The 134733-nt window shown below is 46.2% G+C and overlaps 1 protein-coding gene across 4 annotated transcripts; it reads left to right on the plus strand.

Annotated features, from left to right (window-relative positions):
* Window positions 1-2306: 2306 nt before the first annotated feature.
* Window positions 2307-115454, plus strand: lrrc31 (leucine rich repeat containing 31). Of its 4 annotated transcripts, none has more exons than XM_080186153.1 (11): window positions 2307-2353; window positions 33540-33601; window positions 38154-38378; window positions 40800-40946; window positions 49246-49413; window positions 50830-50997; window positions 76149-76316; window positions 82317-82481; window positions 84160-84327; window positions 98287-98454; window positions 114772-115454. In XM_080186153.1, exons 2-11 carry the CDS (start codon window positions 33589-33591, stop codon window positions 115089-115091), a joined length of 1710 nt encoding a protein of 569 aa, XP_080042279.1. In that variant the 5' UTR covers window positions 2307-2353; window positions 33540-33588; the 3' UTR covers window positions 115092-115454. The 4 variants fall into 4 exon arrangements, with proteins under 4 accessions (XP_080042279.1, XP_080042278.1, XP_080042281.1 ...); XM_080186152.1 differs by lacking the exon at window positions 2307-2353 and adding an exon at window positions 26880-27128; XM_080186155.1 differs by lacking the exons at window positions 2307-2353; window positions 98287-98454 and adding an exon at window positions 26880-27128.
* Window positions 115455-134733: the final 19279 nt, after the last annotated feature.

The raw sequence follows: 134733 nt of genomic DNA on the forward strand, positions 1-134733 counted from the left end.
GTGTCTGGGCTGTCAGACTGGGACAGAGCTGGGGGTGTCTGGGCTGTCAGACTGGGACAGAGCTGGGAGTGTCTGGACTGTCAGACTGGGACAGAGCTGGGAGTGTCTGGACTGTCAGACTGGGACAGAGCTGGGAGTGTCTGGACTGTCAGACTGGGACAGAGCTGGGAGTGTCTGGGCTGTCAGACTGGGACAGAGCTGGGGGTGTCTGGGCTGTCAGACTGGGACAGAGCTGGGGGTGTCTGGGCTGTCAGACTGGGACAGAGCTGGGAGTGTCTGGACTGTCAGACTGGGACAGAGCTGGGGGTGTCTGGGCTGTCAGACTGGGACAGAGCTGGGAGTGTCTCGACTGTCAGACTGGGACAGAGCTGGGAGTGTCTCGACTGTCAGACTGGGACAGAGCTGGGAGTGTCTGGACTGTCAGACTGGGACAGAGCTGGGGGTGTCTGGACTGTCAGACTGGGACAGAGCTGGGAGTGTCTGGACTGTCAGACTGGGACAGAGCTGGGGGTGTCTGGGCTGTCAGACTGGGACAGAGCTGGGAGTGTCTGGGCTGTCAGACTGGGACAGAGCTGGGAGTGTCTGGGCTGTCAGACTGGGACAGAGCTGGGAGTGTCTGGGCTGTCAGACTGGGACAGAGCTGGGAGTGTCTGGGCTGTCAGACTGGGACAGAGCTGGGGGTGTCTGGGCTGTCAGACTGGGACAGAGCTGGGAGTGTCTGAACTGTCAGACTGGGACAGAGCTGGGGGTGTCTGGGCTGTCAGACTGGGACAGAGCTGGGAGTGTCTGGGCTGTCAGACTGGGACAGAGCTGGGAGTGTCTGAACTGTCAGACTGGGACAGAGCTGGGGGTGTCTGGGCTGTCAGACTGGGACAGAGCTGGGAGTGTCTGGGCTGTCAGACTGGGACAGAGCTGGGAGTGTCTGAGCTGTCAGACTGGGCCAGAGCTGGGGGTGTCTGGGCTGTCAGACTGGGACAGAGCTGGGGGTGTCTGGACTGTCAGACTGGGACAGAGCTGGGGGTGTCTGGACTGTCAGACTGGGACAGAGCTGGGAGTGTCTGAGCTGTCAGACTGGGACAGAGCTGGGGGTGTCTGGGCTGTCAGACTGGGACAGAGCTGGGGGTGTCTGGACTGTCAGACTGGGTAAAAAGTCTGTCAACACCAGGTTTTAGTCCAACCGAATTATTTGATCAAATAAATCGGTTGGACTCTAACCTGGTGTCAGACTTTTTACTGTGTTTACCCCAGTCCAACACCGGCATCTCCACATCCTGTCAGACTGGGACAGAGACAGGGGGTGTCTGGGCCGTCAGTCTGGGACAGAGACAGGGGGTGTCTGGGCCGTCAGTCTGGGACAGAGACAGGGGGTGTCTGGGCCGTCAGTCTGGGACAGAGACAGGGGGTGTCTGGGCCGTCAGTCTGGGACAGAGACAGGGGGTGTCTGGGCCGTCAGTCTGGGACAGAGCTGGGAGTGTCTGGACTGTCAGACTGGGACAGAGACAGGGGGTGTCTGGGCCGTCAGACTGGGACAGAGAGTGTCTGGGCCGTCAGACTGGGACAGAGACAGGGGGTGTCTGGGCCGTCAGTCTGGGACAGAGACAGGGGGTGTCTGGGTTGTTGGGTGGGGTTTTATTGATTGTTCCGGGGGGGGAGGCGGGATTTTCCTCTCTCTCCGGAGCGGGATTTCCGCTGCTCACTCATTCCGGAAACTTCCAGCAGCGAGTCCGAGAATCCGGCCCCGGAACCCGGAACCCAGTCTCCCCGTCCCGGGACTCCGGCCCCTCTCCCCGGGACTCCGGCCCCTCTCCCTGTCCCGGGACTCCGGCCCCTCTCCCTGTCCCGGGACTCCGGCCTCTCCCCCCGGGACTCCGGCCCCTCTCCCCGTCCCGGGACTCCGGCCCCTCTCCCCGTCCCCCCGGGACTCCGGCCCCTCTCCCCGTCCCCCCGGAACTCCGGCCCCTCTCCCCGTCCCGGGACTCCGGCCCCTCTCCCCGTCCCCCCGGGACTCCGGCCCCTCTCCCCGTCCCCCCGGGACTCCGGCCCCTCTCCCCGTCCCGGGACTCCGGCCCCTCTCCCCGTCCCCCCGGGACTCCGGCCCCTCTCCCTGTCCCGGGACTCCGGCCCCTCCCCCTCTCCCTGTCCCGGGACTCCGGCCCCTCTCCCTGTCCCGGGACTCCGGCCCCTCTCCCTGTCCCGGGACTCCGGCCCCTCTCCCTGTCCCGGGACTCCGGCCCCTCTCCCTCTCCCCCCGGGACTCCGGCCCCTCTCCCCGGGACTCCGGCCCCTCTCCCTCTCCCTGTCCCGGGACTCCGGCCTCTCCGCCCGGCTCCGGTTCCGGCTCCTCTCCGGGAAGGTCAGTAACTCCGAGTTTTTCTCTAAATTCTCTGCTTTTCTCCTGAAGTTTTCTCCAATCCCGGGAAACCACAGCAAAGTTTTAGTGAGAAATTTAAACCGGAATTTTTGGGATTTGTTCATTTTTAAAATGATTAATTTTTATTAAAGTTACAAAAGGAAAATCTTTATCCAGTTCCTTGCTTCAAAACCCAAATTCCATTGAATCCAATTCTCCAGTCCCATAAGAACATAAGAAATAGGAGCAGGAGTAGGCCATCTGGCCCTTCGAGCCTGCCCCGCCATTCAATAAGATCATGGCTGATCTGAAGTGGATCAGTTCCACTTTCCCGCTTTCTCCCCATAACCCTTAATTCCCCTGTCTATCAGAAACCTATCTACCCGTGACTTAAAAATATTTAGCGAGGCAGCCTCCACCACTTCAACGGGCAGAGAATTCCAGAGATTCACCACCCTTTGAGTGAAGAAGTTCCTCCTCAACTCTGTTCTAAACTGCCCCCCCCCCCCCTTTGAGGCTGTGCCCTCTAGTCCTGCTATCCTTTCTGAGCGGGAAGAATATCTCTACCTCTACCCTATCCATCTCTTTCATTATCTTACACGTCTCTATAAGATCCCCCCTCATCCTTCTAAACTCCAACGAGTACAAACCCAGTCTATTTAGTCTCTCTTCATAGTCCAACCCCCTCATCTCCAGTAGCAGCCTAGTGAACCTCCTCTGCACTCCCTCCAAGGCCAAAATATCCTTCCGCAAGTGCGGCGACCAAAACTGCACACAGTACTCCAGCTGTGGCCTCACCAGTGCCCTGTACAGTTGCAGCAAGACCTCCCTGCTTTTATATTCTATCCCCCTCGCTATAAAGGCCAGCATCCCATTCACCTTCTTGATCACCTGCTGCACCTGCAGACTGGGTTTTTGCGATTCGTGCACAAGGACCCCCAGATCCCTCTGCACCGTAGCATGCTGCAGCTTTTTGCCTTTTAAATAATAATCCCTCCTACTATTATTTCTGCCAAAGTGGATAACCAAGCTGCTGGGTTTGCTATTTCCAGTCCCTCCACATCCTCAGCTCCTTCTAGACCTGCTGGGATTTTCCAGTCTTTCCTCTTTGGGTTTCAGGTTTCAGCATTCCAGAAATTTGCTTTCCCCTCACCACTCTGACTGGAAAATATATCCCATTGGATGGGACAATGATTAGCGCTGCTGTCTCACAGGGACCTGTGTTCGATTCCCGGCTCGAGTCACTGTCTGTGCGGAGTCTGCACGTTCTCCCCGTGTCTGCATGGGTTTCCTCCCACAATCCAAAGATGTGCTGGTTACTAAATTTTCCCTTAGTGTCAGAGGAATTAGTAGGGTAAATATGTGCGGTTAAGGGAACAGTACCTGGGTGGGATTGTTGTCAATGTACATTTGATGGGCTGAATGGCCTCCATGATTCCTGCACTGTGGCTGAGTCAAAATCTGAATAAGTGAATAACAGTTTGATTTTTGGTGAAATGCCGCCATTTACCTTGTTACTGAGGATGAAATTAAATTGAGACAATTCTGTGCCTGTTTCGAGGAACTGGAAGATTCCACTTTTGATTTGCTGACAATGTTGGACCTTGAGTATCATCTGAATAATTTGGGCCAGAATTTACATTTACACCTGCCCTGGGGTAAATTAAATTAAATTTCTGTATTTTTATACTGGGAGAAGGAATGTAGGAGAAGGGATAACCAGCCGTGGTTAACAAAGGGAATAAAGGAGAGTATTAAATTGAAAGCTGATGCGTTCAGAGTGGCTAAAAATAGTGGGCGATTAGAAGATTGGGGAAGATTTAAAAATCAATAAAGAATGACTAAGAAGGTGATAAAGAAAGGAAAGATAGACTATGAAGCTAAACTAGCACTAAATATAAAAAATGACAGTAAAAGTTTTTATAAATATATAAAGAAGAGGAGACTGGCTAGAGTAAATGTTGGACCCTTGGAGGATGTGGTGGGAGATGAAGAAATGGCTGAGGCTTTAAATAAGTTTTTTGCCTCGGTCTTCATGGAGGAGGACACAAATAGTTTGTTGGGTATTAAAGATAGAAGGATGGTAGGAGTTAAGGGCCTGAATGCGATTACTGTCATGAGCGAGGTAGTGCTTGATAGACTAATGGGACTGAAGGTGGACAAGTCCCCGGGACCGGATGGAATGCATCCCAGGGTTCTGAAGGAAATGGCAGAGGTGATAGTGGATGCCTCAGTAATTATTTGTCAAAATTCGCTGGACTCCGGGAAAGTGCCGGAAGATTGGAAAACGGCTAATGTTACGCTGCTGTTTAAAAAAGGTAGCAGACAAAAGGCAGGGAATTATAGGCCGGTTAGTTTAACATCTGCATTTGGAAAAATGCTAGAATCCGTCATCAAAGAAGAAATAGCAAGACACCTAGAAAAGAATGGTTTGATCGAGCAGACGCAGCACGGATTCGTTAAGGGGAAGTCGTGTTTAACAAATTTGTTGGATTTCTATGAGGATGTGACTAGTGCGGTAGACAGAGGGGAACCGGTGGATGTGGTGTTTTTAGATTTCCAAAAGGCGTTTGATAAGGTGCCTCATAAAAGGTTGCTACAGAAGGTTAGGGGGCATGGAGTTGGGGGTAAGGTGTTAGCGTGGACAGAGGATTGGCTGTCTAATAGGAAGCAGAGAGTTGGTATCAATGGGTACTATTCTGGTTGGCAGTTGGTGACGAGTGGAGTGCCGCAGGGATCGGTGCTGGGGCCTCAGCTATTTACCATTTATATAGACGATCTGGAGGAGGGGGCTGAGTGTAAAGTAACAAAATTTGCTGATGACACAAAGATGAGTGGAAAAGCAAATTGTGCGGAGGGTGTGGAAAGTCTGCAGAGGGATCTGGATAGGCAAAGCAAGTGGGTGAGGACCTGGCAGATGGCATATAATGTTAACAAGTGTGAGGTTATCCACTTTGGCAGAAATAATAGTAGGAGGGATTATTATTTAAAAGGCAAAAAGCTGCAGCATGCTACGGTGCAGAGGGACCTGGGGGTCCTTCTGCATGAATCACAAAAACCCAGTCTGCAGGTGCAGCAGGTGATCAGGAAGGCGAATGGAATGTTGGCCTTTATAGCGAGGGGGATAGAATATAAAAGTGGGGAGGTCTTGCTGCAACTGTACAGGGCACTGGTGAGGCTGCAGCTGGAGTACTGTGTGCAGTTTTGGTCGCCGCACTTGCGGAAGGATATATTGGCCTTGGAGGGAGTGCAGAGGAGGTTCACTCGGCTGATACCGGAGATGAGGGGGTTGGACTATGAAGGGAGACTAAATAGACTGGGTCTGTACTCGTTGGAGTTTAGAAGGATAAGGCGGGATCTTATAGAAACGTATAAGATAATGAAGGGGATGGATAGGGTAGAGGTAGAGAGATTCTTTCCACTTAGAAAGGATAGCAGAACTAGAGGGCACAGCCTCAAGATAAGGCGGGGGACAGTTTAGATCGGAGTTGAGGAGGAACTTCTTCACTCAAAGGGTGGTGAATCTCTGGAATTCTCTGCCCGTTGAAGTGGTGGAGGCTGCCTCGCTAAATATATTTAAGTCACGGGTAGTTAGGTTTCTGATAGACAGGAGAATTAAGGGTTATGGGGAGAAAGCGGGAAAGTGGAACTGATCCACTTCAGATCAGCCATGATCTCATTGAATGGCGGGGCAGGCTCGAAGGGCTGGATGGCCTACTCCTGCTCCTATTTCTTATGTTCTTATGAGTTGCTGTGAATGTGTGTCAGTGTGTCCTCGACAAAAAATCTGTGACTATTTAAATGTTGCATTCTGAACTGGAAGAGTCTCAAATAGTGAATTTAATATAAACCAGCTGCAGAAAATGAAATACTGGGGCAAAGAAAGATTGGATTGTGAGAGGGGAAAACGGAGAGCAAGAAAAAAATAAAACAAGCTAGTAATCTTGTGTTTGCTCCCAGTGCCACGTGCCAGCGAAATCAGAATAGTAAAACAGATCAGATGAATGAAAATGCAGCAAGTTTTAATAAATTTAAATTGAAATTGATGGGATTTGGTCGTAAAGAGGAAGTATTTGTCTTAATGATTTCAGATTGATTAATAATTAATCCCATATTTAAAGTAATACATCCAAGTCTGCAGAGATGGTGTAGATGGGAGGGTTTGGATTCCTGAGACACTGGGTCTGATTCTGGGGCAAATGGGACCTGTACAAACTGGATAGGTTACACCCCAGCAGGACTGGAACTAGTATTCACACAGATGTATGCTACTGGGGAGGGTTTAAACTAGAGCGACAGGGAGATGAGAACCTGAACAGGCCCAATCTCTCTCCATATATCAGTGCTGCCATTCCAGAATCAGTCTGATGAACCTTCGCTGGAATCCCTTAATAGCAAGAATGTGCTTTCTCAGACAAGGAGAACAAAACTGCACACTGTACTCAAAGTGTGGCCTCACCAAGGCCCTGTGTAACTGCAGCAAGATATCCTTACTACTATTCTCAAATCCTTTTGCTGTGAAGGCCAGCATGCCATTAGCTTTCCTCACTGCCTGCAGTACCTGCATATCAACCTTCAGCAAATGTTCCACCATGACACCTGGATCACATTGCACTTCCCCTTTTCCTAAACAGCCACCATTCCGATAATCTTTCTTCCTGTTTTTGCCACCAAAGTGGGTAAACTCACTTTTATCCATATTATTTTGCATTTGCCAAGTATTTGCCCACTCTGCCAGCCTGTCCAAGTCACCCTGCAGCCTCCCCACAGCACACGTTGCCACCCAGCTTAGTGTCATCTGCAAACTTGGGGATATTGGATTCAATTCCTTCATCCAAATCATTAATGTATATTGTGAACAGCTGGGGTCCCAGCACTGAACCCTGTGGTAGCCCATTAGTCACTGTCTGCCATTCTGAAAAGGACCTGTTTATTCCCACTCTCTGCTTCCTATCTGCCAACCAGTTCTTTATCCACATCAATACATTACCCCCAATACCATGAGCTTTTATTTTGCTCACTAATTTTTTGTCTGAGGCCTTGTCAAAAGCCTTTTGAAAATCCAGATATACAACATCCACTGGTTCACCCTTGTCCACTCTAGTGGTCACAGAAATTCCATAACGTTTGTCAAGCGCAATTTCCCAAATGCGACAGTGCTTTAACGAGACGAATTGAAAGGCGCTGCCTAAATAAACAGAGAAGGTTAATGAATTAATGGGACAAATTGCTGTAAATGGGTACAGTGTGATTGTGATTTAAAGGAGAGAAGTGTTGTTGCAATTGTATAGAGTGTTGGTGAGATCACATCTGAAGTATTGTATCCAGTTTTGTCTCCTTATTTGAGGAAAGATGTGGTGGGATTGGAGGCAGTTCAGAGGAGGTTCACCAGATTGATTCTGGGGATGAAAGGGTTGATGTATGAGGAGCAATTAAACAGTCTGGACTTGTCCTCGCTGAAGGAAGGATGAGAGGGAATCTGATCGAGGGACATAAAATGATAAAAACTTTCCTCTTATGGGGCAATCTAGAATAAGAGGTCACAGGGTTAGGTTGAGAGGTGGAGGGTGGTGAATTTGTGGAGCTCGCTGCCCCATAGATTTGAGACAATGGAGAGATTTGCCACGATCTGATTGAAAAGTGGAACAGGCTCGTATATATGCCTCACCACCCTCTTCCATCTGGTCGTACCCCCTTGATGGTGCCAGAGTGCCCAGTGGGCACTAAAAGTGCCAAGTACCCCCCCCACCCCTACTTTGTCCCTGTTCTCCCCAGGGGACTTTGATGCCTTCTGGTTCTGCTGGTGAGGCCATCACGTCCCATTGCCAGGGACCCACTGTGATTCTCACTGAGTGAACCTTCCCAGATGATTCCGTCTCAGGGTCACTAATGACAAAATTGGTGATGGAATGTATTCCAGGGGACTAAAAGAGATGGCGGGGGAAATAGCAATTTACCAAAATTCGCTGGACTCTGGGGTGGTTCCCACAGATTGGAAAACAGCAAATGTGACGCCACTGTTTAAAAAAGGAGGTAGACAAAAGTCAGGTAACTACAGGCCGATTAGCTTAACTTCTGTAGTAGGGAAAATGTTTGAATCTATCATCAAGGAAGAAATAGCGAGACATCTGGATGTAAATTGTCCCATTGGTAAGATGCAGCATGGGTTCATGAAGGGCAGGTCATGTTTGAGTAATTTGGTGGAATTCTTTGAGAATGTTACATGTGCAGTGGACAAAGAACAACCCAGCACGGGAAACAGGCCCTTCGGCCCAACGAGCCCGCCCCGCCCCTTCGCCAAAGCATCTTCCTCCACCTACCCTGCCCTGTGTGTATGTGAATGGAACCCCTAATGTAGCCAGATTCAGGGGAGAATAGTGTCAATTTGTTACACCAATCAGCCTGAGAGCACATCTTTGGGGTGTGGGAGGAAACCGGAGCGCCCGGAGGAAACCCACGCAACCACAGGGAGAATGCACAAACTCCCACAGACACAGGCCCAAATCCATGTATCAGCACAGCTGGCAGTGCTAGTCACTGAGCTGTTGCGGCGCCCGTCTACCGGTCCAGGATTAAGCACACACACCGACACGAAGTACTAGGCCACTCCCGGAACCTCCAAGAGCAGCCCATGCACGACCCACCGTGTGCATGCCCCTCGTTTGACAACAAGGTGGACCAACACCTGTGGATTAAAAGAGACAAAACATTAACGTGTAAAACTACATTTCCGGTGTCGTCCCGAGGCTCTGACCCTTTTTAATACCGTCTACTATAACCCTCCATCCCTGTTTCGCTCATGTGTCTATCTAAGTAAACCTTAAACAAGTCCAGCGTGCCTGCCTCCACCACCTTACTTGGTAGCGCATTCCATACCCCCACGACCCTCTGTGTGAAAAACCTTCCTCTAGTATCCAAATTATACTTAGATCGTGACCCCTTGTAATTGTCCCCAATCTAGGGAAAAGCCTACCACTGTTGACTCTATCTATTTCCTTCATTATTTTATACACCTCTATCAGATCCTCCCTTAATCTCTGTCTTTCTACATAAGAACATAAGAAATAGGAGCAGGAGTAGGCCATCTAGCCCCTCGAGCCTGCCCCGCCATTCAATAAGATCATGGCTGATCTGTCGTGGCTCAGATCCACATTCCCGCTTTCTCCCCATAACCCTTAATCCCCTTGTCTATCAAAAACCTATCAACCCACGTCTTAAAAATATTAAGCGAGGCAGCCTCCACCACTTCAACGGGCAGAGAATTCCAGAGATTCGCCATGCTTTGAGTGAAGAAGTTCCTCCTCAACTCCGTTCTAAACCGCCCCCCCCCCCTTTATCCTGAGACTGTGCCCTCTAGTCCTACTGTCCTTTCTGAGCGGGAAGAGCCTCTCCACCTCTATCCTATCCATTGCATTCAACATCTTATATGTGTCAATGAGATCTCCCCTCATTCTTCTAAACTCTAACGAGTACAAGCCTTGTAATTGGCTTCTAAGAAGAAGAGCCCCAGTTTCTCCAACCTGTGGATGTGGGGTATCTGGATTTCCAGAAGGCATTTGATAAGGTGCCGCTCCAAAGACTGTTACATAAGAAAAATGTGCACAGTGTTATGGGTAATGTATTAGCATGGATTGAGGATTGGTTAACAGAAAGAACATAAGAACATAAGAAATAGGAGCAGGAGTAGGCCATCTAGCCCTTTGAGCCTGCCCCGCCATTCAACAAGATCATGGCTGATCTGTTGTGGCTCAGTTCCACTTTCCCGCCCTCTCCCCATAACCCTTAATCCCCTCTCTTATCAAAAACCCATCAACCCGCTTCTTAAAAATATTTAGCGAGGCAGCCTCCACCACTTCAACGGGCAGAGAATTCCAGAGATTCACCACCCTTTGAGTGAAGAAGTTCCTCCTCAACTCCGTTCTAAACCGCCTCCCCTTTATCTTGAGGCTGTGCCCCCTAGTCCTACTGTCTTTTTTGAGCGGGAAGAGTCTCTCCACCTCTATCCTATCCATCCCATTCATCATCTTATACGTCTCAATGAGATCTCCCCTCATTCTTCTAAACTCTAGCGAGTACAAGCCTAGTTTATTCAGCCTCTCCTCATAGCTCAACCCCCTCAACTCCGGTATCAGCCTAGTAAACCTCCTCTGCACTCCCTCCAGGGCCAAAATATCCTTGCGCAGGTGCGGCGCCCAAAACTGCACACAGTACTCCAGCTGCGGCCTCACCAATGCCCTATACAGCTGCAGCAAGACCTCCCTACTTTTATATTCAATCCCCCTCGCTATGAAGGCCAGCATCCCATTCGCCTTCCTGACCACCTGCTGCACCTGCAGGCTGGGTTTTTGCGACTCATGCACAAGGACCCCGAGGTCCCTCTGCACCGTCGCCTGCTGCAGTTTTTCGCCACGTAAGTAATAGTCCTTCCTACCATTCTTCCTACCAAAGTGGACCACCTCACACTTGCCAACATTAAATTCCATTTGCCATTTCCTGGCCCATTCGCCCAGCCTATCTAGATCCTTCTGCAGACTCTCCACACCCTCCGCACAATTTGCCTTTCCCCCAATTTTGGTGTCATCAGCAAATTTCGACACCCTACACTCGGTTCCCTCCTCCAGATCATCTATATAAATGGTAAATAGCTGAGGCCCCAGCACCGACCCCTGGGGCACCCCACTAGTCACCAACCGCCAATCCGAATAGCACCCATTGACCCCCACTCTCTGCCTCCTATTTGACAACCAATCCTCTATCCACGCTCACACCCTACCCCCAACTCCATGTCCCCTGACCTTCTGCAATAACCTCTTGTGAGGTACCTTGTCAAACGCCTTCTGAAAATCAAGAAAGACCACATCCACCGGCTCTCCTCTATCCACTGCCCTAGACACATCCTCATAGAACTCCAGTAAATTTGTCAGACACGACTTAATGGGTATTTTTCTGGTTGGCGATCAGTGACTAGTGGCGTGCCTCAGGGATCAGTGTTGGGACTGCAATTGTTTACGATTTACATAGATGATTTGGAGTTGGGGACCAAGTGTAATGTGTCAAAATTCACAGATGACACTAAGATGGGTGGCAGAGGCTGCTGAAAGTCTGCAGAGGGATATAGATAGTCTAAGTGAGTGGGCGAGGATCTGGCAGATGGAGTACAATGTTGGTAAATGTGAGGTCATCCATTTTGGTAGGAATAACAGCAAAATGGATCATTTTTTAAATGGTAAAAAATTGCAGCATGCTGCTGTGCAGAGGGACCTGGGTGTCCTTGTGCAGGAATCTCAAGGAGTTGGTTTGCAGTTGCAGCAGGTAATTAAGAAAGCAAATGGAATTTTGTCCTTCATTGTCAGAGGGATGGAGTTTAAAAACAGTGAGGTTATGTTACAGCTGTATAAGGTGCTGGTGAGGCCACACCTGGAGTACTGTGTACAGTTTTGGTCTCCTTACTTGAGAAAGGATATACTGGCACTGGAGGGGGTGCAGAGGAGATTCACTAGGTTGATTCCGGAGTTGAGAGGGTTGGATTATGAGGAGAGACTGAGTAGACTGGGGCTATACTCATTGGAATTCAGAAGAATGAGGGGAGATCTTATAGAAACATATAAGATTATGAAGGGAATAGATAAGATAGAAGCAGGGAAGTTGTTTCCACTGGTGGGTGAAACTAGAACTAGGGGGCATGGCCTCAAAATAAGGGGAAGCAGATTTAGGACTGAGTTGAGGAGGAACTTCTTCACACAAAGGGTTGGGAATCTGTGGAATTCCCTGCCCAGTTGAGGCTCCCTCACTGAATGTTTTTAAGGCAAGGATAGATAAATTTTTGAACAGTAAAGGAATTCAGGGTTCTGGTGAGCGGGTGGGTAAGTGGAGCTGAGTCCATGATAAGATCAGCCATGATCTTATTGAATGGTGGAGCAGGCTCGAGGGGACAGATGGTCGACTCCTACTCCCGGTTCTTATGTTCTTATAAAATTAGAATTTAAATGGATTTAAATAACTCCTTTAGCCTTGCATCAGAAATGGGTTGAATATTCTCGAGATCCAAAGATGTGCGAGTTAGGCTGATTGGCCATGCTAAATTGACCCCAGTGTCAAGGGTTTTAGCAGGGTAGATGAGGGTTGTGGGAGTAGGGCCTGGTTGGAATTGCAGTCGGTGCAGACTCGATGGGCCTAATGGCCGCCTCCTGTACTGTGGTGATTCTATGATTATATAATTTAGTGCCGGTAAAATTGCTGAGGTGAGAAATCGGGTGCGAGCCAGATTTCTCGGCTCTCTCGCGATCGTAACAGCTTACCTCGTCTATCAGCGTTTGAGGCGCGATGGTAAAATTGCCCCTGATGTTCCGAAAGGTGTTCAGGGATAGGCAGAGAATGCAGGTATGGAGACAGCCAATCAGCCATGAGCATATTGAATGGTATAGCAGGCTCAAAGGGCAGAGTGGTCTCCTGGCACTGCCAGCTGCTTTTATTTCCAAATAGTAATTAAGAGGTGCCAGAAGAGAATTCCAGAGTTGTAATAGTTAATGGTATCTGAGGGGAATTGGTCATAATTAAGATCCGACATGCTATTGAGAGGAATTGAAATGGGAAATCTCTCAAGAGTTTAGTACATAAGACATAGAAGCAGAATTAGGCCATTCGGCCCATCGAGCCTGCTCTGCCATTCAATCATGGCTGATATAATAGCCACGGTTCAGTGCAGGAATTTGATTGGAAGGAAGGCAGGAAAATGTTGTCACGCCATTCAGAGGAATAACAAATCTGGGACAATGAATTCCAGATTTCTGTATTTACCTGTGCTTTTCAGCGATGCAGTGGAAATCCAAGGTTCCTTGTCAGAAAGGATCATCTCTGTCTCCTGTTACTCGGCCAATTTCTTATCCAAAGAACAAAGAAAATTACAGCACAGGAACAGGCCCTTCGGCCCTCCATACTGCCCGACTGAACTAAAACCCCCTACCCTTCCAGGAACAATATCCCTCCATTCCCATCCTAAAAAAAAGTGCTGACTTTCCCATTATTCCATCACTGGAATTTTGTTCACCAGTCTGTTGTGTGGAATGTATCAAACTCCTTTTGAAAATCCATATAAACCACATCAACAGCATTGTCCTTATCAACCTTCTCTATTCCCTCCTCACAAACCTACAATTAAACATGATTTTTCCTTCATGAATCCATGCTGACTTTCCTTAATTATCTTGAACTTGTGTAATTGCTATTGATTCTGTCCCAAACTCTAGTTTCCAGAAGTTTCCGTACCATTTACTATGTAAATTTAAAGCATATGGCATTGCAGGTAATGTCTTGAGATGGATAGAAATTTCTGGAGTGTCTACGGGATGGTTTTCTAGAGCAATAAATGGAGGAACCAACAAGGAAGCTACCATCTTGGACTGGGTGTTCTATAATGAGAAACGGTTCGTTGGCAGTCTAGAGAAAAGTATGATAGAATTCTTTATCAGTTTGCATTGTGATGTAGTTGATTCTGAGACCATGAACCTGAATCTCAAATTATTTATTTATTTGATTTATTATTGTCACATGTATTGGTACACAATGAAAAATGTTTTTTGCATGCTATACAGACATGTCATACCGTTCATAGAGAAGGAGAGGAGAGTGTGCAGAATGTAGTGTTACAGTCGTAACTAGGGTGTAGACAAAGATCAACTTAATGCAAGATAAGTCCATTCAAAAGTCTGATGGCAGCAGGGAAGAAGCTGTTCTTGAGTCGGTTGGTACGTGACCTGAGACTTTTATATCCTTTCCTGACGGAAGGTGGTGGAAGAGAGAATGTTCGGGGTGCGTGGAGTCCTTAATTATGCTGGCTGCTTTGCCAGGGTAGCAGGAAGTGTAGACAGAGTCAGTGGATGGGAGGCTGGTTTGCGTGATGGACTGGGCGACATTCACAACCTCTTGGACTGTGGGAGGAAACCGGAGCACCTGAAGGAAACCCACGCAGATAGAAGGAGAATGTGCAAACTCCACACAGACAGTGACCCAGGCTGGGAATCGAACCCAGGACCCTGGAGCTGTGAAGTAGCAATGCTAATCACTGTGCTACCGTGCCGCCCGTGATTTATTATTGTCACATATTAACATAGTGAAAATATTCTTTCTTGCGTGCTATATAGACAAAACATACCATTCATAGAGAAGGAAATGAGAGAGTGCAGAATGTAGTGTTACAGTCAAAGCGAGGGTGTAGAGAAAGGTCCATTCAAAAGTCTGACAGCAGCAGGGAAGAAGCAGTTCTTGAGTCGGTCAGTACGTGACCTCAGACTTTTGTATCTTTTTCCTGATGGAAGAAGGTGGAAGAGAGAATGTCCGGGGTGCGTGGGGTCCTTAATTATGCCGGCTGCTTTTCCCCGAGGCAGTGGGAAGTGTAGACAGAGTCAATGGATGGGAGGTTGGTTTGTGTGATGGATTGGGTTACACTCAAAACCTTTTGCAGTTTCTTGCGGTCTTGGGCAGAGCAGGAGCCCAGACCAAGCTGTGATACAACCAGAAAGAATGCTTTCTATGGGGCATCTGTAAAAGTTGGTGAGTGTCGTAGCGGACATGTCAAATTTCCTTAGTTTTCTGAGAAAGTAGAGGCTTTGATGGGTTTTCCTAATGATAGTGTTGGTATGTGGTACTGAAGGTAACTATAATGGTGTGAGACATGAATTGGCCATGATGGACTGGGAAACATTACTGAAAGGAAAGACAATTGGAGGCATAGTTGTTAAATTCATAAATAGATAGGAAAGTAAATTGTGAAGAGGACCTAAAGAAGCTACGAAAGGATAATGGATCAGTCAAGTAAGTGGGAATCTGGCAAATAGAATAGAATATGTGAAATTGTTCATGTTGTAGGGAGAATAAAAAAAAAAGTGCAGAGGGATCTGGGTGTCATTGTGCATGAATTACAAAAGATTAGTGTACAGGTGCAGCAAGTAATTAGGACAGCAGATAGAATTATATTGTTTATTGTGAGGTGAAATGGTTACAAAGGTACAGAGGTTAAGCTTCAGTTGTACAGGCCATTGGTAAGATCACATCTGGAGCATTGTACAGTATTGTTCTCCTTATTTAAAGAAAGATGTAAAACCTGTTTGTCATTTTTATAAATGACCTGGATGGGGGTGTAGAAGGATGGATTAGTAAATTTGCTGACAACACCAAAGTCAGAGGAGTTGTAGACAGTGAGGATGGATGTTACAGTTTGCAGAGGGACATAGATAAACTGCAGAGCTGGGCCGAGAGGTGACAGATGGAGTTTAATACGGAAAAGTGTGAGGTGATTCACTTTGGTAAGAATAACAGGAGTACAGAATATAGGGCTAATGGAAGGACTCTTGGTAGTGTTGACGAGCAGAGAGATCTCGGGGTACGTGTGCATAGCTCCCTGAAAGTTGGCACCCAGGTTGATAAGGTTGTTAAGAAGGCGTACGGTGTGTTAGCTTTTATTGGTAGAGGGATTGAATTTCGGAGCTGTGAGGTCGTGTTACAACTGTACAAAACTCTGGTGTGGCCACACTTGGAGTATTGCGTACAGTTCTGGTCACCGCATTATAAGAAAGATGTGGAGGCATTGGAAAGGGTGTAGAGGAGGTTTACCAGGATGTTGCCTGGTATGGTGGGAAGGTCTTATGAGGAAAGGCTGAGGGACTTGAGGTTATTTTCATTGGAGAGAAGAAGGTTACGAGGTGACCTAATTGAGACATACAAGATGATCAAAGGATTGGATAGGATAGAACATAGAACATTACAGCGCAGAACAGGCCCTTCGGCCCACGATGTTGCGCCGACCAGTTAAAAAACAATGACTCTCTAACCTAAACCAATCCCTTTTCATCCATAAACCTATCCACAGATCTCTTAAACGCCCCCAAACTAGGCACATTTACAACTGCAGCAGGCAGGGCATTCCAATCCCTCACCACCCTCTGGGTAAAGAACCTACCCCTGACATCCGTCCTATAACTACCCCCCCTTAATTTAAAGCCATGCCCCCTCGTGCTAGCTTTCTCCATCCGAGGAAAAAGGCTATCACTGTCCACCCTATCTAAACCTCTAATCATCTTATATGTTTCAATAAGATCCCCTCTTAGCCGCCTTCTTTCTAGCGAAAACAACCCCAAATCCCTCAGTCTCTCCTCATTGGACCTCCCCTCCATACCAGGCAACATCCTGGTAAACCTCCTCTGCACCCTCTCCAAAGCCTCCACATCCTTCCTGTAATGCGGGGACCAGAACTGCACACAATACTCCAAGTGCGGCCACACCAGAGTTGTGTACCGTTGCAACATGACGCTGCGACTCCTAAATTCAGTCCCCCTACCAATAAACGCCAAGACACCGTATGCCTTCTTAACAACCTTATCTACTTGATTCCCAACTTTCAGGGATCTATGTACACATACACCTAGATCCTTCTGTTCATCCACACTATTCAGAGTCCTCCCGTTAGCCCTATACTCTACACATCTGTTATTCCTGCCAAAGTGAATTACCTCACACTTCTCCGCATTAAACTCCATCCACCACCTCTCGGCCCAGCTCTGCAACTTGTCCAAGTCTCCCTGAAAACTATGACACCCTTCCTCACTATCTACCGCACCTCCGACTTTGGTGTCATCAGCAAATTTACTAATCCACCCAACTATACCCTCATCCAGATCATTAATAAAAATTACAAACAGCAGTGGCCCCAAAACAGATTCCTGAGGCACACCACTCGTAACTGAACTCCATGACGAATACTTACCATCAACCACCACCCTCTGTCTCCTATCTGCTAGCCAATTCCTGACCCAATTTCCTAGATTACCCTCAATCCCATACATCTGCATTTTCTGCAGAAGCCGACCATGGTGAACCTTATCAAACGCCTTACTAAAATCCATATATACCACGTCAACTGCCTTTCCCCCATCCACGTCTTTGGTCGCTTTCTCAAAAAACTCAATAAGGTTAGTAAGGCACGACCTACCCGCTACAAAACCATGCTGACTATCTCCAATCAATTCATTACTCTCCAAATAACTATAAATCCTATCCCTAATATTTTTTTCTAAAACCTTGCCCACAACATAAGTAAGACTCACCGGTCTATAATTCCTGGCAAAGTCTCTGTTCCCCTTCTTAAACAATGGGACAACATTCGCCATCCTCCAATCTTCCGGTACTATACCAGAGACCAACGACGACCTGAAGATCAGAGCCAGAGGCTCTGCAATCACCTCTCTTGCCTCCCAGAGAATCCTAGGGTAAATCCCATCTGGACCAGGGGACTTATCTATTTTCAAACCCTCAAGAATATCCAGCACATCCCCCTTATCAACTGCAATACTGTCTAGTTTACACCCCTGCAACCCAGTGTTCTCCTCAGCTACATTCATGTCCGCCTGCGTGAACACCAAAGAGAAATATTGGTTCAATGCCTCTCCAATCTCTTCCGGTTCCACACACAACTTCCCTTTGCTGTCTGTAACTGGCCCTAATCAACCTTCTGTTCTTGACATACCTATAGAACGCCTTAGGATTCTCCTTAATCCTATCAGCCAAAGTCTTCTCATGTCCTCTTTTAGCCCTTCTTAACTCACTCTTCAACTCCCTCCTAGCCAATCTAAAGCTTTCTAGTGCACTACCTGAGCCCTCAAGTCTCATCCGAACGTAAGCCTCCTTTTTCTTTTTAACCAACGAATCAACTTTTTTAGTGCACCACGGTTCCCTAGCTCTACCAATTCCTCCTTGCCTGACAGGGACATACCTATCAAGGACTCGCAGTAGCTGCTCCTTGAAAAAACTCCACATCTCGGACGTTCCCAGTCCCTGTAGTCTCCTAGTCCAACCTATGCTTCCTAATTCTCTCCTAATAGCCTCATAATTACCCTTCCCCCAGCTAAAACTACTGACCTGAGGTTCAAGCCTATCCCTTTCCATCACTAAGGTGAACGTAACCGAATTGAACAAAGAACAAAGAACAAAGAACAACCCAGCACGGGAAACAGGCCCTTCGGCCCAACGAGCCCGCGCCGCCGCATCGCCCCACACCTATCCTACCCTGCATGTCTACGAATGGGACCCTACTCAGTCAGATTCAGGGAAGAAATAGTGTCAATTTGGTGGAAACCAATTAGCCTAAGAGCACATCTTTGGGGTGTGGGAGGAAACCGGAGCGCCCGGAGGAAACCCACGCAACCACAGGGAGAATGCGCAAACTCCCACAGACACAGGCCCAAATCCATGTATCTGCACAGCTAGCAGTGCTAGTCACTGAGCTGTTGTGGAGCCCGTCTATCGGTCCAGGATCAAGCACACACACCGACATGAAGTACTAGGCCACTCCTGGACTTCCAAGAGCAGCCCACGCACAACCCGCCGTGTGCATGCCCCTTGCTTGACACGAGGTGGACCTCCACCTGTGGAATAAAGACAAAACATATTAGTTATACAGCCTGCCCTTCCGGTGTCTCCCAAGGTTTACCCTATTTAATAGCCCCTACCATATCCCTCCATTCCCGTTTCACTCATATGCCTATCTAACTGCATCTTAAACGAGTCCAACGTGCCTGCCTCCACCACCCTACTCGGTAGCGCATTCCAGACCCCCACAACTCTCTGTGTAAAGAACCTTCCTCTTACCTCCAAATTATACCTCCCCCCCCTCACCCTTAATTGATGACCTCTTGTGTTCGTACCCAGTCTAGGGAGCAGTCTCTCACTATTAACTCTATCTATTCCCTTCAGTATCTTATATACCTAATTGTGGTCACTATCACCAAAATGCACACCAACTTCCAAGTCTAGCACCTGGTCTGGCTCATTTCCCAGCACCAAATCCAATATAGCCTCACCTCTAGTTGGCCTATCTACATACTGAGTCAAAAAACCTTCCTGCACGCTTTGCACAAAAACTGACCCCTCTAATGAGCTAGAGCTATAGCAATTCCAATCAATATTAGTAAAGTTAAAGTCTCCCATGACAATTACCCTATTACTTTCACTCCTATCCAGGATCGTCTCCGCAATCCTTTCCTCAACCTCTCTAGAACTTTTAGGAGGTCTATAAAAGACTCCCAACAGGGTGACCTCTCCTCTCCTATTTCTAATCTCCGCCCATACTACCTCAACAGACAAGTCCTCATCAAACTTCCTCTCTGACACTGTGATACAGTCCTTGACCAATAATGCTACCCCTCCCCCCCTTCTACCTCCTTCTCTACTCCGACTAAAACATTTCAACCCCGGAACCTGCAACAACCATTCCTGCCCCTGCTCTATCCATGTCTCTGAAATGGCCACAACATCAAAGTCCCAGGTACTGATCCACGCTGCAAGTTCACCCACTTTATTGCGAATACTGCTCGCATTAAAGTATACGCATTTCAAACCCTGCTCCGCCCCACCCCCATGATGCCGTGCATTGCAGTCCCCATCTATGCCCCCCTCACTTTCACCCCCTCTACTCAGGATCCCACCACCCCTTCTGAACCAGTTTAAACCTCCCTGCATAGCCTTTGCAAATTTACCCCCCAGGATATTGGTTCCCCTCTGATTCAGGTGTAGCCCATCCCTCTTATAGAGGTCCCACCTTCCCCAGAATGAGCCCCAATTGCTCAAGAACCTGAACCCCTCCCTGCACCATCCCCTCAGCCACGAGTTCAAACTTTCCCTCTCTCTGTTCTTCTCTAAACTATCCCGTGGCACAGGCAAGAGTCTGGAGATAACCACTCTTTCTGACTTGGCCTTTAGTTTCCACCCCAACTCCATAAACCTCTGCTTAATATCCCCTTCCCTTAACCTCCCTATGTCATGCGTCCCCACATGAACTATAACTTGGGGTTGATCTCCCTCTCCCCTAAGAGTCCTGAATACCCTCTCCGATACATCCCGGACCCCAGACCCTGGTAGGCAACACACCAGCCCTGAGTCCCTACCATTACCTCCGACTCTCCTATCCGTCCCCTTAACTGTGGAGTCCCCAATCACAAGTCCCAATCTTTTGCAACCCCTAACCACCTGAGCTTTCACACTAGGCTCACCCCCAGAGACCTGCTCCCTTTGGCTATCCCCAGTTGATTCCTCCTCAACTGTAGCCTCCAGGACCGAAAACCTATTTTGGAGGGGAACAGCCCCATGGGATTGTCCCCCCAATTGTCTCTTACCCCTCTTCCTGGCAGTGACCCAAGACTCATTTCTAGGAGTGACTATCTCCCTATAACTCCTCTCGATCTCCGCCTCCCGAATTATGCGGAGTTCCTCTAATTCCACCTCCAGCTCCTTTACACGCTCCTCCAGAAGCTGCAATCGAACACACTTCCTACAAGTAAAATCACCTGAAACACTACTAGAGTCCCTCACCACATACATCCCACATGAGATGCAGCTTACTGCCTGAACTGCCATCCCTGAAACAATTACCAGCAGAAAAATAAAAATATTAAAAAAAAACTTCCCCCACACTTATAATTAGGTTAGAGGAGGTGGGAGGGTGGGATTCTCTACCAGTGTAGAGGATTGGGTATCCTCTCTGCGCTAATTTATAGGGAAAAGTCTGACAACACCAGGTTTTAGTCCAACCGATTTATTTGATAATAGACTCACAAGCTTTCGGGGTTAGCCCCTTCATCACCTGACGAAGGGGCTAACCCCGAAAGCTTGTGAGTATATTATCAAATAAATCGGTTGGACTAAAACCTGGTGTTGTCAGACTTTTCACTGTGTTTACGCCAGTCCAACGCCGGCATACCCACATCATGACTAATTTATAGGGTCAGGGACCTGAGGAAAAAAAAACTACAACTACCGGTAAGCGTCCTAGTGACGACTTCCGGTTTCTAACTAATTTTAAAAAAAACCACCGAAGCTCGCGACTTAAAAACTAGAAATAAAAAGTTAAAAGATATAAACAGAAAATGTACCTTTCTTGCGGCCTCCTCACACGCCCAAAAATCACTGCCTCTCGATGCTGCTCCTCAGGAACAATGAGCAGTGAGAACCTTTTATCTCGGATGGTGATGGCTAACACGAGGGGACATAGCTTTAAATTGAGGGATGATAATTATAGGATGGATGTCAGAGGTAGGTTCTTTACTCAGAGGGTAGTAAGGGTGTGGAATGCCCTGCCTGCAGCAGTTGTGGACTCGCCAACTTTAAGGGTGTTCAAGTGGTCAGTGGATAGGCATATGGATAACATTGGAATAGTTTAGGTTAGAGGGTCATTAGATTGGTTCCACTGGTCAGTGCAACTTTGAGGGTCGAAGGGCCTGTACTGCGCTGTAATGTTCTATGTTCTAAACGCGTTAGAAGCAGTTCAGTAAATGTTTCCTCGGGACGGGTTGTCTGAGGAAGGGTTGGACAGGCTGGGCTTGTATCCGCTGGAGTTTAGAAGAGTAAAAGATGACTCGATCAAAACCTTTAAAATCCTGAGGGGTATTGACAGGGTGTCTGCGGAAAGGATGTTTCCTCTTGTGTGTTTGGGAGGAGGAGGGGTGAGGGGGAGCGGGTGTCGCTGTTTGAAAATGAAGAGTCACTCACCTTATCTGTTTCTGAAATGAATTTGTTTCTCAGAGGCTGGTGAGTCTCTGGAACTCTTTGCCTTGTGAAGAAGTGGAAGCAAAGTCTGAATGTTTTTAAGGCAGTGATAGATTCTTGATTAACAAAGGGGTGAAAGGTTCTCAGGGTCAGCAGGAACGTGGGGTTGAAGTTACAAGCAGATGATCCATGATCTTACTGAATGGTGATGCAGGGGGCCGAGGGGCCTTATTCCTGCTTCTAATCCCAACTTTGTATCATCATCCATTCAGAGTTTATTGAAAGACTCATGACCAAGATCTCTTTTACTATAATATGTAACTAACGAAGGTAAAAAAATCTATAATCTATGGTATGTACCTATATATCTAACTGTAGCAAAGGTAAATAATTGGCCATTTGGGGAGTGAATAAAACTTTTTATGCTAAATGTGCAGTCTGTGCAATAGTGGGAGTGAGTTAATCTCACGCTCACATTCTCATAAACATCTGAAATGTGTCTACTTTGCAATTTGATCAAAACATTAATTATCAAACCGAAATTCAGCTAAATGGTTAAAAACATTGTATAAGATGTGTTCCCCTTTGCGGTATCCAAACTTCAATTCATAATCATTTCATTTATATTAAAATTATTATTAATTATTTGGTGCTGTAATTATAAACTGTAGGTCTGTGAGATGATGCAGATCCATGGATGGATCTGAAGGTTTCTCACCACCTTCACTTGGGATTGGACTTGACCTTTCGCTGAATGAACCTGTTGTCTTTTCTAGAACCTTCTGGATTGTTCTGTTTCTTTCCCAATTGCTGTATGTGGCCAGGGGCAGATAGATATTATATCCAAACCTTTACATATATTTTGTGAATAACTTTGAAGTTCATCTTCTGGTCTTGACTTTGTCATATTATGATGGTAAATATTAACCAGCTCACGGCTTCCCAGCCTGACTGGTCCTTCTGGGCTAAAACAGAAAGTCATCTTGAATAACATGATGAGTGATATCCTACAAAGCCTTTCTCTTTTGTTCCGTTCCAATTGTCTTTCCGCACCTAGTTGTCCGTCTCCATAGCTGCTAATTCCCGTAACAGGTTGCTCGCCTGTTGTTGTTATTTAATACTCAATTTTTACATTATTAATTTATGGTTATGATTTGTTTTCCTCAGTGAATTGTTTCTTTTTACACATCAGTTTTGTTTTTGAAACTTTTGTTAAATCTTATTTTTGAAATGTCCTTTTCAGCCGCAGGAAACAATTGGAATGTGTTTGCCTCGTTTGGAGTCTCTGGTTGAGACCGTTCAGCTCACCTTATCTGCAATGTTGTACAGAATTTTGTAAAAGGGTGGAAACCTTTCGTAGTTTCACACCTTTAACTGGTCACCTCTGCCGCTGCGGAGGGTGGGACTCGCTGTCTCATCACCACTGCTTTTCTTTCAAAGGCTTTGGCAAAAACTCTGGCTGTTCCGAGCTGGTTTTTTAACTCCCAGAAAAATATCCAAATCTCTCTTTCAACTTCTTTTGGTTTCAGGCTCTGATGTATTTTTTCCAACAAACTTCTCTGATTTCAGAACATTCAGCTGAATATTTTAAATTACTTCTCCAATTTTCTCAAAATTCCAACCTCTCTCAAATCAAACTGACAAAAGCATTTCAGTAAACCGGACAAACCTGTTTTACTTCAACAAAGGAAGGCTTTAAAAACTTTCATCAAATTCCTTTTCCAAACTCTTTCAAAACAAGGACTCCTCCCCAGAAATATTGAGTTTCTATAAAAGGTCATGAACCCAAGACCAAACTAACACAGGATTAATCATAATCCCTATCAACAAAATCTCTATCAATAGTCAGAGACTATTTCCTCGGGTGGATGTAGCTGTTACTAGGGGGCATAACTATAAGGTTCATGGTGGGAGATACAGGAGGGATGTCCGAGGTACATTCTTGACTCAGAGAGTGGTTGGGGTGTGGAATGCACTGCCTGCTGTGATAGTGGAGTCGGACACTTTAGGAACTTTCAAGCGGTTATTGGATAGGCACATGGAGCACACCAGAATGATAGGGAGTGGGATAGCTTGATCTTGGGTTCGGACATAGCTCGGTACAGCATCGAGGGCCGAAGGGCCTGTACTGTTCTATGTTCTGTACTGTACTGTATGTCCTGTGCTGTTCTATGTTCTAAACCCATTCTTACCCGTGAATTTTATCATCAAATCCCTACAGTGCAGAAGGAGGCCATTCGGCCTATCAAGTCTTCACCGACCACAGTCCCACCCAGGCCCTATCTCCATAATCCTAATTAATTACCTTAGCTAGTCCCCTTGACACTAAGGGGTAATTTAGCATGGCCAATCAATCTAAACTACACATCTTTTGGAGTGTGGGAGGAAATCAGCACCCGGAGGAAGCCCACGTAGACATAGGGAGAACGTGCAAACTCTACACACAGTGACCCAGACCGGGAATTGAAACTGGGTCCCTGAGGCAGCAGTGTTATCCCACCGTGTCATTGTGCTGCCCACAGATTAAAATTCCCACATGAAACTATCTCGGAATGCACTGCTAAGTGAGTTGGTTGAGGCAGACATGTTAGTGACATTTAAGACTTATCTGGATAGACACATGAACAGATGGGGAATAGAGGGATACAAGTGGTTGGTCTTGATAGAACAGCGTAATTGGCACAGGCTTGGAGGGCCGAAGGGCCTGTTGTTGTGCTGTACTGTTCTTTGTTCTTTTTTGGAATCAGCCATTATTGCAGGTTCAATTTTGGGAAAGAGTTACTAGAATTAAATACACACCCTTTTGTTATTTTCTGAACTTAAAGAAATATTGTCACAAAATCACATTTTTGGGATGGAAAACACAAATATCATCCACACAAAAATCTGTTTATTGTGCACATATGCATGCACACACGTGAACAAAGAAAATTCCAGCACAGGAACAGGCCCTTCGCCCGTCTAAGCCTGCACCGACCATGCTGCCCCCGACTGAACTAAAACCCCCTACCCTTCCGGGGGCCGTATCCCTCTATTCCCGTCCCGTTCGTGTATTTGTCCAGATGCCTGTTAAAACTCACTATCATATCCGGTTCTGCTACCTCCCCCAGCAACGAGTTCCAGGTACCCACTAAAAACTTGCCTCGTACATCTCCTTTAAACCTTGCCCCTCTCACCTTAAACCTGCGCCCCCTAGTAATTGACTCTTCCATCCTGGGAAAAAGCTTCTGACTATCCACTCTGTCCATGCCTCTCATAATCTTGTAGATTTCTATCAGGTCTCCCCTCAACCTCCGTCGCTCCAGTGAGAACAAACCAAGTTTCTCCAACCTCTCCTCATAGCTAATGCCCTCCATACCAGGCAACACCCTGGTAAATCTTTTCTGTACACTCTCCAAAGCCTCCACATCCCTCTGGTAGTGTGATGACCAGAATTGAACACTATATTCCAAGTTGCGGCCTCACTAAGGTTCTATAAAGCTGCAACATGACTTGCTGATTTTTAAATATGCTTTAAAATATTAAATGACATTACTTGCCGTCTTTCTTTTAAACTTCTGGACTGCCTGTAGTTAAAAATTAGAACAGTTAATTCCAATATTTGTAGCTTAAATGCATCAAGGAACGGTGTAATCAATGCTTAACCTCAGGCTACAGCCACCGTTTAGTTTCAGATTCCCTGCAGTTCGTCCTTTATCTGGGAGTGAGGAAATTCCAACTCCCATTACTCCACTTTGGATCCACAAGTTATTAGTCATAATATTAAATTGGTACATTTACTAATCACGCTGTTAGAATATCTGTTGATGTTACGATGGGTGAAAAGATTCCACAATGAACCCTGGCTCAAAGACACGTTTTTTAGAAAACGTGAAATAAAAGGGATGCAGGGCAGCCAATCAGCTTTTAACAACAAAAACCAATTATTGAAGAGTTTTTGATTAAATATTGCTTTGCTCCCACTTATCTTAACAAAGGCACATGGATTTAAAGAGTAGCTGGAGTTCAAATATAATTATACAATAATGGTCTCAGGAAATGCACAGCCCCTTTTAAGCCCAGAGGCTGACTGTGGTTAGACACACTCCAATCTAAAACTGAATGAAGAAAGCCTACCTATGCCTCTACTTTCTCAGGAGACTAAGGAAATTTGGCACGTCTGCTACGACTGACCAATTTTTACAGATGCACTGTAGAAAGCACCCCAGCTTGGTATGGCTCTTGCATTTTATTATTCATTCGTGGGATATGGGAGTCACTGGCTGGCCAGCATTTATTGCCCATCCCTAGTTGCTATTGAGAAGTTGGTAGTGAGCTACCTTCTTGAACTGCTGCAGTCCATGTGTTGTGGGTTGATCTGCAATGCCATTAGGGAGGGAATTCCAGGATTTTGACCCAGTGACTGTGTGAAGGAACAGTGATATGTTTCCAAGTCAAGACAGTGAGTAGCTTGGAGGGGAACTTGCAAATGGTGATGTTCCCATGTGTCTGCTGTCCTTGTCTTTCTAGATGGAGGTGGTCATGGGTTTGGAAGCTGCTTTCTAAGGATCTTTGGTGAATTGCTGGTGTGCATCTTGTAGAAAGTACACACTGCTGCTACTGAGCCTCGGTGGTGGAGGGAGTGGATGTTTGTGGATGGGGTGCCAGTCAAGAGACTGCTTTGTCCTGGATGGTGTTGGAGCTGCCCCCATCCAGGCAATGGGGAGTATTCCATCACACCCTGACTTGTGCATTGTAGATGGTGGATTGGCTCTGGGGGTTCAGGAGGTGAGTTACTCATCGCACTCTTCCTAGCCTCTGACCTGCTCTTGTAGCCACTATGTTTATATGGCGAGTCCAATGAGTTTCAGGTCAATGATAACCCCAAGGATACTGACGGTGGGGGGATTTGGTGATGGTTACACCATTGAATGTTAAGGATGGTGGTTAGCGTGAGTCTTATTGGTAATGGTCATTGCCTGGTATTTGTGTGACATGAATGTTATTTGCCACTTGTCAGCCCAAGTCTGGATATTGTCCAGATCTCGCTGCTTTTGAACATGGACTGCTTCAGTATCCGAGGAGACGCAAATGGTGCTGAACATTGTGAAATCATCAGCGATCATCCCCACTTCTGACCTTATGACAGAGGGAAGGCCATTGATGATGCAGCCGAAGATTATTGGGCCTAGGACACTCCCCTGAGGGACTCCTGCAGACTGTGATGGCTGACCCTCCACAAGCGCAACCACCTTCCTATGTCCCAAAGGTAGGAGAGCCTAAAACTAGAGGGCACAGGTTTAAGGTGAGAGGGGAGTGATACAAAAGGGTCCAGGGGGCAATTTTTTCACACAGAGGGTGGTGAGTGCCTGGAACAACCTGCCAGAGGTAGTAGTAGAGGCAGGTACAATTTTATCTTTTAAAAAGCATTTAGACAGTTACGTGGATAAGATGGTTATAGAGGGATATGGGCCAAATGCCAGCAATTGATTTTTTTAAAAAAAAGGGTGACATGGACAAGTTGGGCCGAAGGGCCTGTTTCCATTCTGTAAAACTCTATGACTCTATGTACCAGGTCTGACTCCAACCAGCGGAGAGTTTGCCCTGATATCCACTGATTCCAGTTTTGTCAGGGCTTCTTGATGTCACACTCGGTCAAATGCGGCTTTGATGTTAAGGGCTGTCCCTCTCACCTCACCTCTGGAATTCACCTCTTTTCCCCATGTTTGAACCAAGGCTGTAATGAGGTCAGGGGCTGAGTGACCCTGGAGAAACCCAAACTGGGCATCACTGAGCAGGTTATTGCTGAGCAGGTGCTGGGGATCGCGCTGTCGATGACCCCTTCCATCACTTTACTGATGATCGAGAGTAGACGGATTGGGCAGTAATTGGCAGGGTTGGATTTGTCCTGCTTTTTGTGTACAGGTCATACCTGGGCGATTTTCCACATTGCCGGGTAGATGCCAGTGTTGTAACTGCATTGGCACAGCTGGACTAGGGGAGCGGCAAGTTCTGGAACACAAGTCTTCAGTACTATTGCTGGAATGTTCTCAGGACCCATTCCCTTTGCAGCATCCAGTGCCTTCAACTGTTTCTTAATATCACAGGGAGTGAATGGAATTGGCTGGAGACTGATATCTGGGATGCTGGGGACCACTGGAGGAGGCTGAGATGGATCATCCACTCGGCACTTCCAGCTGAAGATTGCTGCGAATGTTTCAGCCTTATCTTTCACACTGATGTGCTGGGCTCCTCCATCATTGAGGATGGGGATATTTGTGGAGCCTCCTCCTCCAGTGAGGTGTTTAATTGTCCATCACCGTTCACAGCTGGATGTGACGGGACTGCAGAGTTTAGATTGGATCCATTGGTTGTGGGATTGCTTAGCTCTGTCTTGTTGTTTATGTTCTGTCCAAGACCACATGAAACTACAAAAGGTTGTGAATGTAACCCAATCCATCACGCAAACCAGCCTCTCATCCATTGACTCTGTTTATACTTCCCGCTTGGAAAAGCAGCCAGCATAATTAAGGACCTTGGACATAATCTCTTCCATCGGGAAAAAGATACAAAAGTCTGTGATCATGTACCAACCAACTTGAGAAAAGCTTCTTCCCTACTGCCACCAAGAGACCTTACAAGAGAGGCTCCCAATCTGCCCAGAACTTTCAGAATTTATTGGATTTCTATGAGGATGCGACTAGTGCGGTAGACAGAGGGGAACTGGTGGATGTGGTGTTTTCAGATTTCCAAAAGGCATTCGATAAGGTGCCTCACAAAAGGTTGCTGCAAAAGGTTAGGGTGCACGGAGTTGGGGGTAAGGTGTTAGCGTGGATAGAGGTTGGCTGTCTAATAGGAAGCAGAGAGTTGGTATCAATGGGTGCTATTCTGGTTGGCAGTTGGTGACTAGTGGAGTGCCGCAGGGATTGGTGCTGGGGCCTCAACTGTTTACCATTTATATAGATGATCTGGAGGAGGGGGCTGAGTGTAGGGTAAGAAATTTGCTGATGACATGAAGATGAACAGAAAAGCAAATTGCGTGGAAAGTCTGCAGAGAGATCTGGATAGGCTGAGTGAGTGGGCGAGGACCTGGCAGATGGAGTATAACGTTGGCAAATGTGAGGTTATCCATTTTGGAAGAAATAATAGTAGGATGGAATATTATTCAAATGGTGAAAAGCTGCAGCATGCTACGGTGCAGAGGGACCTGGGGGTCCTTGTGCACGAATCGCAAAAACCCAGTGTGCAGGTGCAGCAGGTGGTCAAGAAGGCGAATGGGATGTTGGCCTTTATAGCGAGGGGGATAGAATATAAAAGTAGGGAGTTCTTGCTGCAACTGTACAGGGCACTGGTGAGGCCGCAGCTGGAGTACTGTGTGCAGTTTTGGTCGCCGCACTTGCGGAAGGATATTTTGGCCTTGGAGGGAGTGCAGAGGAGGTTCACTAGGCTGCTACTGGAGATGAGGGGGTTGGACTATGAAGAGAGATTGAATAGACTGGGTCTGTACTCGTTGGAGTTTAGAATGATGAGGGGGGATCTTATAGAGACTTACAAGATAATGAAGGGGCTAGATAGGGTAGAGGTAGAGAGATTCTTTCCACTTAGAAAGGATAGCAGAACTAGAGGGCACAGCCTCAAAATAAGGGCGGGGGGAGCAGTTTAGAACAGAGTTGAGGAGAAACTTCTTCTGAGGGTGGTGAATCTCTAGAATTCTCTGCCCGTTGAAGAGGTGGAGGCTACCTCACTAAATATAGTTAAGTCACGGGTAGATAGGTTTCTGATAGACAAGGGAATTAAGGGTTATGGGGAGAAAGCGGGAAAGTGGAACTGATCCACTTCAGATCAGCCATGATCTTATTGAATGGCGGGGCAGGCTCGAAGGGCTAGATGGCCCTACTCCTGCTCCTATTTCTTATGTTCTTTGGGTGAAGAAATGTCTCCACCTCCATCCTAAATGGTCTACCCTGCATCCCCAGACTGTAAACCCTGGTTCTGACTCCCCCACCATTGGGAGCATCCCCTCTGTATCTGCCCTGTGTAGACCTGTGAGGATTTTATAAGTCTCTGAGATCCCCTCCCCGCCTCATTCATCTGAACTCCAGTAAAACAATCCTAACCTGGTCAATCTCTCCTCCGACATCAGTCCCACCATTCCCAGAATCAGCCTGGTAAACCTTCACTGCACTCTCCCAACAGCAAGAACATCCTTCCTCAGAAAAGGAGACCAAAACAGCAACAATACTCTAGGTGTGGCCTCACCAAGGCCCTGTATAGTTACAACACATCCCTGCTCTTGTATTCGAAACCTCTCACAATGAAGGCCAACATGCCATTTGCCTTCTTTACTGCCTGCTGCACCTGCACACTTACCTTCAGCGACTGGTGCACAAGGACACCCAGATCCCTCTGCACACTCCCCTCTCCCAATTTACAGCGATTCAAATAGTAATCTGCTTTCTTGTTTTTGCTTCCAAAGTGAATAATCTCACATTTATCCAAATTATACTGCATCTGCCATTGATTTGCCTACTCGCCCAACCTGTCCAGATCATTCTGAAGGATCTCTGCATCCGTGTCACAGTTCACTCTCCCACCCAACTTGGTATCATCTGCAAACTTTGAGATGTTGCATTTTGTTCCCTCATCCAAATCATTAATCTATATTGTGAATAGCTGGGGTCTCAGCACTGATTCCTGTGGCATCTCACCAGTTATTGCCTGCCAATTAGAAAAGCACTCATTAATTCCTACTGTTTGTTTCCTCTCTGCCAGCTAGTTTTCTATCACAGCTCAATATACTCCCTCCAATCCCATGTGCTTTAATCCTGCTCATAAGAAATAGGAGCAGGAGTAGGCCAACTAGCCCTTTGAGCCTGCCCCGCCATTCAATAAGATCATGGCTGATCTGTCGTGGCTCAGTTCCACTTTCCCGCCCTCTCCCCATAACCCTTAATCCCCTCTCTTATCAAAAACCCATCAACCCGCGTCTTAAAAATATTTAGCGAGGTAGCCTCCACCACTTCAACGGGCAGAGAATTCCAGAGATTCACCACCCTTTGAGTGAAGAAGTTCCTCCTCAACTCTGTTCTAAACTGCCCGTAGTCTCTTGTGCGGGACTTTTTAAACACTTTTTGAAAGTCCAAATATGCCACACCGACTGGCTCCCCCTTGTCAACTCTACTGGTTACATCTTCAAAAAAATACCAATAGATTTGTCAAGCATGATTTCCCCTTCGTAAATCCGTGCTGCCTCTATCTGATCCTGCCACTGCTTTCGAAATGCTCTGCTATAAAGTCCTTGATAATGGATTTGAGAATTTCCCACCACCGATGTTAAGCTTACTGGTCTATATTTCCCTGTTTTCGCTCTACCTCCCTTTTTGAATATTGGAGTGACCTTCGCTCCCCTCCAATCTGCAGGGACTGTTCCAGAGTCTATAGAATCCTGGAAGGTGATCACCAATGCATCCACTATTTCTAGAGCCATTTTCTTAAGTACTCTGGGAAGTTGATTTTCACGCCCTGGGGATTTAGAACATTACAACGCAGTACAGGCCCTTCGGCCCTCCATGTTGGCGCCAACCAGTGGAACCAATCTGATGACCCTCTAACCTAAACTATTCCAATGTTATCCATATGCCTATCCACTCACCATTTGAATGCCCTTAAAGTTGGCGAGTCCACAACTGCTGCAGGCAGGGCATTCCACGCCCTTACTACCCTCTGAGTAAAGAACCTACCTCTGACATCCGTCCGATAATTACCACCCCTTAATTTAAAGCTATGTCCCCTCGAGTTTGCCATCACCATCCGAGGTAAAAGGCTCTCACTGTCCATCCTATCCAATCCTTTGATCATCTTGTATGCCTCAATCAGGTCACCTCGTAACCGCCTTCTGTCCAATGAAAATAACGTCAAGTCCCTCAGCCTTTCCTCATAAGACCTTCCCACCATACCAGGCAACATCCTGGTAAACCTCCTCTGCACCCTTTCCAATGCCTCCACATCTTTCTTACAATGCGGTGACCAGAACTGTACGCAATACTCCAAGTGTGGCCACACCAGAGTTTTGTACAGTTGTAACATGACCTCATTCCGAAATTCAACCCCTCTACCAATAAAAGCTAACACACCGTACGCCTTCTTAACAACCTTATCAACCTGGGTGCCAACTTTCAGGGAGCTATGCACATGTACCCCGAGATCTCTCTGCTCATCAACACTACTAAGAGTCCTTCCATTAGCCTTATATTCTGTACTCCTGTTACTCTTACCAAAGTGAATCACCTCACACTTTTCCGCATTAAACTCCATTTGCCACCTCTCAGTCCAGCTCTGCAGCTTATCTATGTCCCTGTGCAAACTGTAACATCCATCCTCACTGTCTACAACTCCTCTGACTTTGGTGTCGTCAGCAAATTTACTAATCCATCCTTCTACACCCTCATCTAGGTCATTTATAAAAATGACAAACAGCAGTGGCCCCAAAACAGATCCCTGAGGGTACACCACTTGTAACTGAATTCCAGGTTGAATATTTGCTATCAACCACCACCCTCTGTCTTCTATCAGCTAGCCAATTCCTGATCCAAACTGCTAAATCACCTTCAATCCCATGCATCTGCATTTTCTGCAGTAGCCTACCATGGGGAACCTTATCAAACGCTTTGCTAAAATCCATATACACCACGTCAACTGCCTTACCCTTATCCACCTCTTTGGTCACCTTTTCAAAAAACTCGATAAGGTTTGTGAGGCGCGACCTACCCTTCACAAAACCGTGTTGACTATCCCTAATCAATTTATTTCCCTCTAGATGATTATAAATCCTATCCCTTATAATCTTTTCCAAAACTTTGCCCACAACAGAAGTAAGGCTCACCGGTCTATAATTCCCAGGATGGTCTCTACTCCCCTTCTTGAACAAGGGGACAACATTTGCTATCCTCCAGTCTTCCAGCACTATACCTGTAGCCAATGATGACATGAAGATCAAAGCCAAAGGCTCTGCAATCTCCTCCCTAGCCTCCCAGAGAATCCTAGGGTAAATCCCATCCGGCCCAGGGGATTTATCTATTTTCATACTCTCAAGAATTGCAAACACCTCCTCCTTATGTACCTCAATCCCGTCTAGTCTAAAAGCCTGTACCTCAGTATTCACCTCGACTACATTGACTTTTTCCTGCAGGAATACTGATGAAAAATACTCATTCAGTGCCTCTCCTATCTCTTCAGGCTCCACGCACAACTTCCCACTGCTGTCTCTGACTGGCCCTAATCTTGCCCTAACCAATCTTTTATTCTTGACATACCTATAGAAAGCTTTAGGATTCTCCTTGATCCTATCCGCCAAAGTCTTCTCATGTCCTCTTCTAGCTCTTCTTAAGTCTCTCCTTAGCTCCTTCCTGGCTAATTTATAACTCCCCAGTGCCCTAACTGAGCCTTCACGTCTCATCTTTACATAAGCCGCCTCCTTCCTCTTCACCAGAGATTCAACTTCCTTAGTACACCACGGTTCCCTCGCTCAACCACTTCCTCCGCCTTCAATCCCATCAATTTTCCCAGCACCATTTCTCTACTAATATTGATCTCTCTCAGTTCTTCCCTCTTACTAAATCTTGCATTCCATTAAACTTTTCTATTAGATTTTTACGTTGCTGAAATAATGAATATTTTTTAGGTTTAAGGGAGGAATCGTGTGGCCCAGGATCCGCGCACTTGTACGCAAGATGGAGAGCGCAGGTATTGTTTGATGAATCCTGTTCTATTTAGACTATAATCTACAGCTCTACCAAAAACCCGCACGTGTAACGATGGACTGAATGTGCTGTGTGATTTTTGTCATTACGTTGTTCTCCAGAAATCAAACTCTTCATGCAAATGATCACGATTACTTTGGCCTGGTGATTCAATGGTCGGTAAACTGTATAAAGAAACTCTGGGATCATTGAATCCTGGAGAATAATCCTGTCCTCTCCAAAGTTTCATTCTTCCTGTACTGAATGAGATCTAAGCAATGTCATTATCTTTGTACTCTCAATTTACAAGACACAACAGCCAGTGTGTCATAGAAGATTACAGCACAGTACAGGCCCTTCGGCCCTTGATGTTGTGCTGACCAGTGGAACCAATCTAATGACCCTCTAACCTAAACTATTCCAATGTTATCCATATGCCTATCCACTCACCATTTGAACGCCCTTAAAGTTGGCGAGTCCACAGCTGCTGCAGGCAGGCCATTCCACGCCCTTACTACCCTTCACAACAGCTTTCTCAACTCATCCTATCACCTTCAAGGAGTTTGTGTCAGAGTCACAGCAATAGCCCCTTTGGCCCACCGTGTCTATACTGACTTTCGAATGCCAATCGATACTAATCCCTTTGCCAACACTTGGGCCGTGGCCTACTTTGCCTTATCTCTTTGTTCCCAAAAACATTTTAAATTCTGCCATTTAATTCGTATAGTTTCTTGTCAATTCTCTTTGCAAAATGAATCACTTCATACAATGAAATTGTTTTTTAATTCTTTCCTGGAACCTGCGTGCTGCTTTGTCAGCATTTTGTTACTCATTGCTTTGAGAAGCTGTTGGTGAAGGGAATGTCCTCAGGCTGAGCGATTGAGCAAAAACGTGGCAGTGGAATATTACATGGGGAAAAGCTTTGTAGGAGGGAAAACAGAAATTAGAGTGTTGATGCTGAAAGGGATTTGGTTATCATTGAAACCTAACACGCTGATAAATGGTGTGGCCTTAATTGCAAGAGGATCTGAGTGTAAAAGTCAATATGCCTAATTGCAATATGGAGAGCCTTAGTGAGACCACAGCTGGAACTTGAACTACAGTTCTGGTTTTACACATGAAACGTTTGCAGTCTTTCAAATGAACCAGGAACTCTAGAAATCTATCTTGAACTTCGTTACCGAGCCTCCAGCCCTCTGATAGTGAACCTTTAGAATTCTCTATCCTCCTTGAAGACATTCCTCCTCATAGAATGTAGAAAAACTACAGCACAAATAGGACCTTCGGCCCACAAGTTGCGCCGAACATGTCCCTACCTACTAGGTTTACCTATAACCCACTATCTTACCAAGTCCCAGGTACTTATCCAAAAGTCTCTTAAAAGACCCTATCAAATCTGCCTCCAGCACAACTGATGGCAGCCGATTCCACTCACCCACCACCCTGTGAGTGAAAAACGTACCCCTGACATCTCCTCTGTACCTACTCCCCAGCACCTTAAACCTGTGTGCTCTTGTGGCAGCCATTTCAGCCCTAGGAAAAAGCCTCTGAGAATCCACTCGATCAACACCTCTCAACATCTTATACACCTCTATCAGGTCACCCCTCATCCTTCGTCTCTCCAAGGAGAAAAGACCGAGCTCTCTCAACCTATCCTCATAAGGCATCTCCATCCTGAGTGGCCTCACCTTATTGTTTGATAAATTTAACACTTTTTGAGGAGATAACCAGGAGTACTGATGAGGATAGTGCATTCAATGTGATCTATGTAGACTTTTATCAAAGCCTCTGAGAAGGTCCCTTGTGGCAGGCTGGTTAAGAAAGTAAGGTCCTATGGGATCCAAGACAGTGTCACATTGGGCTCAAAATTGGCTGAAACGGAGAGTGGGGAAGGGTGGTTGGGGGTGGGGGAATGGTTCGGCAGAGCTTGGGGGCTGGGGTCTTTGCTTTTTGTGATGTAAATTAATGATTTGAAATTAAGTTTAGGAGGTATGATTAAGAGGTTTACAGATGACAGAAATTGTTTGGGTGGTAAAAATGAGGATAAAGTAGATTGCAGGAGGATATCAATGGACTGGTCAGGTTGGCAGAGCAGTGACAAATGGAATTAAACTCGGAAAGGTGTGAGGTAATGCACTTGGAGAGGATGAACAAGGCAAAGGATTACACTATGAATCACTAGTGGAAAAGCCAATTGCGTGGAGGGTGTGGAAAGTCTGCAGAGGGATCTGGATAGGCCGAGCGAGTGGGCGAGGACCTGGCAGATGGAGTATAACGTTAGCAAGTGTGAGGTTATCCACGTTGGCAGAAATAATAGTAGGAGGGATTTCTATTTAAAGGGCAAAAAGCTGCAGCATGCTACGGTGCAGAGGGACCTGGGGGTCCTTGTGCGCAAATCACAAAAACCCAGTCTGCAGGTGCAGCAGGTGATCAGGAAGGTGAATGGGATGCTGGCCTTTATAGCGAGGGGGATAGAATATAAAAGCAGGGTGGTCTTGCTGCAACTGTACAGGGTACTGGTGAGGCCACAGCTGGAGTACTGTGTGCAGTTTTGGTCCCCGTATTTGCGAAAGGATATTTTGGCCTTGGAGGGAGTGCAGAGAAGGTTCACCAGGCTGATACCGGAGATGAGGGGGTTAGCTTATGGGGAGAGATTAAATAGACTGGGCCTGTACTCGTTAGAGTTTAGAAGGCTGAGGGGGGATCTTATAGAGACTTACAAGGTAATGAAGGGGATAGATAGAGTAGAGGTAGAGAGATTCTTTCCACTTAGAAAGGAAACCAGGACTAGAGGGCACAGTCTCAAAATAAAGGGGGGACGCAGTTTAGATCAGAGTTGAGGATGAACTTCTTCAATCAAAGGGTGGTGAATCTCTGGAATTCCCTGTCCATTGAAGTGGTGGAGGCTGCCTCACTAAATATATTTAAGTCACAGGTAGATAGATTTCTGATAGACAAGGGAATTAAGGGTTATGGGGAGCAGGCGGGAAAGTGGAACTGATCCACTTCAGATCAGCCATGATCTTATTGAATGGCGGGGCAGGCTCGAAGGGCTAGATGGCCTACTCCTGCTCCTATTTCTTATGTTCACTATGATTCATCACTATGAATTGCATTACTATCAGTGTCCAGTGTTCGTAAAGACCCTGAAGATCAGAGGGAGCTTGGAGTGTATATCCACAGATCCCTGATGGATAGGTCAAGAAGGTGTTTCAGAAGACATTCGGAATACTTGCCTTTATTAGCCAAGGCATAGAATATCCATTCACCTGGTGAAGGGGCAATGTTCCAAAAGTTTGTGCTACCAAATAAACCTGTTGGATTTTAACTTGGTGTTGTGAGACTACTTACCATAGAATATAAGAGCAGGGAGGTCATGCTGGAACTGTATCGATGGTGGTTATGTTAGCCATGTTTAAGTCCTATCTTGACAGGCACAGGAACAAATAGAGAATAGAGGGATAACAGCAGTAGGACCATGTGATCGGCACAGGCTTGGAGAGCCAAGAGGCCTGTTCCTCTGCTGTACTGTTCTTTGTCCTTTAAGCAACAACTGGAGTAGTGTGTCCTGTTCTGATCACCACATCATTGGAAAGATGTGATTGTGCTGTAGAGAGTTCAAAGGAGATTTATCAGATGCTGCCTGGGCTGGAAGGTCTGAGGTATGAGGAGATGCCCAGCCAGGGGAACATCCTTCTTGCACCCATCCTGTCGTGCCCTGTAAGAAGTTTGTAAGTTTCAATGTGGTCACCTCTCATTCTTTAAAACTCTGGAGAATATAGGCCCAGATTCCTGCAATTTCTCCATGTGGAATCATCCTGCCATCTATGGAATCAGTCTGCTGAAGCTCCAGGAAAATTAAATCTGCCATCTTTACCCAGTCTGGCCGAATGTGACTCCAGAGTCAGAGCAATGTGGTTGACTCTCCACTGTCCTCTCAGGGCAACAGGGGTTAGACAATAAACGCTGGCCAGCCAGCGATGCCTAAGTTCTAATGGTTTTCTCTGTACCGTTTCCCTGGTGATTGCCTGTCACCCCCTGCTTCACAATTATCTCTTAGATGTTATTTGTATCCTGTACAGTGAAGACTGATGCAAAATATCAGGTCAATTTATTCACCATTTCCTGGTTTTCCTTTATTAACTCCCCATTCTCATATTCTAGATGGCCAATATGCAATGTAGAAACTTCTAGAAAATATTACTCTTTTTATCTCACTAGTGAGCTTTCTTGTGTAATTTCTCTCTCCATATTCATCCTTTAGTCATTCTTTATTGTTCTTTATGTTCTAATCTGCCTCACATCCTTGTGCAATGATGCCATCTTCTTTTAACTTGATTCTCTGAAGCACCCTTCCTTTCAATTCTTTCTCATTGGAAACACTCCCCTCCAGTCCCAATCCCCACACAGTGAGTGCAGATATTTTGGTGAATGACATTGAACTGAATGGGATTTGACAAGCTTGCCTGATCTTCTCCTCCTGTCCTTCCCTGAGTGTTGAATGGAAGTGTTTTTGGACAGTGTGGTGAATCTCTAACGTTGTATTTTTTTGGTAGGTTCCAAACCACACGGTGATGAACTTGGTACAAAGCATTCCAAGTCTCCTTTTGACTTGATTGTGAACCGGATTTGGAGGAGTAGGTCTTTCACAGACAGACTGCCACAATCTCCAGTCTCTCGTTTCTTTAAGGGGTCTGACAATTCTACTGAAAATGTCACAGAAAAATGGAAACTAGGGAAAACATCACTGGATTCAGAAAATAAAGTTTCAAAGTTATCAGGTAACCATAAATGTAGTTATTTTCTAAAGGTTTAAAAAGGATGAAAATAAAATCACCTGGCAGGAATGGCCTTTCCTGTGTTGACAGAAAATTCTCTGTACATTTAGAATGCCTCTAATCAACATATTCTGTCCATTGAATCTCCCCTGTATCTCTTTAAAAACCTTAAATCTTATTAGCATCTCATTTTTAGATATGCCTAATGTTGCACCTGGCATCTCCTGCTGCACTCTCATTGAACCAGGATCCATCCCTGATTTGATGGAAACCATGAAACAGACTGTGATTGGGTATGGTACAGGGGCTGTTGATGCTCCCAAGAGCCTCATGAATGTTTTGAGTTGTTTGATTCCATTTAGTGCAGTAATACTGTTACACAAGATGATGAGGTGGCTTCAGTATGAATACAGCGTGTTGTCTACACAAGGACTATGCATTGGTCATGGTAGCACAGCGGTTAGCACTGCTGCCTCACAGCACCAAGGATCTGGGTTTGGTTCCCAAATGGGTAACTGCCTGTGTGGAGTTTGCACATTCTTCCCATGTCTGCATGGGTTTCCTCTGGGTGTTCCAGTTTCCTCCCATAGTCCGAAAAACGTGATGGTTTGTTGTATTGGCCATTCTCCCTCAGTGTACCGGAATAGTTGGGAGTGTGGCGACTAGGGGATTTTCCAGTGTGCTATTTGTTGATAATTGCTTTAATAATTATAACCTGCATTCTAGTTAACATCAGCTAGTGCTCCTGAGATGATGTCTTAGTAACTGGAAAGAATAAAGAAGGACTTTCCCCACAACCTAGATGCCACACTCCAGAGACTAGGAGATTGTGGATTAAGAGAACGGAAAGATAAATATGATTTTTTTCCCATCTCCATTTGAATATCTGGATCATGTCATTGATGCAAAGGGTCTGCACAAATCCCCCTCTAAAGTCAAAGCCATTACTGAGGCACCTGTGCCTCAAAATGTTAATCAATTTTATTATTTTTTGGGTTTATTAAACAATTATGGACAGTTTGTCTCTAATCTGGCAATTATCCTTAAACCTTTACACAATTTGGGGGAATAGATAGACATTTCTGTGGCTGCAAATGAGACTTTAGAAAATATGTTGTCTCTCTGGTGTTAAAGTCAAGGATGTCTCAGAGCAGCTACAGAGCTTTCTGAAGGGGAAGGGTGAACAGCCGGTGCCCAGAGTTCACCTTGATGCAAACAGCACAAATACATAGAAACTAGAAGCAGGAGTAGGCCATTTGGCCCTTTGAGCCTTCATTTTGATCATGGCTGATTGTCAAATACAATATCCTGATGCCCCCCTTTCCCCCCATATCCCTCGACCCCTTTAGCCCCAAGAGCTATATCTAATTTCTTCTTGAAGTCGCACAATTTTATGACCTCAACTGATTTCTGTGGGAGTGAATTCCACACATTCACCATCCTCTGGGTGAAGAAACTTCTCCTCCCCTCAGTTTTAAGAGGTTTGCTCCTTATCTTTAAGCAATGACTGCTGGTTCTGGAGTCAGAACATTCTTTCTGAATCTAGCCTGTCATAATTTTCAGTTTCGATGACCCCCTCTTACTTTCCTAAACTCCAGTGAATGGTCTCTCCTCGTATGACAGATCTGTCATCCCAGGAATCAGCCGGGTAGACCTTTGCCGTATTCTCTCTGTAGCAAGAACATCGTTTCCCAAATAAAGACACCAAGGCTGCAAACAATACTCCTCTCAGCTAATTTTGGGTCCAATGCCACACTTTGTCTTGGATCGCATAGGCCCTTACTTTCTTAACCAGCCTGCCATGAAGGACCTTCTCAGAGGCCTTGCTAAAAGTCTGCATAGATCACATCAAAAGCATTACCCTCATCAGTACTCCTGGTTTCCTCCTCAAAAAGTTCAACTAAATTTGCCAACCACAACCTTCCCTGAACAAATCTGTGCTGACTAACTCTGATTACTCAGTGTCTGTCCAAACGCAGATATATTCTGTCCCTCAGAACTCTCTCCAGTAACTATCCTGCCGCTGAGGTTAGACTGACTGGCCTATAATTTCCTGTTCCCTCACTGTCCCATTATGAAAAAGGGGAGGTAATGTTAGCATCGTCCAGTCCTCTGGCACCTCACCTGTGGTCAGAGAGGATTTGAATATTACTGTCTGTCCCCTTAATATCTCCTCCCTTGCCTCCTTCAACAGCCTGGGACACATCTCATCCAGGCCTGCAAATCTGTACCCTGAGGCTTTTGGTACCTCCCCTCTCTCTGATTTCCCCTCATATCTACATAAATATCTACAGAAATTAATTGGCAGCTTTTTACGTTTACTGATGTGTGAGCATTAGCTGAAGGGTTTAAGTGCTGCTGCTTGGATCTATTCACATTAAAATCTGTTTGACCCTCCCATTGATTCCTGTTTTTGCATCAAAGATGAATTGAAGTCCACAGATGTTGAGAACAGCTCCAGCAAATGGGAGCAAGTCACTGAGTTCATGGAAAGATTGGGGAAGAAGCCAGACCAGAGATGTCTCAATCTGAATAATAGTCAACTCACTGCTAATGATGCCGTTCAGTTGGGTAAGTTCAACAAATATTATAAACCATTGGACTGAAGTTAGCATATAAATCGTTAAGGGTAAAATATCATGCCAAGCTCAGTAAGAATCGTTAACGTGAGGATGTAAATGGGAAAAGAAACATAAATAGCAAATTTAAAATGGTTATGAACTTTATAGAATGCTATTGTTTATGTTCTGGAGGTCATGGTGTTGCGTTGTATAAGGCATTGGTGAAATCACAGCTAGAGCAGTGTATCCAGTATTGGCCTCCTTATTTAAGGGAATATTTAATTGCGCTAGCAGCCATTCAGAAAAGGTTTACCAGGCCAATGGCAGGAATCAGTGGGTTGTCTTATGAGGAAAGGTTGGACAGGCCAGGGTTGTATCCGCTGGAGTTTAGACGAGCAAGAGGTGGCTTGATTGAAATGTGACCCAGAGGGATATTGACAGGGCGAATATGGAGAGGATGCTTCCTCTTGTGGGAGATGCTTAGTTTATTTATTAGTATTACGAGTAGGCTTACATTAACACTGCAGTGAAGTTACTGTGAAAATCCCCTTGATCTAGAGCTAGTGGTCATGGTTTAAGAATGATTTTAAGCCCATTTCAGATGAGGTGAAATCTTTTGACTCAAGGGTCTTAGCTCTCTGGAAGGTTTGTGGAACCAGAGTCTTTGAATTATTTTAAGACAGAGATAGGTAAATTCTTGGTAAGCAAGAGGGTTAGAGTCGTAGAGTCATAGCATTTTACAGAATGGAAACAGGCCCTTTGGCCCAGTTTATCCATGCTGTCCAGTTTTTACTGCTAAGCTAGTCCCAATTGCCTGCATTTGGCCCATATCCCTCTATACCCATCTTACCCATGTAACTGTCCAAACGCTTTTAAAAGACAAAATTGTACCCACCTCTACTACCTCTGGCAGCTTGTTCCAGACACTCACCACCCTCTGTGTGAAAAAATTGCCCCTCTGGACACTTTTGTATCTCTCCCCTCTCACCTTAAACCTACGCCCTCTAGTTTTAGACTCCCCTACCTTTGGGAAAAGATATTGACTATCTAGCTGATCTGTGCCCCTCATTATTTCATAGACCTCTATAAGATCACCCCTCAGCCTCCTACACTCCAGAGAAAAAAGTCCCAGTCCATCCAGCCTCTCCTTTAGCAGAAACCATCAAGTCCTTGTAGCATCCTAGTAAATCTTTCTCACTCTTTTTAGTTTAATCCTTTCTGTAATAGTGACCAGAACTGTCCACAGTATTCCAAGTGTGGCCTTACCAATGTCTTGTACAACTTCTACAAGACATTCCAACTCCTGTATTCAATGTTCTGACCGATGAAACCAAGCATGCTGAATGCCTTCTTCACCACTCTGTCCACCTGTGACTCCACTTTCAAGGAGCTATGAACCTGTACCCCTAAATCTCTTTGTTCTATAACTCTCCCCAATGCCCTACCATTAACTGAGTGAACCAGGGCAGGACTTAATCTACCAAAATGCATCACCTCGCATTTGTCTAAATTAAACTCCATCTGCCATTCATCAGCCCACTGGCCCAATTGATCAAGATCCTGTTGCAATTGGAGATAACTTTCCTCACTGTCCACTATGCCGCCAATCTTGGTGTCAGCTGCAAACTTACTAACCATGCCTCCTATATTCTCGACCAAATCATTAATATAAATGACAAATAACAGTGGGCCCTGCACTGTTATCAGAGCTGGGCCGAGAGGTGGCAGATGGAGTTTAATGCGGAAAAGTGTGAGGTAATTCACTTTGGCAGGAATAACAGATGTGTAGAGTATAGGGCTAATGGTAGGACTCTGAATAGTGTTGATGAACAGAGGGATCTAGGTGTATGTGTGCATAGATCCCTGAAAGTTGGGAATCAAGTAGATAAGGTTGTTAGGAAGGCATACGGTGTCTTGGCGTTTATTGGTAGGGGGATTGAATTTAGGAGCCGCAACTTCATGTTGCAACTGTACAAAACTCTGGTGCGGCCGCACTTGGAGTATTGTGTACAGTTCTGGTCCCCACATTATAGGAAGGATGTGGAGGCATTGGAGAGGGTGCAGAGGAGGTTTACCAGGATGTTCCCTGGTATGGAGGGGAGGTCCTATGAGGAGAGACTGAGGGATTTGAGGCTGTTTTCGTTAGAAAGAAGGCGGCTAAGAGGGGATCTTATTGAAACATACAAGATGATTAGAGGTTTAGATAGGATGGATAGTGATAGCCTTTTTCCTCGGATGGAGAAAGCTAGCACGAGGGGACATAGCTTTAAATTAAGGGGTGGTAGTTATAGGATGGATGTCAGAGGTAGGTTTTTTACCCAGAGGGTGGTGAGGGATTGGAATGCCCTGCCTGCTGCAGTTGTAGATGCGCCTAGTTTGGGGGCGTTTAAGAGATCCGTGGATAGGTTTATGGATGGAAAGGGATTGGTTTACGTTAGAGGGTCACTGCTTTTTTAATTGGTCGGCGCAACATCGTGGGCTGAAGGGCCTGTTCTGCGCCGTAACGTTCTATGTTCTATATGATCCCTGAGGCTGGTCACAGGCCTCCATTTGAAAAAGAACCCTCTACAACCACCATCTGGCTTCTGTCATCAAGCCAATTTTGTATCCAATTGGCTACCTGACCCTGGATCCCATGAGATTTGACCTCATGGATGGACAGGCGACGTGCCGGAGTTTCTTCATGTGGGAGCTGATAGATCCATTGCGAGCTGCCACATCGAGGCCACATCTGCAGTAAGTGTTGGCAGCTTGAGGAACTCCGGCTCAGTGTTACTGAGCTGGAGTTTGACTTTCAGATACTATGGCACATCCAGGAGGGGGAGAGTTCACTGCTTCAGGAGGCGATCACACCGCTTAGATTAAATATCTCCAATTCAGCCATTGGTCAGGGACAGCAGGGTGTGACTGTGAGTGAGGCAGGTAGAGGGATCTGAAATTCAGGAATGGAGGAGACTCCGTTCTTTGTCCAACAGGTAAGAGATACTTACCCCTTGTGTGAATGAAGATGAGGGCTGTAGGGAGGATGAGCTAGCTGACCACTGCACCATGGTACAGGCGGCCATTCAAACGGGGAGCAAAAAGAAGAATGATAGTGGTCGAGGATTCTGTAATTTTGGGAACAGACAGCATCCTTTGTAAGCGGGATTGAGAGTCCCGCACGTTTTTGTTGCCTGCCCGGTGCCAGGATGAGGGACACCTCTAACTGGCTTGAAAGGATATTGGAGTCAGGAGGGGGAGGATCCGGTTGTTGTGGTCCATGTTGGGACAAACAATATAAGCCAGATGACCTGTTTGGAGAATATCAGGAACGAGGAACCAAATTAAAGAACACGTCCTCAAGGAGTTATAATCTCTGGATTATTACCCGAGCTACTTGCGAATTCTCTGTTGAGAAAAGAGGATGATGGAGTGGCGAAAGGAGTGATGTCGTGTTGCAAAGTTGAGGAGAGTAATTGTAGATTGGGAGATGGGAAGTCAGAATTTGGTGTTTGTAGAATGGTAAAATGCTTGGGGGGGGGTGGGGTGGGGAGAAGCATTGTGGGATGCCTGTAAAAGCTGATACTTTTCTGTGCTTAGAGAGTTAAAAAGATCTAAGTACACAGAGAGCCCAAACTGAAACATCAGAACTAGGAGCAGAAGTAGGCCATCTGGCTCTTCCTGGCTGATCTTTTCATGGATTCAGCTCCACTTACCCACCCGCTCACCATAACCCTTAATTCTTTTACTGTTCAAAAATGTATCTATCCTTGCGTTAAAAACATTCAATGAGGGAGCCTCAACTGCTTCACTGGGCAGGGAATTCCACAGATTCACAACCCTTTGTGTGAAGAAGTTCCTCCTCAACTCAGTCCTAAATCTGCTTCCCCTTATTTTGAGGCTACGCCCCCTAGTTCTAGTTTCCCCCGCCAATGGAAACAACTTCCCTGCTTCTATCTTATCGATTCCCTTCATAATCTTAAACGTTTCTATAAAATCTTCCCTCATTCTTCTGAATTCCAGTGAGTATAGCCCCAGTCTACTCAGTCTCTCCTCATAATCCACCCTCTCAACTCTGGAATCAACCTAGTGAATCTCCTCTGCACCCCCTCCAGTGCCAGTATATCCTTTCTCAAGTAAGGAGACCAAAACTGTACACAGTATTCCAGGTGTGGCCTCACCAGCACCTTATACAGCTGCAACATAACCTCACTGTTTTTAAACTCCATCCCTCTCGCAATGAAGGACACAATTCCATTTGCCTTCTTAATTACCTGCTGCAACTGCAAACCAACTCCTTGAGATTCCTGCAAAGGACACCCAGGTCCCTCTGCACAGCAGCATGCTGCAATTTTTTACCATTTAAATAACAGTCCATTTTGCTGTTATTCCTACCAAAGGGAATAAGGGATAGGATTTATGATCATCTAGAGAGAAATAAATTGATTAGGGATAGTCAACACGGTTTTGTGAAGGGTAGGTCGTGCCTCACAGACCTTATTGAGTTTTTTGAAAAGGTGACCAAAGAGGTGGATAAGGGTAAGGCAGTTGACGTGGTGTATATGGATTTTAGCAAAGCGTTTGATAAGGTTCCCCATGGTAGGCTATTGCAGAAAATGCAGATGCACGGGATTGAAGGTGATTTAGCAGTTTGGATCAGGAATTGGCTAGCTGATAGAAGACAGAGGGTGGTGGTTGATGGGAAATATTCAACGTGGAGTTCAGTTACAAGGGGTGTGCCGCAGGGATCTGTTTTGGGGCCACTGTTGTTTGTCATTTTTATAACTGACCTAGATGAGGGTGGAGAAGGATGGATTAGTAAATTTGCTGATGACACCAAAGTCGGAGGAGTTGTAGACAGTGAGGATGGATGTTACAGTTTGCGGAGGGACATAGACAAGCTGCAGAGCTGGGCTGAGAGGTGGCAAATGGAGTTTAATACAGAAAAGTGTGAGGTGATTCACTTTGGTAAGAGTAACAGGAGTACAGAATATAGGGCTAATGGAAGGACTCTGAGTAGTGTTGATGAGCAGAGAGACCTTGGTGTCCATGTGCATAGCTCCCTGAAAGTTGGCACCCAGGTTGATAAGGTTGTTGAGAAGGCGTACGGTGTGTTAGCTTTTATTGGTAGAGGGATTGAATTTCGGAGCTGTGAGGTCATGTTGCAACTGTACAAAACTCTGGTGTGGCCGCACTTGGAGTATTGCGTACAGTTCTGGTCGCCGCATTATAAGAAAGATGTGGAAGCATTGGAAAAGGTGCAGAGGAGGTTTACCAGGATGTTGGCTGGTATGGTGAGAAGATCTTATGAGGAAAGGCTGAGGGACTTGAGGTTATTTTCATTGGAGAGAAGAAGGTTAAGAGGTGACCTAATTGAGGCATACAAGATGATAAGAGGATTAGATAGGGTGGACAGTGAGAGCCTTTTTCCTCGGATGGTGATGGCTAACACGAGTGGACGTAGCTTTAAGTTGAGGGGTGGGAATTATAGGACGGATGTCAGAGGTAGGTTCTTTACTCAGAGGGTAGTAAGGTCGTGAAATGCCCTGCCTGCAGCAGTTGTGGACTCGCCAACTTTAAGGGTGTTCAAATGGTCAGTGGATAGGCATATGGATAACATTGGAATAGTTTAGGTTAGAGGGTCATTAGATTGGTTCCACTGGTCAGTGCAACATCGAGGGCCGAAGGGCCTGGACTGCGCTGTAATGTTCTATGTTTTATAAAATGGATGACCTCACATTTACCAACATTGTACTCCATCTGCCAGACCCTCGCCTGCTCACTTAGACTGTCTATATCCCTTTGCAGACTTTCAGCGCCCTCTGCACACTTTGCTCTGCCACTCATCTTAGTGTCATCTGCGAATTTTGCCGCATGACACTTGGTCCCCAACTTCAAATCATCTATGTAAATCGTAAACAATTGCGATCCCAACACTGATCCCTGAGACACACCACTAGTCAGTAATCGCTTACCAGAAAAACACCCATTACCCCTGCTCTCTGCTTTCTGTTAGTTAATCCTCTATCAGTGCTAACACATTACCTGTAACACCATGCACCTTTATCTTACAACATGTGATTCCAGGCCCACAGCAATGTGGTTGACTCTCAACTGCCCTCCCAGGGCAATTAGCAATGGGCAATAAATGCTGGCCAGCCATTGATGCTCATGTCCCACAAATTAATAAAAAAACTAAGCTTATTGGTGGGTTGGCAGCCTTTAATCAAAGTCTTTTATTGGATGAGCATCCATAGAAATGCCAGTATTTGTGGCTCATACTTCACTGCCCTTGAAGATGATGGTGAGCTGCCCTCTTCAACCTGCTGTAGGTACTCCCACAGTGCTGTTAGGGAGCGAATTCTAGGAATGACAATATATTTCCAAGTCGGATGGGGAGTGACTTGGAGGGGAACCTACAGGTGGTGGTGTTTGCAGGATCTGCTATTCTTGTCCTTCTGGATAATAGAGTTTTGGAAGAAGCTATTGGGGAAATCTTGCTGAGCAGTCTGATTTATCACTTCCAAGGATTAAAATCTGTATTTCTCTCTCTCATCATGCACTTCAGTATTGGGAATATTGACAGGATAATGACCGATCCTGTGCAGCTGAATATTTTGATGGTGTATTTTCACAGGACGGAAAGTATTTTCTGTCTTCCTTGTGGCAGCTAGAGAGTTAATCTGGTCCGTCACAGCAACCCCGTATCAATATTTGGAAGGACAAAAACAAAAATGGGTCTCACCCTGGAAAATAAAATCTCCATAGAATAATTCAGTGCAGAAGAGGCCCGTAGGCCTATCGAGACTGCACCAATACGCGAAAAATACCTGACCTTTCTCCTAATCCCATCCATCAGCACTTGGCCCAGAGCCCTAAATGTTAAGATCTGCCAAGTGCTCCTCCAAGTACTTTTTAAAAGATGTGATGTATCCCGGCACCACCATTTCACCCCCCCCCCCCCCCCCCCCCCCCAGGCAATGCATTCCAGACCCTCACCACCCTCTGAGTAGAAATGTTTTTTTCTCACATCGCCCCCTAAACCTCCTGCCCCCACTTGAAACTATGTCACCTCGTAACTGATCCTTCAGCTAAGGGGAACAGCTGCTCCTTATCCACTCTGTCCGTGACCTTTATAATTTTGTACACCTTAATCAGGTCACCCCTCAGTCTTCTCTGCTCCAACAGAAGCAAACCAATCCGATCGAACCTCTCTTCATAATGTAAATGTTCCGTCCTGCATTGCTTTCTATCGCATTGGCTCGTGGAATGCTGGCCCCTGATCTTTGGGTCCAACATTATTTATTCCGTGTCCGAATTCATGATGTGGAAACTAACGTGGTCTGTAACTGATTCCTTCTTGATTATATCCAACCTATTCCTCCAAACTCCCTCTCCTTGACCCTGGGTGGAGAAGTGGCAGATGGACTTCAACGCAGATAAATGTGTAGTAGTCCATTTTAGCAGGGCCAATGGGATGAAGGAGTACAATATCAAGAGTAGGAGTCTTAGCTGTGTTGAGGAGCAGAAGGATCTTGGGGTCCAGGTCCATAGGACTCTTAAATTGGCCTCGCAGGTGGAGGAGGTGGTCAAGAAGGCGTATGGTGTACTGGCCTTCATTAATCGAGGGATTGAGTTTAGGAGTCGGGAGGTAATGCTGCAACTTTATAAGACCCTTGTCAGACCTCACTTGGAGTACTGTGCGCAGTTCTGGTCGCCTCAATACAGGAAGGATGTGGAAGCTATTGAGAGGGTGCAGAGGAGATTTACAAGGATGTTGCCTGGATTGGGAGGCATGCCTTATGAAGATAGGTTGAGGGAGCTAGGTCTCTTCTCCCTGGAGAGACGAAGGTTGAGAGGTGACCTGATAGAGATTTATAAAATGTTGAGAGGAATAGATAGGGTGGATTCTCAGAGGCTATTTCCCCGGGTTGAAATGGTCGCTACGAGAGGACACAGGTTTAAGGTGCTGGGAAGCAGGTACAGAGGAGATGTTAGGGGTAAGTTTTCACTCAGAGGGTGGTGAGTGAATGGAATCGGCTGCCGTCGGGGGTGGTGGAGGCGAACTCGCTGGGGACTTTTAAGAGACTTCTGGATGAGTACATGGGATTTAATGGGATTGACGGTTACAGACAGACCTGGTAGGCAGGGATATGATCAGTGCAACTTGTGGGCTGAAGGGCCTGTTTGTGCTGTAGTGTTCTATGTTCTAAAATCTAGGAAGTCCACAGATGTGGTCCACATCTGGTGCTGGGATACAGGTTCAGGGATTGTATATGTTTTGTAGCCCAGAAGCAGGATTTAAAATATCTGTCCATTATTATCTTCAGCGACATTGTTGCCAAACTTACCAAATTTGGAGGAGTTGGATCTTTCTTGGAACGAGTTAATTGGTGGAACTCTTAAACTGCTGACCAATCCCTTGCAACAGCTATCGCAGCTGAAGGTGCTTGTGCTGGGCAGCTGCAGACTTTCGGAGCCAGATGTTTCTGCCCTCGGTATGTGCATTTAATTCTTGTGCCCGCTCCGGTCTCGGGACACGATCATTGAGCTGATTTCTAAATGATGGCCACATTTCGTTTCTCAGAATTCTCCCTTGCATGAAAACATTGGCTTTTGATGGGAACAGTTCCTGAAGGTGCTGACTCTCACTGGGATCCAGTTCCTGAAGGTGCTGACTCTCACTGGGATCCAGTTCCTGAAGGTGCTGACTCTCACTGGGATCCAGTTCCTGAAGGTGCTGACTCTCACTGGGATCCAGTTCCTGAAGGTGCTGACTCTCACTGGGATCCAGTTCCTGAAGGTGCTGACTCTCACTGGGATCCAGTTCCTGAAGGTGCTGACTCTCACTGGGATCCAGTTCCTGAAGGTGCTGACTCTCACTGGGATCCAGTTCCTGAAGGTGCTGACTCTCACTGGGATCCAGTTCCTGAAGGTGCTGACTCTCACTGGGATCCAGTTCCTGAAGGTGCTGACTCTCACTGGGATACAGTTCCTGAAGGTGCTGACTCTCACTGGGATCCAGTTCCTGAAGGTGCTGACTCTCACTGGGATCCAGTTCCTGAAGGTGCTGACTCTCACTGGGATACAGTTCCTGAAGGCGCTGACTCTCACTGGGATCCAGTTCCTGAAGGTGCTGACTCTCACTGGGATACAGTTCCTGAAGGTGCTGACTCTCACTGGGATCCAGTTCCTGAAGGTGCTGACTCTCACTGGGATACAGTTCCCGAAGCTGCTGACTCTCACTGGGATACAGTTCCTGAAGGTGCTGACTCTCACTGGGATCCAGTTCCTGAAGGTGCTGACTCTCACTGGGATACAGTTCCTGAAGGTGCTGACTCTCACTGGGATCCAGTTCCTGAAGCTGCTGACTCTCACTGGGATCCAGTTCCTGAAGGTGCTGACTCTCACTGGGATCCAGTTCCTGAAGGTGCTGACTCTCACTGGGATCCAGTTCCTGAAGGCGCTGACTCTCACTGGGATACAGTTCCTGAAGGTGCTGACTCTCACTGGGATCCAGTTCCTGAAGGTGCTGACTCTCACTGGGATCCAGTTCCTGAAGGTGCTGACTCTCACTGGGATCCAGTTCCTGAAGGTGCTGACTCTCACTGGGATACAGTTCCCGAAGCTGCTGACTCTCACTGGGATCCAGTTCCTGAAGCTGCTGACTCTCACTGGGATCCAGTTCCCGAAGCTGCTGACTCTCACTGGGATCCAGTTCCTGAAGGTGCTGACTCTCACTGGGATCCAGTTCCTGAAGGTGCTGACTCTCACTGGGATACAGTTCCTGAAGGTGCTGACTCTCTCTGGGATACAGTTCCTGAAGGTGCTGACTCTGGGTCACATGATAAACAACTATTTTGGTAATTAATCAGATATTTAAATGGAAGGATCATTGAGGAATTGCTTTGCAGGTGACAGCATTCAACATTTGCCAAACATTGAAGAGCTCGATTTATCCTGGAACAGCGCCTTAGGTGGGAATCTCTCTCTCATCACTGGAAAGTTGACGCCAGTCAGTAAACTCAAGGTTGTAAAGCTGGTTGATTGTAACCTCACTCCAGAAGATGGGAGAGCCTTGGGTAATAATTACTCCATAAAACTTATTAGCTGCTTAATTTAGAGTCTGTAACACTTGTCTTATTGATTGTGAGAATGTGAACTATTATCTGTCTCTGTTAGAAGAATGCTATTGATATTTAATCATTTGTTTCTCTTTAAGGAGATTTTAGTTGCTTCACTGCGGACCATTTCACTAAACCAGTCAATATTTCTGCCCTCTCCTCCCACTCCTCTCTGTCTCATGCAGTCAGCACTGGTTTCTGTTCCTCACTCCCTTCGATCCATCTTCCCATTAAATGCAGCAATAGTTTTCACCTCACGTGTTCCTCGTGGTAACAATGTTTACGCTGTAGCCACTCCCTGGTTAGAATTTTCCTCCTAAGACATTGAATTTGTTGGTTATCCTCTTTATTCTTAGCTCCATTTTTGTCCCCTCCCAAAACCGGGAGAATTTGTTTGAAGAGTTATCAGGTCTCCTCAGTCTCCCCTCTCCTGGAGAAAAGCGCGACAAAAATCATTTTTTTCAGACGCACTGAACCTCCTGGTTCCAGTTGAGTAAATAATTTTCCACCTGTGCAAATGCCTCCATCATCCTTTAATAAACCAGGAACCAAAATGTTCTAAAGTTTAACATCTGTAGATTTCTATTCTGTTCTCAGGAAATGAATCTCAATGCCTGATTCGTATTTTCCTTAGCCTCATGAACTTACATTGTTATATTTAATATTTGTCGATCTGGGTCCCTTAGCCTGCTGCTATTTAGCCATTGATTTTCCAAAACAATATGATGGCGGAATCTTCTGACATTTGGATAATTGATGAGGGAAGGACTGTGGATGTAACGTGTATGGATTTTAGTAAGGCATTTGACAAAGTCCCACATGGCAGACTGGTACAAAAACTAAAATCACATGGGATTCGGGGTGGGCTGGCTAGATGGATACTGAACTGGCTGGTTAAAGTTGGACTTTAACCTGGTGTTATGAGACTTCTTACTGTGTTTACCTCAGTCCAATGCTGGCATCTCCACATCATGGGTTACAGAAGACAGAGCGTAGCGGTGGAAGGGTGTTTTTCAGAATGGAGATCTTGTAGCTAGTGGTGTTCCGCAGGGGTCAGTGCTGGGACTTTTATTGTTTGTAGCATATATAAATGATCTGGAGGAAAATGTGGGTGGTCTAATAGTAAATTTGTGGATGACACGAAGATTGGCAGAGTTGCTGATAGTGCTGGGAATTGTCAGAGGATACAACAGGATATAAATAGATTGGAGACTTGGACACAGAAAAGGCAGATGGCATTTAATCCAGATAAATGTGAAGTGATGCATTGTGGAGGATCAGATTTAAGTGTGAATGGCAGAATCCTTTGGAACATTAACATAGAAACATAGAAGATACGAGCAGGAGAAGGCCTTTCAAGCCTGCTCCACCATTTATTACGATCATGCTGGTCATCCAACTCAATAGCCTAATCCCACTTTCTCCCCATAACCTTTGATCCCATTTGCCCCGAGTGCTATATCTAGCTGCCTCTTGAACACATTCAATGTTTTAGCATCAACTACTTCCTGTAGTAATGAATTCCCCAGGCTCACCACTCTTTGGGTGAAGAAATGTCTCCTCATCTCTGTTCTAAATGGTCCACCTGGAATCCTCAGACTATGACCCCTGGTGCTGGACTTCTCTACCATCAGGAACGTCCTTCCTGCATCTAACCTATCTAGACCTGTTAGAATTTTATAAGTCTCTATGAGATCCCTCCTGATTCGCCTGAACTCCAGTGAAAACAATCCTAACCTACTCAATCTCTCCTCATATGTCAGTCTCACCAACCCTGGAATCAGCCTGGTAAACCTTCACTGCACTTCCTCGAGAGCAAGAACATCCTTCCACAGAAAAGGAGACCAAAACAGCAACAATAGTCTAGGTGTGTCCTCAGCAAGGCCCTGTATATTTGCAACAACACATCCCTACTCCTGTACTCGAAACCTCTCACAATGATGGCCAACATGCCATTTGCCTTCTTTACCGCCTGCTGCACCTGCACGCTGACCTTCAGTGACTGGTGCACAAGGACACCCAGATCCCTCTGCACACTCCCCTCTCCCAGTTTACAGCCATTCAGGTAGTAATCTGCTGCCTTGTTTTTGCTTCCAAAGTGAATAATCTCACATTTATCCAAATTATACTGCATCTGCCATTGATTTGCCCACTCACCCAACCTGTCCAGATCATTCTGAAGGATCTCTGCATCCGTGTCACAGTTCACTCTCCCACCCAACGTGGTATCATCTGCAAACTTTGAGATGTTGCATTTTGTTTCCTCATCCAAATCATTAATCTATATTGTGAATAACTGGGGTCTCAGCACTGATTCCTGTGGCATCTCGTTAGTTACTGCCTGCCAATTTGAAAAGCACCCATTAATTCCTACTGTTTGTTTCCTCTCTGCCAGCTAGTTTTCTATCACATCTCAATATACTCCCTCCAATCCCATGTGCTTTAATCTTGCTCGATAGTCTCTTGTGCGGGACTTTGTCAAACATTTTCTGAAAGTCCAAATATACCACATCGACTGGCTCCCCCTTGTCAACTCTACTGGTTACATCTCCAAAAAATACCAGTAGATTTGTCAAGCATGATTTCCCCTTCATTAATCCATGCTGTCTCTATCTGATCCTGTAATGAGCTGATGGCACAAATCAGCACAAATGGATATGATCTAGTGACCATTACAGAAACGTGGTTGCAGGGTGACCGGGATGGGGAACTGAATATCCAGGGGTATCAGGCGTTTAGGAAGGATAGACGGGAGGAAAAAGGGGGTGGGGTAGCTCTGTTAATAAAGGATAATATCAGGGCGGTAGTAAGGGAAGATATAGGCTCCAAAGAGCAGAACGTGGAATCGTTGTGGGTGGAGATAAGGAATAGTAAGGGGAGGAAGACACTGGTGGGTGTGGTCTATAGGCCCCCAAATAATAACTTTGAGGTGGGGTGGGCTATAAACAAGCAAATAATTGATGTGTGCAGAAACGGAACGGCGATAATTATGGGGGATTTTAATCTGCATATTGATTGGATGACCCAAGTTGGACGCGGTGGGCTTGAGGAAGAGTTCTTGGAATGCTGTCGGGATAGTTTCCTTGAACAGTGTGTGACGGAACCTACGAGGGAGCGAGCTATCTTAGATCTGGTACTGTGTAACGAGGCAGGTAGAATTAGGGATCTTCTTGTGAGGGATCCTCTGAGGACAGGTGATCTCAATATGGTTGAATTTTTGATACAGATGGAGGATGAGAAAGTAGGGTCACGAACCTGTGTCCTGTGTTTGAACAGAGGGGATGAGAGAGGAATTGGCAAATGTAGATTGGGGGCGCAGATTGGTTGGTAGGACGGCTGAGGAACAGTGGAGGATTTTTAAGGAGATCTTTTTCTGTACTCAGCAGAAATATATTCCGATGGTAAAGAAGGGCTGTAAGAAAAGGGATAACCAGCTGTGGATAACGAAGGAAATAAAGAAGAGTATTAAATTAAAAACCGATGCGTACAGAGTGGCCAAAAATAGTGGGGAATTAGAAGATTGGGAAAGATTTTAAAAAAACGACAAAGAACGACTAAGAAAGTGATAAAGAAAGGAAAGAGAGAGTATGAAACTAAACTAGCTCAAAATATAAAAAAGTTTTTACAAATATGTATAAAGGAAGAGACTGACTAGAGTGAATGTTGGACCCTTGGAGGACGAGGCGGGGGGGATTTAATAATGGAAAACGAGGAAATGGCTGAGATTTTAAATAAGTTTTTTGTGTCAGTCTTCATAAGAACATAACCGTCTTCACGATGGAGGACACAAATAGCTTACCAAATATTAACAATCGAGGGTTAGTAAGAGATGAGGTCCTTAATGCAATTACTGTTACTAAAGAGGTAGCGATTGGTAGACTAATGGGACTGAAGGAATGCATCCCAGGGTTCTGAAAGAAATGGCAGAGGTGATAGCTGATGCCTTTGTAATTATTTATCGAAATTCACTGGACTCTAGGGACGTGCCGGCGGATTGGAAAACAGCTAATGTTATGCCGCTGTTTAAAAAAGGTAGCAGACAAAAGGCAGGGAATTATAGGCCGGTTAGTTTAACGTCTGTAGTTGGAAAAATGCTAGAATCCGTCATCAAAGAAGAAATAGCAAGACACCTAGAAAAGAATGGTTTGATCAAGCAGACGCAGCACGGATGTGTGAAGGGGAAGTCGTGTTTAACAAATTTATTGGATTTCTATGAGGATGTGACTAGCGTGGTAGACAGAGGGGAACCGGTGGATGTGGTGTTTTTAGATTTCCAGAAGGCGTTTGATAAGGTGCCTCACAAAAGATTGCTGCAGAAAGTTGAGGTGCACGGAGTTGGGGGTAAGGTGTTAGCGTGGATAGAGGATTGGCTGTCTAATAGGAAGCAGAGAGTTGGAATCAATGGGTGCTATTCTGGTTAGCAGTTGGTGACTCATGGAGTGCCGCAGGGATCGGTGCTGGGGCCTCAACTATTTACCATTTATATAGATGATCTGGAGGAGGGGGCTGAGTGTAGGGTAACAAAATTTGCTGATGACACAAAGATGAGTGGAAAAGCAAATTGCGTGGAGGGTGTGGAAAGTCTGTAGAGGGATCTGGATAGGCTGAGTGAGTGGGTGAGGACCTGGCAGATGGAGTATAACGTTAGCAAGTGTGAGGTTATCCACTTTGGAAGAAATAAAAGTAAAATGGAATATTATTTAAATGGTGAAAAATTACAACATGCTACGGTGCAGAGGGAACTGGGGGGTCCTTGTGCATGAATCGCAAAAACCCAGTCTGTAGGTGCAGCAGGTGATCAAGAAGGCGAATGGAATGTTAGAACATAGAACATTACAGCGCAGAACAGGCCCTTCGGCCCACGATGTTGCGCCGACCAGTTACAAAAACAATGACCCACTAGCCTATACCAATCCCTTTTCGTCCATAAACCTATCCATAGATCTCTTAAACACCCCCAAACTAGGCGCATTTACAACTGCAGCAGGCAGGGCATTCCAATCCCTCACCACCCGCTGGGTAAAGAACCTACCCCTGACATCCGTCCTATAACTACCCCCCCTTAATTTAAAGCCATGCCCCCTCGTGCTAGCTTTCTCCATCCGAGGAAAAAGGCTATCACTATCCACCCTATCTAAACCTCTAATCATCTTATATGTTTCAATAAGATCCCCTCTTAGCCGCCTTCTTTCCAACGAAAACAACCCTAAATCCCTCAGTCTCTCCTCATAGGATCTCCTCACCATACCAGGCAACATCCTAGTAAACCTCCTCTGCACCCTCTCCAAAGCCTCCACATCCTTCTTGTAATGTGGGGACCAGAACTGCACACAGTACTCCAAGTGCGGCCGCACCAGAGTAGTGTACAGTTGCAACATGACGCTGCGACTCCTAAATTCAATCCCCCTACCAATAAACGCCAAGACACCGTACGCCTTCTTAACAACCTTATCTCCTTGATTCCCAACTTTCAGGGATCTATGTACACATACACCTAGATCCCTCTGTTCATCCACACTATTCAAAGTCCTCCCGTTAGCCCTATACTCGACACATCTGTTGCTCCTACCAAAGTGAATTACCTCACACTTCTCCGCATTAAATTCCATCTGCCACCTCTCGGCCCAGCTCTGCAACCTATCTAAGTCTGCCTGCAGACTATGACACCCTTCCTCACAATCTACCACACCTCCGACTTTGGTGTCATCAGCAAATTTACTAATCCACCCAACTATACCCTCATCCAGATCATTAATAAAGATTACAAACAACAGTGGCCCCAAAACAGATCCCTGAGGCACACCACTCGTAACCGAACTCCATGATGAATATTTACCATCAACCACCACCCTCTGTCTCCTATCTGCTAGCCAATTCCTGATCCAACTTCTTAGATTACCCACAATCCCATACATCTGCATTTTCTGCAGAAGCCTACCATGGTGAACCTTATCGAACGCCTTACTAAAATCCATATATACCACGTCAACTGCCTAGCCCCCATCCGCCTCTTTGGTCACCTTCTCAAAAAACTCAATAAGGTTAGTAAGGCACGACCTACCCGCTACAAAACCATGCTGACTATCTCCAATCAATTCATTACTCTCCAAATAACTATAAATCCTATCCCTAATAATTTTTTCTAAAACCTTGCCCACAACAGAAGTAAGACTCACCGGTCTATAATTCCCGGCAAAGTCTCTGTTCCCCTTCTTAAACAATGGGACAACATTCGCTATCCTCCAATCCTCCGGGACTACACCAGAGACCAATGACGACCTGAAGATCAGAGCCAGAGGCTCTGCAATCACCTCTCTAGCCTCCCAGAGAATCCTAGGGTAGATCCCATCCGGACCAGGGGACTTATCTATTTTCAGCCCCTCAAGAATATCCAGCACATCCCCCTTATCAACCGTAATACTGTCTATTTTACACCCCTGCAACCCAGTGTCCTCCTCAGCTATATTCATGTCCCCCTGCGTGAACACCGAAGAGAAATATTGGTTCAATGCTTCTCCAATCTCCTCCGGTTCCACACACAACTTCCCTCTGCTGTCTGTAACTGGCCCTAATCTTGCCCTGACCAACCTTCTGTTCCTGACATACCTATAGAACGCCTTAGGATTAAGGAGAATCCTATCAGCCAAAGTCTTCTCATGTCCTCTTTTAGCCCTTCTTAACTCACTCTTCAACTCCCTCCTAGCCAATCTAAAGCTTTCTAGTGCACTACCTGAGCCCTCAAATCTCATCCGAACATAAGCCTCCTTTTTCTTTTTAACCATCGACTCAACTCTTTTAGTGCACCACGGTTCCCTAGATCTACCAATTCCTCCATGCCTGACAGGGACATACCTATCAAGGACTCGCAGTAGCTGCTCCTTGAAAAAACTCCACATTTCGGACGTTCCCAGTCCCTGTAATCTCCTAATCCAACCTATGCTTCCTAATTCACTCCTAATAGCCTCATAATTACCCTTACCCCAGCTAAAACTACTGACCCGAGGTTCATGCCTATCCCTTCCCATCACTAAGGTGAACGTAACCGAATTGTGGTCACTATCACCAAAATGCATACCAACTTCCAAGTCTAGCACCTGGTCTGGCTCATTTCCCAGCACCAAATCCAATATAGCCTCACCTCTAGTTGGCCTATCTACATACTGAGTCAAAAAACCTTCCTGCACACTTTGTACAAACACTGACCCCTCTAACGAGCTAGAACTATAGCAATTCCAATCAATATTCGTAAAGTTAAAGTCCCCCATGACAATTACCCTATTACTTTCACTCCTAACCAGGATTGTCTCTGCAATCCTTTCCTCAACCTCTCTAGAACTTTTAGGAGGTCTATAAAAGACTCCCAACAGGGTGACCTCTCCTCTCCTATTTCTAATCTCCGCCCATACTACCTCAACTGACAAGTCCTCATCAAACTTCCTCTCCGACACTGTGATACAGTCCTTGACTAGCAATGCTACCCCACCCCCCCCTTCTACCTTCTTCTCTACTCCAACTAAAGCATTTGTACCCCGGAACCTCCCTGCATAGCCTTAGCAAATTTACCCCCCAGGATATTGATTCCCCTCTGGTTCAGGTGTAGACCATCACTCTTATAGAGGTCCCACCTTCCCCAGAATGAGCCCCAATTGCTCAAGTACCTGAACCCCTCCCTCCTGCACCATCCCCTCAGCCATGAGTTCAAACTTTCCCTCTCTCTATTCCTCTCTAAACTATCCCGTGGCACAGGCAAGAGTCCGGATATAACTACTCTTCCAGAATTGGCCTTTAGTTTCCACCCCAACTCCATAAATCTTTGCTTAATATCCCCTTCCCTTAATCTCCCTATGTCATGTGTCCCCACATGAACTATGGCCTTTATAGCGAGGGGGATAGAATATAAAAATAGGGAGGTCTTGCTGCAACTGTACAGGGCACTGGTGAGGCCGCAGCTGGAGTACTGTGTGCAGTTTTGGTCCCCGTATTTGCGAAAGGATATTTTGGCCTTGGAGGGAGTACAGAGCAGGTTCACCAGACTGATACCGGAGATGAGGGGGTTAGCTTATGAGGAGAGATTGAGTACATTGGGTCTGTACTCGTTAGAGTTCAGAAGGCTGAGGGGGCATGTTATAGAGACATATAAGATAATGAAGGGGATGGATAGGGTAGAGGTAGAGAGATTGTTTCCACTTAGAAAGGATAGCAGAACTAGAGGGCACAGCCTCAAAATAAGGCAGGGGGTTGGGGGGGGGGGTGGGCAGTTTAGGTCAGAGTTGAGGAGGAACTTCTTCACTCAAAGGGTGGTGAATCTTTGGAATTCTCTGCCTGTTGAAGTGGTGGAGGCTACCTCGCTGAATATATTTAAGTCACAGGTAGATAGATTTCTGATCGATAAGGGAATTAAGGGTTTTGGGGAGAGAGCGGGTAAGTGGAACTGATCCACTTCAGATCAGCCATGATCTTATTGAATGGCGGGGCAGGCTCGAAGGGCTAGATGACCTACTCCTGCTCCTATTTCTTATGTTCTTGTGTCACTGCTTTCTAAATGTTCTGCTACAAAGCCCTCGATAATGGATTTGAGAATTTTCTCTATGACCAATGTTAAGCTTAACTGGTTTATATTTCCCTGTTTTCTCTCTACCTCCCTTTTTGAATATTGGAGTGATATTCCCTACCCTCCAGTCTGCAGGGACTGTTTTAGTGTCTATGGAATCCTGGAAAATGCCCACCCACGCATCCACTATTTTCAGGGCCACTTTCTTCAGTATTCTGGGATGAAGATTATCCGGCCCCGGGGATTTATCCACCTTCAATCCCATCAATTTTCCCAGCACCATTTCTCTACTAATATTGATCTCCCTCAGTTCTTCCCTCTCACTAATTCTTACATTCTCCAACATTTCTGGCATCTGATTTGTCTCCTCTTTTGTGAAGACAGAACCAAAGTATGTGTTCAATTACTCAGCCATTTTTTTGTCTCCTATTATTCATTTTCCCCCTTCTGTCTGTAGGGGACCTACATCTGTCTTCACCAACCCCTCTCTTCATGTATCTATCGAAACTCTTAGTGTCAGTCTTTATGTTCCCTGCAAGCTTTTGTACTCTATTTTCCCCTTCTTAATCAGTCCCTTGGTCCTTCTTTGCTGAATTCTAAACTGCTCCCAATCCTCAGATCTATTATTTTTCTTGGCCAATCTGTATGCTTCTTCCTTAGATCGGACACTCTGTCGAATTTCCTTTGTAAGCCATGGATTGGCCCTCTTACCCATTTTGTTTTTGTGCCAGACAGGAACAAACAGTTGCTGCCGTTCCCCCATCCGTTCCCTGAATGTTTGCCACTGTCATCTCTTTAAGTAACTCTCCCCAATCTATCCAAAAACAAAAAGCAAAGAACAGTACAGCACAGGAACAGGCCCTTCGGCCCTCCAAGCCTGCACCGATCATGTATTCCCAACTAGACCATTCGTTTGTATTCCTCTATTCCCAGTCTGTTCATGTGGCTATCTAGACAAGTCTTAAATGATCCTAGTGTGTCCGCCTCAACCACCTTGCTTGGTAGTGCATTCCAGGCCCCCACCACCCTCTGTGTAAAATACGTTCCCCGTATATCTGTACTGAATCTTATCCCCCTTACCTTGAACTTGTGACCCCTTGTGTTTGTCATTTCTGACCTGGGAAAAAGCTTCCCACTGTTCACCCTATCTATGCCCCTCGTAATTTTATAAACTTATATCAGATTGTCCCTCAACCTCTGTCTTTCCAGGGAGAACAATCCCAGTTTACCCAATCTCTCCTCATAGCTAATACCCTCCATCCCAGGCAACATCTTGGTAAACCTTTTCTGTACTCTCCAAAGCCTCCATGTCCTTCTGGTAGTGTGGCGACCAGAACTGGACACAGTATTCCAAATGTGGCCTAACCTTAATTCTACATGACTACAACATCATATGCCAACTTTTAACTCCTATGCCCCATCCAATAAAGGCAAGCATGCCATATGCCTTCTCCACCACCTTCTCCACCTGTATTGCCACCTTTAAGGATCTGTGGACTCAAGGCCAGACATACAGAGGGATCTGGGCGTGCAGTTCCACCATTCCCTAAAATTAGCAACACAGATGGCCAAGGTGATTAAGAAGACGTATGGCATTCTTGTCTTCATCAGCTGGGGCATCGAGTACAAGAGTTGGGAAATGATGTTGCAGCTATATAAAACCTTGGTTAGGTTGCATTTGGAGTATTGCGTGCAGTTCTGGTCACCACCCTATCAGAAGGACATGGAAGCTTTGGAGAGAGTGCGAAGAAGGTTCACCAGCATGTTGTTTGATCTTGAGGGTGTTGGCTACGAGGAGAGATTGAATAAACTGGGATTGTTTTCACTGGAAACCGGAGGCTGAGGGAGACCTGATAGAGGTCTACAGAATTGTGAGAGGCACAGACAGGGTGGATAGTCAGAGGCTTTTTGCTAAGATGGAAGAGTCAATTACAAGGGGACACAGGTTCAAGGGGAGAGGGGGAAAGTTTAAGGGAGATGTGCTAAGGAAGTTTTTCACTCAGAGAGTGGTGGGTGCCTGGAACGTACTGCCAGAGGAGGTGGTGGAAGCAGGCACATTAGCAACATTTAAGAGGCATCTGGATGGGTACATGAATAGGGAGGGAATAGAGGGATATAGACCGAGTAAGGGCAGAAGGATTTTTTTAGTTAGGAAATCATGATGAGCACAGGTTTGGAGGGCCGTAGGGCCTGTTCCTGTGCCGTAGTTTTCTTTGTTCTTCGAATGTTCCCGGCCGTGCAGCTGGGTTTTCTCACCAGATCATCCAGCGTCATCTATACACAGAATCCGGGGCCTGTGGATTGGGGCACTCTTTAAAACTAAAAATAAGCATCAGAAAGAAACGCCCCACTCCCCCCAACAAACATCACCCCCCACATAAAGGGAACCTCCCCCCATGCGTCTCCCAAGAGGACACACTCCTGGCTCTGCCCCCCATGCCAAGAGGGGCACTGCCAGGGGGTAGTGACACGGCATGTTCCCCTCCCTGGGGCTGTATTTTGTGTCCTTGGCGGGGGGACAGGGGTGATCAGTTATCCCCATCACTGAAACTGGGGATTTGGAAATACATGAAATCCTCATCATGGAGGAATTTAGAAAGAAAATTCCAGTAATTGTCACAACCTGTTGAGAATAAAAGACCAATAAACAGCCTGAACAGCTGCTGCTTTCGCTGATAACCCACAGTCTGTGTGAAACGTACGTGAGTCAGCAAGGAAATTGGAGAATATAGAAAACTTTAGTAAAAATGCCAGTAAAAAAAAGCAGACGGCCTATTAAAGCTGTCCAGGTGGAAAGTCGATGTGAAGGGAAAAAGTTAATGTTATCTTTGCAACATAGCTGCAAACAGGAGTTTGAATTGCTGGAAGTTAAATGGGAGACTGGTCACAGAGATAGGAACTGGAAAAGTTAGGTTAATAAAAATGTTTTGGAATTTGAGTCCCAAGTGAGAGAAATACCTGGTGAATTCATACAGAAAAATCAAAATTAGCCAGAGGTAGAAATATGTGTTCTTGACCACTGAAGGGCAGGTTAAAGAGATTGTTTTATAATGAGAGAGGAAAGGATCGCTTTCAGGAAGAGAAACCTAATATTCTGAGGGATACAGATATCACTGTGATACTGCCGTCTTCTGTCCAGAGGGGTTATTGCAGGAGAAAATATTAATTGAATATACAAGGAATTTAAATCTACCTGAGTATACAAAATTGGCTTCTTGCCAGAAGCCAGAGGGTGGTTATAGAGAGTTATTTTTCAAACTGGAGGCCTGTGACTCGCGGTGTGCCTCAGGGATCAGTGCTGGGCCCACTGTTTGTCATTTATATTAATGATTTGGATGAGAATTTAGGGGGCGTGGTTAGTAAGTTTGTAGATGACACCAAGATTGGTGGCATGGTGGACAGTGAAGAAAGTTATCTCCAATTGCAATGGGATCTTGATCAATTGGGCCAGTGGGCTGACAAATGGCAGATGGAGTTTAATTTAGACAAATGCGAGGAGATGCATTTAGGTAGATTGAACCAGGGCAGGACTTACTCAGTTAATGGTAGGGCACTGGGGAGAGTTACAGGACAAAGAGATCTAGGGATACAGGTTCATAACACGCTATTAGCCTCCTTTATGACTTTATCCACTTGAGTGGCAACCTTCAGAGATCTGAGGATATGAACCCCAAGATCTCTCTGTTCCTCAGAACCCTGCCGTTGACCCTGTAATCCGCATTCAAATTTGTCCTACCAAAATGAATCACCTCGCACTGATCAGGGTTAAACTCCATCTGTAACTTTTCAGCCCAGTTCTGCATCCTATCAATGTCTCTTTGCAGCCTACAAGAGCCCTCCATCTCATCCACTACTCCACCAATCTTGGTGTCATCAGCAAATTTACTAACCCACCTTTCAGCCCCCTCTTCCAAGTCATTGATAAAAATCACAAAGAGCAGAGGACGTAAGAACATAAGAAATAGGAGCAGGAGTAGGCCATCTAGCCCTTCGAGCCTGCCCCGCCATTCAATAAGATCATGGCTGATCTGTCGTGGCTCAGTTCCACATTCCCGCCCTCTCCCCATAACCCTTAATCCCCTCGCTTATCAAAAACCCATCAACCCGCGTCTTAAAAATATTGAGCGAGGCAGCCTCCACCACCTCAATGGGCAGAGAATTCCAGAGATTCACCACCCTTTGAGTGAAGAAGTTCCTCCTCAACTCCGTTCTAAACCGCTCCCCCCTTTATCTTGAGGCTGTGCCCCCTAGTCCTACTGTCCTTTCTGAGCGGGAAGAGTCTCTCCACCTCTATCCTATCCATCCCATTCATCATCTTATATGTCTCAATGAGATCTCCCCTCATTCTTCTAAACTCTAACAAGTACAAGCCTAATTTGTTCAGCCTCTCCTCATAGCTCAACCCCCTCAACTCCAGTATCAGCCTAGTAAACCTCCTCTGCACTCCCTCCAAGGCCAAAATATCCACTGATCTCTGTGGTACACCGCTGGTAACTGGCCTCCAGTCTAAAAATTTTCCATCCACCTCCATCCTCTGTCTTCTATGAGACAGCCAGTTACTTATCCAATCGGCCAAATTTCCTTCTATCCCACACGTCCTTATCTTCTTCATGAGCCTACCATGGGGAACTTTATCAAACGCCTTACTAAAATCCATCTCTACGACATCAACTGCTCTACCTTCATCTACACACTTAGTTACCTCCTCAAAGAATTCAATCAAATTTGTGAGGCAGGACTTACCCCTCATGAAACCGTGCTGACTATCCCGGATTAAGCTGCATCTTTCCAAATGGTCATAAATCCTGTCTCTCAGGATCCTTTCCATTAACTTACCGACCACTGAAGTAAGACAAACTGGCCAATAATTACCAGGGTCATTCCTATTTCCTTTACTGAAGAGAGGAATAACATTTGCCACTCTCCAGTCCTCTGGCACAATCCCCATGATGTGGATGTGCCGGCGTTGGATTGGGGTAAACACAGTAAAAAGTCTGACAACACCAAGTTTTAGTCCAACCGATTTATTTGATGGTAAACTCACTAGCTTTTGAGGGGTTTCCCTCTTCTTCAGGTGAATTCACCTTACTAAAATCCATCTCTACGACATCAACTGCTCTACTTTCGTCTACACACTTAGTTACCTCAAAGAATTCACCTGAAGAAGAGGGAAACCCCTCGAAAGCTAGTGAGTTTACTATCAAATAAATCGGTTGGACTAAAACCTGGTGTTGTCAGACTTTTTATAATCCCCATGGACAGAGAGGACCCAAAGATCAAAGCCAAAGGCTCCACAATCTCATCCCTTGCCTTCCAAAGTACCCTAGGATGTATCCCATCCGGCCCAGGGGACTTATCAACCCTCTGGTTTTTCAAAATTGCTAATACATCTTCCGTCAGAACATCTACCTCCTCCATCTTATCAGCCTGTATCACACACTCATCCTCAAAAACATGGCCCCTCTCCTCGGTGAACACTGAAGAAAAGTATTCATTCATCACCACTCCTGTCTCTTCTGACTCCATGCACAAGTTCCCACTACTATCCTTTACTGGCCCTAACCTCACCCTGGTCATTCTTTTATTTCTCACACAAGAGTGAAAAGCCTTGGGGTTTTCCTTTACTACTATCTCTGACAGCTTGTTCCAGACACATCATCGTCTGTGTGAAAAAATTGCCCCTCTGGAGACTTCTGTATCTCTCCCCTCTCACCTTAAACCTATGCCCTCTAGTTTTAGACTCCCCTACATTTGGGAAAAGATATTGACTATCTATTTTGTCTATGCCCTTCATTATTTTATAGACCTCTACAAGGTTGGATGAGGAAGTGGAGGGATGGGTAAGTAAGTTCGCTGATGACACTAAGGTCGGTGGTGTTGTGGATGATCTGGAAGGATGGCAAAAGTTGCAGCAGGACATAGATAGGATGCAGGACTGGGCGGAGAAGTGGCAGATGGACTTCAACGCGGATAAATGTGTAGTCGTCCATTTTGGCAGAACCAACGGGATGAACGAGTACACTATCAAGGGCAGAAGTCTGAGTAGTGTTGAAGAGCAGAAGGATCTTGGGGTCCGGGTCCACAGGACTCTTAAATCGGCCTCGCAGGTGGAGGAGGTGGTCAAGAAGGCGTATGGTGTACTGGCCTTCATTAATCGAGGGATTGAGTTTAGGAGTCGGGAGGTAATGCTGCAACTTTATAAGACCCTTGTCAGGCCTCATTTAGAGTATTGTGCGCAGTTCTGGTCGCCTCACTATAGGAAAGATGTAGAAGCTATTGAAAGGGTACAGAGGAGATTTACAAGGATGTTGCCTGGACTGGGAGGCATGCCTTATGAAGTTAGGTTGAGGGAGCTGGGACTCTTTTCCCTGGAGAGAAGAAGGTTGAGAGGCGACCTGATAGAAGTTTACAAAATGTTGAGAGGAATAGATAGGGTGGACTCTCAGAGGCTATTTCCCCGGGTTGAAATGGTCGCTACGAGAGGACACAGATTTAAGGTGCAAGGAGGGAAGTTCAGAAGTGATGTTGGGGTAAGTTTTTCACTCAGAGGGTGGTGAGTGAATGGAATCGGCTGCCGTCAGTGGTGGTGGAGGCGAACTCGCTGGGGTCTTTTAAAAGACTCCTGGATGAGTATATGGGGTTTAATGAGATTGAGGGTTATAGATAGGTCTGTAGGTTGGTAGGTGATGATGTGATCGGCGCAACTTGTGGGACGAAGGGCCTGTTTGTGCTGTAGTGTTCTATGTTCTATGTTCTAAGGTCACCCTTCAGCCTCCTACGCTCCAGAGGAAAAAGTCCCAGTCTATTCAGTCTCTCCTTATGACTCAATCCATCAAGTCCCAGTAGCATCCTAGTGAATCTTTTCTGCACTCTTTGTAGTTTAATAATATCTTTTTGAGTTTAAGAGCCGTGGGGTTATGCTGCAACTATACAGGATCTTGGTGAGACCACATTTGGAATATTGTGTGCAGTTCTGGTCACCTCACTATAAGAAGGATGTGGAAGCATTGGAGAGAGTGCAGAGGAGATTTACCAGGATGCTGCCTGGTTTGGAGAGTAGGTCTTATGAGGAAAGGTTGAGGGAGCTGGGGCTTTTCTCATTGGAGCGGAGGAGGATGAGAGGCGACTTAATAGAGGTTTATAAGATGATGAGGGGGATAGATAGAGTGGACATTCAGAGACTATTTCCTCAGGTGGATGTAGCTGTTACTAGGGGGCATAACTATAAGGTTCATGGTGGGAGATATAGGAGGGATGTCCGAGGTAGATTCTTCACTCAGAGTGGTTAGGGTGTGGAATGCACTGCACCAAAGTCGGAGGTGTGGTAGATTGTGAGGAAGGGTGTCATAGTTTGCAGGGAGACTTAGACAGGTTGCAGAGCTGGGCCGAGAGGTGGCGGATGGAGTTTAATGCGGAGAAGTGTGAGGTAATTCACTTTGGTAGGAATAACAGATATGTCGAGTATAGGGCTAACGGGAGGACTCTGAATAGCGTGGATGAACAGAGGGATCTAGGTGTATGTGTACATAGATCCCTGAAAGTAGGGAATCAAGTAGATAAGGTTGTTAAGAAGGCATACGGTGTCTTGGCGTTTATTGGTAGAGGGATTGAATTTAGGAGTCGCAGCGTCATGTTGCAACTGTACACAACTCTGGTGCGGCCGCACTTGGAGTATTGTGTGCAGTTCTGGTCCCCACATTATAGGAAGGATGTGGAGGCTTTGGAGAGGGTGCAGAGGAGGTTTACCAGGATGTTGCTCCTCATTGTTCCTGAGGAGCAGTAGCGAGAGGCAGTGATTTTTGGGCGTGTGAGGAGGCAGCAAAAAAGGTACATTTTTCTGTTTATATTGTTTAACTTTTTATTTCTAGTTTTTAAGTCGTGAGTTTCGGCGGTTTTTTTTTAAATTAGTTAGAAACCGGAAGTCGTCACTAGGACGCTTACCGGTAGTTGTAGTTTTTTTTTCTCGGGGCCCCTAACCCTATAAATTAGCGCAGAGAGGATACCCGATTCTCTACACTGGTAGAGAATCCCACCCTCCCACCTCCTCTAACCTAATTATAAGTGTGGGGGAAGTTTTTTTTTAATATTTTTATTTTTCTGCTGGTAATTGTTTCAGGGATGGCAGTTCAGGCAGTAAGCTGCATCTCATGTGGGATGTATGTGGTGAGGGACTCTGGTAGTGTTTCAGGTGATTTTACTTGTAGGAAGTGTGTTAGATTGCAGCTTCTGGAGGAGCGTGTAAAGGAGCTGGAGGTGGAATTAGAGGAACTCCGCATAATTGCGGAGGAGGTCATCGATAGGAGTTATAAGGAGATAGTCACTCCTAGAAATGAGTCTTGGGTCACTGCCAGGAGGAGGGGAAAGAAGCAAGTTGGGGGACAATCCCCTGAGGCTGTTCCCCTCCAAAATAGGTTTTCGGTCCTGGAGGCTACAGATGAGGAGGAATCAACTGGCGATAGCCAAAGGGAGCAGGTCTCTGGGGGTGAGCCTATTGTAAAAGCTCAGGTGGTTAGGGGATGTAAAAGATTGGGCCTCGTGATTGGGGACTCCACAGTTAAGGGGATGGATAGGAGAGTCGGAAGTAATGGTAGGGACTCAGGGCTGGTGTGTTGCCTACCAGGGGCTGGGGTCTGGGATGTATCGGAAAGGGTATTCAGGACTCTTAGGGGAGAGGGAGATCAACCCCAAGTTATAGTTCATGTGGGGACGCATGACATAGGGAGGTTAAGGGAAGGGGATATTAAGCAGAGATTTATGGAGTTGGGGTGGAAACTAAAGGCCAAGTCAGAGAGAGTGGTTATCTCCGGACTCTTGCCTGTGCCACGAGATAGTTTAGAGAGGAATAGAGAGGGAAAGTTTGAACTCGTGGCTGAGGGGATGGTGCAGGAGGGAGGGGTTCAGGTACTTGAGCAATTGGGGCTCATTCTGGGGAAGGTGGGACCTCTATAAGAGGGATGGGCTACACCTGAATCAGAGGGGAACCAATATCCTGGGGGGTAAATTTGCAAAGGCTATGCAGGGAGGTTTAAACTGATTCAGAGGGGGTGGTGGGATCCTGAGTAGCGGGGGTGAAAGTGAGGGGGGCATAGATGGGGACTGCAATGCACGGCATCATGGGGGTGGGGCGGAGCAGGGTTTGAAATGCGTATACTTTAATGCGAGGAGTATTCGCAATAAAGTGGATGAACTTGCAGCATGGATCAGTACCTGGGACTTCGATGTTGTGGCCATTTCAGAGACATGGATAGAGCAGGGTCAGGAATGGTTGTTGCAGGTTCCGGGGTTCAAATGCTTCAGTCGGAGCAGAGAAGGAGGTAGAAGGGGGGGAGGGGTAGCATTATTGGTCAAGGATTGTATCACAGTGTCAGAGAGGAAGTTTGATGAGGACTTGTCTGTTGAGGTAGTATGGGGCTGAGATTAGAAATAGGAGAGGAGAGGTCACCCTGTTGGGAGTCTTTTATAGACCTCCTAAAAGTTCTAGAGAGGTTGAGGAAAGGATTGCGGAGACGATCCTGGTTAGGAGTGAAAGTAATAGGGTAATTGTTATGGGGGACTTTAACTTTACTAATATTGATTGGAATTGCTATAGCTCTAGCTCGTTAGAGGGGTCAGTTTTTGTGCAAAGCGTGCAACTTTATAAGACCCTTGTCAGGCCTCATTTGGAGTACTGTGCGCAGTTCTGGTTGCCTCACTATAGGAGCTATTGAAAGGGTACAGAGGAGATTTACAAGGATGTTGCCTAGACTGGGAGGCATGCCTTATGAAGATAGGTTGAGGGAGCTGGGACTCGTTTCCCTGGAGAGACGAAGGTTGAGAGGCGACCTGATAGAAGTTTATAAAATGTTGAGAGGAATAGATAGGGTGGATTCTCAGAGGCTATTTCCCCGGGTTGAAATGGTCGCTACGAGGGGACACAGATTTAAGGTGCGGGGAGGAAAGTACAGAAGTGATGTTAGGGGTAAGTTTTTCACTCAGAGGGTGGTGAGTGAATGGAATCGGCTGCCATCAGTGGTGGTGGAGGCGAACTCGCTGGGGTCTTTTAAAAGACTTCTGGATGAGTATACGGGGTTTTATGGGATTGGGGGTTATAGATAGGTGTTGATGTGATCGGCGCAACTTGTGGGCCAAAGGGCCTGTTTGTGCTGTAGTGTTCTATGTTCTATGTTCTATGAAGGTTTTTTGACTCAGTATGTAGATAGGCCAACTAGAGGTGAGGCTATATTGGATTTGGTGCTGGGAAATGAGCCAGACCAGGTGCTAGACTTGGAAGTTGGTGTGCATTTTGGTGATAGTGACCACAATTCAGTTACGTTCACCTTAGTGATGTAAAGGGATAGGCATGAACCTTGGGTCAGTAGTTTTAGCTGGGGGAAGGGTAATTATGAGGCTATTAGGAGAGAATTAGGAAGCATAGGTTGGACTAGGAGACTACAGGGACTGGGAACGTCCGAGATGTGGAGTTTTTTCAAGGAGCAGCTACTGCGGGTCTGTGATAGGTATGTCCCTGTCAGGCAAGGAGGATTTGGTAGGGCTAGGGAACCGTGGTGCACTAAAAAAGTTGATTCGTTGGTTAAAAAGAAAAAGGAGGCTTATGTTCGGATGAGGCTTGAGGGCTCAGGTAGTGCATTAGAAAGCTTTAGATTGGCTAGGAGGGAGTTGAAGAGTGAGTTAAGAAGGGCTAAAAGAGGACATGAGAAGACTTTGGCTGATAGGATTAAGGAGAATCCTAAGGCGTTCTATAGGTATGTCAAGAACAGAAGGTTGGTCAGGGCAAGATTAGGGCCAGTTACAGACAGTAGAGGGACATTGTGTGTGGAACCGGAAGAGATTGGTGAGGCATTGAACCAATATTTCTCGTCGGTGTTCACGCAGGGGGACATAAATATAGCTGAGGAGGACACTGGGTTGCAGGGCTGTAAACTAGACAGTATTGCAGTTGATACGGGGGATGTGCTGGATATTCTTGAGGGTTTGAAAATAGATAAGTCCCTTGGTCCGGATGGGATTTACCCTAGGATTCTCTGGGAGGCAAGAGAGGTGAATGCAGAGCCTCTGGCTCTGATCTTCAGGTCGTCGTTGGTCTCTGGTATAGTACTGGAAGATTGGAGGTTAGCGAATGTTGTCCCATTGTTTAAGAAGGGGAACAGAGACTTCCCCGGGAATTATAGACCGGTGAGTCTTACTTATGTTGTGGGCAAGGTTTTAGAAAAAATTATTAGGGATAGGATTTATAGTTATTTGGAGTGTAATGAATTGATTAGAAATAGTCAGCATGGTTTTGTAGCGGGTAGGTCGTGCCTTACTAACCTTATTGAGTTTTTTGAGAAGGTGACCAAAGAGGTGGATGGGGGTAAGGCAGTTGACGTGGTGTATATGGATTTTAGTAAGGCGTTTGATAAGGTTCACCATGGTCGGCTTCTGCAGAAAATGCAGATGTATGGGATTGAGGGTAATCTAGGAAATTGGATCAGGAATTGGCTAGCAGATAGGAGACAGAGGGTGGTGGTTGATGGTAAATATTCGTCATGGAGTTCGGTTACGAGTGGTGTGCCTCAGGGATCTGTTTTGGGGCCACTGCTGTTTGTAATTTTTATTAATGATCTGGATGAGGGTATAGTTGGGTGGATTAGTAAATTTGCTGATGACACCAAAGTCGGAGGTGTGGTAGATAGTGAGGAAGGGTGTCATAGTTTGCAGGGAGACTTAGACAGGTTGCAGAGCTGGGCCGCGAGGTGGCGGATGGAGTTTAATGCGGAGAAGTGTGAGGTACAAAGAACAACCCAGCACGGGAAACAGGCCCTTCGGCCCAACAAGCCCGCCCCGCTGCATCACCCTACACCTATTCTACCCTGCGTGTCTACAAATAGAACCCCTGACTTAACCAGATTCAGGGGAGAATAGTGTCAATTTGGTAAAACCAATCAGCCTAAGAGCACATCTTTGGGGTGTGGGAGGAAACCGGAGCGCCCGGAGGAAACCCACGCAACCACAGGGAGAATGCACAAACTCCCACAGACACAGGCCCAAATCCATGTATCAGCACAGCTGGCAGTGCTAGTCACTGAGCTGTTGCGGCGCCCGTCTACCGGTCCAGGATCAAGCACACACACCGACACGAAGTACTAGGCCACTCCCGGAACCTCCAAGAGCAGCCCACGCACGACCCACCGTGTGCATGCCCCTCGTTTGACAACAAGGTGGACCTCCACCTGCGGAATAAAAAGACAAAAACGTTAACTTACAAGCCTGCCTTTCCGGTGTCTCCCGAGGTTCTGACCTTATTTAATAGCCCCTACTATAACCCTCCATCCTCGTTTCACTCATGTGTCTGTCTAACTGAACCTTAAACGAGTCCAACGTTCCTGCCTCCACCACTCTACTCGGTAGCGCGTTCCATACCCCCACAACTCTCTGCTTAAAGAACCTTCCTCTCATATTCAAATTATACCTCTCCCCCCTCACCCTTAAATCATGTCCTCTTGTATTTGTAACCAGTCTAGGGAGCAGTCTCTCACTATTGACTCTGTCTATTCCCTTCAGTATCTTATATACCTCTATCATGTCCCCCCTCAATCTCCGTCTTTCCAAGGAGAACAGTCCCAGTTTCTCCAACCTTTCCTCGTAACCCAGCCCCTCTATGCCAGGCAACATACTGGTAAATCTCTGCACCTTTTCCAGAGACTCCACGTCCTTCTGGTAGTAAGGTGACCAGAACTGGACGCAGTACTCCAAATGTGGTCTAACTAACATTCTATACAACTGAAGCATTAGATGGCAGCTTTTAAACTCTATACCCCTTCCTATAAAGGCTAGCATTCCATAAGCCTTCCTGACAACATTCTCCACTTGTGTCGCAACCTTCATGGATTTGTGAACCTGCACTCCCAGGTCCCTCTGTGTTTCTATACTCCTAATTTGTCTACCTTTAATCACATAGCTCCTCTCTACATTATTCCTTCCAAAATGCATCACCTCGCATTTGTCAGGATTAAATTCCATCTGCCACCTATCTGCCCAATGCACCAACCTATCTATATCCTGTTGTATCACCTCACAATCCACTTCGGTACCCGCCAACCCTGCCATCTTGGTGTCATCAGCAAACTTGCTGATCACACCACCTACGCTCTCTTCCCAGTCATTTATGTAGACTACAAAGAGGAGAGGTCCCAGTACTGAGCCCTGCGGCACACCACTGGTCACTGGCGTCCAGCCCGACAAGGTCCCCTCCACAACTACCCTCTGTCTCCTATTACCCAGCCAGTTCTCAATCCACTTAGGTACCTGCCCTTGTATCCCATGCACCTTAACCTTTTCTACCAGCCTACCATGAGGGACTTTGTCAAACGCCTTACTGAAATCCATATAGATGACATCAACGGCTCTCCCGTCGTCAACCGTTTTTGTCACCTCCTCAAAGAATTCCACCAGATTCGTAAGGCAAGACCTCCCTCTAACAAAGCCATGTTGCGTATCCCCAATCAGACCGCAACGCTCCAAATGCTCATACATCCTACCCCTAAGTACTTTTTCCATTAATTTCCCTACCACCGATGTCAAACTCACGGGCCTATAATTTCCAGGATTATCCCTACTACCTTTTTTGAACAGCGGTACCACATTTGCCACCCTCCAGTCTTCTGGGACCTCACCTGTGTCCAAAGAAGAGACAAAGATTTGCGCCAGAGGCCCAGCAATTTCATCTTTCACCTCCCTAAGCAGCCTGGGATAAATACCATCAGGCCCCGGAGCTTTATCCGTCCTTACGCTACCTAAAAGCCCTAGCACTTCCTCTCTCGTAATAGATATTTGGTGATTCACTTTGGTAGGAATAACAGATGTGTAGAGTATAGGGCTAACGGGAGGACTCTGAATAGTGTGGATGAACAGAGGGATCTAGGTGTATGTGTACATAGATCCCTGAAAGTTGGGAATCAAGTAGATAAGGTTGTTAAGAAGGCATACGGTGTCTTGGCGTTTATTGGTAGGGGGATTGAATTTCGGAGTCGCAGCGTCATGTTGCAACTGTACACAACTCTGGTGTGGCCGCACTTGGAGTACTGTGTGCAGTTCTGGTCCCCACATTACAGGAAGGATGTGGAGGCTTTGGAGAGGGTGCAGAGGAGGTTTACCAGGATGTTGCCTGGTATGGAGGGGAGGTCCTATGAGGAGAGGCTGAGGGATTTGGGGTTGTTTTCGCTAGAAAGAAGGCGGCTAAGAGGGGATCTTATTGAAACATATAAGATGATTAGAGGTTTAGATAGGGTGGATAGTGATCGCCTTTTTCCTCGGATGGAGAAAGCTAGCACGAGGGGGCATGGCTTTAAATTAAGGGGGGGTAGTTATAGGACGGATGTCAGGGGTAGGTTCTTTACCCAGAGGGTGGTGAGGGATTGGAATGCCCTGCCTGCTGCAGTTGTAAATGCGCCTAGTTTGGGGGCGTTTAAGAGATCCGTGGATAGGTTTATGGACGAAAAGGGATTGGTTTAGATTAGTGGGTCATTTTTTTTTTTAACTGGTCGGCGCAACATCGTGGGCTGAAGGGCCTGTTCTGCGCTATAATGTTCTATGTTCTATGCCATATGCCTTCTTGACTACCTTCTCCACCTGCATTGCCACTTTCAGTGACCTGTGTACCTGTACACCCAGATCCCTCTGCCTATCAATACTCTTAAGGGTTCTGCCATTTACTTTATATTTCCTATCTGTATTAGACCTTCCAAAATGCACTACTCCTTAACTAATACTGCAATGCCTCCTCCTCTCTTACCTCCAGCACAGTGGTTAGCACTTCTGCCTCCAGCTCCAGGGACCTGGGTTCAATTCCGGCCTCAGGCCATTGCCTGTGTGGAGTTTGCATGTTCTCCTATGTTTGTGTGGGTTTCCTCCAGGCGCTCCAGTTTCCTTCCATAGTCCAAAGATGTGAGGGTTTGATTGATTAACCATGCTCAATTAGCCCTAAGGTCATAGAACACAGAACATTACAGCGCAGTACAGGCCCTTCGGCCCTCGATGTTGCGCTGACCAGTGGAACCAATCTAATGACCCTCTAACCTAAACTATTCCAATGTTATCCATATGCCTATCCACTGACCATTTGAATGCCCTTAAAGTTGGTGAGTCCACTACTGCTGCAGGCAGGGCATTCCACGCCCTTACTACCCTCTGAGTAAAGAACCTACCTCTGACATCCGTCCTATAACTACCACCCCTTAATTTAAAGCTACGTCCCCTCATGTTAGCCATCACCATCCAAGGAAAAAGGCTCTCACTGTCCACTCTATCCAATCCTTTGGTCATCTTGTATGTCTCAATTAGGTCACCTCATAACCTTCTTCTCTCCAATGAAAATAACCTCAAGTCCCTCAGCCTTTCCTCATAAGACCTTCCCACCATACCAGGCAACATCCTGGTAAACCTCCTCTGCACCCTTTCCGATGCCTCCACATCTTTCTTATAATGCAGCGACCAGAACTGTACCCAATACTCCAAGTGCGGCCGCACCAGAGTTTTGTACAGTTGCAACATGATCTCACAGCTCTGAAATTCAGTCCCTCTACCAATAAAAGCTAACACACCGTACGCCTTCTTAACAACCTTATCAACCTGGGTGCCAACTTTCAGGGATCTATGCACATGCACCCCGAGATCTCTCTGCTTGTCGACACTATCAAGAGTCCTTCCATTAGCCCTATATTCTGTGCTCCTGTTACTCTTACCAAAGTGAATCACCTCACACTTTTCTGCATTAAACTCCATCTGTCACCTCTCAGCCCAGCTCTGCAGCTTATCTATGTCCCTCTGCAAACTGTAACATCCATCCTCACTGTCTACAACTCCTCCGACTTTGGTGTCATCAACAAATTTATTAACCCATCCTTCTATACCCTCATCTAGGTCATTTATAAAAATGACAAACAGCAGTGGCCCCAAAACAGATCCTTGAGGTACACCCCTTGTAACTGAACTCCAGGTTGAATATTTCCCATCGACCACCACCCTCTGTCTTCTATCAGCTAGCCAATTCCTGATCCAAACTGCTAAATCACCCTCAATCCCATGCATCTGCATTTTCTGCAATAGCCTACCACGGGGAACCTTATCAAACACTTTGCTAAAATCCATATACACCACGTCAACTGTTTTCGCCTTATCCATCTCTTTGGTCACCTTCTCAAAAAACTAAGGTTTGTGAGGCACGACCTACCCTTCACAAAACTGTCAGGGGGATTAGAAGGGTAAATGCATGGGGTTGTGAGCTAGGGCCTGGATGGGGTTGTAGTCGGTGCAGGCTCGATGGGCTGAATGGCCGTCTGCTACACTGTCGGGATTTTGTGATTCTCCTGCTATGTTTCACCTGAACGTTCTATATCCTGGAATGTTGAGTTGTCAGTTGTCCTTCCTTCAACTCTGTGCCGTGAGATTGCAGAGCAACTGCTGGAGACTTTGGTTCCAAACTTCACCCCCCGTTGTCGATTGGTTGAACTGGTGATTACAGATATTAACAATGTGACTATGTCTCCTTGTGTCAGAACTTATTTTGTTTTCCCTTCTAAAGGAAAGGTGTTGTCATCAGCAACAGGGCTGGAAGTTCTGGATCTCTCCATGAATAAAGATGTGGGAAGTGGCCTGGGAATCTTATTTCAGGAGTTAAAGCATGTACCTCATCTGCAAGTGTTAAAATTGCACCTCTGTGGCTTGACGAAGGACAATTTCTCTGATTTAGGTAATTACTCTTCAGTGGCACGTGGCCATAGTGGATTGAGAAAATAAAATGATTTGATAGTAAGCAGGCTAGTATTTAAAGAAATAGGTCAAGGTCTAGGATATATATTACTTATATTTATCCACAATACAAACACAAAGAAAAGTAAATCAACTGTAATTAAATCAAATGAAGTGACTTATACTTTTTCTGGCAAATTTATAAGCCTGAGGATTGGGAGTAATTTAGAATTCAGCGTAAGAGGACCCAGAAACTGATAGAGAAAGGGAAAAGTGAGTATGACTGCAAGCTAGCGAGGAAAGATGGACAATTTCAGCTTCTTTAGATATGTGAAAATGAAAATATTAGCTAAGAGAAATGTGGACCCTCAACAGGTGGAGACAGCAGAATTTATAGCGAACAGGATTGGAAGGGAGGCTGAACAGTTAGCGAGATCTTCTGGTTGAAGATCTCTCGTTGAAGATGATCACCGTGGCACAAGTGGGAATAAGTCATCCTTTAGTTACCTCAGTCACGTAGTCGACAAGGATGGTCTCTGTAAAGACCCTAAGCAAATTACAGTGATCCTCGATATGCCAAGACACAGATCGTGTCAAGGTTGCCATTTTTAGGGCTAATTGATTATTACGAAAAGTTCACCCCAAACCCTGCAATGTGATTAAATGGGAATGAGAAAAATATCAGCCATGATTGAATGGCGAAGCAACTCGATGGGCTGAATGGCCTAATTCTGCCCCTATGTCTTATGGTCTTATGAGTAAAGCCACTTCTTATTTTACTGCGTGCTAATCAATAATAAAATTGGACGAAGGAGTGTGAAAGTGTGTACAAAGCAGCTAAAAACGTATTCCAGCAATCCGAGGTACTTTGATCCAGAATTAAAACTTCAACTAGCTCTGAAGTATCCCCTAATGGGGTGGCAACCAGGGGAGGACAACCAATAGCGTTTGCGACACTAAACCCTATTAAGCATAGAACAGCTCAAAGTGTTTGAGGTAACTTTGGCAGTGAACAATTTCACCAATACCTGAATGGCAGAAGATTTACTTTATTGACCAAGCACAAGTCATTGAGAACCATTAATGACCTGGTTAACAGGTCATCGAGAACCATTTTTGGTCCATACTGGGAATTCCATCGTTAACTGGAAGATGGGCATTGCTATTATCAGCACGTGATCATAAACCAAGTATTGGAGATCAGAACAGCATGACAACACAGACATCTTATCGAGATTGCTACTTAAGGATAAAACGAAATCACAAGACAGCTACATCGTCATATTGGGTTTCTCCCAGGAAGAGAATGTTCCAGTAATGTCACCTCAAGTGTAAAGGCACATGAGGAATGATCTGGTAATAGGACAGATTATGGACATGGTTTTAAGAGGAATATCACTGGACAGACAAAAGAAGATTTCTGAATTCAGACCAAGTGAGGTGATGGCCTATGGTATTAACACTAGACAATTAATCGAGAAACTCAGCTAATGTTCTGGGGACCTGGATTCGAATCCTGCCACGGCACATGGTGGAAATTGAGTTCAATAAAAAAAAATCTGGAATTAAGAATCTACTTATGACCATTGTCAATTTTAAAAACTCATCTGGTTCACTAATGTCCTTTAGGGAAGGAAATCTGCTGTCCTTACACAGTCTGACCTACATGTGACTCCAAAGCCACAGCAATGCGATTGCCTCTCAGCTGTTCTCTGAAATGCCCGAGCGAGTCACTCAATTCCAGGGCACCTATGGATTGGCAACAAATGTTCACTAGCCAGTAATGCGCATGTCCCACAAGTAGATATATGGGGTTACAGAGATAAGGCCCTGGGCAAGATGCTCTGTCAGAGTTGGTGCAAACATGATGGGCCAAGTGGCTTCCTTCTGCACTGTAGGGATTCCACGATTCTGTGCTTACAAAGCCAAATCCTGGATCAACTGCACAAAGGTCAGATAGAAGTCGCACAAAGTGATGTTTGGTGGCTGGGACTTGACCCACAAATGAGAAAAAGTGGGTCCTGCGCTAGAATACGCAACCCCTACAAACATTTCACCGTGAGAGTGACCAAAACAACCGCAAGAGGACACAGGTTTAAGGTGCTGGGGAGTAGGTACAGAGGAAATGTCAGGAGTAAGTTTTTCACTCAGAGGGTGGTGGGTGAGTGGAATCAGCTGCCATCGGTGGTGGTGGAGGCAAATTTGTTAGGGTCTTTTAAGAGACTTCTGGATGAGTGCATGGGACTTAATAGGATTGAGGGTTATAGATAGGCCTAATAGGTAGAGATAAGATTGGTGCAACTTGAGGGCTGAAGGGCCTGTTTGTGGTGTAGTTTTTCTATGATTCTGACTCTGGCAGAGGACACACTGACTTACATAAAAACATAAGGAATAGGAGCAGGAGTAGGCCATCTAGCCCCTCAAGCCTGCCCCGTCATTCAATAAGATCATGGCTGATCAGAACTGGCTCAGTTCCACTTTCCCACTTTCTCCCCTTGCCTACCAAAAACCTATCTACCCGCGTCTTAAATATATTCAGCGAGGTAGCCTCCACCACTTCAACGGGCAGAGAATTCCAGAGATTCACCACCCTTTGAGTGAAGAAGTTCCTCCTCAACTCCGTTCTAAACTGCCCCCGCCCCCCTTATCTTGAAGCTGTGCCCTCAAGTCCTGCTATCCTTTCTGAGCGGGAAGAATCTCTCTACCTCTACCCTATCCATCCCTTTCAACATCTTATACGTCTCTTTAAGATCCCCCCTCATCCTTCTAAACTCCAACGAGTACGAGCCCAGTCTATTCAATCTCTCCTCATAGTTCAACCCCCTCATCTCTGGTATCAGCCTAGTGAACTCCTCTGCACTCCCTCCAAGGCCAAAATATCCTTGCGCAAGTGCGGCGACCAAAACTGCACACAGTACTCCAGCTGCAGCCTCACCAGTACCCTGTACAGCTGCAGCAAGACCTCCCTACTTTTATATTCAATCCCCCTCGCTATGAAGGCCAGCATCCCATTCGCCTTCCTGATCACCTGCTGCACCTGCAGACTGGGTTTTTGCGACTCGTGCATAAGGACCCCCAGGTCCCTCTGCACCGTAGCATGCTGCAGCTTTTCGCCCTTTAAATAGTAGTCCCTCCTACTATTATCCCTACCAAAGTGGATAACCTCACACTTGACTTAGCGAGACCCAGTGAAGGCAACGTGTTTCTCATCCTATGGATGAGCTTTCAAGATGGTCCAAAGTCAGGATGATCCAATCCATCGAGGAGTTGAGTTGTTTGAGATTTGGACGGCTCAAACAACAAATCAGCGATAATAGGACACAATTCACACCCTGGGAATTTGTAGATTACTTGAAGAACAACGGTGTATATAACACGATAGGACTATCCCATATTCTCCATCCGCTAACAGATTGATGGAGAGGTTAGTACAGTCCCTGAAACATGCCATCAAAGCAGTAGTGTCCTCACTACGGGAAGGATGTAGAAGCTATTGAAAGGGTGCAGAGGAGATTTACAAGGATGTTGCCTGGATTGGGAGGCATGCCTTATGAAGATAGGTTGAGGGAGCTGGGACTCTTCTCCCTGGAGAGACGAAGGTTGAGAGGCGACCTGATAGAGGTTTATAAAATGTTGAGAGGAATAGATAGGGTGGATTCTCGGAGGCTGTTTCCCAGGGCTGAAATGGTTGCTACGAGAGGACACAGGTTTAAGGTGCTGGGGAGCAGGTACAGAGGAGATGTTAGGGGTAAGTTTTTCACTCAGAGGGTGGTGAGTGAATGGAATCGGCTGCCTTCGGTGATGGTAGAGGCGAACTCGCTGGGGTCTTTTAAAAGACTTCTGGATGAGTATATGGGATTTAATGGGATTGGGAGTTGCAGATAGTTCTATGGCTTGGTAGGTATAGATGTGATCGGCACAACTTGTGGGCCGAAGGGCCTGTTTGTGCTGTAGTGTTCTATGTTCTAAAGTGTCAAACGATGAAGTTTACAATTTATTTATAAGTCACAAGTGGGCTTACATTAACACTACAGTGAAGTTTCTGTGAAAATCCCCTAGTGGCCACATTCCCGTGCCTGTTTGGGTACATTGAGGGAGAATTCTGCAAGGCCAATGCACTTAACCAGCACATCTTTCAGACTGGGAGAAAACTGGAGCCTCCGAAGAAAACCCACACAGACATGGAGAGAATGTCCGCATGGACAGTGACCCAAGCTGGGTCCCTGGTGCTCTGAGGCAGCAGTGCTAACCACCGTGCTGCCCTTCTGGCAAAGTTTTCCTATCCAGGAGTGGAAACAACTTTCCTGTGTCCTTTTGAAACTTGGCTTATTCCACCATTTACAATTCACTGGGAAAGCTGTTCCTGCGAATGGTGCTTTGATGGATAAAAACTGGTTGGCAGACAGGAAACAAAGAGTAGGAATAAATGGCCATTTTTCCAAATGGCAGGCAGTAACTCGTGGAGTGCCACAGGGATTGGTGCTGAGACCCCAGCTATTCACTATCTATATTAATGATTTGGGTGAGGGAACTAAATGTAATATCTCCAAATTTGCAGATGATGCAAAGTTGTGTGGGAGGGTGAACTGTGAGGAGGATGCAGAGATGCTTCAGTGTGATTTGGACAGGCTAAGTGTGTAGGTATCTGCATGGCAGATGCAGCATAATGTGGATAAATGTGAGGTTATCCACTTCAGCAGCAAGAACAGGAAGGCAGATTATTATCTGAACAGCTGTAGATAGAGAGTGGGAGAATATGCAACAGGGCCTGAGTCTCCTCGTGCACAGTGGGTTAGCACTGCTGCCTTGCAGCACCAGGGATCCGGATTCAATTCCAGGCTTGGGTCACTGTCTGTGTGGAGTTTGCACATCCTCCCCGTGTCCATGTGGGTTTCCTCCCACAGTCCAAAGATGTGCAGGTGAATTGGATTGGCCATGCTAAATTGCCCCTTAGTGTCAGGGGGACTAGTTAGAGTTATAGGTTTAGGGTTTGGGTAGGATTGTTGGTGCAGACTCGATGGGCTGAATGGCCTTCTGCATGTGGTATTCACTGGCATACCTGAGAACTTGCACAATCGGTGGTTATCACAATGACTGGAGTTCATTATTAGCCCCGGTTATGTAATTTTAACTGAATAAGCTCCTTTAACATTTGTTTTTATTGCACTGCCACTTTAATGCTAGTTTAATGCTAGTTAATTGGACTGCAGTGCTTGAAGGTGGCAGCTCATTGCCTCCAGTTGGGTAATAAATGCTGCTCTGCTAATGAGACCGACATCCCATGAAAATTTTTTTAAAAACGGCTGGTTACTTGAATTTCAAAAATGCATAAGAAGTTATCGCCACTGGTTGTTAGTTGTAGAATTACGAGCTATAATCCAGAGATGAGGGGGTTAGCCTATGAAGAGAGACTAAATAGACTGGGTCTGTACTCGTTGGAGTTTAGAAGGATGAGGGGGGATCTTATAGAGACGTATAAGATAATGAAGGGGATGGATAGGGTAGAGGTAGAGAGATTCTTCCTGCTTAGAAAGGATAGCAAGACTAGGGGGCACAGCCTCAAGATAAGGGGGGGGGCAGTTTAGATCGGAGTTGAGGAGGAACTTCTTCACTCAAAGGGTGGTGAATCTCTGGAATTCTCTGCCCGTTGAAGTGGTGGAGGCTGCCTCGCTAAATATATTTAAGTCACGGGTGGATAGGTTTTTGACAGACAAGGGGATTAAGGATTATGGAGAGAAAGCGGGAAAGTGGAACTGACCCACTTCAGATCAGCCATGATCTTATTGAATGGCGGGGCAGGCTCGAAGGGCTAGATGGCCTACTCTTCCTATTTCTTATGTTCTATATATTTGTAATGTTTAACTTTTTGAATAAAGGTAAAGATGACTTGCGGTTGTCCCCTTCATCAATGGAGTTTAACAGCACGCTCTTTGCCAATTTATCTAACTTGTCCCAAGCTGTCTTTGATCAGTTTATAAAGAGGTTGTGTGAATACCTGCAGGTGATGCACTGGAACAGATACCAGGTGTGAAGAAACTGGTTTTCTCCTGTAATAACATTGGAGGCAGCTTCAAGGACGTAGCTGTCCATTTATTGACCTTCAAACAGCTCCAAGTGTTCGATGTCCATCAGTGCTCATTGACTGAAGAAGATCTTTCTGCTCTTAGTGAGTAAAGTTCCATTCTGTTATTATTTTTAACCCTAGAGAAACCCAATGCTCCTTCAAGAGAAAAGATGCATGTGTTCTGAGGACTGAGAATTTGTGTTCAGCAAGAAAAGTAATAGCAGAACATCTTTCCTCTTTTATTTCCATGTCTATATTATTGACTCTTGGGTGGGGAGTTGCACTTGTAGTCTCAGATGGAGTCCAGAATGAGGCACCATAGTTTGAGGATAAGGAGTAAACCTTTTAGAACTGAGGTGAGAAGAAATTTCTTCACCCAGAGGGGGGTGAATGTGTGGAATTCACTACTGCAAGAAGTAGTTGAGGCCAAAATGTTGTGAATTCAAGAAGAAATTAGAGAAAGCTCTTAGGGCTAAAGGGATCAAGGGATTTAGAGGAAAGGGTGGTGGGGGGGGGTCCTCAGGATATTGAATTGGATGATCAGCCATGATTGAAATGAATGGTGGAGCAGGCTCGAAGGGCCAAATGGCCTACTTCTGCTAATTTCTGTATTTCCCCACACAGAAAACACTAACTCAGCTCAACATCTCTGCCCTCATATCCTTTTCTTCTTTCATTTTTAGTTCCATTGCTCTCAGCACTTTGTTGAATTTCACTCAAATACAAAAATCTTTCATGTCTTTCTCATTGGTCCCACTTTTGGAATCAAATGAAATTTAAGAACCCCCTTTGCTTATTGATGAAATCTTCGCCAGCTGTAAAAGCTGTTCCCTTGCTTGAAAAAAAATTAAATCCCCCTCTATCTCCTAATACAAATTTCTAAACTATTTATTTATGTGCATCTCCAAGTTCTTAGCTTCATTAAAAATGCACATATTTAGCACCTTCAACTCTTTCAGTCAGCTAACCTCATGCCAGCTTAATTAGATAATTCACACACGTGCGTGCACATGTGCACAGTCACATTTGCCTGTGCACGCACAGTTGCTGGCACATGCACGCACTCGCATTCAATCCCATTCACGCACATGCACTTGCGCGCGCAGACTTGCGCTTTCGCATAGCCACGCTTGCACGTGCACACGCGAATAACCAAATATTCCCCAAAAATTCATTCTCATACCATTGAACATTTATTGAGGGAATTCTGATTGATCTAAAGAGGGCGATCATGAAACTACCCAAAAAATAGATAACGTGGCAATAATATTGTTCTGGGCTCAATTAGCTGTAATTCTAAATCTGAGGAGAAAAAAAACCTGAACTGGTGTAAACTCCCTATTTGATCAGACCTACAAATCAATACCCTCCAGGCAACATTTCCTCTTGGGTGTTTAATTCTAAAAATGCAGCAATACTGCCAAGACAAAGCAGTTGTCACTTTAATAAAATTATACCACACCACCTCAAACTCACTCCTATCCATGAAAATCTGAGAACCTGAAGACTCTGTTCTCAGCCTGAGAATTTCCTGACTCAGAAAATTACAGCACAGGAACAGGCCCTTTGGCCCTCCAAGTCTGAATTGACCATGCTGTCCGACTGAACTACCCTTATCCTTCCCCTTCCGGGGGCCATATCCCTCTATTCCCAAACTTCACCTCTTCCCGTCCCAAGGCTGGGTTTTCACCTGGCTGATGATTTAAGGGATTCAAATCTTCATTCTTGATCTGAAGAAGCAGCTGTCATTTTAATTATTGCTGTTTTTTTTTGCTTGCAGCCCAGATCATCCCCTTGCTATCCAGTCTACAAGTGCTGAATTTTGCCTTGAATAAGAGTTTAGGAAGTTCAGTACGGCACCTGATTTCTCGACTGCGTTTTTTACCAAGATTGAAAAGTTTTGTTGCCAACAATTGTAATTTAACCAAAGAATCCATTGTGGAATTCGGTGAGTGAATTGTTTTCTTCATTCAAAAAGTCTCTTCTTTTTTTCCCAAACTTTTGATGTTTTATTCAGATCAGAAAAGAACCAGAGGGGGTGAGAAATGGTTCATTTAAGAAAGGAACTGGCAGCATGAGATGCTCTGGATCAGCTGATCTTTGTCAGTGGAAGGATGGGAGCTTGGCCACGATTCCCTTTGTATTTGTGACAGAATATGTGACAGAATCTTTATAGTACAGAAGAAGGTCATTCAGTCCATCAAGTTTGCACTGACTCACCTGAAAGAGTATTCAATTTAATCCTCCTCTCCTGTCTAACCCACAACTTTACATAGAATCATAGAAACCCTACAGTAGAGAAAGAGGCCATTCGGCCCATCGAGTCTGCACCGACCAAAATCCCACCCAGGTCCTACCTCCCTGTCCCTACATATTTACTCACTAATCCCTCTAACCTACGCATCTCAGGACACTGGGGCAATTTTAGCACGGCCAATCAACCTAACCTGCACATCTTTGGACTTTACATATTATTTATTTTCAGATAGCAATCCAATTCCCATTACATTACCTTGATTTAATTTAAATTTATTATTGTCACATGTATTAACGTACAATGAAAAGTATTGTTTCTTATGTTCATAGGAAAGAAAGAGTGCAGAATATAGTGTTATAGTCACAGCTAGGGTGTTGGGAAAAATCAACTTAAGGCAAAGTAAGTCCATTCAAAAGTCTGACGGCAGCAGGGAAGAAGCTGTTCTTGAGTTGGTTGGTACGTGACCTCAGACTTTTGTATCTTTTTCCCGATGAAAGAAGGTGGAAGAGAGAATGTCTGGGATCCATGACATGCTTAATCCTGCTGGCTGCTTTTCCCCAAGGCAGCGGGAAGTGTAGATAGAATCAATGGATGGGAGGCTGGTTTGCGTGATGGATTGGGCTACATTCACAACCTCTTGTAGTTACTTGCGGTCTCGGGCAGAGCAGGAGCCCATACCAAGCTGTGATACAACCAGAAAGAATGCTTTCTATGGTGCATCTGTAAAAGTTGGTGAGAGTCATAGCTGACATGCCAAATTTCCTTCTTGAGAAAGTAGAGGCGTTGGTGGGCTGACAGTATAGTGTCAGTATGGGGGAACCAGGACAGGTTGTTGGTGATCTGGACACCTAAAAACTTGAAGCTTTCAACATTTCTATTTCATCCCTGTTGATGTAGACAGGGGCATGTTCTCCTTTACACTTCCTGAAGTCAATGACAATCTCCTTTGTTTTGTTGACATTTGAGGGAGAGATTATTGTTGCCGCACCAGTTCACCAGATTCTCTAACTCATTCCTGTACTCTGTCTTGTCATTGTTTGAGATCCGACCCACCGCGCTAACCCTAGTCCTAACCTTGATTGAACCTGCCTCCACCACCCTCTTGGGAAGTTTTTCCAGACTCCAACCACCTCTGGGTGAAAACATTTTTCCTCGTGAATCTCCTCCTTTCCCCCATTATCTTCAAATCTGTGTCCCCTAGTTCTTGACGTGTGTTTCTTAACTACCCCCTAAAATAACTGAACCAGCCACTCAGTTCAAGGGCAATTAGGAATGGGCTATGAAAGTTTGCCCAGCCTGCAATTATGCGACCAGAGCAAGTTTGAGAGAGAGAGATTTGTGCTGAGGGTAAGGCAGCAAGTGTTTGCCTATTTATTTATCCGTTAACTTTTTTTTTACTGGGAAAACTGTGCAGGTGCCTGATGCCAGCCAGTGGTGAACAGGAGCTATGAAGAGCGGGCCACTTCATACAGCAGCAGCATTGAGAGCGGGCACGGAGTGAGAGGGAGCAGAGTGAAGGCTGAAGGGCTTTGGCTCAACGGGATTTGGCGAAAACAGGCAGAGGCAGGGCAGGTTGTGTTCTTCATTCTTCTAGTAATTTACAGAAAGGGGTAATTATGAGTGAGAGGCCAGTTTGTTGCTTTCAGTGTTGGATGTGGGAGTTCATGGAGACACCTAGTCTCCCAGATCTCCATATCTGTGCCAGGTGCGTGGAACTGCAGCTCCTGAGGGACCGTGTTAGGGAGCTGGAGCTACGGCTCGATGACCTTAGTCTAGTCAGGGAGAATGAGAAATTAATAGATAAAAGTTACAGGAAGGTAGTCACAACGGGGCCTCGGGAGGAAGACGCATGGGTCACGGTTAGGAAGGGTAAGGGTCATGTACCAGAGAGTATCCCGGTGGCTGTCCCCCTTAACAGTAACGAACATAGAACATTACAGCGCAGTACAGGCCCTTTGGCCCTCGATGTTATGCAGACCAGTGGAACCAATCTAATGACCCTCTAACCTAAACTATTCCAATGTTATCCATATGCCTATCCACTCACCATTTGAAAGCCCTTAAAGTTGGCGAGTCCACAACTGCTGCAGGCAGGGCATTCCACGCCCTTACTACCCTCTGAATAAAGAACCTACCTCTGACATCCGTCCTATAATTACCACCCCTTAATTTAAAGCTATGTCCCCTCATGTTAGCCATCACCATCCGAGGAAAAAGGCTCTCACTGTCCACTTTATCTAATCCTCTGATCATCTTGTATGCCTCAATTAGGTCACCTCTTAAACTTCTCTCTAATGAAAATAACGTCAAGTCCCTCAGCCTTTCCTCATAAGACCTTCCCACCATACCAGGCAACATCCTGGTAAACCTCCTCTGCACCCTTTCCAATGCCTCCACATCTTTCTTATAATGCGGCAACCAGAACTGTACGCAATACTCCAAGTGCGGCCACACCAGAGTTTTGTACAGTTGCAACATGACCTCACAGCTCCGAAATTCAATCCCTCTACCAATAAAAGCCAACACACCGTACGCCTTCTTAACAACCTTATCAACCTGGGTGCCAACTTTCAGGGATCTATGCACATGTACCCCGAGATCTCTCTGCTCGTCGACACTACCAAGAGTCCTTCCATTAGCCCTTTATTCTGTACTCCTGTTACTCTTACCAGAGTGAATCACCTCACGCTTTTCCGTATTAAACTCCATCTGTCACCTCTCAGCCCAGCTCTGCAGCTTATCTATGTCCCTCTGCAAACTGTAACATCCATCCTCACTGTCTACAACTCCTCCAACTTTGGTGTCGTCAGCAAATTTACTAACCCATCCTTCTACACCCTCATCTAGGTCATTTATAAAAATGACAAACAGCAGTGGCCCCAAAACAGATCCCTGCGGCACACCCCTTGTAACTGAACTCCAGGTTGAATATTTCCCATCAACCATCACCCTCTGTCTTCTATCAGCTAGCCAATTCCTGATCCAAACTGCTAAATCACCCTCAATCCCATGCATCTGCATTTTCTGCAGTAGCCTACCATGGGGAACCTTATTAAATGCTTTGCTAAAATCCATATACACCACGTCAACTGCTTTACCCTTATCCACCTCTTTGGTCACCTTCTCAAAGAACTCGATAAGGTTTTTGAGGCATGATCTACCCTTCACAAAACCGTGTTGACTATCCCTAATCAAATTATTTCTTTCTAGATCATTATAAATCCTACCTCTAACAATCCTTTCCAAAACTTTGCCCACCACAGAAGTAAGGCTCACCGGTCTATAATTCCCAGGATGGTCTCTACTCCCCTCCTTAAACAAGGGGACAACATTTGCCATCCTCCAGTCTTCCGGCACTATACCTGTAGCCAATGACGACATAAAGATCAAAACCAAAGGCTCTGCAATTTCATAAGAACATAAGAAATAGGAGCAGGAGTAGGCCATCTAGCCCTTCGAGCCTGCCACACCATTCAATAAGATCATGGCTGATCTGTCGTGGCTCAGTTCCACATTCCCGCCCTCTCCCCATAACCCTTAATCCCCTCGCTTATCAAAATCCGATCAACCCGCGTCTTAAAAATATTTAGCAAGGCAGCCTCCACCACTTCAACGGGCAGAGAATTCCAGAGATTCACCACCCTTTGAGTGAAGAAGTTCTTCCTCAACTCCGTTCTAAACCGCCCTCCCCTTTATCTTGAGGCTGTGCCCTCTAGTCCTACTGTCCTTTCTGAGTGGGAAGAGTCTCTCCACCTCTATCCTATCCATCCCATTCATCATCTTATACGTATCAATGAGATCTCCCCTCATTCTTCTAAACTCTAACGAGTACAAGCCTAGTTTATTCAGCCTCTCCTCATAGCTCAACCCCCTCAACTCCAGCATCAGCCTAGTAAACCTCCTCTGTACTCCCTCCAAAGCCAAAATATCCTTGCGTAAGTACGGCGCCCAAAACTGCACACAGTACTCCAGCTGCGGCCTCACCAATGCCCTATACAGCTGCAGCAAGACCTCCCTACTTTTATATTCAGTCCCCCTCGCGATGAAGGCCAGCATCCCATTCGCCTTCCTGACCACCTGCTGCACCTGCAAGCTGGGTTTTTGTGACTCATGCACAAGTACCCCGAGGTCCCTCTGCACCGTCGCCTGCTGCAGTTTTTCTCCACGTAAGTAATAATCCTTCCTACCATTATTCCTACCAAAGTGAACCACCTCGCACTTGCCAACATTAAATTCCATTTGCCAGTTCCTGGCCCATTCGTCCAGCCTATCTAGATCCTTCTGCAGACTCTCCACACCCTCTGCGCAATTTGCCGTTCCACCAATCTTGGTGTCATCAGCAAATTTCGACACCATACACTCGGTTCCCTCCTCCAGATCATCTATATAAATGGTAGATAGCTGAGGCCCCAGCACCGACCCCTGGGGCACTCCACTAGTCACCAACTGCCAATCCGAATAGCACCCATTGACTCCCACTCTCTGACTCCTATTTGACAACCAATCCTCTATCCACGCTAACACCCTACCCCCAACTCCATGTCCCCTGACCTTCTGCAATAACCTCTTGTGAGGTACCTTGTCAAACGCCTTCTGAAGATCAAGAAAGACCACATCCACCGGCTCTCCTCTATCCACCGCCCTAGACACATCCTCATAGAACTCCAGTAAATCCTCCCTAGCCTCCCAGAGAATCCTAGGGTAAATCCCATCCAGCCCAGGGGACTTATCTATTTTCATACTGTCAAGAATTGCCAACACCTCCTCCTTATGTACCTCAATCCTGTCTAGTCTAAAAGCCTGTATCTCAGTATTCTCGACTACATTGACTTTTCCTGCATGAATACTGATGAAAAATATTCATTTAGTGCCTCTCCTATCTCTTCAGGCTCCACACATAACTTCCCACTACTGTCCCTGACTGGCCCTAATCTTAGAACACAGAACACTACAGCACAAACAGGCCCTTCAGCCCACAAGTTGCGCCGATCACATCTATACCTACTAAGCCATAGACCTATCTATAACCCCCAATCCCATTAGATCCCATATACTCATCCAGAAGTCTTTTAAGACCCCAGCGAGTTCGCCTCCGCCACCACTGACGGCAGCCGATTCCATTCACTCACCACCCTCTGAGTGAAAAACTTACCCCTAACATCTCCTCTGTACCTGCTCCCCAACACCTTAAATCTGTGTCCTCTCGTAGCGACCATTTCAGCCCTGGGAAATAGCCTCTGAGAATCCACCCTATCTATTCCTCTCAACATTTTATAAACCTCTATCAGGTCGCCTTTCAACCTTCGTCTCTCCACAGAGAAGAGACCTAGCTCCCTCAACCTGTCTTCATAAGTCATGCCTCCCAATCCAGGCAACATCCTTGTAAATCTCCTCTGCACCCTCTCAATAGCTTCCACGTCCTTCCTGTAGTAAGGCGACCAGAACTGCGCACAGTACTCCAAGTGGGGTCTGACAAGGGTCTTATAAAGTTGCAGCATTATCTCCCGACTCCTAAACGCAATCCCTCGATTAATGAAGGCCAGTACACCATACGCCTTCTTGACCACATCCTCCACCTGCGAGGCTGATTTAAGAGTCCTATGGACCCGGACCCCAAGATCCTTCTGCTCTTCAACACAGCTAAGGTTCATACCCTTGATACTGTATTCCTTCATCCCATTGGTCCTGCCAAAATGGACCACTACACATTTATCCGCGTTGAAGTCCGTCTGCCACTTCTCCGCCCAGTCTTGCATCCTATCTGTGTCACGCTGCAACTTCTGACATCCCTCCAGACCATCCACAACACCATCAACCTTCGTATTGTCGGCAAACTTACTAACCCATCCCTCCACTTCCTCATCCAGGTCATTTATGAAAATGACAAACAGCATTATAGGACCCTTGTCAGACCCCACTTGGAGTACTGTGCGCAGTTCTGGTCGCCTCACTACAGGAAGGACGTAGAAGCTATTGAGAGGGTGCAGAGGAGATTTACAAGGATGTTGCCTGGATTGGGAGGCATGCCTTATGAAGATAGGTTGAGGGAGCTGGGACTCTTCTCCCTGGAGAGACGAAGGTTGAGAGGCGACCTGATAGAGGTTTATAAGATGTTGAGAGGAATAGATAGGGTGGATTCTCAAAGGCTATTTCCCTGGGCTGAAATGGTCGCTACGAGAGGACACAGATTTAAGGTGCAGGGAAGCAAGTACAGAGGAGATGTCGGGGTAAGTTTTTCACTCAGAGGGTGGTGAGTGAATGGAATTGGCTGCTGTTGGTGGTGGTGGAGGCGAACTCGCTGGGGTCTTTTAAAAGACTTCTGGATGAGTATATGGGATCTAATAGGATGGGGGTTATAGATAGGTCTATGGCTTAGTAGGTATAGAAGTGATTGGCGCAACTAGTGGGCCAAAGGGCCTGTTTGTGCTGTAGTGTTCTATGTTCAAGGGTCCTAGAACAGATCCCTGCTGCACTCCACTGGTGACCAACCTCCATGCAGAAAAAGACCCATCCACAACCAATCTCTGCCTTCTGCAGGCAAGCCAGTTCTGGATCCACAAGGCCAAAGCCCCCTGGATCCCATGCCCTCTCACCTTCTCAAGAAGTCTTGCGTGGGGGACCTTATCAAATGCCTTGCTGCAGTCCATGTAAACCACGTCCACCGCTCTTCCTTCGTCAATGCGTTCAGTCATATTCTCAAAGAACTCAACTAGGCTCGTAAGGCACAACCTGCCCTTGACAAAACCATGTTGACTATTTCTGATCATTCTAAACTTCTCCAAATGCTCATAAATCTTGTCCCTCAGAATCTTCTCCATCAACTTACCAACCACTGAGGTCAGGCTCACCGGTCGGTAATTTCCCGGGCTATCCCTGTTCCCTTTCTTGAAAATAGGAACCACATCCGCAATCCTCCGGAACATCTCCCGTCTCCATCGACGATGCAAAGATCATCGCCAGGGGGTCCGCAATCTCTTCCTTCACCTCCCACAGTAACCTGGGGTACATCCCATCCAGTTCCGGTGACTTGTCTATCTTGATAAGAGTTTAAAAGTTCCAACACTTCCTCTTTCTTAACATCCACATACTCAATCTTTTCAGTCTGCCGCAAACCTGTAGTACAACCTCCCAGATCACTTTCCACCGTGAATACCGAGGCAAAGTACTCATTAAGCACCTCTGCCATTTCTTCCGGTAAGATAAGAGAGGGGATTAAGGGTTATGGGGAGAGGGCGGGAAAGTGGAACTGAGCCACGACAGATCAGCCACGACAGATCAGCCATGATCTTATTGAATGGCGGGGCAGGCTCGAAGGGCCAGATGGCCTACTCCTGCTCCTATTTCTTATGTTCTTATGTTCTTATGTTCACACAAACTTTTCCCCCTTCACCTTTTATAGGTCCTATCCCTTCTCTTCTCATCCTTTTACTCTTCACATATTTGTAGAACGCCTTGGGATTCTCCTCAGTCTTACCCGCCAAGGCCTTCTCATGACCCCTTCTGGCTCTCCTAATTTCCTTTTTAAGCTCCTTTCTACAAGCCTTATACTCCTCTAGATCCTTACCATCTCCTAGCTCTCTGAACCTTTTATACGTCTTTCTTTTCTTCCTGACTAGGTTCACCACAACCTTCGTGCACCACGGTTCCCGCGACCTACCAAAACCTTCCTGTCTCATCGGAATGTTATCGTGCAGAGCTCCAGTCAAACATTCCTTGAAAATCCGCCACCTTCCTTCAGTACTTTTCCCCAAGAACAACACCTTCCAGTTTATTCGTCCAATTGAGTTAAGAAGGGCTAAAAGAGGACATGAGAAGACTTTGGCTGATAGGATTAAGGAGAATCCTAAGGCGTTCTATAGATATGTTAAGAACAGAAGGTTGGTTAGGGCAAGATTAGGGCCAGTTACAGACAGCAGAGGGAAGTTGTGTGTGGAACCGGAGGAAATTGGAGAGGCATTGAACCAATATTTCTCTTCGGTGTTCACGCAGGGGGACATAAATGTAGCTGAGGAGAACACTGGGTTACAGGGGTGTAAACTGGACAGTATTGCAGTTGATAGGGGGGATGTGCTGGATATTCTTGAGGGTTTGAAAATAGATAAGTCCTGTGGGCCGGACGGGATTTATCCTAGGATTCTCTGGGAGGCAAGAGAGGCGATTGCAGAGCCTCTGGCTCTGATCTTCAGGTCGTCGTTGGTCTCAGGTATAGTACCGGAAGATTGGAGGATAGCGAATGTTGTCCCATTGTTTAAGAAGGGGAACAGAGACTTTGCCGGGAATTATAGACCGGTGAGTCTTACTTCTGTTGTGGGCAAGGTTTTAGAAAAAATTATTAGGGATAGGATTTATAGTTATTTGGAGAGTAATGAATTGATTGGAGATAGTCAGCATGGTTTTGTGAAGGGTAGGTCGTGCCTTACTAACCTTATTGAGTTTTTTGAGAAAGTGACCAAAGAGGTGGATGGGGGTAAGGCAGTTGACGTATACATGGATTTTAGTAAGGCGTTTGATAAGGTTCACCATGGAAGGCTTCTGCAGAAAATGCAGATGTATGGGATTGGGGGTAATCTAGGAAATTGGATCAGGAATTGGCTAGCAGATAGGAGACAGAGGGTGGTGGTTGATGGTAAATATTCGTCATGGAGTTCGGTTACAAGTGGTGTGCCTCAGGGATCTGTTTTGGGGCCACTGCTGTTTGTAATTTTTATTAATGATCTGGATGAGGGTATAGTTGGGTGGATTAGTAAATTTGCTGATGACACCAAAGTCGGAGGTGTGGTAGATAGTGAGGAAGGGTGTCATGGTTTGCAGGGAGACTTGGACAGGTTGCAGAGCTGGGCCGAGGGGTGGCGGATGGAGTTTAATACGGAGAAGTGTGAGGTAATTCACTTTGGCAGGAATAACAGATGTGTTGAGTATAGGGCTAACGGGAGGACTTTGAATAGTGTGGATGAGCAGAGGGATCTAGGTGTATGTGTACATCCCTGAAAGTTGGGAATCAAGTAGATAAGGTTGTTAAGAAGGTATACGGTGTCTTGGCGTTTATTGGTAGGGGGATTGAATTTAGGAGTTGCAGCGTCATGTTGCAACGGTACACAACTCTGGTGTGGCCGCACTTGGAGTATTGTGTGCAGTTCTGGTCCCCACATTACAGGAAGGATGTGGAGGCTTTGGAGAGGGTGCAGAGGAGGTTTACCAGGATGTTGCCTGGTATGGAGGGGAGGTCCTATGAGGAGAGACTGAGGGATTTGGGGTTGTTTTCGCTAGAAAGAAGGTGGCTAAGAGGGGATCTTATTGAAACATATAAGATGATTAGACGTTTGGATAGGGTGGACAGTGATAGCCTTTTTCCTCGGATGGAGAAAGCTAGCACGAGGGGGCATAGCTTTAAATTAAGGGGGGGTAGTTATAGGACGGATGTCAGGGGTAGGTTCTTTACCCAGAGGGTGGTGAGGGATTGGAATGCCCTGCCTGCTGCAGTTGTAAACGCGCCTAGTTTGGGGGCGTTTAAGAGATCCGTGGATAGGTTTATGGATGGAAAGGGATTGGCTTAGGTTAGAGGGTCATTGTTTTTTAACCAGTCGGCGCAATATTGTGGGCCGAAGGGCCTGTTCTGCGCTGTAATGTTCTATGTTCTAATTAGCTGCCTGATGTCTTCATATTTCCCCTTACTCCAGATAAACACCTTCCTAGCCTGCCTGACCCTGTCTCTTTCCAATGCTATCGTGAAGGAGATAGAATTATGATCTCCATCCTCGAGATGCTCTCCCACTGAGAGATTTGACACCTGTCCAGGTGCATTAGCCAGCACCAGGTCAAGCACAGCCTCTCCTCTCGTAGGCTTATCCACGTACTGTGTCAGGAAACCCTCCTGAACACACCTAACAAACTCCTCCCCATCCAAACCCCTTACCCTTGGGATATTCCAGTCGATGTTTGGGAAATTGAAGTCTCCCATCACGACAACTCTGTTATTACTACATCTCTCCAGAATCTGTTTCCCTATCTGCACCTCAACTTCCCTGTCACTATTGGGCGGCCTATAGAAAACACCTAGCAAAGATATCGACCCTTTGCTGTTCCTAACTTCCACCCACAGAGACTCCGTAGACAGTCCCTCCACAGCATCCTCCTTCTCTGCAGCCGTGACACTGTCCCTGATCAACAGTGCCACTCCACCACCTCTTTCGTCCCCCTCCCTGTCCTTCCTGAAGCATCTGAATCCCAGCACCTGAAGTACCCAGTCCTGTCCCTGAGACATCCAAGTAATGGCCACCACATCACATTCCCAAGCAGCAATCCACGCTTTAAGCTCATCTACTTTGTTCACTACACTCCTGGCCTTAAAATAGACACACCTCAGACCCTCGGTCTGGACATTTCCGTTCTCCACCACCCGTCTAACCTCCCTGTCATACTGTCTACAGTCCTTCCCTACCCGGGAGCTAACCTCCTCGGTCTCGGTCCCAGTCTCCCCATCACTATTCCCTCCCCCCATCCTTTCTAGTTTAAAGTCCCCCCAGTAGCCCTAGCCAATCTTCCCGCCAAGATATTAGTCCCCCTGTGATTCAAGTGCCACCCGTCTTTACTGTACAGGTCCCACCTGCCCCTAAAGAGGTCCCAATGATCCAGGAACCGGAATCCCTGCCCCCTGCTCCAGTCCCTCAGCCACGCATTCACCCTCCACCTCATTCCATTCCTGCCCTCACTCTCCCGCGGCGCAGGCAGCAATCCTGAGATTACTACCTTCGCTTTCCTCTTCCTCAGCTGCCTACCCAGTTCCCTATAATCCCTTTTCATGACTGCTTCCCTCTTCCTGCCTATGTCAGCAGTACCTATATGAACCACAACCTCCGGTTCCTCCCCCTCCCCTTTCAGGATGTCTGGGACCCGCCCAGAGACATCCCGGATCCCAGCTCCAGGGAGACAAACCACCATCCGCGACTCCCGTCTACGTCCACAAAAACGCCTGTCTGATCCCCTCACTATGGAGTCCCCTATTAGTACTGCCTTGCTGGTCTCTTTTTTAGTTTTTTGAAGTACTGGCTCAGCTCCAGAGAGCTGGCCACTGCTTCCTCCTCCAGATGAGCTGTCCCCCCCAGTGGTACTCAGGCAGGAGTATTTATTTTGTAGGGGGACATCCACCGGCATGCTCTCCATCACCTGAGGTTTCCCCTTCCTAATAGTTACCGACGTGCCTTCTTCCCGTTGCCCTGGTGTGACCACTTGCCGATAGCTCCTATCAGTTATCTCCTCATTCTCTCTAATGAGACAAATGTCCTGAAGCTGCCTTTCCAGTTCCTTTACCAGGTCCCGTAGGGACTGCAGCTCCACACACCGAGCACAGGTATGGATGTGTGGGAGACCAGGAGCATCCAAGACCTCCCACATATTGTATTGGCAACAATATACTGGCCTCACACCCATACTTGCCCTAACCAATCTTTTATTCCTGACATACCTATAGAAAGCTTTAGGGTTTTCCTTGATCCTACCTGCCAAAGTCTTCTCATGTCCTCTTCTAGCTCTTCTTAACTCTCTCTTTAGCTCCTTCCTGTCTAATTTATAACTCTCCAGTGCTCTAACTGAGCCTTCACGCCTCATCTTTACATAAGTCTCCTCTTTCCTCTTCACCAGAGATTCAACTTCCTTAGTACACCACGGTTCCCTCGCTCGACCACTTCCTCCCTGCCTGACAGGTACATATTTATCAAGGACTCGCAGTAGCTGCTCCTTGAAGTCCCAGTGTGGATAGACCTAGAACGAGGAATGTTCCACATACCCTACAAAAAGACAAGTGTAGCTAGGATCCACGTGGGTATCCATTGTTATTCCTTTGATTTGGAGAAAGTGGGATGTATTAAAGGAGAAGTTGTTGAGAGAATGAATTCACCCAGGTGGAGAAGAGTTGTGATGGATGGGAGTTGTTCAGGTCTCTTTTCAACAAAGAAGCAAAGATCTCTCAGGCTGCCTGGTGTGGGATGGAGATGTAGAGAAATTACACACCCATGGTGAATAGGAGGCGGCTAGAGCCTGCCAACTGGAAGCCATCAATATGATGCAGGGCATCAGGAATCCCGGATGTAGGTGGGGAGGGGGAATGGACCAGGGGAGTGAGGATGGAGTCAAGATGAGAGGAAATAAGTTCAGTGGGGCAGGAGCAAGCTGACACAATGGGCCTACCAGGATAGTCCTTTTTGTGAATTTCTCCCCCTCCTGCCACATCCTTATCTGTCACAGCTTATCTTCTGATAGCAGCTTCTCACACCTTTTATTCGCTCTATGGGCTGCCATTAGCAGCCTTTCCCCTGATTTCTGTGACTATGACTCATCTTTCATTCCCTCACCCTGCAATATAAATATCTCCCAATTTCTATACCTTTTACCTTTGACAAAGGGTCGTCTGGACTCGAAACGTCAGCTCTTTTCTCTCTCGGATGCTGCCAGACCTGCTGAGATTTTCCAGCATTTTCTCTTCTGGTTTCAGATTCCAGCATCTGCAGCAGTTTGTTTTTTCTGCCGTTTTCAATGACAGATCTACAAATACACGGAGATTTCTTGTTCTTGCACCTTCGCTGCTCTTTACACTGTCTCTCCACAAACTTCCTGCCATACCGATTCACCTCGCACTTCTCCGCCCAATCTACCAATGTGAACTCTGATGAAGAGTCATCCAGACTCAAAACGTTGGCACTATTCTCTCTCACAGAGGCTGGCAGACCTGCTGAGATTTTCCAGCATATTATTGTTTTTGTTTCAGAATCCAGAATCAGCAGTATTTTGCTTTTATCTCCAATATGTCCATGTCCTTTTGAAGTCCAAGACTATCCTCCCCATTAGTGTCAAAGTTTGCAGATGACACTAAGATGAGTGGTAGAGCAGAGTGTGCAGAGGACACTGAAGGTCTGCAAAGGGATATAGAGTAGGCGAGGGTCTGGCAGATGGAGTACAATGTTGGTAAGTGTGAGGTCATTGATTTTGGTAGGAATAACAGCAGAATGGACCATGTCCAGTCCTATTTCCCAAGAGTAGGTCAAGTTTTGCCCTTTCCCGAGTAGGACCCTCCACATGCTGCCTGAGCAAACTTTCCTGAATGCACTCAACAAAATCCACCCCATCTAAGCCCCTAACACTATGGCAGTCCCAGTCTGTGTTAGGAAAATTAAAATCCCCGAATGTGACAGCCCTGTTACTCCTGCGAGTCTCCCCAGTGTCTCTGCATATTTGTTCTTCTAATTCCTGTTGACTATTCGGGGGCCTATATAACAACCCCAATTACTTAACTTTTTTATTCATTTTTATGGGATATTGCTGGCTGGGCCAGCATTTATTGCCCATTCCTAAATGCCCCCAACATCAGAGGGCATTTGAGACTCAACCACATTGCTGTGGATTTGGAGTCACGTATAGGCCAGACAGAGTAAGGACAGCAGCTTTCCTTCCCTAAAGGACATTAGTGAACCAGATGGGATTTTTTCCAACAATTGACAATGGTTTCATGGTCATCATTGAAGATTCCACCTGCAATCTACACGGTTCTTAAATTGTTGCATTCTCCAGCTTTTGATTTGGAGGCTCGATTAAGTTTGTCGTCTTTGTTGTTGGGAGACTTCATGAAGACAAATAAAAATATCGCATTAAATTTTGCAGCTGACACAATCCCAAATCTGACGGAGCTGGAAACCTTGGATCTGTCCTGGAATAAATGCCTTGGTGGAAATCTTGGAGTACTTTTCCGAATGTTGCAAAGTAACACTCATCTCCAGGTTCTGAAGCTGAGTAGCTGTAATCTGACTGGCCGGGATTTGGCATCCCTTGGTAATCACATTATTGTTCATCCAGAGTTGATGGAAATGTTCCAGACTGGGGTAAATGGTATTGTGTCTAGGAATATGAAGCAAAGACAGGATAGTGGAGTTGAGAAACGGAGCAGATATAGGGGTAATGTGGTAAAACGATTGGCTAAGAGACCAATCATGGTGAATTGTTGTTTTACAGACTGGAGGGAATCTGCGTGAGTTTCCTCCGGATGCTCCGATTTCCTCCCACAGTGCAAAGATGTGCAGATTAGGTGGACTGACCACACTAAATTGCCCCTTAGTGTCAGGGTGACTAACTAAGGTAAATACATGGGGTTATGACGAAAGCACTCGGGTGGGATCGTGGTTGGTGCAGGCTTGATGGACCGAATGGCTTCCTTCTGCACTGTAGGATTCTATGATTCTATCTCAGAGTTTTCATTTTATAATCATGACTTGGCATCACTTCACAGTTTTTTTGCCTCAGTCTTCATGGAGGAGGACACAAATAGTTTGCCGTATGTTAAAGATAGAAGGATGGTAGGAATTGAGGGCCTGAGTGTGATTACTGTCACTAGAGAGGTAGTGCTTGATAGACTAATGGGACTGAAGGTGGACAAGTCCCCAGGACCGGATGGAATGCATCCCAGGGTTCTGAAGGAAATGGCAGAGGTGATAGCGGATGCCTTAGTAATTATTTATCAAAATTCGCTGGACTCCGGGGAAGTGCCGGAAGATTGGAAAACGGCTAATGTTATGCTGCTGTTTAAAAAAGGTAGCAGACAAAAGGCAGGGAATCATAGGCCGGTTAGTTTAACGTCTGTAGTTGGAAAAATGCTAGAATCCGTCATCAAAGAAGAAATCGCGAGGCACCTAGAAAAGAATGGTTTGACTGAGCAGACACAGCACGGATTCGTTAAGGGGAAGTCGTGTTTGACGAATTTATTGGATTTCTATGAAGATGCGACTAGTGCGGTAGACAGGGGGGAACCGGTGGATGTGGTGTTTTTAGATTTCCCAAAGGCGTTTGATAAGGTGCCTCATAAAAGGTTGCTACAGAAGGTTAGGGTGCACGGAGTTGGGGGTAAGGTGTTAGCGTGGATAGAGGATTGGTTGTCTAATAGGAAGCAGAGAGCTGGTATCAATGGGTGCTATTCTGATTGGAGGTTAGTGACTAGAGGAGTGCCGCAGGGATCGGTGCTGGGGCCTCAGCTATTTACCATTTACATAGATGATCTAGAGGAGGGGGCTGAGTGTAGGGTGACAAAATTTGCTGATGACACAAAGGTGAGTGGAAAAGCAAATTGCGTGGAGGATGTGGAAAGTCTGCAGAGGGATCTGGATAGGCTGAGTGAGTGGGTGAGGACCTGGCAGATGGAGTACGATGTTAGCAAGTGTGAGGTTATCCACTTTGGCAGAAATAATAGGAGGAGGGATTATTATTTAAAGGGTGAAAAACTGCAGCATGCAACGGTGCAGAGGGACCTGGGGCTCCTTACCCGAATCGCAAAAACCCAGTCTGCAGGTGCAGCAGATGATCAAGAAGGCAAATGGGATGCTGGCCTTTATAGCGAGGGGAACAGAATATAAAAGCAGGGAGGTCTTGCTGCAACTGTACAGGGCACTGGTGAGGCTGCAGCTGGAGTACTGTGTGCAGTTTTGGTCCCCGTATTTGCGGAAGGATATATTGGCCTTGGAGGGAGTACAGAGGAGGTTCACTAGGCTGATACCGGAGATGAGGGGGTTGGCCAATGAAGAGAGACTAAATAGACTGGGTCTGTACTCATTGGAGTTTAGAAGGATGAGGGGGGATCTTATAGAGACGTATAAGATAATGAAAGGGATGGATAGGGTAGAGGTAGAGAGATTCTTCCCACTTAGAAAGGATAGCAGGACGAGAGGGCACAGCCTCAAGATAAGGGGGTGGCAATTTAGATCAGAGTTGAGGATGAACTTCTTCACTCAAAGGGTGGTGAATCTCTGGAATTCTCTGCCCGTTGAAGTGGTGGAGGCTACCTCGCTGAATATATTTAAGTCACGGGTAGATAGGTTTCTGATAGACAGGGGAATTAAGGATTATAGGGAGAAAGCGGGAAAGTGGAACTGATCCATTTCAGATCAACCATGATCTTATTGAATGGCAGGGCAGGCTCGAGGGGCTAGATGGCCTACTCCTGCTCCTATTTCTTATGTTCTTATGTCACAGTTTGCAGATAATATGAAAGTAGGAATGTAATGAACAGTAAGAATGATCTTGATCATACAGCACTGGGGAAGACCACTTATGTTATATTGTGCCATTTATTACATGATCATTTTGTGTGGTTTGTTTATGTATCTGTGTATCTTGTCTTCTATGTTTCCACGGGCATTAGTTTCCTCATCTAAACTGAATAAAATCTGCTTTCTGATTATAAATAAAGCAGAAAATGCTGGAAAAATTCAGCAGAGTAGATTACTATGAACTCGAAAGGTTAAATCTGTTTCTCTCTCCATAGAATCCATCAGAACTGCTGAGTTTTTCCAATTTTTTTGTTTTTATTTCAGGTTTTCAGCATCTGCAATATTTTGCTTTAATTTCTAGTTGCTTCTCTCTGTGTCCTCGGTCAATGTGTTTGTATTAAATCTCTCTTTCTCAAACACTTTCTTCCAGGAAAATAACAACCGGCCTGAATGGGTTAAGCTTTCTTTTTGAAAAGCAAAGTGAAGTCTTTAGTCTGTGACAATGGGCTGATGTTAAATGTTATCACATTTGTGGTAACCTGTAATTAAAAAGCACAAAGTTTATCCTGCTCAATGCTGAATGAATGAATTTGGCCGTATGAATCATTAACTTGTTAGTGGGAAGTTTACCCTCTGCTGCTGTAAGTGACAGGGTTGTCGATGGTGTCACCTTTTGGCACTGTCACCTTCTCTGTTTCCTTAAAATGGTGAGTCTTTTAAACAATTATCTTCAACTATTCCCAAATTTTGAACAAATTCCAATTATTTCAAAACTTCTTAACACTTGAGATTTTTCTAGTCTGAGATTAATCCAACTCCATTTGTTTCAAAATTCTAATTTGTGCTGAACCATTAAAACTGCCCCTTTCTCAAGGAAAATTATATCCAGATAAAATTCCCACACCTGAGGAGAAATGTCTTCACCCAGAGGGTGGTGAATGTGTGGAATCCATTATTGCAAAATATAGTTGAGGTCAAAATATTCTGATTTCAAGAAGAAATTAGATTTTGCTCTTGGGGCTAAGGGGCGAGAATCGGGATAGTAAATGTGATGATCAACCATGACCAAAATGAATAGCGGAGCAGGCTTGAAGGACTGAATGGCCTCCCTCTGCTTCTAGTTCCTATGCTGCTCAACATTTATTCAAAATTAATTTTTGCACTGAAATCACACCTTGAATCTGAAAACATAAAACACTTGCCTTATTTAAATCTTTTCCATTTTCATCCATTTCATAATCTTCATTGTGAATTCAAAGTGCTGAAACCCCTGTGCAAATTTGTGATCTAGGGAAGAAAACGCACTATCTATATATAATACACACACACATGCACATAGTCACACACAAACATACACATACTTAGTGATCCTAATCCTTCTTTCTGTTAACAGCACAGTTGATGATAAATGCTGTTCCAAAACCCAGAAGGGAACTTTAGGCCTGCTCTAAACTGTATTTTTTGTTTAAAATCACACAAGAATCTGGGGAACTCTTCACTGTCTCCACATTTATCCTCACATGATATAAATTGCAAGTGTTCTACACAGTAAACACAAATTCAGTTAAAAATAGTTAACTGTATATTAATAGCTAGGTCCAAGATATTTAAATTTATCCAGTTCCAAACCCTGTTTTCCTCACCTCAGAGCTAAACCTCTCCAAACAAGATTCCATCAGCTTTAAACTATAAGGAAAATCCAGACATAGTTATCATTACTAGGCACCTAGATCTGTTGGGGTTGCTTCTGTCTTCGAATAAGGACAATTGTTTCCTCGAAACAGGCTTTCTCCAGACTGAACTTGGTGGAAGTTAGCACAGTTCACCGGCAGATTGGCAGCAGTATAGGCGGGGTGTGGACCTAAACACGGAATGCTCCAGTCTTCCAGCTGTCACAAAAAGTGACAGAGTGATGGAAGATTGCAGTGTGGAGTTCACCCAAAAGACTAGCGCAATCTAAGGATTTCTACTTTCTGTCTGCCTCCCTCCCTCCCCCTATTGAATAAAGATGTTATATTAGCATTTCTCCAATTCACTGGAACCTTTCCTGCAGTGTTGTGGGTATGCCGGCGTTGGACTGGTGTAAACACAGTAAAAAGTCTGACAACACCAGGTTTTAGTCCAACCTATTTATTTGATAATACACTCGCAAGCTTTCGGGTTAGCCCCTTCGTCAGGGGCTAACCCGAAAGCTTGCGAGTATACTATCAAATAAATAGGTTGGACTAAAACCTGGTGTTGTCAGACTTTTTACGACCTTTCCTGCATCCAGGGAACATTGGAATATTATGACCAATGGATCCACTGTCTCTGCTGCCAATTCCTTTAATACCTGAGGAATTAGGGTAGTGGGCCTTGTTATAGAGACATAGAGGTTTATAGCATGGAACAGGCCTTTCGGCCCAACTTGTTCATGCCACCCTTTTTTTAAACCCCTAAGCTACCTGTCTCTACTACTACCTCTGGCAGCTTGTTCCAAACACTCACCACCCTCTTTGTGAAAAAATTGTCCCTCTGGACCCTTTGCATCTCTCTCCTCTCACCTTAAACCTATGCCCTCTAGTTTTAGACTCCCCTATGTTTTGGAAAAGTTATTGACTATCTGTGCCCCTCATTATTTTGTAGATCTCTGTAAGATCACCCCTAAGCCACCTCCACTCCAGAGGAAAAATGTCCCAGTCTATCCAGCCTCTCCTTATGAGTCAAATCATCAAATGCCGGTAGCATCCTAATCAATCTTTTCTGCACTCTTTCTAGTTTAATAATATCATTTCTATAATAGGTGAGTATGGGTTTATCAATGTCTTGTACAACATCAACAAGACGTCCCAACTCCTGTGTTCAATGTTCTGACCAATGAAACCAAGCATGCCGAATGTTGCCTTCACCGTATTGTCTATCTGTGATTGCGTTTTCAAGGAGCTATGTTCTCTTTGTTCTATAGCTCTCTTCAACGCCCTACCATTAACTGAGTAAGTCCGGCCCTGGTTTGAACGACCAAAATGCATCACCTCGCATTTATCTAAATTAAACTCCATCTGCCATTCGTCAGCCCACTGGCCCAATTGATCACGATCCCGTTGCAATTGGAGATAACTTTCTTCACTGTCCACTATGCCACCAATCTTGGTGTCATCTGCAAACTTACTAACCATGCCTCCTATATTCTCATCCAAACCATTAATATAAATGACAAATAACAGTGGACCCAGCACCGATACCTGAGGCACACCACTGGTCACAGGCCTCCAGTTTGAAAAACAATTCTCTACAGCCAACCTCTGGCTTCTGTCACCAAGCCAATTTTGCATCCAATTGGCTACCTCACCTTGGATCCAGTGAGATTTAACCTTGTGCAATAACCTACCATTCGGTACCTTGTCAAAGGCCTTGCTTAAGTTCATGTAGACAACATCAACTGCACTGCCCTCCCATCATCGACCTTCTTAGTCCCCCTTCAAAAAACTCAATCAAATTTGTGAGACATGATTCTCCACTCCCAAACCCTAATCAGTCCTTGCCTCTCTAAATGCTGTAGGTCCTGTGTCTCAAATACCTTCCAACAACATACCCAGCACAGAAGTGAGGCTCACCGGCCTGTAGTTCCCAGGCTTTTCCCTGCAGCCCTTTTGAAACAAAGGCATAACATTTGCCACCCTCCAATCTTCAGGCACCTCGCCTGTGACTATCAATGATTCAAGTATCTCAGTTAGGGTATCTGCAATTTCCTCCCTAGCCTCCCAAATGTCCTGGGATACACTTCTTCAGGTCCAAGGCATTTATCAACTTTGATGTGCTTTAAGACTTCCAGCACCATCTCCTCTGTAATATGTACTCTCCTCAAGACATTGCTGTTTATTTCCTCAAGTTCCCTAACATCCATACTTCTCTCAACAGTAAATACTAATGAGAAATGTTCATTTAGGATCTCACCCATCTCTTGTGGATCCACACACAGATGACCTTGTTGATCCTTAAGAGGCCCTACTTTCTCCCTTGTTACTCTTTTGCCCTTTATATTTTTGTAGAAGCTCTTTGGATTCTCCTTTGCCTTATCTGCTAAAACAATCTCATGTCCCCTTGTTGTAAAATGACATTCATACATTTCTGTTCCTTCCTCTTATTTTCTGCTAACAATCTGCCTCATCACTAATCTGCACTCCTAGCTGTTCATATTCCCTCAGCAGAACCTCTTCCCTACTTCTACCTATGTCATTTGTACCCATGGATATCACAACAACGGGATTTTTGCCCTCCCACTCCAAGTCCCTTTGCAGCCCAGATGCGATATCCTGAACGTTGGCACCAGGTAGGCAACGCCACATACGGGAGTCTTGATCCTAGTGGTCACATTGCCTATTCCCCTAATGATATTATCCCTGATTCCAACTCCATTTCTCTTCTCTTCCACCACTTGAATGGCTCCCTGTACCACTGTGCTGTTGTCACATTGCTCATCCTCCCTACAGTCCCTGCTCTTGTCCACACCAGGAGCACGAATGTGGAACCTGTTGAACAAGATCTGGGGCTCCTGTAACTTTACCTCCTGGATCCCTCTATCTGCCTCACTCAGTCAAACCTTCCTGTCCCTGACTACTGGCCTAACTTGAGGTAGTTAATCTAAGGGGTGTGACCACCTCCTAGCAGCATCCAGGTACCTCTCCACCTCCCTGATGTCATAGAGGTTTACAGCACAGAAACAGGCCCTTCAGCCCAACTTGTCCACGTAGCCCTTTTTTTAAATCCCTAAGCTAATCCCAATTGCCCACATTTGGCCTATATCCCTCTACACCCATCTTACCCATGTAACTGTCTAAATGCTTTTTAAAAGACAAAAGTGTACCCACCTCTACTACTGCCTCTGGCAGCTTGTTCCAGACACTCACCACCCTCTGGGTGAAAAAATTGCCCCTCTGGAACCTTTCCCCTCTGGAACCTTTCCCCTCTGGAACCTTTCCCCTCTGGAACCTTAAACCTATGCCCTCTAGTTTTAGACTTCCCTACTTTTGGGAAAAGATATTGACTATCTAGCTTATCTGTGCCCCTCATTATTTTTTTGATCTCTGTTAGATCACCCCTCAGCCTCCTACACTCCAGAGAATAAAGTCCCAGTCTATTTAGCTTCTCCTTATGACTGAATCAAAGTCCCGGTAGCATCCTAGCAAATCTTTTGTGCACTCTTTCTAGTTTTATAATATCCTTTCTATAATAGGGTGACCAGAGCTGTACACAGTATTCCAGATGTGGCCTCACCAATGTGTTGCAGTGTCTGGAGCTCGGATTCCAGCTCATTAACTCTGAGCCATGGCTCCTCGAGCTGCTAACACTTACTCCAGATGTGTTCATCAGGGGTGACGATGGGGTCCACCAGCTCCCACATCGTGCAGGTGCAACATATCAGCTAGCGGTCCTTCCCTATTGTAGAATTTTACAGCAAGAAAGGAGGTCATTCAGCCCATCTTGGCTGTACTGGCTCCTGAAAGAGTTACTCAGCAATTCCCATCCTCCAGCCCTGTCTCCATAGCCCTCTAAATTAATCATATATGTCCAGCTCTCTTTCAAAACCTCTGTCATTGTTCCCAATAGCACATTCCAAATCTTGACGACTCCATGAGTAAATAAGTTTTCCTTATCTCATCCGAGCTGTCTTGCTGACCATCTGGAAATTTGACCCCCTAGTCACTGACATACCAACTGGTGGAAACAGAATATTGTTCTTTCCCCTGTCAAAATTGTTCAGAATTTTGAACACCTTGATAAGGTCGCCACTTAATCTTCTCTGCTCCAAGGAGAAAAGACCCAATTTCTTGAATCTTTCCTTGTATCCTTCCTTGTTCAAGAAGGGATGTAGAGACAACCCTAGTAATTATAGACCAGTGAGCAAGTTTTGGAAAGGATTATAAGAGAGAGGATTTATAATCATCTAGAAAGGAATAATTTGATTAGGGACAGTCAACACGATTTTGTGAAGGGTAGGTCATGCCTCACAAACCTTATTGAGTTCTTTGAGAAGGTGACCAAAGAGGTGGATGAGGGTAAAGCAGTTGATGTGGTGTATATGGATTTTAGCAAAGCGTTTGATAAGGTTCCCCATGGTAAGCTATTGCAGAAAGTATGGAGGCATGGGATTGAGGGTGATTTAGCAGTTTGGATCAGGAATTGGCTAGCTGATAGAAGACAGAGGGTGGTGGTTGATGGGAAATATTCAACCTGGAGTTCAGTTACAAGTGGTGTACCTCAAGGATCTGTTTTGGGGCCACTGCTGTTTGTCATTTTTATAAATGACCTAGATGAGGGTGTAGAAGGATGGGTTAGTAAATTTGCGAATGACACTAAAGTCAGTGGAGTTGTGGACAGTGCGGATGGATGTTGCAGGTTACAGAGGGACATAGATAAGCTGCAGAGCTGGGCTGAGAGGTGGCAAACGAAGTTTAATGCGGAAAAGTGTGAGGTGATTCACTTTGGAAGGAGTAACAGGATTACAGAGTACTGGGCTAATGGCAGGGCTCTTGGCTGTGTGGATGAGCAGAGATCTCAGTGTTCATGTGCATAGATCCCTAAAAGTTGGCACCCAGGTTGATAAGGTTGTTAAGAAGGCGTACGGTGTGTTAGCTTTTATTGGTAGAGGAATCGAATTTCAGAGCTGTGAGGTCATGTTGCAACTGTACAGAACTCTGGTGTGGCCACACTTGGAGTATTGCGTACAGTTCTGGTCGCCGCATTGTAAGAAAGATGTGGAGGTATTGGAAAGGGTGCAGAGGAGGTTTACCAGGATGTTGCCTGGTATGGTGAGAAGGTCTTATGAGGAAAGGCTGAGGGACTTGAGGCTGTTTTCGTTGCAGAGAAGGAGGTTAAGATGTGACTTAATAAAGGCATATAAGGTGATCAAAGGATTAGATAGGGTGGATAGTGAAAGCCTTTTTCCTTGGATAGAGATGGCTAGCATGAGGGATGACAGATATAGGACAGATGTCAGAGGTAGGTTCTTTACTCAGAGGGTAGTAAGGGCGTGGAATGCCCTGCCTGCAGCAGTTGTGGACTCGCCAACATTAAGGGCATTTAAATGGTCATTTGATAAGCATATGAATAGTATTTGAATAGTTTAGATTAGGTGGGCTTTAGATTGGTTTCACAGGTTGGCGCAACATCGAGGCCTGAAAGGCCTGTACTGCGCTGTAATGTTCTATGTTCTTAAAAAGGTGCCCAGAACTGAACACAATATCCAAATATGGTCTGGCTAATGTAGAGATAGAACATAGAACACTACAGCACAAACAGGCCCTTCGGCCCACGAGTTGCGCCGATCACATCAACACCTACCAACCTACAGACCTATCTATAACCCTCAATCTCGTTAAACCCCATATACTCATCCAGAAGTCTTTTAAAAGACCCCAGCGAGTTCGCCTCCACCACCACTGACGGCAGCCGATTCCACTCACTCACCACCCTCTGAGTGAAAAACTTACCCCTAACATCACTTCTGAACTTCCCTCCCTGCACCTTAAACCTGTGTCCTCTCGTAGCAACCATTTCAACCCGGGGAAATAGCCTCTGAGAGTCCACCCTATCTATTCCTCTCAACATTTTGTAAACTTCTATCAGGTCGCCTCTCAACCTTCGTCTCTCCAGGGAAACGAGTCCCAGCTCCCTCAACCTAACTTCATAAGGCATGCCTCCCAATCCAGGCAACATCCTTGTAAATCTCCTCTGTACCCTCTCAATAGCTTCTACATCTTTCCTATAGTGAGGCGACCAGAACTGCGCACAATACTCTAAATGAGGCCTGACAAGGGTCTTATAAAGTTGCAGCATTACCCCCCGATTCCTAAACTCAATCCCTCGATTAATGAAGGCCGGTACACCATACGCCTTCTTGACCACATCCTCCACCTGCGAGGCCGATTTAAGAGTCCTGTGGACCCGGACCCCAAGATCCTTCTGCTCTTCAACACTACTCAGACTTCTGCCCTTGATAGTGTACTCGTTCATCCTGTTGGTTCTGCCAAAATGGACAACTACACATTTATCCGCGTTGAAGTCCATCTGCCACTTCTCCGCCCAGTCCTGCATCCTATCTATGTCCTGCTGCAACTTTTGACATCCTTCCAAACCATCCACAACACCACCGACCTTAGTGTCATCAGCGAACTTATTTACCCATCCCTAGCATTAGATCCAGCATTAGTTCCTTGTTTTTATACTTTATCTCTATTTATAAACCCAAGGATCATATCTGCCGCCTTAACTGTTTCAACCTGCCTGGCCATCTTCAGAGAATGATGCACTTGAACCCCAAGGTCCCTGTGCTCCTGTACTCCCCTCAAAGTCAGACCATTGAGCCTGGATCATCGCCTCATGTTTCTTCTACTAAAATGCATGACCTCACATTTTGCTGCATTGAAGTTCATCTGCAAGGTGTCTGCCCATTCGGCCAACTTGGCAACATCCCTCTGAAATCACTCAGCATCATCCTCACAATTCACTATTTCATTTAATTAGTATTTAATTTTGTTTTTAATTTTTAACTGGTTTTTAGGTTCTTGATCTGTGAAGTATTTTTACTTTTTATCTTTAATCTGAAAGGAACTTTGAATAGGTCATTCAAACTAGCAGTTACTTACCAATCAATGAAATTACTGCTTTCCTGTGATGACACTCCTGTTGCATTTCACACTCTGTCCACTGGATAGTCAGAAACTTTTTCCCAAGGTGGAAGAGTCAATTATGAGGGGGCACAGTTTTAAGGTGTGAGGGGCACGGTTTAAAGGAGATGTACGAGGCAGGTTTTTTACTTAGAAGATGGTGGGTGCCTGGAACTCACTGCCGGGGCAGATATGATGGTGTGTTTTCAGGGACATAAGAACATAAGAAATAGGAGCAGGAGTAGGCCATCTGGCCCTTCGAGCCTGCCCCGCCATTCAATAAGATCATGGCTGATCTGTCGTGGCTCAGTTCCACATTCCCGACCTCTCCCCATAACCCTTAATCCCCTCTCTTATCAAAAACCCATCAACCCGCTTCTTAAAAATATTTAGCGAGGCAGCCTCCACCACTTCAACGGGCAGAGAATTCCAGAGATTCACCACCCTTTGAGTGAAGAAGTTCCTCCTCAACTCCGTTCTAAACCGCCTCCCCTTTATCTTGAGGCTGTGCCCCCTAGTCCTACTGTCTTTTTTGAGCGGGAAGAGTCTCTCCACCTCTATCCTATCCATCCCATTCATCATATTATACGTCTCAATGAGATCTCCCCTCATTCTTCTAAACTCTAACGAGTACAAGCCTAGTTTATTCAGCCTCTCCTCATAGCTCAACCCCCTCAACTCCGGTATCAGCCTAGTAAACCTCCTCTGCACTCCCTCCAAGGCCAAAATATCCTTGCGCAGGTGCGGCGCCCAAAACTGCACACAGTACTCCAGCTGCGGCCTCACCAATGCCCTATACAGCTGCAGCAAGACCTCCCTACTTTTATATTCAATCCCCCTCGCTATGAAGGCCAGCATCCCATTCGCCTTCCTGACCACCTGCTGCACCTGCAAGCTGGGTTTTTGCGACTCATGCACAAGGACCCCGAGGTCCCTCTGCACCGTCGCCTGCTGCAGTTTTTCGCCACGTAAGTAATAGTCCTTCCTACCATTCTTCCTACCAAAGTGGACCACCTCACACTTGCCAACATTAAATTCCATTTGCCATTTCCTGGCCCATTCGCCCAGCCTATCTAGATCCTTCTGCAGACTCTCCACACCCTCCGCACAATTTGCCTTTCCCCCAATCTTGGTGTCATCAGCAAATTTCGACACCCTGCACTTGGTTCCCTCCTCCAGATCATCTATATAAATGGTAAATAGCTGAGGCCCCAGCACCGACCCCTGGGGCACCCCACTAGTCACCAACCGCCAATCCGAATAGCCCCCATTAACCCCCACTCTCTGCCTCCTATTTGACAACCAATCCTCTATCCACGCTAACACCCTACCTCCAACTCCATGTCCTATGACCTTCTGCAGTAACCTCTTGTGAGGTACCTTATCAAACGCCTTCTGAAAATCCAGAAAGACCACATCCACCGGCTCTCCTCTATCCACCGCCCTAGACACATCCTCATAGAACTCCAGTAAATTTGTCAGACACGACTTCCCTTTAATGAAACCGTGCTGCGTCTGCTCTATCAAGCAATTCCCTTCAAGATGCCTCGCAATTTCCTCCTTAATGACAGATTCTATCATTTTACCTACCACAGACGTTAAACTAACCGGCCTATAATTCCCCGCCTTTTGCCTGGCACCCTTCTTAAACAACGGCGTAACATTAGCTGTTTTCCAATCTTCCGGCACTTCCCCGGAATCCAGCGACGTCTGGAAAATAACCACCAAGGCATCCACTATCACCTCCGCCATTTCTTTCAGAACCCTCGGATGCATTCCATCCGGTCCTGGGGACTTGTCCACAATCAGCCCCTCCAGTCTGTCGCGCACCACCTCTCTAGTAACAGTAGTGTCATTAAGACCCTCCAGTCCTACCACCTTTCCATCACTAACACCCGGCAAATTATTCACGTCCTCCTCCGTGAAGACAGAAACAAAAAAGTTATTCAAGACCTTAGCCATATCCCCATCCCCTACCACTAGGTCCCCTTTCTCATCCTCTAAAGGACCAACGTTCACCCTAGCCAGCCTTGACAAATGCATGAATTGGATGGGAATAGAGGGATATGGTCCCCGGAAGGGTTCGGGGTTTTAGTTCAGTCAGGCAGCATGGTTGATGCAGGTTTGGACGGCTGAAGGGCCTATTCCTGTGCTGTAATTTTCTTTGTTCCTTGTGCAGTAGCCCAGTATGGTAACCCTCGTAGGTCTGGCTGTCCGTACTTCTGAGAAAGTCAAGCCTCATTTTATGGAATGTAGGTTTCGCTGACGAGGCCAGCATTTTGTTCTTAGTTGCCCTTCAGAAGGTGGTGGTGAGCTACTGTCTTGAACTGCTGCAGTCCCTGAGGTGTAGGTACACCCACAGTGATGTTAGGGAGGGAGCTCCAGGATTTTAACCCAGCGACAACGAAGGGACAGTGATACGTTACCAAGATTTGGGTAGGGTGGAATCTCCAGGTGGTGTTCCCAGGTACCTGCTGCTCTTGTCCTTCTAGGTGATAGTCATGGCTGTGCAAGCTGTCTCCTAAGGAACCTAAAGCATATAGCAAAAGGAAAGAAGAAATCCATTTTTTTGTAAAGCACAAACACTGGCCTCAGCTTTTTACCATTTATATAGATGATCTGGAGGAGGGAACCGAGTGTAGGGTGTCGAAATTTGCTGATGACACCAAGATTGGGGGAACGGCAAATTGTGCGGAGGGTGTGGAGAGTCTGCAGAAGGATCTAGATAGGCTGGGCGAATGGGCCAGGAAATGGCAAATGGAATTTAATGTTGGCAAGTGTGAGGTGGTCCACTTTGGTCGGAAGAATGGTAGGAAGGACTATTACTTACGGGGTGAAAAACTGCAGCAGGCGACGGTGCAGAGGGACCTCGGGGTCCTTGTGCATGAGTCGCAAAAACCCAGCTTGCAGGTGCAGCAGGTGGTCAGGAAGGCGAATGGGATGCTGGCCTTCATCGCGAGGGGGATTGAATATAAAAGTAGGGAGGTCTTGCTGCAGCTGTATAGGGCATTGGTGAGGCCGCAGCTGGAGTACTGTGTGCAGTTTTGGGCGCCGCACCTGCGCAAGGATATTTTGGCCTTGGAGGGAGTGCAGAGGAGGTTTACTAGGCTGATACCGGAGTTGAGGGGGTTGAGCTATGAGGAGAGGCTGAATAAACTGGGCTTGTACTCGTTAGAGTTTAGAAGAATGAGGGGAGATCTCATTGAGACGTATAAGATGATGAATGGGATGGATAGGATAGAGGTGGAGAGACTCTTCCCGCTCAGAAAGGACAGTAGGACTAGGGGGCACAGACTCAAGATAAAAGGGGGGCGGTTTAGAACGGAGTTGAGGAGGAACTTCTTCACTCAAAGGGTGGTGAATATCTGGAATTCTCTGCCCGTTGAAGTGGTGGAGGCTACCTCGCTAAATATTTTTAAGACGCGGGTTGATGGGTTTTTGATAAGAGAGGGGATTAAGGGTTATGGGGAGAGGGCAGGAATGTGGAACTGAGCAGCGACAGATCAGCCATGATCTTATTGAATGGCGGGGCAGGCTCAAAGGGCTAGATGGCCTACTCCTGCTCCTATTTCTTATGTTCTTATGTTCTGACCCCAATCCACTCCATGCTATAATAGTGCCCTAAAATGAATATCCTCCAATTGAGCTGTCCCATGACTGCTCCTTAAATTGGTGTATATGTTACCATCCCCTTGGTGCATACAACTCACTGAATAACCTTGAGGGTGGGACCTTCAGGACTATAGTTAGTCATTCTATTCCTGGCCCTTCCTCCCACCTTCAGCAGTGACTATTTCTCTACGGCAGCAGCAGTTCCTGGATGCAGCATTCCTTTCCTGGCTTCATCCCAGCGTATTGAGGTCTGGTACATTCCATCCCAAATTAAACCTCCGTTCTTATCAATGCTTCTCATAGACATGGAAAGGACAGGTAGACTTTGCAATATCCAAGTTGTTTGTGCATCCTTTAATGTCTTCCCATCTGCCTTTGATGTTATGGCCATCATAAGGTTACTCATAACCCAGGGCCATAATCCTAGGCTCGCTGAATGCTGCAAGAAGAAGAACTTCTGATAAACAAATGACAACTTATCTTTCAGGCTAGAATATAAAAATATAATCTAAATAACCAGCTCTGTGCTCCCATATGAAAAACAAGGTCTGGGAAACACGTCACTAGTGACCGTTCTGATTAATTAATGAAAACACAATCATAACTGGGTAAAATAAATATCTACCAAGTAAGTTTTAATACAAAGTAACTAAATATTCACTGAAAATCAACAGAAAAGCATCATTAAAATGAAAAAAATACAAGATTGCAGTAATTAGTGTCTGCAGCTTCAGGTCTATATAATGATATACATTCTGTATTTTACTGTGCTGTCTTCCTGTGCATTACTTTGATATTCAAGCATGTAACTAAATTCATTCTGCACAGAGATGAAAAAAATTAGAACTTTGTCAGGCAGTTGTCTTTATTAAACTAAGTTGGTGAGATAGAAAACCCTCGCATGCAATGTATATGATATGGTACCAATTATAGAATTATGCTCATGTACACAGGGGTCCTGAGGAGATTGAATGACTTCTTTATTGCTTGTATTATTGTCTCAGCAAGAAAAGTCTCCAAGGAGCCTCTTGTGTTTGTACCTTTTGCATCAGTCTAATTATTCCAATAATGCTGTTTCATTAATGCCCCTTCAGTAAGCCTGTACAATACCTCCTGTTTATTCACTAAAGACAAACTGCCTTGACTCTTCAAGTGCCTAACACAAATCCCATCAAGATCATTTCACTTCTCCACACTTTACTGACAGATTATATTTCTCAATTTCTTCTTCCACAGGGTTTATGAGATTATATCTCCACTTTTGCAGAGAGTGAGCTTGTTTCATTTCTGCATTGTAAGTTCTGACATGGGCATCTATCAGATTAGATTTCTCCATTAGGAGGCTTTTGGAAGAACTTATTTTCTGTAGCCTAGAAAGTGGAGGCTTTCATCAGCTGCAGTGAAATATTATTTCCACATGACCTGTGACACAGGGCATGTTTATGTTTTAGTCACAAGTAAGGCTTACATTAACACTGCAATGAAGTTACTGTGAAATTCCCCTAGTTGCCACACCCCAGTGCCTGTTCAGGTCAATGCACCTAACCAGCATGTCTTTCAGACTTTGGGAGGAAACTGGAGCACCTGGAGGAAACCCACGCAGACATGGGGAGAACGTGCAAACACCACACATAGTGACCCAAGCTGGGAATCGAACCCAGGTCCCTGGAGCTGTAAGGCAGCAGTGCTGACCACTGTGCCACCCGTAAAGATTCATTGTGTTGTGTACTTTATCTAATGATCAAAGCTGTACTCTGTCACAGAATCTATCACATCTCCTTAAAGAAGAAGAGACAAAGTGAGGATGTAACTCACGTTGGTGCAAAAACTCATCATCATTCCTTTGTTCTTTCCAGTGACAATTTCATCTGCTGGATTTCTGGAAAGCCTCAGGAAGCTGGATTTAACATACAACAATACTATTGATGATGAATCTTGGGTAATGTTTTTCCAGGAATTAAATGGCCTAAAGGAGCTCTCGGAGTTGGACATTGGTGTGCGACCTTTGACTCACCGAGAATGTGGCCTTTGGTTGATGGTTCTTCTGGACAGCCTGTCTCGATGTCCCTCGCTCACAGAGTTAGGGATGAATAACTGGGTTCTTAGTGCTTCACAACAAGAGCTTCTGGACACTTTCAATAAGGACAATAAAAGGAACATCCATTTTGCCTACTAGTTACCCAGCACATGTTGAGCTCACAACGCAGGTTATTTTTAATATCCTTTCGAAATGGGTAATTTTTATTCAAGGCATTTCTTACCCACCCAGTTATGGTTCCAGGCTGACACCAGTCTCCTTTTCATACCTCAGCACCTTTGTGCACTGAGTGCGTTCTGTCAGTATCTTGAAACACACTGAAAGTTTATGGTCAAAGACAGGGGGTGATTGTGAAAGGAAGGGATTGCTCCCTGTCAGCTGGTTCTCAGACACTGAGCTGCTTTAATTTGCACAGTCAGCATGCTGATGTTTGTTCATGTAATTGTTGATTCTGATGAATTGTCTACACTCTGAAGATTAAATGCCAGTTTATTTTCAACATTTTTCTGCTTTTTTTCCACTGTGTTTTTCCCAAAGGCACTTACCATTAAGAACAATGAAACAATTAAGAACAGAGAAAGCGGGAAAGTGGAACTGATCCACTTCAGATCAGCCATGATCTTATTGAATGGCGGGGCAGGCTCGAAGGGCTAGATGGCCTACTCCTGCTCCTATTTCTTATGTTCTTATAACAATACGGATTGCTTCCTTTCAGTACAGAACATGAGTTGTCTCGTTAGATTTGCCACTTACAGCTTATCTTTGCAACGAATCCTTGCGTTCTCTGACCTATTTGCCCTGTGGTTTTACAATTACCAGACCCTTTGTGCCAGTGCAGGATCTTCTGTTGCAGCCGGAGACAGAAGTCAGTAGCAAAGTCCCGATGGATTGTTACCCGACTGAATGTCTGAGAATCTCATACCTGAGCTCAGCCTCAACACAAAGCTCGACCCCCCCCCGCCCCCCACACCCCCAGGCAGCAGAATCTCAGAGAAAAGAGCTTATTTCCAAGCAGATTCCAGACCTTAGAGAGAGCAAGAGATACAGAGCAAGTGACCTCTCCCTAAAGATCCCAAAAAGCAGACTGCCCTCCCTGAGTCATTTGATCTTATCTAGTAATCAACCCTAATCAAGGTCCACTCTGAAATATCCCAGGGGAAAACACAAAATAACAGAACCCTCCATTAGTTCAGATCAAAACAAACTTGGTAGCAATTAAGGTCAGTTGTGTTGCTGTAGATCCAAGAAAATGGCTCCAAGTCCATGGAGCAGATGCTGCACCAGAAACAGGAGTGTAAAACTTTCCATGGGATTTAGAATGGAACAAATCGCTGCACGTGAATTCTAATTCCCTTTGCTATGTCCAAACAGTTATTTTGGTTTTCAAAGTCCTTAAACATCAAAATGAAGTAATCTTTTCCCAGAAGCTTGAACTGTTCATGGATTTAGTCAAAGAGCCTGTTCCTTAGCTTCCCAACTTTACATCTGTGCCATTAGGGTCATTCAGGAGACCACTTCTGCTCCTGTCTTATTAACTGACCTTTGTTCCACCATCAGGCAGTCCAGCCTCTTTGTTCACTCTGAATTTTCACCATCACTTTCTGCATGTTCTTTGGCAAAGACAAATGTCAGAAATCTCCTCAAAAAATTCTAAATGTTGAATTTGTATGTATGAACTGAGAAAGAGCGTCTGCAACAATAATTTAACAATAGTGGCTTAAAAATGGCTATTCTGGCTGAGAGTGAAGCATGCTGGGTATTTTGGTCAACTTGAAGATTAAAAGCAGATGTAGGTGGTAAAGAGGCTGTGACCTGGGGGCTGTGACCTTCAACTTCCTGTGTTGGTCAGATCAGGGAAGTTGTTTACATTAACTGAGACATGTTCCCCCACTGAAATTTTGATGTCCTGACCAGGCTCATTGCCCAGTACTAGGTCCAGTATAGCTCCCTCTTGAGTAAGACTATCACCACATTGTCCCAAAAAACTTCCTGGACACATTTTACAAATTCCTCCCTGACAGGACCCCCAGCCCCAAGGGATTTCCAGTCTATATCATGGAAATGAAAATCTCCAACTACAACTATTAATAAGTGCGAGGTGATTCGTTTTGGTAGGACAAACTTGAATGCGGATTACAGGGTCAATGGCAGGGTTCTGAGGAACGTGGAGGAATGGAGAGATCTTGGGGTTCGTATCCACAGATCTCTGAAGGTTGCCACTCAAGTGGGTAGAGCCATGAAGGCGGCTTATAACGTGTTAGCGTTTATTAATGGGGGGGGTTTGAGTTTAAGAGCCGTGGGGTTATGCTGCAACTGCACTGGAATTTGGCGAGACCATATTTGGAATATTGTGTTCAGTTCTGGTCACCTCACTATAAGAAGGATGTGGAAGCATTGGAGAGAGTGCAGAGGAGATTTACCAGGATGCTGCCTGGTTTGGAGAGTAGGTCTTATGAGGAAAGGTTGAGGGAGCTGGGACTTTTCTCTTTAGAGCGGAGGAGGATGAGAGGCGTCTTAGTAGAGGTTTATAAGATGATGAGGGGGGGTTAGATAGAGTGGACGTGCAGAGACTATTTCCTCGGGTGGATGTAGCTGTTACTAGGGGGCACAACTATAAGGTTCATGGTGGGAGATATAGGAGGGATGTCCGAGGTAGATTCTTCACTCAGAGAGTGGTTGGGGTGTGGAATGCACTGCCTGCTGTGATAGTGGAGTCGGACACTTTAGGAACTTTCAAGCGGTTATTGGATGGGCACATGGAGCACACCAGAATGATGGGGAGTGGGATAGCTTGATCCTGGTTTTGGACATAGCTCAGCACAACAATGAGGGCCGAAGGGCCTGTACTGTACTGTACTGTTTGATGTATGTCTGTGTATTTCTGCTTCTTTGAAGTTCAACTTTTTTTATCTCCACTCTTTGATTTCTCCTCTTGTCTTAACCGGCAACTTTGTGATCCTGTTCCCACACCATCAGGAAAAATCCCAGGATATGCTTCCTTTAACATCTCAGTTGTTTGATTCTCCACTGGCTTTTCAACCACAGTAGGCATCACTTCCACCTGTGATCCAGCTGTATTGTTACCCAAGATCAACTGTATTCCTGGACAAGTCACTTTTTCAATCGTTCCTACAACCACTTCACCAGTCTTCAATCTCACCTTGTATAATGGAACACTTCTCACCCTGAATTCCACATATTCCCACCTTCTCTGGCAATACTTCTCACAAATTACACAACTCCTCTCTTCCCATCAAAGACTGACTTGCTCCCGTGTCTTTTAAAACTTTAACTTTTTATCTACTCTTCCTGGTACACCCGTGTAAACTTTACCCATATAAATAAATTCTTTGAAACATACAGTGCTGCAGAGGCCCATGGACCCATCAAGTCTGCACTGATACATTAGAAGCACCTGAACCCCACCTAATCCCAACATTATAGTGATGCTGTAAGGGAAACAGTTATTTTGGACAGCATAGAGCCCTGAATCTTTTTAAGGTAGTCTGGCACTTGCTTATCAACCAATCCTTAACCAGGCTGTACATTCTTTTGCATCTCTTTAGCTTCAACTAAGCTGTAGGGAGACAGAAAAGAAGTTTGAGGACAGCACAGAAGTTAAAGAGAGAACATTAATTAGTAAAGGCAGTGTCAATAATTCTAGTACCAGACAGATCAGGCAAAAGTAAGACAGAGAGCAAGGGAAGTCCAGATTCAACTGCATTTATTTCAATGCAAGAGGCCTGATGGGCAAGGCAGATGAATTCAGGGCGTGGATGGGTACATGGGACTGGGATATGATAGCAATTATTGAAACATGGCTAAGGGAGGGACAGGACTGGCAGCTCAATGTTCCAGGGTACAGATGCTATAGGAAAGATAGAACAGGAGGTAAGAGAGGAGGGGAGTTGCACTTTTGATTAGAGAAAACATCCCGGTCGTACTGAGAGGGGATATATCCGAGGGTTCACCCACTGAGTCTATATGGGTAGAACTGAGAAATAAGGGGGAAATCACTTTGATAGGGTTGTACTATAGGCCCCCAAATAGTCAGCGGGAAATTGAGGAGCAAATACGTAAGGAGATTACAGATAACCCCAAGAAAAATAAGGTGGTAATAGTCGGAGATTTTAATTTTCCCAACATTGACTGGGACAGCCATAGTATTAGAGGGTTGGATGGAGAGAAATTTGTTGAGTGTATTGAGGAGGACTTTCATTCAGTGTGTGGATGGTCCAACTAGAGAGGGGGCAAAACTTGACCTCTTGGGAAATAAGGAAGGGCAGGTAATAGAAGTGTTAGTGAGGGATCACTTTGGGACCAGGGACCATAATTCTATTAGTTTTAAGATAACTATGGAGAATGAGAGGTCTGTCCCAAAAGTTAAAAGTCTAAATTGGGGCAAGGCCAATTTTGATGGTATCAGGCAAGAACTTTCAAAAGTTAATTGGGGGGGTCTGTGGAAAGGAAAAGGGATGTCTGGTAAGTGACACACTTTCAAAAGTGTGTTAACCAGGGCTTAGGGTAAACACATTCCTCTTAGAGTGAAGGGAAAGGCTGGCAGAGGTGAGGAATGCTGGATGACTAGGGATACTGAGGCCCTGGTCAAGAAGAAGGAGGAGGTATATGACATTCATAGGCAACTGGTATCAGGTGAATCTCTTGAAGGGTATAGGCGGTGTAGGAGTAGAGTTAGAGAAATCAGGAGGGCAGAAAGGGGACACAAGATTGTTTTGGCAGATAAGGCAAAGGAGAATCCAAAGAGCTTCTATAAATACATAAAGGGGAGAAGAGGAACAAAGAACAAGAACAGTCCAGCACAGGAACAGGCCCTTCAGTTCTCCAAGCCTGCACCGATCATGTGTTCCTACTAGACCATCCATTTGTATCCCTCTATTCCCAGTCTGTTCATGTGGCTATCTAGGCAAGTCTTAAATGATCCCAGTGTGTCCGCCTCTACCACTTTGCTTGGTAATGCATTCTAGGACCCCACCACCCTCTGTGTAAAATACGTCCCCTGCATATCTGTATTGAACCTTGCTGCCCTTACCTTGAACTTGTGACCCCTTGCGTTAGAACATAGAACACTACAGCACAAACAGGCCCTTTGGCCCACAAGATGCGCCGATCATATCCCTACCTACCAGGCCTATCTATAACCCCCAATCGCATCAAATCCCATATACTCATCCAGAAGTCTTTTAAAAGACCCCAGCGAGTTCGCCTCCACCACCACTGACGGCAGCCGATTCCACTCACTCACCACCCTCTGAGTGAAAAACTTACCCCTAACATCACTTCTGTACTTGCCTCCCCGCACCTTAAACCTGTGTCCTCTCGTAGCGACCATTTCAGCCCTGGGAAATAGCCTCTGAGAATCCACCCTATCTATTCCTGTCAACATTTTATAAACCTCTATCAGGTCGCCTCTCAACCTTCGTCTCTCCAGGGAGAAGAGACCTAGTTCCCTCAACCTATCTTCATAAGGCATGCCTCCCAATCCAGGCAACATCCTTGTAAATCTCCTCTGCACCCTCTCAATAGCTTCCACATCCTTCCTGTAGTGAGGCGACCAGAACTGCACACAGTACTCCAAGTGGGGTCTGACAAGGGTCTTATAAAGTTGCAGCATTATCTCCCGACTCCTAAACTCAATCCCTCGATTGATGAAGGCCAGTACACCATACGCCTTCTTGACCACATCCTCCACCTGCGAGGCCGATTCAAGAGTCCTGTGGACCCGGACCCCAAGATCCTTCTGCTCTTCAACACTGCTAAGACTCCTACCGTTGATATTGTACTCCTCCATCCCATTGGTCCTGCCAAAATGGACCACTACACATTTATCCGCGTTGAAGTCCATCTGCCACTTCTCCGCCCAGTCCTGCATCCTATCTATGTCTTGCTGCAACTTCTGACATCCCTCTAGACTATCCACAACACCACCAACCTTTGTATCGTCAGCAAACTTACTAACCCATCCCTCCACTTCCTCATCCAGGTCATTTATGAAAATGACAAACGGCAAGGGTCCTAGAACAGATCCCTGGGGCACTCCACTGGTGACTGACCTCCATGCAGAAAAAGACCCATCCACAACCACTCTCTGCCTTCTGCAGGCAAGCCAGTTCTGGATCCACAAGGCAACAGCCCCCTGGATCCCATGCCCTCTCACCTTCTCAAGAAGTCTTGCACGGGGGACCTTATCAAACGCCTTGCTGAAGTCCGTGTAAACCACGTCCTGACTATTGTTCCAGAAAACTCCCTGGACACATTTTACAAATTCCTGCCTGTCCAGACCCCCAGCCCTAAGGGATTTCCAGTCTATGATAGAAATGAAAATCTCCAACTACAACTATTAATAAGTGCGAGGTGATCCATTTTGGTAGGACAAACTTGAATGCGGATTACAGGGTCAATGGCAGGGTTCTGAGGAATGTGGAGGAACAGAGAGATCTTGGGGTTCATATCCACATAAAGGTTGCCACTCAAGTGGATAGAGCGATGAAGAAGGTTTACAGTGTGTTAGCATTTATTAACAGGGGGTTTGAGTTTAAAAGCCGTGGGGTTCTGCTGCAACTCTTCCGGACCTTGGTGAGACCACATCTGGAATATTGTGTGCAGTTCTGGTCACCTCACTATAAGAAGGATGTGGAAGCATTGGAGAGAGTGCAGAGGAGATTTACCAGGATGCTGCCTGGTTTGGAGGTAGGTCTTACGAGGAAAGGTTGAGGGAGCTGGGGCTTTTCTCTTTAGAGCGGAGGAGGATGAGAGGCAAGGTTTATAATAGAGGTTTATAAGATGATGAGAGGGATCGATAGAGTGGATGTGCAGAGACTATTGCCTCAGGTGGATGTAGCTGTTACTAGGGGGCACAACTATAAGGTTCCTGGTGGGAGATATAGGATGGATGTCCGAGGTAGATTCTTCACTCAGAGAGTGGTTGGGGTGTGGAATGCACTGCCTGCTGTGATAGTGGAGTCGGACACTTTAGGAACTTTCAAGTGGTTATTGGATAGGCACATGGAGCACTCCAGAATGATAGGGAGTGGGATAGCTTGATCTTGGTTTTGGACATAGCTCGGCACAACACTGAGGGCCGAAGGGCTCTTATTGTTCTCTGGAGCAGTGTACTGGTGGCTGGTGAGTCTTGAATTGCGATTGTACTGTAATTCTCAATTGTATTGCCCGTTTGCAGGGTTTTTGTTAGTTTGTGCTTTCCGTAGCGGGACCTAGGCGCAAGGGCATAGAACATAGAACATAGAACATTACAGCGCGGAACAGGCCCTTCGGCCCACAATGTTGCGCCGACCAGTCTTATTTTTAAAAAAAAAACATTGACCCACTAATCTAAACGAATCCCTTTTCGTCCATAAACCTATCCACCAATCTCTTAAACGCCCCCAAACTAGGTGCATTTACAACTGCAGCAGGCAGGGCATTCCAGTCCCTCACCACCCTCTGTGTAAAGAACCTGCCCCTGACATCCGTCCTATAACTACCCCCCCTTAATTTAAAGCCATGCCCCCTCGTGCTAGATTTCTCCATCCGAGGAAACAGGCTATCACCATCCACCCTATCTAAACCTCTAATCATCTTATATGTTTCTATAAGATCCCCTCTTAGCCGCCTTCTTTCCAGTGAAAACAACCCCAAATCCCTCAGTCTCTCCTCATAGGACCTCCCCTGCATACCAGGCAACATCCTGGTAAACCTCCTCTGCACCCTCTCCAAAGCCTCCACATCCTTCCTGTAATGTGGGGACCAGAACTGCACACAGTACTCCAAGTGCGGCCGCACCAGAGTTGTGTACAGTTGCAACATGACGCTGCGACTCCTAAATTCAATCCCCCTACCAATAAACGCCAAGACACCGTACGCCTTCTTAACAACCTTATCTACTTGATTCCCAACTTTCAGGGATCTATGTACACATACACCTAGATCCCTCTGCTCCTCCACTCTATTCAAAGTCCTCCCGTTAGCCCTATACTCAACACATCTGTTATTCCTACCGAAATGGATTACCTCACACTTCTCCGCATTAAACTCCATCCGCCACCTCGCGGCCCAGCTCTGCAACCTGTCCAAGTCACCCTGCAAACTTCGACACCCTTCCTCACAATCTACCACACCTCCGACTTTGGTGTCATCAGCAAACTTACTAATCCACCCAACTATACCCTCATCCAGATCATTAATAAAGATTACAAACAGCAGTGGCCCCAAAACAGATCCCTGAGGCACACCACTCGTAACCGCACTCCATGATGAATAATTACCATCAACCACCACCCTCTGTCTCCTATCTGCTAACCAATTCCTGATCCAAGTACCTAAATTACCACCAATCCCATACATCTGCATTTTCTGCAGAAGCATACCATGGTGAACCTTATCAAACGCCTTACTAAAATCCATATATACCACATCTACTGCCTTACCCCTATCCACCTCTTTGGTCACCTTCTCAAAGAACTCAATAAGGGCAGTCGGGAAGGGAGCGCAGGAGTACAAAAAGAAGGCCGCGATAGACAGCGGGCAGTGTCGGGAGCGGGCAGCAGAGTGAGGTGGGTGCTGAGTGAGTGCTGCAAGGGCTTTGGCTCACAGGGCTTAGGCGAGAGCAGGCTTAGGCACGGTGAGATACTGGTCTAATTTTTCCATTTATGTCCATAATTCTAAGGGTGGTCAAATAAATGGCAGGGTCCAAGGGGAGGCGTGTCAGCTGTGTAAGGTGCAATATATGGGAGTTCCTGGAGACACAGCATCTCCGGAAAGTCCACATCTGCACCAAATGTCTGGAGTTGCAGCATTTGAGGGCCCGGGTTAGGCAACTGGAGCTGAGGCTGGAGGATTTGTTTTTAGTCAGGGAGAATGAGGCGATAATGAATAGGAACCATGGTCATATGGAGATCCCAGAGCCTGGGAGGGGGGATGGGTGGGTTACGGTTAGGAAAGGGAAAAAGAAGAGGAGTAATGGTCCAAAGACTACCCCCGAGGTAGACTCCCAAGATATCAGGGGTTCGGCGACAACTGGGGTGGAAAGGGCAAGAGAGGAAGACCAGAATGCCTCCGAGGGAAGGAAGGGGGCTGGATGTGAGATAGTGGTAGGGGACGGGAGGGTTAGAGGAATTGATAGGCGGTTCTGTGGGCAAAAGCAGGACTCCAGGATGGTGGTCTGCCTCCCTGGAGCTGGGGTGCAGGATGTGTCAGAGAGGGTAGAGGGAATCTTGAAGGGCCAAGGAGCAGAACCGTTGTGGGTAGAGATTAGGAACAGCAAAGGGAGGAAGACGCTGGTGGGTGTCGTCTATAGGCCCCCGAATAATGATCTGGAGGTGGGGCGGGCTGTTAACGCGCAAATAAGTGCGGCGTGCAGGAATGGGACGGCCGTAGTTATGGGGGATTTCAATCTGCATATTGATTGGTCGACCCATGTTGGACGCAGTGGACTCGAGGAGGAGTTCCTGGAATGCTGCCGGGATAGTTTCCTGGAACAGTGTGTGTTGGAGCCGACGAGGGAGAGAGCTATCTTGGATCTGGTGCTATGTAATGAGGCGGGTAGAATTAGGGACCTTGTGGTGAAGGATCCTCTTGGGGAGAGTGATCATTGTATGGTGGAGTTTCTGTTGCAGATGGAGGAGGAGAAAGTGGGTTCCCGGACACGCGTCCTTTGTTTGAATAGAGGGGAGTATGGTAGGATGAGAGAAGAATTGGCGAATGTGGACTGGGGGAGCGCGTTGGAAGGTAGGTCTGCTGAGGAGCAGTGGAGGATCTTTAAGGAGATCTTTCTTGGTGCTCAGCGGAAATTTATTCCGATGGTCAAAAAGGACCGTAGGAGGAGAGGTAATAAGCCGTGGATAACGAAGGAGGTGAAGGAAAGTGTTAAATTAAAAGCGGAGGCGTTTAGAGTAGCTAAGAGTAGTGGGCGAGAAGAGGATTGGGAGAGGTTTAAATGTCAACAAAGATTGACAAAGAAATTGATAAAGGAGGGTAGGAGAAACTATGAAGCTGGACTAGCGCTTAATATAAAAAAGGATAGCAAGAGTTTTTATAAATATATAAAAAGGAAGAAGCTGGCTAGGGTGAACGTTGGTCCCTTAGAGGATGAGAAGGGGGACTTAGTGGTAGGGGATGGGGATATGGCTGAGGTCTTGAATAACTTTTTTGTTTCGGTCTTCACGGAGGAGGACGTGAATAATTTGCCGGGTGTTAGAGATGGAAAGGTGGTAGGACTGGAGGGTCTCGATGACATTACTGTTACTAGAGAGGTGGTGCTCGACAGACTGGAGGGGCTGATTGTGGACAAGTCCCCAGGACCGGATGGAATGCATCCGAGGGTCCTGAAAGAAATGGCGGAGGTGATAGTGGATGCCTTGGTGGTTATTTTCCAGACGTCGCTGGATTCCGGGAAGTGCCGGAAGATTGGAAAACGGCTAATGTTACACCGTTGTTTAAGAAGGGTGCCAGGCAAAAGGCGGGGAATTATAGGCCTGTTAGTTTAACGTCTGTTGTAGGTAAAATGTCAGAATCCGTCATCAAGGAGGAAATAGCGAGGCATCTTGAGGGGAACTGCTTGATAGAGCAGACACAGCACGGTTTCATTAAAGGGAAGTCATGTCTGACAAATTTACTGGAGTTCTATGAGGATGTGTCTAGGGCGGTGGATAGAGGAGAGCCGGTGGATGTGGTCTTTCTTGATTTTCAGAAGGCGTTTGACAAGGTACCTCACAAGAGGTTATTGCAGAAGGTCAGGGGGCATGGAGTTGGGGGTAGGGTGTTAGCGTGGATAGAGGATTGGTTGTCAAATAGGAGGCAGAGAGTGGGGGTCAATGGGTGCTATTCGGATTGGCGGATGGTGACTAGTGGAGTGCCCCAGGGGTCGGTGCTGGGGCCTCAGCTATTTACCATTTATATAGATGATCTGGAGGAGGGAACCGAGTGTAGGGTGTCGAAATTTGCTGATGACACCAAAATTGGTGGAAAGGCAAATTGTGCGGAGGGTGGTGAGAGTCTACAGAAGGATCTAGATAGGCTGGGCGAATGGGCCAAGAAATGGCAAATGGAATTTAATGTTGGCAAGTGCGAGGTGGTCCACTTTGGTAGGAATAATGGTAGGAAGGATTATTACTTACGTGGCGAAAAACTGCAGCAGGCGACAGTGCAGAGGGACCTTGGGGTCCTTGTGCATGAGTTGCAAAAACCCAGCTTGCAGGTGCAGCAGGTGGTCAGGAAGGCGAATGGGATGCTGGCCTTCATAGCGAGGGGGATTGAATATAAAAGTAGGGAGGTCTTGCTGTGGCTGTATAGGGCATTGGTGAGGCCGCAGCTGGAGTACTGTGTGCAGTTTTGGGCGCCGTACTTACGCAAGGATATTTTGGCCTTGGAGGGAGTGCAGAGGAGGTTTACTAGGCTGATGCCGGAGTTGAGGGGGTTGAGCTATGAGGAGAGGCTGAATAAACTAGGCTTGTACTCGTTAGAGTTTAGAAGAATGAGGGGAGATCTCATTGAGACGTATAAGATGATGAATGGGATGGATAGGATAGAGGTGGAGACTCTTCCCGCTCAGAAAGGATAGTAGGACTAGGGGGCACAGCCTCAAGATAAAGGGGGGGCGGTTTAGAACGGAGTTGAGGAGGAACTTCTTCATCAAAGGGTGGTGAATCTCTGGAATTCTCTGCCAGTTGAAGTGGTGGAGGCTACCTTGCTAAATACTTTTGAGAAGTGGGTTGATGGGTTTTTGATAAGAGAGGGGATTAAAGGTTATGGGGAGAGGGCGGGAATGTGGAACTGAGCCACAACAGATCAGCCATGATCTTATTGAATGGCAGGGCAGGCTCGAAGGGCTAGTTGGCCTACTCCTGCTCCTATTTCTTATGTTCTTATGTTCTTATGACCCAGGCAGATGTAATTATACATGTAGGAGAGAGGGACATAGGAAGGAAGAGTAGGGGGGAAATACGTACACAGTTCAGGGAGTTGGGAGCCAGGCTGAAGTGTAGGGCCTCCAGGGTGGCGATCTCTGGGCTGCTGCCAGTGCCCAGCAACAGCAGGGATAAGAATAATGAGATCCTGCAGCTGAATGTGTGGCTGAGGGATTGGTGCAGGACAGAGGGTTTTAGTTTTGTTGACCATTGGGAAGTCTTTGTGAAGGAAGGCACTTGTACAAGTGGGATGGGGAACATTTAAATGAGAAGGGGACACAAATTTTAGCTGGGAGGTTGGCTGGAGTGTTTCGGCAGGGTTTGAACTAATATGGAGGGGGGGGTGGGGAGGAGAGAGACAGCTCAGTAGGCACTGGGATTGGGAGCGGGTTGGAGGTCAGGGTAAGTCTAGATGAGAGGAAAATCTCCCAGGAGAAGGAGGATCCGAGAGGGCCTGAGGGTCTTCAGTGCATCTGTTTTAATGCGAGGAGTGTGACGGGTAAGATGGATGAACTTCGGGCCTTGATGTTCGCGAGGAATTTAGATGTGGCAGTAATGGAGACGTAGTTAAAGGAAGGGCAGGACTGGCAGCTAAATATTCCTGGGTATAAATGTTTTAGGCACAACAGGGGAGGGTTGAAAAGAGGAGGGGGAGTGGGGCTCTTAGTTAGGGAGCAGATCACAGCGGTGCAGAGGGAGGATAACATGGAGGGGTTGGGAATTGAGTCTCTGTGGGTGGAGTTGAGGAATAGGAAAGGAGCCATTACTATGCTAGGAGTGTACTACAGGCCGCCCGATAGCCCACGGGCAGTGGAAGAGGGTATATGTAGAGACATTTTGGATAAGTGTAGGAAGAATAGGGTTGTCGTAGTGGGAGATTTTAACCTCCCTGGGGTGGATTGGAAGGTGCCTAGAGCCGGGGGTTCGGACGGGGAGGAATTTGTAAGATGTGTATTGGAAGGGTCCTTGGAGCAGTATGTAGATAGCCCGACTAGAGAGGGGGCGATACTGGATTTAGTTCTGGGCAATGAGCCAGGTCAGGTGGTTGAGGTTGCGGTAGGCGAACATGTGGCTAATAGTGACCACAACTCCGTCTACTTTAGGATACGAATGGAAAAAGATGAGAGCTGTCCTAAGGGGAGGGTGCTAAATTGGGGGAAGGCTAGATACAGCCGGATTAGGCAGGAGCTTAGGGATACAGACTGGGATAGGCTGTTGGAAGGCAAGACCATGTTAGGCATGTGGGAGTCTTTCAAGGGAAAACTGCAAAGGGTGCAGGAAAGGCATGTGCCAGTTAGGAGAAAGGATGGGAAAGGTAAGATTAGGGAACCGTGGATTACTAGAGATATAGAAGACCTGGTTAGGAAGAAACGAGAGGCGTATGTCAGGTCTAAGCAGCTGGGAACGGAGACAGCGTTGGAGGAATACAGAGAGAGAGGCTGAAGGGCCTGTTTCCCGGACTGTTTTGTACTTATCTCAAAAGGGGAGTTAGGAGGGCAAAAAGGGGGCATGAAATGGCTTCGGCAGGTAGGATTAAGGAAAATCCAAAGGCGTTTTACTCCTATGTTAGGAGCAAAAGGGTGGCTACGGGTAACATCGGTCCTCTCAGGGACAGACGATTGGAATTGTGCTTAGAGTCCGAGGGAATGGGGGAGATCCTGAATGAATACTTTGCGTCGGTATTCACAAAGGAGAGGGGCTTGATGTCTGGTATGGTCATTGAGGGAGCTGTAGACCAATTGAAGGATCTATCGATTACGAGGGAAGAAGTGTTAGGGCTTTTAGGTAGCATTAAAACTGATAAATCTCCGGGGCCTGATGGCATTTATCCTAGGCTGCTTAGGGAGGTGAGAGATGAGATTGCTGGGCCTCTGATGCAAATCTTTGTCTCTTCTTTGGACACAGGTGAGGTCCCAGAGGACTGGAGGATAGCGAATGTGGTACCGTTGTTTAAAAAGGGTAGGAGGGATAGCCCGGGTAACTGTAGGCCGGTGAGTTTGACATCAGTGGTAGGCAAGTTGATGGAGAGGATTCTTAGGGATAGGATGTATGAGCACTTAGAGCGTTGCGATCTGATTAAGGATATGCAGCATGGCTTTGTAAGGGGGAAGTCTTGCCTTACGAATCTGGTAGAATTTTTTGAAGAGGTGACAAAAACAGTGGACGAAGGACGAGCCGTTGATGTCGTCTATATGGATTTCAGTAAGGCGTTTGACAAAGTCCCTCATGGTAGGTTGGTAGAAAAGATTAAGCCTCATGGGATATGTGGCCAGGTATCTAGATGGGTAGAGAACTGGAGACAGAGAGTAGTAGTGGAAGGGTCCTTTTCTAGCTGGAGGTCTGTCACTAGTGGTGTGCTGCAGGGCTCGGTACTGGGACCTCTTCTCTTTGTAGTGTATATAAATGATTTGGAAGAGGGAGTAAGTGGTGCGATCAGCAAATTTGCTGATGACGCCAAGATGGCTGGATTGGCAGGCAGTGAGGAGCAGTGTCTGGCAATACAACGGGATATTGATAGGCTGGTATATTGGGCAGATAAATGGCAAATGGAGTTTAATCCGGATAAATGTGAGGTGATGCATTTTGGCCGGAATAATGTAGGGGGGAGTTATATGATAAAGGGTAAGCCCATAAGGAGTATAGAATCGCAGTGAGACCTGGGGGTGCAAGAGCACAAGCCTTTGAAGGTGGCAGTGCAAGTGGAGAGTGTGGTGAAGAAAGCCTATGGTATGTTAGCCTTTATAGGAAGGGGTATAGAGTATAAGAGCTGGAGTCTAATGTTGCAGTTGTATAGAACGTTGGTTAGGCTGCATTTAGAGTACTGCATCCAGTTCTGGTCGCCTTACTACTGGAAGGACGTGGAGACTCTGGAGAGAGTGCGGAGGAGGTTTACCAGGATGTTGCCTGGTATAGAAGGACTGGGTTATGAGGAAACATTGAATAAATTGGGGCTGTTTTCCCTTGAAAGACGTCGATTGAGGGGGCATCTAATGGAGGTATATAAGATTATGAAGGGTATAGATAAACAGAGGTAAGCTATTTCCTATGTCAGAGACACATAGTACGAGGGCCCATGGGCTTAAGGTGAGAGAGGTATATCACAGATATTAGAGGGAGGTTTTTCACACAGAGGGTAGTGGGGGTATGGAATGCTCTGCCAAGTAAGGTGGTGGAGGCAAACACGCTATTGTTTAAGAGTAACTGAGACAGGCACATGAGTGGGTTGGAGATGGGTGGATTTAGGAGATTGTTTTAAATAAGGTTCCTTAGCATTGGGGCGTCCCTGGTAAGGTAAATGGATATGGTATGATAATAATTTTTTTTTCTCTTTTCACTTACAGGTTTTAAGTCGGTCCACCTCATGTCCAATGAGGGGCATACACGCGATGGGTCGTACTGGGGCTGCTCTTGGTTGTTCGAGATTGGCCTAGTGCTTCATGTCGTTAGTGTGTGCCTAAACTGGACCAGATACTGGGCAACACGACAGCTCAGTGACTATCACTGTTTGCTGTGCAGACACATGGATTTGGGCCGGTGTCTGCAGGAGTTTGCGCATTCTCCCCGTGCTTGCATGGGTTTTCTCCGGGTGCTCCGGTTTCCTCCCACACCCCAAAGATGTGCTGTTAGGCTGATTGGCAGGAATAAATTGTCCCTAAATTAGTTTCCCTCAATGTGGATGGCCATAAAACAATAGATAAGGGTGCTGGGTGGAGGGGGAGACTGGTAGTGTTAAAATGGCGGCATGGGCTCGTTGGGCCGAAGGGCCTGTTTCCCGGGCTGTTTTTGTTCTTTGGGCCTATACTGTGCTGTACTGTTCTATGTTTGAACAGCGCTATTTTTTTCTACACCTGTCCAGAATCTCCTTACGTATCCCGTACATAGACATATATTACAGGTCAGTGGGACTAGGCAGAAAAATGGTTTGGCACAGCCAAGGGCCAAAAGACCTGTTTCTGAGCTGTAGTGTTCTATGGTTCTATGTTTGATCAGGTTTCTTCCTTAGATTTCTAAACCACTTTCTGTCAGTTTTTGGCACTAGTTCACATGCAATTAAGCTTTTTTTAATCTCATCATACTATCCAGATACCACCTCTGATAGTGATGCCAATTCCTCACTGGCTCTATGTGACAACTTTGTTTCAATCAACAATGCCCACAACCTTGTGGCTATTTCAATGCACAAGAACAGAAAATGTTGGAAAACCTCAGTAGGTCTGACAGCATCTGTAGAAAGAGATTAGAGCCATTGTTTTGAGTTTGGATGACACTTTGTCCAACTCTGACAGTTTTAAATGTTTAACTATCATTGCAATTATCTCCACCTGCCTCACCCTTTCAGGTAATGTTAACTGCAGCTTCTTTGCCAATTCTAAGAGCTTTGTTTTAATCACATTCTTCCACCCCCAGGAAACTCTTAGCCACTGAAAGAGCCATTATTCCACAAGGCATGACCTATTTAAACCAACCAAATGTGACCCTTGAAAAGAAAACACAAATACCACTCACTCTTTTCAAATCTAATAATCCTAAACAAGGAATTATAGATTTTAATCCTGCAAGAGCCCCCAATTTGTTAGGGACCAAATCAGAAACTCCAAGGTATCGTATGAAGTTAGCCTAGACACAAACTTTATTTGATTTTGGCAATCTGGGGACCTTACAGTAATTTGTGTATGATTCGATTGACCAACTCGGAAGCTTTTATTGAAAAAAACTTTATTTAAGAACACAAAATATAACGAAAAGAATTAGCATAACTTTTACCAATTAAAATTAACATGGCAAAATATAACTGTTAGCTCTATTGTTCCAATTTAAGTAATGTCCCCATAGACATAAATCCCTTCTCAAAACCAGTTGACATGAAAAATAGATTTCCTCACATGGATGCTAGATTTCCAGCCTTTTAACACTCTGGGCAGAGATCCAGACAGTAGTTTCCAGAAATGATATATTTTCAAACAGCAGGATTTCAGAGAAATGAACAGTGTCACATCCCAGTCACTTCGTTCTACAGTTTCCAAAAAGCAACTGAGCTGGGTTTCTCTCTGTGAGCCTTGTCCCACCCAGTCAATTGATGTTACTATCAATCAACTCAAGTTGAAACTGTTGTTAAGATGGCATATGGTGTGTTAGCTTTTATTGGTAGAGGGACTGCATTTAGGAACCATGAGGGCATGTTGCAGCTGTCCAAAACTCTGGAGCAACCACACTTGGAGTATTGCGTACAGTTCTGGTTGCCACATCACAGGACGTGGAAGCATTGGAAAGGGTGCAGAGGGGATTTACCAGGACGTTGCCTGGTATGGTGGGAAGGTCTTATGAGGAAAGGCTGAGGGACTTGAGACTGTACAGGGCACTGGTGAGGCTGCAGCTGGAGTACTGTGTGCAGTTTTGGTCGCCGCACTTACGCAAGGGTCTTTTGGCCTTGGAGGGAGTGCAGAGGAGGTTCACTAAGCTGATACCAGAGATGAGGGGGTTACATAGAACATAGAACACTACAGCACAAACAGGCCCTTCGGCCCACGAGTTGCGCCGATCACATCAACACCTACCAATCTATAGACCTATCTATAACCCCCAATCCCATTAAACCCCATATACTCATACAGAAGTCTTTTAAAAGACCCCAGCGAGTTCGCCTCCACCACCACTGACGGCAGCCGATTCCATTCACTCACCACCCTCTGAGTGAAAAACTTACCCCTAACATCACTTCTGTACTTTCCTCCCCGCACTATGGGTTGGACTATGAAGAGAGACTAAATAGACTGGGTCTGTACTCATTGGAGTTTAGAAGGCTGAGGGGGGATCTTATAGAGACGTATAAGATAATGAAAGGGATGGGAAGGGTAGAAGTAGAGAGATTCTTCCCGCTTAGAAAGGACAGCAGAACTAGAGGGCACAGCCTCAAGATAAGGGGGGGGGCGCGGGGTGCAGTTTAGAACGGAGTTGAGAGGAACTTCTTCACTCAAAGGGTGGTGACTCTCTGGAATTCTCTGCCCGTTGAAGTGGTGGAGGCTGCCTCGCTAAATGTATTTAAGTCACGGGTCGATAGGTTTCTGATAGACAGGGGAATTAAGGGTTATGGGGAGAAAGCGGGAAAGTGGAACTGATCCACTTCAGATCAGCCATGATCTTATTGAATGGCGGGGCAGGCTCGAAGGGCTAGATGGCCTACTCCTGCTCCTATTTCTTATGTTCTTATATTTGGTTGAATACAATTGTTTTCATGGATTTTGCAATCGACAGAGTCCCATCATGTTTACTTTAGCTGGAGATGAAATAATATTTGCTGTTGTCAATGACCAAGAGTTAAATGTAAAGTGTCCGTGGGGCAGTCATTCTGTAATTACAGGGCAGTCAGCAGAGATGACAGGAAATTTCTGTCCGATATCAGGATCTTTGAACAACTAGTCTGTTCCTTGAGTTATTCAAACTCTAATCATAACCTCTGAACATAAACTGCAACAAAACAGTAACTGAGAATTCAAATAGTCCTTGAACATTTGACAGGGAGTGAAATCATGAAATGGGTTCATAACCAATCAGCAACTTTAATCAGCTGGTTGTAATTCGCTAATTGCCTGTTTTGCATTATTCCTGAAATTTAATCAGTTTTCAAAATTCAAATAATTCTATTGAGGACATCCTCCCGAGTACTTCCCTCCAGGGGATGGGGGTACGTCCGTCCGGGGGCCGGGGGGGGGGGCGGTGTCGTCCCTCTGGGGGAACCTCCCAATGGTGGGGAGGGGGGAAGGGAGAGGGGGGAGAAGGGAGAGGAGGAGGCAGGGAGGGGGATGGAGGGGGCAGGGAGGGGGATGGAGGGGACAGGGGGAGGGGGACGGGGAAGGAGGCACAGGGGGACGGGGGACAGAGGGAAGGGGAGAGGGAAGGGGGACGGGGGGACAAGGGGAGGGGGACGGGAGAGGGGGATGGGTACGGGGGGACAAGGGGAGGGGGACAGGGGGACGAAGGGGATGGGGGAGGGGTAAAGGGGGATGGGGAAAGGGGGAAGAGTGGAACGGGGGGGACAGGAAGAGGGGACGGGGGGATAGGGAAAGGGGGACAGTGGGTACAGGAAGAGGGGGACGGGGGGGACGGGGGGAGGGGAGGGGGACGGGGGAACAGGGGAGAGGGGTATGGTGGGGTACGGAGAGGGGGACGGGGGAGAGGGGGACGGTGGGGTACGGAGAGGGGGACGGGGGAGAGGGGGACGGTGGGGTACGGGGGAGAGGGGGACGGTGGGGTACGGGGGAGAGGGGGACGGTGGGGTACGGGGGAGAGGGGGACGGTGGGGTACGGAGAGGGGGACGGTGGGGGACGGGGGAGAGGGGGACGGTGGGGTACGGGGGAAGAGGGGGACGGTGGGGTACGGGGGAGAGGGGGACGGTGGGGGACGGGAGGGGGACGGGGGAGAGGGGGACGGTGGGGGACGGGGGAGAGGGGGACGGTGGAGAGGGGGGGGATGGGGGAGGGGGGGGATGGGGGAGAGGGGGGGAACGGGGCGGTATGGGGGAGAGGGGGACGGCAGGCGTACGGGGAAGAGGGGGACGGCAGGCGTACGGGGAAGAGGGGGACGGCGGGGGAACGGGGGAGAGGGGGACGGGGGAGAGGGGGACGGGGGGTGGTATGGGGGGGGGAACATGGAGATGGGGGGAGGAGGACAGGAGGGATGGGGTTGCGGGGGGAGTGTGAGGGGGATGGGGTGAGGGGTGACATGGAGGACAGGTTGGGGGGCGACAGGTTGGGGGGGACAGATTGGGGGGAGGGGGACGGGGAGGGTGGAGGAGGAGGGAGGGGGGGAGGAGGAGGGAGGGGGGAGGAGGAGGGGGGAGGGGGAGGGAGGGAGGGAGGGG

Source organism: Carcharhinus amblyrhynchos, chromosome 3 (assembly GCF_965287045.1).
Source record: "Carcharhinus amblyrhynchos chromosome 3, sCarAmb.v2.hapA, whole genome shotgun sequence".
NCBI classification, from domain to species: Eukaryota; Metazoa; Chordata; class Chondrichthyes; order Carcharhiniformes; family Carcharhinidae; genus Carcharhinus; species Carcharhinus amblyrhynchos.

What these genes read in the sequence shown, in the direction of transcription:
- lrrc31 (XM_080186152.1), top strand. An exon ending in ACGCAAGATGGAGAGCGCAG is followed by an intron (nt 33,602 to 38,153) that starts GTATTGTTTGAT and finishes TTTTTTTGGTAG; the next exon opens with GTTCCAAACCACACGGTGAT. An exon ending in GGACAATTTCTCTGATTTAG is followed by an intron (nt 76,317 to 82,316) that starts GTAATTACTCTT and finishes GAATACCTGCAG; the next exon opens with GTGATGCACTGGAACAGATA.